This window comes from Molothrus ater, chromosome 4 (assembly GCF_012460135.2).
Source record: "Molothrus ater isolate BHLD 08-10-18 breed brown headed cowbird chromosome 4, BPBGC_Mater_1.1, whole genome shotgun sequence".
NCBI classification, from domain to species: Eukaryota; Metazoa; Chordata; class Aves; order Passeriformes; family Icteridae; genus Molothrus; species Molothrus ater.
The window spans coordinates 15,419,941-15,564,119 of NC_050481.2; the positions used below are offsets into that span (position 1 = coordinate 15,419,941).

General features: G+C 41.7%; 2 protein-coding genes and 1 long non-coding RNA gene across 4 annotated transcripts; 1 reads left to right on the forward strand and 2 right to left on the reverse strand.

Annotated features, from left to right (window-relative positions):
- The first annotated feature begins 4,737 nt into the window (after positions 1-4,737).
- On the forward strand, positions 4,738-103,480 carry ZNF827 (zinc finger protein 827). Of its 2 annotated transcripts, none has more exons than XM_036382263.2 (14): positions 4,738-4,926; positions 28,813-29,823; positions 33,707-33,879; positions 43,795-44,278; positions 55,812-56,045; positions 67,307-67,531; positions 68,227-68,284; positions 72,781-72,884; positions 91,986-92,123; positions 93,649-93,820; positions 95,303-95,469; positions 98,404-98,595; positions 98,690-98,867; positions 101,659-103,480. In XM_036382263.2, the coding sequence occupies exons 1-14, from the start codon at positions 4,884-4,886 to the stop codon at positions 102,464-102,466; spliced, it is 3,987 nt and encodes a 1,328-aa protein (XP_036238156.1). In that variant the 5' UTR covers positions 4,738-4,883; the 3' UTR covers positions 102,467-103,480. The 2 variants fall into 2 exon arrangements, with proteins under 2 accessions (XP_036238156.1, XP_054370644.1); XM_054514669.1 differs by having other exon boundaries at positions 98,690-98,880; positions 101,659-101,713.
- A 37-nt stretch (positions 103,481-103,517) lies between these two features.
- On the reverse strand, positions 103,518-107,102 carry LOC118686194 (uncharacterized). Its single transcript, XR_004980127.1, has 2 exons — positions 106,673-107,102; positions 103,518-106,196 (listed from the first exon to the last, which is right to left on the reverse strand). It is a non-coding gene; the product is annotated as an uncharacterized LOC118686194 (long non-coding RNA).
- Positions 107,103-125,506: 18,404 nt separating this feature from the next.
- Positions 125,507-131,165, reverse strand: MMAA (metabolism of cobalamin associated A). The gene is made up of 6 exons (XM_036382928.2): positions 130,635-131,165; positions 129,479-129,601; positions 128,232-128,402; positions 127,841-127,926; positions 127,340-127,489; positions 125,507-126,035 (listed from the first exon to the last, which is right to left on the reverse strand). The coding sequence occupies exons 1-6, from the start codon at positions 131,053-131,055 to the stop codon at positions 125,748-125,750; spliced, it is 1,239 nt and encodes a 412-aa protein (XP_036238821.1). The 5' UTR covers positions 131,056-131,165; the 3' UTR covers positions 125,507-125,747.
- Between the last annotated feature and the right edge of the window lie 13,014 nt (positions 131,166-144,179).

Here is a 144,179-nt window from a genome sequence, read left to right on the forward strand (position 1 = left end):
AAAATTGAAATTAGAAGCTATATCATCCTTCCCAGGCAGTGTGCTATTCTAACAGCTGAAAACTATGAACACCATGGTTTTTCTGAAGAAGTATTAATGTGTTAAATTTGCAGCTCAACTAGAAGCATCTTGTGCTAAAGTTTGTTATAAAGTGATGATGGCTAGTTAGTTTGCCAGGATTCACACAAGATTCAGAGAAAGCTGGTTGTGTTTTAGCAAAGAGGCATAGGTCATATTGCACTCTTCCTCCTTGATGCCTCTCCATTTGGAGGCTTTGAGACCAGTGGAATTCTCTAGTGGAATTCTTGGTCTTCAAGAACATTTGTGATTCAACATACCCTCTGCAAGAGTTCTTGCCTAGAAGTGGCTGTGGGCCTTTCATTTTAAGAAAGAAGAGGTTAAAAACTTTGTGGAAGGAGAATTTTGTAATCTTCTAAAAAAGCTGAAGCCTGTGTGTCATTTAGGATCTGCTGGTATGTGAGTGCATCTCCCACTTGGTAATTGTTTGTTATCTGCCCTAGGATGAGACTCATCAGACAGCAATGGCTTCTGATCATTGCTCATTGGCCTTTGTGGGGTTGGTTGGTGGTCTTGCCAGTCACTAACTTATCATTATTAATTACTCTTACAAACCTGTTACTTAGTGCTATTTGTTTGCAGAGCAACTGCAAGCATGGATGATGGTATCCATGAGCTGTTGTCCTATGGGCTTGTTCAGCCCTTTATGTTTGCCTTTCAAGTGCTTAAGAGCAAAGAGAAGTTTGTAATCAAATGGTCTTTGAAGGACTGATTCATAGTTACTGCTGAGCAAGGAAATATTGGCATAAATTAAAGCCAGAGGAGTTTATGCTGTTAAGGGTAATGGCCAACACATGTGAGAGAGATGGTAATTTCAATTAAAACTAGTGGGCCTCATTGTACATGGTGAAGATACAGAGGCTGTAGAAGGTATTTGCCTATGCTCAACAAAAAATTAATCCAAATATAGGAGTAACTTTAAAAAGAGCCTGAATAACTCTCTGCTGCATGCTCAGGGACACACAGAACTGACCTGGCCTTCCTTTTGGTAGGTGATACTTAAAGCAGAGGCGGCCATAGTTTGTTTTGAGAGGGCCCAGAAAAAGGGTTAAAATGGTTTCATTTTTCCCCTCAATGCACTTTTTTTAAAAAAATCTAACCCTGGGAGCAGAATTCTTTTAAGTGTCAAAGAATAAAACAAGGATGCCAGCTAATTTAAGTTTCTGTTTAGCAACATTTTCAAGTATTTGGTACATTGCATAAAGACAGTTTGGATGCTAGATATGCTGCAAAGGTTTTAGGAATGTTACATCATTTATTACTGTTTAAAACTTTATTTACTCAATTTGTTTCATTTTTCTCGTGTGTAAGTGAAGAAAATATTTACTTTGTTCAAAAGTGGTTTCTGGAGCTGAACTTAATTCATATGTGTAACTAGGTTTGGTGTTTGGAAGGTGCCATACAATCATTACTTATTAATAGCAGGACCTGCAGAAGCAATGCATTATTTATATTATGTTATCTGTGGACAACTTGCAACTGTTTTCTTGTGTTTGGACTAAAAATGTTCAAAAGTGTGGTCAGCTGACTTAATTATTTCTTTTTGTGCTATACCATCAAACACATTATTGGGGATTATTTTTAAAGTGGCATTTTGTCCTTAGTCACCTTCCTGAAATCAATGTGTAAAACAGTGGGAAAATAGGATGTGCCTATGGTTTCAGTGGGAAGGCTGGATACTATCTGTTGACCAGGACAAGACCTGGAGTAATGCGCTTAGCCAGGATAGAGATGAAAAACCAAGTTGTTCCCTAAGAGAGTATTTCCAGGTGCGGGGCTAGAAACTCTTCAAAGCTAGAGTATATAAAGTTTCTCCCTGATAATTCATTCAAGCATTGGGATTTCTTCCACTGCAGAACACTCTTAAGGCTTGGCCCACTAAACTCCTAGGAAACCTGTTAGGATGTCTATGGAAGCCAAGGTCACCCTCAGAGAGATTTAATGCTGCTCTGCTGTGTGCCAGTCCCCATGGCCCTTTCAGAGAGCTCTGTTCCCGTGGTGCCTTTTTGCTGCAGCCACCTCAACTCCCCTAAAGGGGGTTTCAAATGATGGAGGGGGAAAAAAAACCCACACGGCACATTGTAAATTAATGCTGACAATGTCAACATTAATTTATGCCAGAAAGGCATGAGGAATAGAGGGTGGAAAGAGTGGTAGTGAAGAACACAGTATTTCCTGTGTCCTGCTCTCCTGGAGCACCTGGGGAAGGGCTGCCACAGCTGTGGTGGATCACAGCACAGAGCCAGCACTCTCTCCCTCTCTGAAATGGCCACTTTGTGGCCTCCTGCACAGACAGGATTGCTGCTCACAAAGCTGGCTTAGTTCAGCACAGTTGCCATTAGAATGTATTGCAAAAATAAGTAAGGAGGTCTGGCATTGCAAGTTCTGCAGTGAAGAAAGTTCTGGTGCTAGTCCCAGGCATGTCAAAATTGAGGTTTGTGAGCAACAGTGGAGAATGCCTCTGATATTTTTGGTTATCACTACTAACATGGTGGAAATCGCCAAAACCAGTATAAACTGGAGAACTGAGGGAAAAGGCAGGACCTAAATCTTCTGAGGGAATCCTGTCTCTGGTACTCTTGGTCATGAGTAAGTGTAAGGCAGCTGTTTGGACTCATCCCTACCTCCAAAATCTCTAGTACTGACAGTTACCCGCTTTGGTTTTACCTCTGGATTAAAAATAAATTAATCTCTCCATGAAAATGAAGTATTTTAGCTGTGTTGTGAAATTATAAACCACCTGAAGCCAGGAGGAATTTGTTTTGTTTCAATAGATGTGTACCCTGTGCATGTGGTTTCGAAACTCAGAATTGCACAGGCATGGTAGTGAACCTGAGATTGTCATGTGTGTAATCTTTTAAATACTATTTAGATTTCTTTTTCCTTCTGAAAGGCTCAGTGTGGCTGTAAAATGAGTATAAGATTATGTGAAACCATTCTGAATTGAAGTGATTAGGAGTTTAAATTTACTGTTTAAAAATATTTAGGTTGCAGATTTTTGGTGTTTTGTGTTTTCCTAGGCAGCTGTTTATTTTTAAGAAATTGAAGTTAAGATGAAAAATAGTGTGATAAAATGATGAGTCAGGTTGTCAAAAGCCAAAAAAGTCTAACAGGTATACATGCTATAATAATGCGTATTTTTATTTTTGCAACATCTGACTCACAGTCTTGATTATGTATTCTGCTAAGTTCAAAGTTTTCTTACACAAAGAGAGAGCTATATGAAACAACTATGCTTCAAATAATTTTACTTCAATTGTTGTAACAGGTTTTGGAGTTTAAATCATTAACAACCTCTGTGTGAACTTTTATCCAAATGACTGCAAGTCACAAAGAGAGCACTTCTCTTTCACGGAGTACCTTTTGTGCTTTAGTGAGACCCAATCCCTCTTCTATTTTTTTTCTCCACCTTCATGTCTGTCTTTGAAGAAAGATGTGTGATTTGTGAAGTAATGAGAGTATGTATCAGTTAATGAAAGCTGCTATCCTGGCTTCATAATGCACACTGGAATTGCTTCAGGATCAAGCTTCATATACCTGCATTACAGCAGGGAAAAAAAAAGTAAATTTCAGAAGTCCAGATTGCTGTGTGCACTGTAGACGTATCATGTAGCAGTTAAATCAACCATTAGGGGTGACCTAATCTTGATTTCCTCCCCCCTCCACACACACACACACACACTCCCTCCCTCTCAAGGAGTTGTGATTTTCACGCTCCTTGTATTCTTTCCACTTTTTAAAACCTGCACCAGAAGTTGTCAGGATACCAACCTGCCCACCTTTCTTTCTGGCTTATTTTGGGTGCTTGTTTTGGCCTGGAGGGAGTTGTGTATAAAGCAGCCTCTCCCTCCCACACCGAAGTTTGGCTGCATAAACCCCTTCGGCCCCTGTGCTTTGTGAAGGGATAGCTGAGCCCATCCAAAAAATTCTGTGGGGTTAGCTGTGCACCACAATTTTGCTTTTCTAACACAGGAAGACAAAACGCCGTAATTAAAAAAAAAAAAAAAAAAAAAAAAGGTTGATGCTATTATTTTCGTTCTCACCACAAACGAGGGGATTACAGTGCCAATGGTCAAGACCCACAAATTCACACACACACCTTTTTTGTTTTTTAATTTTAATTTTTAAAATTTTTTAATTTTTTTTTTAAGAGCGGATTGGCAGCGGGTGCAGGACCGGGGTAGCGCATCCTCCGCCGCCGCGCAGCGCCGCGCCCGGAGCCCGCGGGGAGCGGGGGCACCGTCCCCTGTGCTCCAGCGGGGCGCGCGTGTGTCTGTGCGTGTGTCCGTGCGTGTGCCCGCCCGCCGGGGCTGTGCGGGGGTGTGTGCGGTGTCCCTGCCCGCCCGCGGGCGCGCCGGGAGCGCCGCCGCCGCCGCTGCCCTTTGATCCCGGCGTTAGTGTTAGTTAGGGGCCGGCAGGAGCGCGGGGCGCAGCCCTCGGCACCGCCGCGCCAGCCCTCGCCCCGGCACGGCGCCCGGCGCCCGCCCGCCCGCCGGGAACACATCCCCGGCCGCTGAGGGATACTGCGACCGGGGACAAGCCAGGTGCACGACCGGGTTGCGGGGGGGTGGGGGGGTGGGGGGTGGGGGGGAGAGGAAAAGAAAGAGAGAGGGGGAGAGGGAGCCCTTCGCGGTGGCTCCGAGAAAACCGGCTTCAAGCCCCCTTTCCCCCGGCGAAGAGGGAAAACCCGCCCCGGTTAGCGGCTCCCCCGGGGGCCCCGGCTTTGTGCCTGTCCGTGCCCCCCCCTCCCGGTCTTATTTGATCTCCCGTTAAACCAAGGAGGAGAATGTGAAAAAAGGGGGAAAATGCCCAGGAGGAAGCAGGAGCAGCCCAAGCGCCTCTCTTCACGTAAGTGCCCCCTCTTTTTGCCATTTTCTCCTTCCTCCTCTCCCCGTCTCCTTCCCCTCTGCAGCCGCCTCCGTCGTTTCGTGCATTAGTTTAGGGTTACAGAGGTGAAACTGACAAAGACACAGCCTGGGTTATTCCTCTTTTAGGTCTGAGCTAAGGCAGCCATGTTGGTGATGAACAGCCTTGTGCCCTTTTAATTTTTCCTCTCTCTCCTTTCCCCCCTTCTTTCTTCGCGTCTCTCGCCCTTTCCTCCCTCTCCCTCCCCTCGCCCGTGATTGTGCATTTGTGCTAAGGGGGGGGGGGGGGTGGAGGGGGGGGCGGTGTGGGTTTCTCTTTGGGGCCGGAGGGAGGGGGGTCTGTTTTATTGGGGTGGGGAGGGGGGCTAAGCACGGGAGGGGAGGGCGGTGAGAGGGGAAGCGGCTGCTGGCGTCTTGTGCGGAACCAGCCGAGAGGTCTGTCCCCGGCTAAAGGTTGCGGAGGGGCTGGGCGGCCCGGGAGCGGGGGGTAGGCGGGCAGCGGCAGCGGAGGGGGCCGGCGGGGCACCCCACGCCGACCCCGGGGCCACCCCGGAGGGGGCCGCGGCCGCCGCCGGCGGCGTGGGAGGGGGCGGCGGGGAGGCAGACCGTGGCAGGCGAGGTCCCTGCAGAGCAGGGAGAGGAGGCGGCGGCGGGCTCCGGGCTCCTCCTGGCCGCAGTGAAATGAAGGGTCAGGCGAGCCAGGCGAGACTCAGGCTTCGGCGGCGCTGCCCCAGACGAGAGCAGCAGAGCACAGGGCTAAAGTGCATCCGATCCTCCGCCCGCGGGCACCCACTGCGCTCGCACACACACACGCACACACACATCCCCTGATACTGCTCACCCTGCCCTGCTCCCGATCGCTCCCTCCCCCTCCCTGCCTGTTTCTCCCCTCTTTGCAAAACAGTTAACTTTTCTCCCGCTCCCTCTCCCCCCGTCTCCTTGTATTCAGCGCTCGGCAGCTATTGAGAGGGAGGCGGAGAGGAGGGGAAGGGACCTAAAAATACCCTGCCCCTGCACGGCCCCAGGGCTGCTTTAAGGAGAGCGTGGGGTGGATGGAGGGGTCATTTGTCTGTCCCCGACACATCTGCTCGGAGCGTGCCTGCAGCCCCTCCGCGCCGAGCTCAGGGCAGGGCGAGAGCTGAGCCGCCGGTGCCGGAGCCAGGCTCGGTCACCGGGAGTTCACCGGGGCGGCTCCTGCCCCTGCCCGCGGGGCGCCGCTGCGGGCGGAGCGCGGCCCGGCCCCCGCTCCGCTCTGCGGGCAGAGGGGCTGGGGCAGCGCTCCCCGCGCCCTTCCCGCACCGGCACACGGGCCGGCATGGGAGATGTGGGCGCGGGGGGCGGCAGGCTGGGGGCGAGGGGGAAGCGCTTTCAGCCCCGCAAGATTTGTCTCCCCTTTTCCTTTCCTGCCGCCTCGAGGCAAGGGCATGAGTTGTGGTGGGCTTTGCTTCGGGGGGGGGTTGATGTTCGAGGTTGGTTTTGGGGGTTCCCCCCCCCGCCCCCCTTCTCCCTTCCTCTTGCCGTTTGCGCCCGCACAGCCCTTTGGGGTCCGCTCGCCGGAGGAGCTGAGCCAGCAGCCCCGGTTCCTCCCGCAGAGCGTGGCCGGGCTCGGCTCGGCTCGTGGGGAGCGGCGGGAGCGCGGCGCCCGCCTCTGCAGCGCCCCGGCCCCGGCGCGGCGGGCGGGGGCAGGGGCCAAGCCCGGGCGCTCAGGGGCGTTCCGGGGGGCGGCCGCGGGGGGCCCGGCTCGGCAGGAGCGCCGCGGGGCTCCCGGGGCGGGCGGAGGCGGCGGGGCCGCGCCGGGCTGGCGGCTGACCTTGCCCTCGCCCCCGCCCCGGCGCTGCCCTCCGCCCGCCCCTGGGGCTGACATCAAACCTGGGCTCCATCTTAGCTCGGCCGGGCGCTGCCGAGCGCGGCGGCGGGGGCTCGGCTCGGCTCGGCTCCGCCGGGCCCGGCCCTGCGCTGCCCCCGCCTCCGGGTTGCGGCTGAGGCCGCCCGCGGCCCCGACCTCCTGACCGCCGCGCCGGGGGAAGTCACGGCTTTTTCTGGGCCGAGGAACAATTGCCTTCATTGTGCACAGAGAGTTCGGCGTGTGTTATTATTTTGATTTTTTTTTTTAAATACGGCCTAATTTGTACTTCTTTCGGATTAATTTTTTAGTTCAGTTCATGGGAGGAGGGATTTTTTTTTCCTGGTGTGTGAAAGGCGCACCCACCTTAGTCCCACTCGAATGCTGCCTTTTAGTGGGATTTATTTATTTTAATTTCTTTTGCAACTAGATTGCACTGGATCAAGAGCTATTATCTGACAATAGTAGTAATACTTTGGATAACTCAGAATAATAGTGTTCTAGATTAAGAAAATATCTTGGAATTCAGTGTGCAGATGGTGTAAATAGTGATTTGGTTTGGATGGTTTTTTGTTTGATATTTTAGTTGTTGTTTTGGGGGTTTTTTTAAGCAACATGTTGCTTTGATGGGTACTCAGTGTAAAATACGTTTTATTCTCTGGTTCTCGCTGGTTTCAGCAATACATTTCTTAGTGGGACGGAGGGTGTATTTCATGTTGAAGTATCAATGGTGGCAGAAGAATGTAAAGTGCCCCATGCGCATCCCAGAAGGAGCTGTCAGCTGCTGTGCTCACCCTTGACTCTGCCCCACTGCGGGCACCACGCTGTGATTCACTCCCAAGTCATGTTGCAGGCTGCTGCTGGTGCCCGAATGCTCTCCAGGACACCTAAGTGATGTAGCATCCTACCAAACCTCCCTGTTGCAGTTGTTTGGGAATAAATAGTCACATGTCGATACACAGAATCATTTGTGAGTGTTACAGTGTAACTGAGCAAATGTAACTTAGCCTGGCAAGTCCTTGTTGGCTCTAGTGCAGCTTGGGTAGCAAGAACCCTGTTCTCACGGTTGCTGGGCCTTCATTAATCCCTCATGCATTGTTACATACCCTGCAGAGCACCTGAGGATTGCTGTCACTGCTGACTAGCACCCTGATTTTGTACTTCTGCCCACTGACTCCACTGGACAGCCCTCACCTACATTTGCAGGTAGTTTCACTTGAGGAGACTGCCCTGCCAAAAAACATGTGATGGTGAAGAAGTCCTCTGGACAAGACTTTGCTGGAGATGTACCAGGCTGCTGCAAGACTTTAATTCAGTTCCAAGGGAGCTGCTAGATACTGACATCTCAGTGTTTGAGGGAAGAGAGGGGTTGATATTATTAGATACAATAATAATGTGTTTGGGTGGCATCTGCTTAAAATGGCAGAGTTAAGGTTGAGCTTTCAGTGACTGGAGTTGTTCGCAACATAATTTAGTTTGGAAAGGTCCTTTGGAGGTTGTCTGGCCTAGCCCCCTGCTCAAAGCAGGATGAACCTCAGGGTTCACTCAGAGGGATGGGCCCTTTAAGGCTCCAGTATTTACACGTATTGTGAAGTGGACTTTTTGTGTCCAAAGAAGTCAAGTTTGGGGAACTGTTGAGTTGCAGATGCCAGCAGAATGTCTTCAATCACACTCTGTGAAACAAAGAGAAAGCGCATCCTTCTTAATTTAAGATACAAATGAATGAGGAAAGGATTTTAGATGTTCGTTGACAGACCATGGCTTGTTCATACCCAACCAAAACACTGCAACTGTGTGGACTTGGTTTACAATGGCAGAATTAAGTCTATAACTTAAATTTTTGCCCAGTACATGTGTGTCTTACGATTACATTTGGATGTAGGCTACCTTGACAAGTCAATTTACTTCCACTGGAATGTTTTAAGGAATTTTGCTCATTTCTGTGTGTATGTGCATTAGGAGGGTTTTTTTCCAGCTACTTTAGCAGTTCGATATTTGTTTCTCACTTATTCAGCATAAGAATCTTTAAAAATGTATATATAAACACAACCCTGTCTTCTTCTTGTTGCCTCGCTTCCCATTCTACCTCAGGCTGTTGTTTTCTTTACTGAGGATTCCTGAAAGTCTGCTACCTCTGAACTTCTCATGTGACTCGGAAGAGCTCAGCCTGAGAAGTAAAAGTTTTGGGAAGTCTTCGGGCACTCGAGTAAATGTTTAAGATCTAGAGCACCACGTTGCCTTAAGTGCAGCAATCGATACTCCTTGGGGTTTGGTTCTGTCTGGAGGCTTGTCAGCAATGCAATTTGCGAATGAATGCCACAATTCCGTTTATTCAAAGCTTGCATTTATTACCGTCTCAGGCAGAATTAAATGCTACATTGAGAAGTTTGAACTGCTGCTAGTTTCTGAGGAATGTTTTCAATGCAGGACAAACTGCAGTGGCAGTTTCTTCTGGAGTTGTTTTGTTAAAGAGGAGATGCAGAATTGATACAGTACTAGTTTCCATATCAAAAGTTGGATATCTGACTATGAGCAGGTCTAACTCTTCTTCCTTTCATAGTCAGGTACAGTTTTGGATATTCCAGATACTGTGTTGAAGTGTTCAGCTGTTTCTATACAGTAAAAAACACTTGAGCTCTGTGAAGCTTTTTATTATATTGTGTCTTTATTGCTTGATTATATCATTACAGGAAAAAAAATGCTGTCAAACAAGTAAATTAACTGTGATTTAGAGCTTCCTTCATTTTTTATTTCTGCAGCTTGCTTCATCTGATACTTTCTGATAGCAAGACAGGATGCATTGGATGGGTTTTTCAAAAGACTTCCCAATGTCAGGAGTGCTTTTGCTGTTATTTGGTAGTTAAGAGTTGCCGCCAAGACAAAACACTTTTGCCAGGAGCAGCAATCTTTCTCTTTCAGATGATTTTTTTACTTTACTAGCACACATGGCATGTATAAGGGGAACCTTTTATTTATTTTTCTAACATGTTTTATTTATTCTTCTAACATGCTTACTATTTTTGACCTCTTACCACTGCAGGGATCTTGATATGGCACATAGTTCACAAGAGAATCCACATAGGGAAAATTATTATTTTTGATGAGGTTAATAATTTCAATGCTCTCATTATGGTTGTGCTCGTGGTGCTGTAATGCACCTCTCAAATAAACAGCAACCTTTTGGTGGATTGAGTAACAACCCCATTACTCCATCTGAAAACACTTCTCTCATTTTGTCCATCTTGTGCTAATGAAGTCCTCACAGATTTTTCAAAAATACCTTTTCCCTTATGGGGACCCTTTCTGACATGTAAAATCTGTCTCTTTAAATTTGTATGCTGATTATTTTGTTTGTTTGTTTGTTACTAAGTCACTTTTACATGATCATTCAGTGATAAACGTCTAAAGCACATCAATGGTAGGCTATGTCTTAGTGTTGTCTGATGGTACAAAATATGGATAAATCACACTGGAGTATAGGTTGGGCTACCAAAGAGTGTTGTGCTCATTAAGTTAATTAAGTCTTTAGGATCTTATGAGTGAGATTTTAGAGGGGGTAGGGGTGCCAAAGATTTAGAACAAAACCACAAACCTTAGAGTTGGCCAAACAGCAAACCAGCAGGGAGAGCAGTGGAATGGGAAATGTAAGAGCATGCAGAAAGAACGCATTTTTACTTTTAAAATGGATGAAGAATGAGTATGACTTAATCTTTCTAGCAGAGTGATTGTTGTCTTTCTCAAATGTAAGAAGGCAGGAGTAGAAGGAATTAAGTTTAGAAAAAAAAGAAGGAAGAAGAGGAGCCAGGAGGAGCTGGCTGTTCAAAGTGAAGTATTAGTAATTTCCTATAATTTAATCAGACCAGATCCCAGAGCAAGATAATGAGAGCATGACCTACAAAAGAGGACTTTTTGGAAGTTAAAAGGGTTTCTAACATGAAGCTTCACAAGGCATGTGATTTGTCATGAAGCACTGTATAGAGGACTTTTTTTTTTTCCCTTTCACATTGCAAAGAAATCATAATATAGCAAGAGTTCAGATGGTTAAGGAGAGCTGATATGTCTTGTGTCCAGAATCCTTTTACTATTGCAGCTTTTCAATCATGACTCTGGAGCATATACTCTTTAAGAGTATATCTTCTAAATAAAAATTTGGGTTTTTTCCCTAGTTTTTTGTTGCCTAGTTTGCTGTTCATGGTACATGATTTGTATCATTTGGGTTTACGCATACAAATCCCTACAGGATGTTTGGAAGCTAAAGTACCATATGCCTTTCAAAAAAAAAAATAATAAAAATACTATACAAAATACCTGGACTACAAAGTAGCCACCAGTATATAATAGATCCAGTTTTCATGGAGATGGGGGGAGTTTTCTTCCTCTCTCTTTTTGCCCCCCAAAGTAAAACTTTTTTTTTGTTCTACCTTAAATGTTTTCTCTGAACAGTACATATTATGTATTGATATGGGCATGAAGAATAATAAATTATATTTGGGTAAAGAAAAAACCCCAAACCTTCAAAAAGGTGAATGATATCCCTTTCTCCAGGGATTTTCCTTTTTAAATGTAGTTGAATAAAAAACCTCAGACCAATACTTCATTTGAAGGGATACATGCTCTAGGGTACAGACAACATCAATGCTGCACTTATACACTGCATTGTGGCTACTACAGTGGAGGATTCAGCAGCTTGTACCCATAAGCTCACTTGAAAGCTTGTCTTTTAGGTTTTCTTTTTTGCAGACTGACAGTCACCTTTATGGTACTGTTATTCTCCCAAAGACAGTTTCTCTTTTCCTTGCTTGGTATCCTTCTTGGTCTAGACACCAAATATTTTGAATGTCCAGTTTGAATGTCCTGTCTAAACCTGACAGTTTAGGAGTTAGCTCTATTCCTTGAAATTTCTTCTGCCTTTCAAGGGATTTCTTTGTTTGGGGCATAATTATACTGAGTATTGGAGTTCCAAGTTAAGCCTAACACTAAGATAAGGCTGTTCCATTTTGCAGTTAAGAATTCACACAGAGTCTGAGTTAGGGTAATTTGGAATAACACAAAGTCATGTTTGGGGTTTTCTTCTGAGAAACATTTAGTGAAGAGAGAAAAACCGGGCTGCATAAACAGTCCTTTTCCTCATTCTTTTCAGTACTTGGACAACAGGATTGGGAGCAGAGGGGAAAGAGTGACTAGTGCTGATAGCACAGCAGACCAGGAGAGGGAAGGTTGCATGCGAGACTGATGATTTAGTTGCTGTTTAGAATAAATCCCATTAAAAATTCAAGGGTTACCAAGTGGTAGCAGTCTTTTAATGAGTGGTATAATCAGCAGATTCAGCAAATGAAATTAGGTTCCAAACATCTGCACTGTTTTTTTTTCTTTTATTTGGGGTGCTCTCGCTAGGGTAGAAATAACATTTTTGAAGAAACTCAAAGCTGAGCTACTGTCCTTATCTCTTTGAATTCTGCATGGCCCTACTCTAAGAACTCCCTCCCTCAAGAAGGGTTTGTAGCTCTGCTGACCCTCATCTGGGGTTTGCAGCTTGGATGTGGTTTTCCTCTGTTGCAGGGCCTTCTATGCAGGTGCAAATAATTCTTTCCAGCATGGTCTCAAGTTTTATCTGAAAGTTTCTGAAAGGGAAAAGACTTGGCACAAGCTTGCTTTAAAGTTACAACTTCTCATTTTGGACATGTCCTGAATCTTGGTGCTTGTTACATTGTGTATCAGGGCAAGTAACTTTTAGAAAAATGCATTAAAAGAGCTGCTGGTTTTACTGTGTGTCTTTAGCTTAATGAATAATCCCTATGTGTGACTTTAATGAACACAAATTCTTTGCATGCTTCTAGACTTCACTTTGATTTGTGTAGTAGGACAAATAATTACTCATCTCAAAAATTAAAATACGAACAGATCTTCCTCAACTAGATGATCATTATCTGGAGTGCAGAGTAAGAAACAGAGAGGGTGGCAGACAAGTGTATTTAGACAGCAGCTGGTGGTGTAGCTGTGTTTGTGTGCTTTCTTGAAGCACAGCCAGAGTCTCTCCCTTTATAAACCACTGTGCCAAATCTAGACCTGGCAACTAATGACTGAGGACCCATTTCTTTATGTGTTTGGAGCAGAACTTCCTCTTACCTACCTCTGTTTCCGGCACTTTGAGCAGATGAGGAGCCCTTCTCAGGCACCAGAGTAAGCATAACAGCCTAGAGCTGCTCCAATTTCTGCTGCCCCCAGGCTCTCACCCTGCTCTGGAAAGGAAAGGCTGACATAATCCTTTTGTCAATTCTGCATTGCCAAAGGGAGTTCTTTGCACAGTGAATAACTCTGAAGGGAGCTCTTCTGCCCACCTTGAGGTACTTGAACATTGCCCGTAAGACCTAAATATGCTTCATCATAATTGTTTATATTGTCTTCCTGCACAGTGCTGTGCCACACTGAGATAACAAAGCAAGCTCTAAATAAGCTGCCTTGTGTACAGGAGGCTGTTATCACAGCAGTGTGCCCAGGTTAATTCAGCTCTACTACTTGTGGGTATATTCCAGTTGGCTCAGATATCACCACATAGCACTGTGTTATTTAGTATGGACACACTCTCAGGAGAATCAAAGTTGTTGTCTTTGAAGGCTTTTACTGGCCTTCATAAAAGTTCTTGGTAAAGCCCACAGAGTTCTCAGCCAAGAAATGCACTTTAGAAAAGTAAAATCAAATTCCACTACCACTGTCACACCTGTTTGCTCAGCAGAAAAAGCTGGGACTGGATTGGACATGAACATGAATCTTCCTCTTCACTTCTAGCTATTCCCCTTGATTGAAATTTTAGGTGGATTTTACACAGAATGTCAAAGCACGTTGCTCTCATTTCTGCTGTGCCTGTGTCCTAAGTAGCCATAGTAGTGGCTTCTTGTCCTTGGAGCTTGGCACAGAATCCTAACTTTCTTTAAAATAAGATAAGGTTTGAGGAATGTCCACTTCTAATTGAGTGCTTGATTATGTGGCCTCTGAGTTAAGGTTGAAGGCTGAGGTGTAGTGCATAAAACCGTGTGTCTGGGAGTGGGCAGTGCCTGTTCCACGTGGTCTGCTGCTGTGTGCTCTCCTACCACTATGAGTAGCTTTCTAATCCTCTCCTCTTTGGCTTTGCTTGTTAACCCCAAGCAATCCTCTCAGGGACAGAGAAAGCAGCTGTCTTTGGTAGCAAACACAGCACGACAAAACAAACACTTCCTGAAACTTCTCTTAGATACCTTACCATAATGTCATCTTGGGGGAGGAATTAGAAACTCAGGGAATATAATTTGCCATGTTTTAATCTGACTTTGGGAGAGAGGAAAAGATGAAATTATAGGCAACTAGATTCCTGTGACAGGCACAAGAGGGAATAATTTCAGTATATGAAATCTAAACTTTTTGTTTCTGAACCAGTTGGAAGGTTAATGAGAACATTACCTTGGGTGAGTAATGGGGCAGAGTAAAATGGTAAATGAGGAGCCCATTATTTACCAGAAATCGAGCAGGAGAAGTTGCTTATAGCAAAAATAAACAGAAACTAGTTAAAACAAAAAGGGATTTTTGTTAAAGCAGGTGCTGTGATTGTTGCCACCTGCTGTGGTTGAATATTGCCATCCACACAGTTTGTGAGCTCCTCCCTTTGCTTTGTGACCCCTTGATGGGGGTTGTGAGCGCGGTAGGGATAATTACAGGCACTGTAGCACCTTGATCTGAGGCTTCCCATGTTCTGTTTATTGCCACCTGCATATTAAGATGACTGGGATTTCTAGTTGGCTTTGTTGTTTCTTTTACTTTGTTGATCCCTGGAACAGCTTTAATAAATATGTTCTAAAGCAACAATTTCATGTATTTTAAAAGTCCTTTTCCAAGAGTTAATGTTTTGAGTGCTTAATGTGGCCTTTTCTGTTTCTGTATGTTAGTAAAAGTGAAAGAAAGTTCCCAGTGTTTGTTGTTGCTACCTTTCTGACTTCCATATTTAGAATAATTTGACTTCAGTGAATTCCCTTAACATTATTTTTTAAATTGTACTAAATGTCTATTATCAGGAACGGGCCATCTTTGCAGCCTTCTTCTGATCTTCCATGTAGTGCTAGGGTGATGCAAATGCTATGGAAGTTGCATTGGTCCCCAGATGGGGATTCTTATTGCATGGGGATGTTTCTAGGAGAGGAATAATCCTATTATTTCATACATCTTCATATCACTGCATCTTGGAATAGGCTGTGCATCAGAGATGGGAAGGGTTAGAAATGAAACCACAGCTGGAATGCATTCTGATCTACTTACTGCTTGTTAAGAGCCATTTCCAGCTGCTGCTGCTAAGCTGATCTCCAGGCTGAGGCTGGGTTAGAAAACAGAAGGGACAATCTGAGCTCCTGCTGCATTCCTCCTTTGCCACATACCCACGTATGTCACAGGAGAGAACCTGGCCCTGCCTGGAAATCAGGCAGAAGTGTTGGCATTATTGAATATGTAGTGGTAACTGTTCTTCTGAATTTAGTGGAATGAGCTGCTTTTGCCAGGATACCACAGGGATTGCTGGGAAATTGAGATGTCTTATTCATGCTCAGAGAAGGAAATAATGAGCTAGCCAAAAAAGTCAAATAGGCATAGTCAGGGTGTACAACAGCACATCATCTTATCAAGATAGGCAAACACAACCAGTTCTTTGACAGTTTTTCAAATTCCAGTATGTCCTTTCTGTGAAGAGCAGCCAGCCAGACACCTGCAGCAATACAGAGACAGAGAGAGTGTGTTCTTCTGCCTTCCCCAGAAGCTACCTGGGTTAACCTTGTGCCTGGGAGATGAAAACCTCCCTTCATAAGCAAGATTTTTTTCTCTTGCTATTTTTTCTGGTGCTGTAAGCTATAACTGTGTTCCTTAAACAGCTTTGGGTCCGAGAGTTCTAGATTGCAATGACAGAGCTGTTGGGGTATGTGATCATTGTGGGGATGTTTGGAGGCTCAGCAGGATAGTATACAGACATCAGATCTCTCTTTTTGTCTGCTTGCTTGGTTGGGGTTTTTTAACTTGTGGCTCAACGGGAAGTTTTCTTTAGAGAATCTTCACACCTATGGGCAGAGCTTCACACATGGCTTTTTTCAGCTTTAATCCTTGTATAGCAATAGTGCACTCATGAGATTTTTTTCTTTTTCTCTTTCTTCAAAAGCACTTGTGGTGTAATCACTGCTTTTATTGCTGATAATTCTTCTCTTTTTCACCCTTTGCCAGTCAGTATTTATGATAAGCTTTCTATGCCATCTGAAGTAGATTGGTCAGAAAAAGGTAGGAAAGTAGAGAAAGAAATAGCCATTTTTCATCTTGGCAATAGCAGTACTTTATCAGTGTCGCACCCTGAGTGCTATTGGTGGTTTCAGAAGTTAATAGAAAGAGAAGTTATTTGGAACTGGTTCAAGAGAAGATACAACATGCCTTTAAGCATTGGAGAGGAGAAGTAAAGGTTGCCATTTGTATCATCCCTGACATTTTTGGCCTGCCTTAGGAAATTAGCAACAGTAGTTGTGGAGAAGGCAGATCAGAAGTACCATGTTCTTCTGTAGGACTTCTGATTACTCTTTCAGACAAATGTCTCCTGAATTTCTATTTCCTGTGGTAGCAGTAAGACATCAGAAAGTGCTCTTGAAGATTACCTTGTGCATGAGAGACAAGGAAATTCTGTTTCTCCACCTTTGTTGGTTGTGTACAGTGCATAGGAGTACAAGCCAGGGAGTTAACCTGCTGTCCTCGGCACATATGGCCAAACAAAAATAATTTCAGCCTAAATGACAGCCTGTTTTCTAGTTAGGTCCTGTAGGAAAGATACACTTAGTAGTTTCTTGGGCAAGCTGAGCTAAGCCATTGAGGTTGTGCATCTGTAGAGTAGCTATCCCTCAGAAGAGCAGAGGTCAGTGGGGAAAAAGTTGGAAAACGTGCTTCTTTAAATGACTAGATGTCTTCTGGATGCTGCTGTGTGTTTTGCAGCACTGCTGAAAATTTCTAACAGAGTTTTCCTCGAGTATCACAGCTGTGCTAGGCTACATCAGTCTGTTGCTGTACAAACCCTGGTCACAGTTTGTCACCTCTCAATTTCCAAACTTGACTATGCCTTTGAAGAGATACAGCAAACCAGTTCTATTGCACAGTCTGTTGTGTTGAATAACTTCTGTGTGTAGAGGAAGAAGGATGATACATATAATTATTCTTTTGGTTTCAGCATCTGTGCATTAGCTATCTTCTGTTCTGGGAATCTCTTGCTATTGCCAGTGAGAGAGGAGGTATGAAAGGGAAATTTTACCTGAAATCATGTGCATCTACCTTGTTTAACATTCAATTTTTAGCCCAAATTAGCTCACTGGCAAGGACCGTGGCCTGTAGATTTTCAACACTCTTCTGCCACCTGGGAGAATGGGACTGTTCTTTAGATTCCCACTAGGGGCACTGAAGCAGCTCTGCCTTGATGATGAAATCAATAATTGCAGTGTTTCAGTAGTGTTTGTTTGCCTTTACCTTCCTCTGTACGTTCAAGATTTCTCCCTGTTTTATACACATGAGGGGAGTGCATGGCCTGGGGAGGAAGGTGATTTAGACCTTATAGGAGGAGTTGAGGGATTGGGAACCTCCTGCCCTCTGTTTGTGCTCAGCCAGGCAAGGAGTAGTGATGGAGAGACAGCAGCTGCTCTTGCTGTGGTGTTCAGGTGGGCTGAGGCAGCTCTGAGGGTCCTACACAGAGCCAGAGTTAATGTGGAAACAGCAGCCTCAAATAATGACAGCAAGGGAGCTTCATTTTCTGGAGCTCTCACTTTGGTATTTAGAAACCTTTTTTAAACAAGCCTGTTGTAATCTTGTTTATAGTAATTAAGGGTTTGCTAGTAATTTAAATAGTTGGTTTTGGCAATGTGCGGGTCATCTTCTTATAGGTATTGCTAATGTCAGGTTGAAAACATTTACACAAGAATAAAAGCCAAGGAAGCAGGTAATTGACTGATTTATCAACCTTAGCAGACAATTTTTTCTGATACATGGTGATGGCTATGGTAAATTTACTCTGGATTGCTTAAGGGCATGATCCTATATGGTGTGTACAACACATGAGGGCAACTCCTTGGAATGAAAGGGTGAAGGAGCAGGTAATCAGCCAGCCTGGTTTTGGTGCCTCAATTAGCCTTTTGGTCAATGGCTTGTCTCCTAGGAAAGTTGGGAATTGCTATGCACAGCTCAGAACATAGGTGATTTACAGGTTTTTTTTTTGTGGAGATTTTAGATCAATTTTAGTCTTTCAGGTAACTTGAGAACTTTTGTAAACCTATGGCCATTCCCAGGCCATGATGCCAAGTTGCAGTTGTGATCAGGGAATTATTTATTTTCATTGCAAATTGTCTGTATGCAACAAAGTGATATGTTTGAACACTTTTTTGACTTCTTTTGCCAGCTGCATTGATGCTTGCAACTTCTCCTCTGCTTCCTTTCTACCTGTAAGGGTGACAAAAATCATGTTGCTGTGGTGACCCTGTCAGTTTTAGATGACAGGCCACACTAAAATGGGTCACAGCTATTGATGGTTAATCAGCAGTGCAATAATCTGTAGCACAAATGGATCACTTTGTTCTTGGCTGCTGTAAATTGCCAGGGAATATTTGAGAATTCCCGTGCCTCCTTTTTTTACTGTTGGGGTTGTGAGTGCTGAAGTTTGCAGTGCATTTCAGGCAATGAAGATGCATTTTGTCACAGTAAAGAGTTGAGACAGCTGTCACTGCACCCAGGTCTGGGGAGGTGGCAGGTCAGGGGCAGGCCTTAATGAAGATGAATTGTTGGCTGATGAGTAAGAGCACTCAGTAAGAGCAGGCAGTTTACAGATGTAGCTCAAGATCAGAGAACACAGGTATGCAAAATACAGCAGACCCCCAATTTTCTTTGTTACCAGCTTAAATGAAGATTAGAAAGCAAAGCTTTCCTGTGTTTTTTTTGGGGGGGTTGGTTTGGTTTTGTTTTTTGGCACCTAGAGGATACAAAATGTGACCTAAGAAACTGTAGAATTCATAATTACTTCAGCTTTGATGTGGAGGCTCCTGTGACCCAGGACTGAACTACCAGAAAGCACGTAGCCATTTGGAAATGAGTAACTGAGCCTTTGCTTTGCAGCTAGACTATGTTTAAGATAAGGTAGTTTTGTGTTTCTGCTTAGAATTTCCTAATAGAGACACCAGTTCTGTGTTTCACAAGCAACTTAAAGAAGGTTTCATTAATGACCTGCCAAAGGATATAAAATCTTATTCATGGAGTTACATGCTGTTGAAGGATGACTTTAAAATATTATGGATTACTATATTGAATATTTGGCATTCATGTGATTCTCCCACAATAATTTGATCTAGAGTGGAAACTAAAATTCCTCCTTTAGGGACTTTTCTCGTTGTAGCCAGCTTTTGCAAATTGTTTGAGGTTTCATTTTCATTGAAGGCCCATGTTATGAAATTTTGGAATATTTCCCCTCCTTTATGAGGTAGGCTGACATGACAGGTCTTGTCTCTGCATGCTAAAGATAAGAGAAGTCTTGAGAATAATCTTTAGCTCTTCTTATTTTGGAGGTGCCAGCATCCCTATTATCATATGGTAGTTGATATTTTCTCACTGCAGCAGTCTATTGAGTTAGACATCTCTCTAGAGCAAAACAAATGAGCAATCAAAGTGAATTTTGGCAAAATAGAAACAATTTTAAGGAGATTTAAAGCTTCTTTATAACTAACAAAAGGTAGAATTTTTAATTGCTGTGCTGAACTTTATGTGTAGGTGGCAAGTGTTCACTGATGTCAAGAATACACTGCCATTCCAGGTGCAGGGAATCTCTCTGCATAGACTTGCACATGAACCATTTATACCACCACAGATTGTTAATACTGCTTCCCATTTCCAGCTGAGCTGTGGGAATAACAGTGGAACTCCTGTTCATACAGTTTTTTCTCTACTTTATAATATATCAGAGTGAAAAACTGATATCATAGCTGGTTTTAAAAGACACAGGGAAGCCTGAAATTCTGATAAGGAACTTTAATCTGGCTCAGAAGTTGCTGCCTAAAAATTGCTTGGTTTTATAGGAAATGGTTTATCATCTTCTCTGTTTACATCAGGAAGAGGAGGTGTATTCCTTGGGTATGTTAATGTACTGACTCCAGATTTTAGGTTGGCCATATTCCTGTAGTGTCTAAGTCAGTCTGACCAGTATCTTGTGCTCTATGAAATGTGTGCCCAGCCTCAACTACAGGTTATTACAGGATGCTTGTAAGGGCCTGTGGAAGAAACTTTCAGTAAGTCTGGTTGTGGTATTTTGCTCAGCTTCCATAAAACTGTTGCAAGCACATTGGTAACATAAAATAGGTTTTGCAAGGAACATGATTTTCTATTGTTTTACTGACACTTCATGTGTTTTATGAACCTGTCTTGAGGCTACTAGGCAGCCTTTGCAGCATAAGCTGACCTCAGAAATATTTGTTTCTTCTGAAAACCTCCATCATAAAAACCAACTGTCTTTGTATACCTTCTCTCCAGTTATTCTGTGTGTTGATCACAGAATCACAGAATGGGTCAAGTTGGAGGGGACCACGGTGGGTCATCTGTTCCAAGCTCCCTGCCCAAGCAGGGTCATCCCAGAGCACAGGATGGCACTGGATTGTGTCCAGATGGTTCTTGAGTATCTCCAGCAGGGGAGACTCCACAGCCTCTCTGGGCTATCAGTTCCAGTGTGTGGTCACTGCACAGTACAGAAGTTCTTCCTCATATTCAGGTGGAACTTCCTGGGCATCAGTTTCTGCTGTGCCTCTTGTCCTATTGCCCAGCACCACTGAGCAGAGCCTGGTGCATCCTCTTGACCTCCCCTCCTTTGGATACTTTTATACACTGATGGTCCCTTCTCAGTTGTCTTTACTCAAGGCTGAATGGGCCCGAGTTTCTTAGCCAATGCCTGTAAGAAGGATGCTCCAGTCCCTTAAATGTCTTTGTAGCTGGGCCAGAGCCCCATGTCTGTCTTGTACTAAGGAGTCCAGAACTGGACACAACCTTCCAGATTTGCCTCACCAGGGCTGAGTAGAGAAGTCAGGACCACCTCCCTGGTGATCAAGCTGGGCCAAGTCAGCTGATGGCAGCTTTTTGTGCAGGCTGTTTTTTTGTAGTGCACCTCTTGAGAGATGGTCTTCAAAAACATTCCCCTTCTCTAAGGCTGTGTCTATTTTGTTCTGTTTTGCATGCACACCTCAAGTTCTTCAGCTCACTGAGCCTGAAATACTGGCAAAATCCAGCTAGGATCAACTAATTCTAAATTATAGTAAGCAAATATCATACATCTATAATAAGCAAATATCAATCATCATGCATTATTATACATGTGTGCTATTTATATGTAGCATGTAATGTACATATTGTACAACATATAATATGTTGTTATTGATTACTTTATAAGACATACTGCTCTGCCCTCCTACTTTCATGGTTGCTGGTTACTGTGCCTGACTGTTAAGATATTACTTCTGGGTCTTTAGAACTCTTCTTCTCTCAGAAAGATGCTGCCTACCAGTTTTAGAGAAGAGGGTTTTTTAATTAGGATCAGAGTTTATGGGCCAAGCCAGATACAGATGTCCCAGATTAGGCTTCTGGAGAAGTCTACAAGATACTGACTGCTGTGGCCATCCTGACTGCACAGGTCAGCTCTTCCCTGAGAGGTGTGGTATGTTGTGGAGGTTTGGGATGGGACAGAGAATCCTCAGCTGGTTTTCCACTGACAAGTCATGATGCACTTTGTACCCCACAAGACTAGAGGAGATAGGTGCCTCAGATTGTTGATTCCACCTGTTTTCTCATTCCTGTCTCCTTTCATCAATTTTTTTTGTTGATTTCTTGACAGAATGAGTGGTTTTCTGCCAAATTGGTGAGTTGAAATTGGCTCATGAAGCAGTCAAAGAACAGAGCAAGTCTAAGGGAGGGCACAGGACCACCACTTCTGTTGGCCTTGAGCTTTTATCACCTCACTGCACTGTAAGGGGATGCCTGTTTCTCTGTAGCTTTAAACATCCATGTCCCAGTGGAAGTAACCCTCCTCAAACACTAATCCCACAGCTACTCACTATAGCCTCCTGCCTAGAACAGAAGAATAGCTAATCTTTCTTGGAGGCAAGATGTCAAACAGCCATCATTCTAGGAGTTCTCTTTTGAACTTGCTTTTGGGGGAGATCGGACTTGTCTTTGTAAGGTCCTATCTTGTGGTCTGTCAACCATCCCATAGAACTTTCAACACGTAGTGACAGCTCTTTTCAGGAGAAAATCCATGTGTTTCTCTTCTCTTCAATGGATGCTAGCTAGTAAAAGGTGGATCTTTTTGGCAGTTGGTGAACCACACTTGGCACAATTATTCTGGGGCTTGTGGCTGAAAAGAGAAGGCTGCTGCCTCTGTTTCCCATCTACCACAGCTTCTCTCTCCTCTGAGGGACAGGAAATAAAGGCAGTTTTATGTTGTCTGTGACAAGTTTTTTCAGTAATTTTTCCTGATTCCCTTTTTCCTTGGGAGAGTCCATCACACCTGGATTCTGCCTTTGAGAGAAAACTGAGATATTGTACATCCATTTTGATAATCTATGGCTGTCTAGCAGTTGGCAAACCCGAATGTGCTCAATATTACAATATTTCGGCACATTCAGTTGTTTGTGTGTATAGGCAAAGCATCTTGAAGAGTTCTAGTTCCTGCAAAATAACTAACATTCTCTAATCTTTTTTGGCTCCAAGTCCTTTTTCAGAAAAGCAGTACTAGAGAAATTGTTAGGTGAATATTCTGGGGTTTCCTTGTATGTTGATTTTTTTCAAAGTCACTTTAAGTCAGGGATAAAAGTAGGGAATGTATGCCCTGTCTTTAAAAGCTGTGCCTTCCTTTTCCCCTTTCCTCCTTCCCTCCAGTTAGGAAAATCATTATCTTGGAAGATGTGGAGATGAAATAGAGAGTCCTACCTAGGGCTTCTTTCCCTGTCTAATTGTGTGAGTATTTTCACATAACCTAAACACAGGGGAGAAGGACAGAACAGAAGAGCTGTGGCTTTTTGGCAGATCCTTCTTGCAGCTGTGCTGCTCTCTTTAGGTCAGCCTGCAGTAGAGAAATTTGGTTCAAGCACCGGCAACACTACTAAACCATTTTGTGACGAGGTCAAGAGTTGAATAATCATCCCGTTGATAAGGAGAGAGCCAGAAATTCCATTCAAAGAGGAGGTGACTTCCTGTGCTGCTTACCTATTATAGGTCACAGAAATCATGAAGGGGAAAATGGGGGACCTAGGCCACTCCAGCACATGACTATTTATGCAACTGTGACTTTTAAGTCTTATTTGCTGCTGTAGATATATTAAAAGGAGTTAAGGTAGGCCTTTGTGTTTTTATTAAAATCATGATTTTCTAGCAAGCATCCCTATGGGAAAATCAACATAGCTGCTGCTCTGGATATACAGCCTCATCAGATGTGGCTGTAATTGCTTTTTAGAGGTGGAAACTGTGGGGTATGGGTGCACAGTGTGCCCCACTTCTTGGAGGTAGTTTTACAGCACACACATCTGCATGGTTTGGTGAGTGTGGGAACCCATAAAAGTTGTTCAGCCCAAAGATATTACATTCACCCTTTTTAATTTTTTTTAATTTAATTTGAAATACTTAAAAATCAGCCTGAATGCCGAAAGAGTGGTTTGTAGGCAGGCAGCTAGACTGAGTAATTTATGTAGGATACCACAGAATAGACTTTCCAGATATGACTGTCATTTTTAGGTTTGTGCCTTCTGATTTCTGTAGTACCTGACTGTGAAATAAGCAAGGGCTTATGTGAAGCTGACACTCAGAGAAAATGGAAATTAGAAAGTGATGTAATGTTAGCAAGTGGTCTCTTGCAATTATTCTTTACCCTTGCTAAAGTGATGCACTTACACAGTTTACCTAGTTCGCTTAAAGGTATCCATTGTATTTGATCTTTAGCTCCTTCAATCTTTTCTCCTCCATATTATCTGTCTGCAGAGGTAAGATGGGGACAAGAAGAGCCTGTACTCATCTTGAATTAACAGCCACCACGTGATGGGCAAACATGTCTTGTTTGGATATGATGGTGATGACAAGTCATGATGGAACCTGGGTTACAGCAGGAGAGGGTATCCTGAACTGGACTGCCAGGACAGCAAATTCTGGCCTGTGGCCTGATTCCCTAGTCCTCCTTTGAGGGTTCTAAGAAAAAAAATAAGGAAGGACTAGAATGAGAGAGCCCATCCTGGAGGCCAGATATGAGCATTCCAGTTCACTACTTGTCCATGACTGGTTAAATCCTTTACAGTTATCTTTGCCTTCTTAGTTGTCAGCTGTCTCTCCTCTTCGCTCATTCCACTTTTCTTGCTGTCACTGGTAAAAGTCACCCAAGGCTAAATCCTGGCTTGCTCAGGTATTGTCTCTGCCTTATTTTTGATGCATCTGCCTATTTACTTGGTCTTAAACTGATTGCTCAACCGAGCCAGTCAGTGTTTCCGCAGCACTCCTCTTGGGTGGCTTCCTGCTTCATTTAAGTTTAATGCATTCTTTTAAATTCTTTAGGTATCTTTGCAGAGCTCCTCAGTTCCCTGGTGTAAAGCTATCACTTAATCCCAGCTCTTTCAGTAGGCCTACAGGGTTCAGTGTAAAATAATCTAAAGGATAGTTTATGGTAGGTGCTAGAGATGAAATGATAGAGTTGTTGGGGCAGCAAATTAGGAAGATGATCTGGGTGTCAAATGGACAGCAAATGTAATTGTAACTTTATTAGATTGATGCAAACTTGAATGATCATATCTGAAATCCTTATGCAAATCAGGGTAATTGATATCAAGACAATAAAGATGAGGTTTGGCTCTCCTATATCTTTAAATCTTGGTTCTGTAGGTTCCCAGTTCTTCCTTTAAATGAAAGTGCTGAAAAATGGGCAATTTTGATTAATTTATCTCATGAGCAATTTTCCTGTATGCATTTATTTGAAATTATTTTACTTCTACCTACTTTTGCATTTGCTTTTATTTTCATTCTGTAATCCCATCATTACAATTTCCGTATGTTTCCTATCACTGCAGCATATGGATTTCTATATTGAAGTTCTGTAATTTACTAATTTCAGTGAATGATTAAAGTAGAATTTTGTCCTGCTTAGCATGAAAAATCATTCTCTGGGGTGAGTTCCTTAGCTGTAGCCTCTTCTCAGATAATTTCTAGTGTTTCAAATGGTGTTTTTTCCATGGTGTTTTTTCCATCGCTGCCCATGTCTGTTGCTCAGTAACACAACTTTGAGACTCTTCCCTTTCCTGGAGATCCAACTGACTACATTGATATTTCTCCCCTCCAAGTCCTACAAAGCAAAGCTGTGGATCATCTCACACTTGCCACTTTCTGGAATGGCATGTGTACATTGCAGTGGGTACAGTTAAAGTTTCCAGCATTTGAACTGAGTGACTCAGTGTATAAATCAACAAACATGTTTGTCTTTTTCAGTTTTCAGATATAAGTAGTTTGAGCAAGTTAATATTTACATTTCTATTGGTACCAGGGTCAGATTCTAATCAGCACTCTAAATAAAAGGGCAGATGGTCACAAAGTGAAATAACACACTTTGGGATCAATAAGATTTGTCTGTCAAACTGATCTCTTGAAGAGGAAAATGAACTTCTCTGTATTTGAAAGCAAGCAGATGAGTTGGCGAGCAAGGGAAACTGGCACTTCTTCAAACAGTGCTTTCTGCACACATTTGTGGCTTTGCCAGAGATGGATACATGGGCTAAGCAGTGGCAGCAGTCACCCAGCAGTACTTTGGTGCCTTTTGTCATTGCTGACAAGAGTGGAAAATATTTTTTGAGGCTCCTGGGTGGTGTGCAATGTGATAGTCCTGAAACATGCAGTCTGTCTGTAATTCCCAACTGGCCTCTGCCAGTGGCAAAGGGCTTGGGAAGCAGTTTCAGAATTGCTCTGGAAATCAGGAAGAAGCAGTAATGACAGGTCTTGACTCTTGAATCATGATGAGAACAGCTCCATAACTGTGTTGTGAGAGCAAGGAAAAACACGTCATGCAGATTTCTGCCACGGATGTGAAATACAGCTGAAATTTCTTGACAGACATGTGGAGGTTGGGTCCTGCTTCAGAAAAACCTGATCTGGGTGACCCATGAACCCCCTGGGTTCTGAGGGAAGCTTTTATATAATTTGAAATCATAAAGAAGTCATTGGGTTGATTTCTCCTGGAGTGCTCAAGCTTGTTCAAACTCACAGGCTCACAAGTTAATGTGAATTAAAATTCTGCCCTGAAGGCCTTGAAAGGCAACTTTGCTTAGCAATGAAATTGCCAGGCTTCACTGTTCTGCTCCTAAACCAATTCACTGGTGTTTAAAGGGAGGCTTGACTGAGCTCATGATAAGACACTGATGCTGGCTTTTTCAGCATTAACCTTACAGCCTTCAAATACAGTGAGCTTGATGCTGCAGCAACTGGGAATTACTGAGAAGAGGAAAATTAGAACAGTGTCAGCAGTTAGAGGTCTGATTTCTGGCTACAGAAAGAAACTGCACTCGTGGAAAAAAAAAAGTGTCCTGCTGGCTTTTGGGATAGTGAGACTGGAGAGAAAATTTGCCCTTTATTATAGAAACTGCATGGAGCTTTGAGAGGCCTTGAGTGGTCACAGGTAGATTAGCAACAGGAGAGGGAGCTCTCAGTGTGTTACCTAAAGAGGAGGGAAATCCTGAGCTTGGGAGCAAGCCTTTAAATGAAGAATCCTGCTCTCCTGCTGCTCTCTGTCAATAACATGGTGGTGGCTGCCCTTTTGTGTAGGCAAGACCAATGGGGAATGTGCATGTCTGGAAAAAGAAATTGAGGTACACGGCAAGGAACAGAGAAGTTTGGGGGTTTAGTAAGCTGTAGATTTCTCTAAAACAAAAGCCCACTTCTTCTTAGATTCATTTACACTTAAATGTGCCTCAGACTGTAATGTTTGAGTGGCTTTCTGGGTGAAGGGAAATGCAATTCTCCTTTGCTATGAATGGATGGGATGTACAGAGCCAGAGAGAGTGGGGTGAGGAGGGGTGAGGAGAGATTGTTTCACCAGACAGATGAGTGGTAGGGAGCAGGCTGGCTCTGGCTCCAGAGCTGTGTAGTGGGGTGAGCTCCAGGCTGTGTCCCAGAGGATGTGCCCTGCACTTGGTGTATGAGTTCAGACAAAGTGCCAGTAAGATGCTTTTTTGGCTTCCAAACTTGTTTGCATCTGGGATGAGTGAATGGATCTCTCATGTGAGTGCACCCAGCTGTACAGACACGCTCAAGTTACTTTTTTAATGTTCATGGGGTGAAGAGGGAATACATTCAGTTCTCCTTCAACCTACATAAGTGCTGGTTCAACTGATTAGCATCTCTCTCCTTTATTTGAATGTGCATGGTACTTGGCCTTTATGCACGTTATTGCTGAGCCTGTGTTGTTAACTTTGACAATACCAAAGTAATTCTAGCTAAGAGCTTGGATGTTTGTTTGGCTTTTGCTTGTTTTGAAAAGGGAATATGCTAACCCTCTTCTGCTTGAAGTACAAACCTAAGGTAACTGAGTTTATTGCCAACTTCTCAAATATTGGTGACATTTTTCCAAAGGGTTTTGAATAAAACAAACTTTTTGTGAGAGACTGTGCCTCATATCCTATATAACATAAAAAAACTCCAAAGACTTTGCTTTCAGAGTGTGCATTTGTGTCTCTATACTCATGATACATTTGTCTGAGGTTTTCCTCCTTAAATTCTTTGGATCAAAGCAATAATAGAAATCTAAGTTTTATTCATTAACTTCTCTCCAAGTTTTGTAATTTGCTGGAATTAAATTGGGAATCTGGGAATAATACATGATCATAGACACAATGCATATCATGCAGGCTTATTTCCAGAATGTCAGTGGAGGGTTATATTAAAGACTTTTGTCTTGCTGTAGTGTGATTACAAAGATGCTTGTGCAGCTTGGGACATTTTGTCTAAAAGCAAGAAATGTGGGATATATCTGGCAAGAGGAGATAATATGAATTTAATTCTAGCATTGCTGTTGTTCTTTACTGTGTTCTGATTGGGCAGGAAGATCTGCCAAAAAAAAAAAAATCTCGGTCACATCTGTATGACTTTGAATACCTGTCAGGAAGAGGAGCAATCCAGGGTCACAGTGCTTTAAACACTGCCAGGTCTCAGGAGAGACTCAGGTGTTTTGCAGTTACCAGAAAGGAGAAAATGTAACTTAACTGCAGTGGAACCAACACTTTTCCTTTTTTTTTCCCTTTTCAGCTAAACTAAGTTCAGTTTAGGATGATCTTTAAAACTTTATTAAACAGTGACAAATAAATAAGAGTAGCTAGAGTCTGTAGATGACAACACTGTGTGTATGATACTTCTTTCCCAAGTAGTTGGAGAGATGAGAGGTTTAGTCTGCATTTGTGTATTAGTCATTGCAGCTATTCAGGAATGAATTGTGAATTATTAGTACTAATTTATTTTATTTTATTTTAGATAGGGGTCACTGCAGGATTGGTCTGAGATTCGAGTAGCTACACACCTGATCTGCCTTTGAAGGCACACCTGTGCTGACTGTACAAATACAGAAGTGTCCAGTAATTTCTGATCTATTGAATCGCTGCCTTATACCAGAGAGTTCATAATATTTGGCAGGATGTACAGACTATGCCAATAAAGAATTGTTTGCAATATACTAATATATATTATGTTTATATGTGTTGTTGCAGTTTTAGACACTTTAGTTACGCAGACTGAAAGATGACAGGTTTGTCATCATTATGTCTTCTAAGAAAGATTTATTCATTTTGAAAAGGTCTTTTTTCTGGTCGCTGAATCCAGGCTGATTCCAAGCCCGTGCATTTTAGGGGGCTGTGCTAGGGGACTATTCAGGAGGGTCATGCAGAGGTCAGGCATGCTTCATGCTAAGAAACTGCTTTACACAGATTTGGGAATAATGCTGTTGTTCATGGTTCCACACAGATGGTACCAGACAGGAAGAAGCGGAAGGTGAGCTCAGTGAAGAAGAACGCTGGTTTGGGAATTCTTCAGAAACTCCTTCGGAAGCATCATATGGAGAAGTCCAGGAGAACTTTAAGTTGTCTCTTGAGGACAGAATTCAAGAGCAGTCAACCTCCCCCGACACCTCTTTGGGAAGTGCAACGCCGAGCAGCAACGCAGCGGAGCTGGGGTCCATTGAAAATGAGGCACTAAGGGACACACTGCAGAGCAAGGAGCACCTTTCTCCAGATGTGTCCTCTCTGGGTGAAGAGGAACCTCCTGGTCCAAACAAGCCACTGAGCAGTAACCTGAGGCGGCTTCTGGAGGCTGGCTCCCTCAAGCTGGATGCTGCTGTTACAGTCAATGGCAGAGTTGAGTCCCCTGCAAATCTTGGCTCAAACATCTCCTTCTCTCCACCTGCTCACCATGCCCAGCAGCTAAGTGTGCTTGCCAGAAAGCTTGCTGAGAAACAGGAACAAAGTGACCAATACAATGCGGGCGGTCACTTTATATGGAATCAAGGTAAGTGGTTGCCAAACTCAACCACCACCTGTGGTTTGTCCCCTGATTCAGCTATCCTGAAGCTGAAAGCTGCAGCCAATGCCGTTCTGCAGGACAAATCTTTTTCCAGGACTGAGGACACGATACGATTCGAATCCTTTTCCTCACCCTTTAGCTCTCAGTCAGCCAGCTCCACGTTAGCAGCTTTATCTAAGAAAGTGAGCGAGAGAAGCATGACTCCTGGGCAGGAGCACCCGCCTCCAGCCAGCTCTTTCCTTTCCCTGGCTTCCATGACCTCTTCAGCTGCCCTTCTCAAGGAGGTTGCTGCAAGGGCTGCAGGCACCCTCCTGGCTGAGAAGAAGAAATCACTGGTTCCTGAGGATCCTCTGCAGCTTTCAGAGATGAAACAAGAGAAAGCAACTCCACCGCAGTCTTTGGAATTACTGTTACTACCAGTCCCGAAGGGAAGAGCATCCAAACCCACCAGTACAGGTATGGATACAATTTGAACCACTAAATAGAATGTATTTGTTTTGCTATAGGCTTATATAACATCTCTTCAGTGGGTCTAGATTTGGTTTGATTCCATGTCTTATGAAAATAAGAAATGGATACTTTAGGTGAACAATAGAAAAGCTTTTTGAAGTGCTACTTTGAGACCAAGCTGTCACAATTGCTTCCCTATTTTAAAGGTGTGAGTGTACAGTTTGGTACATTTTTTTCCCCTTTTATTCCATACAATAGTATTTTCCTCTCTTACCAAGTTTAGAATGTGTCCACAAAAATATTTAATGGAGAAGATCAAAGAATCCCTGTGAGGGAGCTCACAGTATCAGTGAGGATGTACAAAACTAGTGCTTTTGAAATATTGGACAAGGGAGAATTCTCCCTCCTGCTGTCTTTGTCACAAATGGACTTTTGTGTAATCGCTTACTATCCTGTCCTAATTTACCAGAGTATATTATTGTGTTGCCACTTTTCATTAAAATGTTTTTACAATCCTTTGTTGTTAACAAAAAAAAAATCCAACTAAACTGCGTTTCTCTAATTTGCTCAACAAGAAGCATTTTACACATCTGACTTTCCTCCATCAGTTCCAGTTGACAGTCAAGGAATCAGGGTTATAGGGAAGAAGAAACTGTCTGGGTAACAAAAGCTTTAAAGAGCTGGCAAGCCATGCAGGGGAATTTAAATGATCCATCTTCAAAATAAGGAAAAATAATTTCTTTCATCTCTTTCTATAAAAAGTTCACATCACCGATTCAAATTTCTGGTGGAACATACGGCTTCAGGTGTCGTCAGTGTTCTGCTGCAGAGGAAAAGGAAGCATGGCAGATACCTTCATGAGATGCACAAAGATGTTTAGCATATTCCAGCTTTATCAGGCTGAGTTTTATCAGGAGTACTAGCTGCACAGCTGTAGCGAGCCAGTGTACAGACATGAAGCCTGACATGCATGCTGTGTAATTGCCCTGCTGGTTTTCTGCCGTAACCTCTTTGTTTAGGGGTATCCTGAGGCCCAGTCAGTCCCTGTGCAGCTCCTGGTCAACACTCTTAGCTTAGAAGCTATTGGATGGACAGCAGTGCTCATCCCTCCCTTGGGAGAGGAGGAAGAGGGATGCAATGAGTAACAGCCAGTACCAGTTTTTGCTCTGTGTTATACATGTGTTCTATAAATGCTTAAGTGCTGTGTTTTGCCAAGGCAATTAAAGTGGCAAACTATTCTTGGCATGGGCCTGGCCTAAGTTTTTCATTAGTTTAGATTAAGTCCTTCTTGGAGTAACATAAGCTAAAAGCTGAATGCGTACATTTGCCATGAAAATAAATGTTACATATTCCTGATTCCTTTTGCTCAGAGAACTTTATGGCACTAAAATATTGGGGAAAAAAAGGTATATAATTATATAATGCTTTATCTTGTTGTGTCTGTCTGGTTGTTCCTTCAGACTTTTTTTGTCTTGTTCCCAGAGAGAAGTATCTTTTCCCAGTAGGTATAGCTTGAGAGGTCTTTTCCCCCACACTCGTACATTGAACTTTTACACTGATGAGTTTGCTTTGCTGTTACAAATCTGATTCACTTCCCCACCAGCAATGTGTAGCTTTGGTTATGAGACCAATACTCAGTGAGATTAATTAGATGTAAGTAAGGAGCAGCAAGGATGGAGGCTATTTAAAGAGGAGTAAGTTAATAACAAGAGCATGCCTGCTGCTCTTTTGTCCACCACGTCGAGCTATTTGCTCAGAATTATTTCAGGCAAGAAGCTGGAGCCATGGCTTGTCAGAGTGTAGTTGCCTCTGAAATGGCGTGTCAGGTTTGGCCAACCTAATCATGACCTGCATGTTTATTACAGTAAATTGGTACAGAGGAGATTAACTTTTCTATCAATCTGTTACTATTGCCAGTTTTATAAACTGCTTTCACATTTGGGATGAAGTTGGAAAGGAAGCCTGAAATATCTGTTAAGTTCTCATTGTTTTGAAAGAGTGTGGGTGACAGACCTTTCTTTTACTGTCTGAATACTTATTTGGTGTAACTTAATGCCTGTAGTGCTTGGAATTTTATTCCCAAAACTTCTTTGGGAAGCACTGGCTGATTCTCTCCTCACTGGAGCACTATTGTGATATAAGATAGATATCAGTATAAATGAAGGAAAGCTGAAACTCCTGATTTTCTTTTTAGTCTGAGCTTCATGTAGTACAGAGCTAACATGGTTCAGCTCTGGAGCATACTGGCACAATTCCTGAGTAACACTAATTGTCACTGTTATTGGTGAGGTCACATGCATTCATCCCACTTGTTTGCATATTTTTTTAATGTGCTAGATCACCCTTGATTCATCTTGATTGCAGATTTATTTTTAAGGGGGTCAAAACCAGGGAATATCTTGTTACACATTTCTCTTCTGGGTGATAACCAGAGGCTGAAGAAAAGATGTGATAGAAGGAAAAGAGATGATAGGTAAAAAAGCCACCCATGTATTTTTTCTGTGGTTTGTCTCTCTCCTGCCTTTTGTGAAGAAAAAAGTAAAGATATTTTAAAACAAACATAAGCAGTAATGACATTGGTTTTGGCCTACTCTTTAGAGAGGCAGAGAGGGGAACAATTTGATATTTTAAGTGTGATAGAATATTTTACAAGGAGAATTTCTGAACTTGCAATAGTACATGCTTTGACATTGTGTTCCTTTCTGTACTTACATAATGACTGCCTAATCAGTTGAATTACAGTGGGTTTGTTTCCTACTTACTTGCAAGAATTGTATTTTGGGACAAGACAGATCTTTCTGGAGGTTTTTATCACTTAGTTCCTCATCAAGGGAATTTGATGTTTGCTAGATTCTTATCAGTAATAGCAATGAGATTAAATAGTCTGAAAGAATTTTTGAATAGCAAGATGCACATTGCTGAGCTCTGGATATTTGAAAGCAGTCTTGTCTTTTACAGTGAGGAAAAGGACATCCAGCTCCACTCTAATAGTAGGCCTTCCTTTATAGTAATGAGAGGAAATTGTAGTGAGAGGATGGATGGATGGAGGGTTAGTTGTGCAAAGTCAGCAGCAAGGAATTTCTCCTCTCTCCTTCAACCTTGTGATGGTTCTGCACTTGGAAGTCTAACCATATTTTCCTGATCAAAGCCACCAAATCCTTTTTTTAGGTGAATTGGGCAGTAAAGCAAAGTGCAGACATTTAGGAAGGCAGTAGATTTAAAGCCCTGGCAATTAGAGGAGCAGAAGGAAACCTTCTGCTGAAGGTGACCTGAAGACCTTTGATGGCTGGTACTGCAGCAGTATCTGCTTGAGCCATAAGTGAACAATTTCAGCAGCAAGACTTCCAAAGTCTTTCAGTTCTGGTGTTAAATATATCAGCCATGCAATACCAGCATGCTTTTCAGTTAAGTTGTGGGTTCTTCCGTGCTTTATATCCTGCTTCCCTGCTGGCTAACCATCACATGTAGAAATGGATCATTTTTTTAACAGCTATGCATATTGCCCATACTCTGCTACAACCAGCCTTTGATAGGAAATGAAGCTGAAAAGTGATGATTATGAGAGGCATTCATCTTGGTGCAGTTCAATTATAAGGAACATTAGGACCCAGGTGAGAGAGAGGAGCATCCTCTACTGATTACTGAAAGGAAGTTTGGAGCATTAACCTTTATAAATTATGGTGACCTTTCTCAGAGGGATAATAACTAGATCCAGGGGAAAAGGTATATGCAGGGGGGAATGGAAGCTTCTAGTACCTGTTGTTGTTTAACCAATGTCTCTACAGATGAAACTTGAGAAATCATTGAGAAATACATCTTGAGTATGTTTACAAGGGGAAAGTATTTGACAAGTGGCTGTAAAGGATCCTCTCTTTTTCTTCCTGCTAAGCCTCAGAAGAAGAAGGGGGAAAACCTTTCCAGTGTCCCATCTGTGGTTTGGTTATCAAGAGGAAGAGTTACTGGAAACGGCACATGGTGATTCACACAGGTTTGAAGAGCCACCAGTGCCCACTCTGTCCTTTCCGCTGTGCACGCAAGGACAATCTCAAATCACACATGAAGGTAAGGAAAACCTTTACTGACAATCAAAATACCCAAATCATTAGTCAAAAACTGATAGTACAACAAAGCTATTTCATTTGCATTTGCAAGAACCAAATTTCCCTATTTGTACTACAAATGATGCCTGTACTTAAGTAAAGAGGCCATAAAAAGAAAGAAATAACCTTCATTCCATTGCTTGCCTTTCCATTTTAAGCAATGTGGAAACTGCCTTGGCTTATGTCAATTTGGTACAGCACAAGCTGTGTGTGACTGATTTAGTTCCAGAGCTGGAAGCACCAGAAGCAGGGATGCTGGTTGGGATGTGACACCACACAATCCTATCAGTGCTACTGCCAGGATGCCAGTGCATGATGATAACCCTGCATGCCCGCTGTAAGCGGGCAAACCAACTTGGCCAGCTCTAGCAGGGATCTCTCCATCACTTTCTACAGGCAGGCCTGCAGTTTTAACTTTTTTCTTGCTGTAGCTTTTAACTGTGGGCATTTCAGGAGTGAATCATCCAAACCAAAATGAATGACAGATCATACTGTAATATTTTGTTTTCAAGTTTAAAGTGTGTTTTTAACTCAGCCTGAGTTTTGGGCTTAAGCTGAAAATGACCTTCTGAAGGAAGCAACATCTGTGTTGATACAGAAAAATATGAAAAAAAGAAGAAACTGATTGTCTGCTTAGCTAAAGTACTACATGGGTGCAACACGAAGTGCTGAGTGTTGCAAGCTGTAGAATATTCTTGAGGAAGTTAAAATGGAACCTGTCCTCTTAGCCCTTTGATTGATAAGCTGAAGTGAAAACATTTCTCTTGTTAATGCAGTTGAGTTTTATAATAATAGTGCAATATTTTATTATAATTACAATTTTGTCTGTTTTAGATGAACGTGTGTAACAGGGGATCAGACTGGTGTGAGGGGGAACAGAAATGCCTGTTCAGGTTTCAAATATGCTATTGCAGAATCTGAGCTTACTGGACAAGAGTATGGCCTTGCTTACACTCAAGAAGCTGTTCCCTTCTGTGTAAATTATTCTGATTCCTCTTGTCACAACATCAGATCTCGCTATGGTTTAAGTTGTTGCTAGGTCTTAAATCACCCCCCTATAGTCTGAAGGCTCATTCCTTAACACTTCTACTGTAGATCATTGCACTATTCCCAGGCATCCTCAGTGTATCATGCTAATCCTTATCAAGTCAGCTCAGTGCTTATGGCTCTCTCTTTTAGGACTTGCTGTTCCATGTTGACTAAAGGGCACAGATGGCCAACCTAAGCAGAGGATGAATAGATAGGATGGGAACACAGCATGGAAAGAAAGTGTGGGGGTTTTTGTTTGTTTGTTGTCAGCTGCTGACAACCTGCACAGAAGTGTGCATCACCTAGAAGCTCACTACTCCCTGGCAAAGACCTGTTGTTGTCCCCTGCTTTGTAAAGGACATCCCTATTGTTCCCTGCAGAAAAAATTGTTCTCTGCGTTTTTCTGCCTTACTGGCAAAAAATATTGTTTGAAGGCTGAGGATCTATCCCTTCCTTTTTGGCATGGTGATTTCTGCAGGTGGTCACAGGTAGGATGTTGGACAAAATCAGAGACTTTTTCACTATCTCTGTGTGTTCTCAAAGTGATGGCTTCCTGAGGCCCTTGTGCTTTTTTCTGCTCCCCTCCCAACATTAATGCTTTCATTAACTGAGCCTGCATCTGCTTAAAACGTACTTCCTTGTACAATCAAGTAGCATGGAGTGTGAATTATTTGGTGATACTGTGACTATGACTGGGTAATGCTCAGTTAGAAACCCCTGAGGTCAGAGTCAGGCCTGTTTGACTCAATGCAAGACATTACAGCCACCTTCAGCCTCACTGTGGAGGCATGGTCTGAAGTCTCTCCATCTGGAGACTGCAGTCCAGTCATAAAGGTCACGATGGACTTGGGCATCTTTGCTGCCAGAGCTGCCCTTATTTGAGGTGATAGCAATTGTCTTATAAAACCAGGTTTTTGCATTTATTTTTTGGTCTTACAGACAGATGCAAAGAATCACAAGCACAACAATCTGAGAGATAATATTTTACCTTAGTTTCAAACAGTTTCATACACTTTCTCTTAACTGACTAAGCCATTAATAAAATTATTTTCTATCACATCAAAACCAAAGCAGGTGAATGAGGAAGGGGCATGTTAGTCTTGTGTCCAAAAGTGTCAGACATAATTGGAATTCCTTTTGGTGGAAGTATAAATTGATAACAAGATTAAAAATTTTTAAAAATGAGATTTCTTTTCTCATTATAAACAGTGCTGCCTTTAAATCTATATGTATATGATATTATAAAACCTGGAACATATATAAGCCAACAGCATTCAAAATGGACTGAATGCACACCAGAAATGGTACAGTACAGCTGGGAGCTACTTGGGGTGCAGTGTTCTGGTTATGCCAGCTGGGTGTGTTGGTTTCTTATTGTCTCAGGAGCTCCTTGGGAGCTACCTGGGCTTGTCTGCTTTCTGGCAGGCAGCCCATGAAGGTAGAGCTGCTTCTGCTTCTCCACCCATTTCTCCCCATGTGTCAGCTGTGCCTACAGGTGAAGATAGTTCTGAGTGGCCTTTTTGGGTTTGAAAAATCTAAGGTACTGGGCTGGTTTTTGTCATTCATGACAAGCCAACTTTTATTCCAGGATTGGCTGTAACAAACCAAGCTTTTTTCCAAGGGCAGGTAAATCACCTTAAAATCTTTGTTTATGCTGCTCTTTGGTTTTCATGGGGGTTTTTTTCTCTATTGATAAGAGGCAAAATGTGTTTTGTTCAGCTGCAGTCCTCAAAATCTGATTATTCTGCTTTTGAATCCTCCTAGACAACATAGCCATGAGCTTGAACCACCTTATTTATTTTTTTCCTAGGTTTTGTAGACATTCTCCACTGAAACTGGTTATTTGGAGATTTCATTTTCATGAGTGGTCTGTGTGTATCCATATGGGCCTTCCTTACTGTGTCTTTTGGCTAATGACCCATAACTATATATTTTATATTTTTTTATATATATACTATATACTGTATAATATATACACATATATTTTATACATATATACATATACGTATATATATACATATACGTGTGTGTGTATATATATATATATATACATATATATATGTAATTTTATTATAGTCGTAACATGTCTAAGTGACTGACCCAGAACACAAAATTGCCAACGTTTTTGGTGTCCTGTCCCCTGCTATGGAGAAAAACTTAATAGAGAGCTGGAATGATTCCAGCCCTGACCCATATTCAGATCTGCATGTGCTACCCACCACATGGATGAAACTTTCTTCCACTAAGGGCACTTTGCCAGGGCCAGCTCACAACTGGAGGCGAGGAAGTGAAAGGAGCAAGAAGGGAAACAGAAGGAAAGTTTCCACACAGACACACAACAAACAAGGGGGGCTGAGTAGCCTGCCTTTTAAGGCACAGAGCGTTAACTATAATTGTTATATTGTGTTTAGACTCCACAGTGACAGGCACCTTATAAAAATCTAAAAATAGATGTAGTGCAGAATTTTATTAGGGTTTTTTTTTGGAGGCGAATTGTAGTGCATGCATAACCACAAGTTTGGGCTTTTGTTCCCAGTAATCTGGGGGGAGCTGATTCTGGTATCACAGCATGGTTTCCAGGATGCTGAGAGCACTGAACTGAAAATGAAGCTGGACAAAATGAATGGGTAACTGAGAGAGGTCTTGTCCAAGGAGGCAGCAAGTATTATTCTTGAGTCCTTCTCTCTGTTTTTCAAAATATATGTTCAGTTGGAATATGTTTTCTTCCAGAGACAGTATCCTATGTACTTCTTCTGCAGAAAGCAATGGAAAGTTGTGGTGTAATTCAGCAAGATGTTGTCAGGCTTTTCTGCTTTTCCTGATGGGGATTACATTTTCCTCAGAGCAATACCACAAGCATCAGTCAGACTTTGGCCAATTGGTGCCTTTGGATCATGCACATATCTTCCTCAGCAATTGGTGGACAGATAGGCTGTGAGATCATATAGCTATGTTCCAAGAAAGCAACAGGATATTAGCTGAGCACTTGGAAGGGGGAGTGAGGAAGAGGAGCATATGGCCAAAAACAATATCTATAAATGTTCTTTGTGCTGCTATATAGGCACAAGGCAGGAATGGGTGAGCTATCTGTTGTAGCAGTGGAAAAGAAGTTTGGCATTGTGAACGTGTGGTGAAATATGAGGGTTTGATATAAAATGAGGGAAGGGAAGATGAGGCTTAGCAGGAAGGCTCAGTGCAGTGGTAGGCAGGTCATGTGATGCTCAGCCACAGGATTTCCCTGCTTGTGAAGAGCAACCATCTCAGTGAGATCCAGATTGATGTTCTTGTCTGATACGAAGAGGGTCATAGTCAGCCTTGCACTTAGGGAGCCTATTAATGATATCACAGCAGGAATCAGGAAAGGTCCTGAGGAATGGGGCCAGGTATTCAGTTCCCCTTGCTGATTTGCTTTTGCTTCTTTCTTCCTCAGCTAGTGCCAGATAACTGTATAAGCTTTCCTAATCCATTTTGGTGAAGTATAGGACTGGTTCTTTTCAAAGCATCTTCACCTCTTGGGAGAGGGAGGTTGAATGTGCCTTATAGGAGGGGGTTTTATTTATTTTTAAGTTAAACTTGAAGAGCCCTGGGAGGCACCTGTGATTCCATGACCTCTCCAGCAGCTGAGGGGAGCTAATGCAAACTTGCACAGCTTTTCAACACATAAAATCTGTGCCCAGAGTCTCAGACAGGCACCACAAATGACTTCAAGTATCTCCCTTTTAATCTTTCTTTTTGCATATGAGACAAGGATAAGACAGGACCTTAAATCTTTTCAAAAAATATTTTTTTAATACCTAATCCAGTCCAGCACTGCAGAGAGGCCTTCCCCCCCGCCCCCCTTGTTTTCAAGCAAAGCAAGGAAATACTTTAAAAAGGAAAATACTATATGAATAACATCTGTCTTGAGGGGAAGGATCAGATCAAAACTAGCAACATAGAACTAAGCTTTTGAAAATGCAATATTTTAAAAATGAGGGAATTGTTGGAAAAGAGCATGAAATGAAAAAGCAGAGGGCACATGCTAGATGTTAAAATGAAAAGCGTACCCAATTTTAAAATAATCCCACGAAAGAAATGTGAATGCCTGTGTCTCATAACCAGAAAGCAGAGTCTGTGCAAAGCATTACCTGGCTTTAGGGAAGGGGAAGGGAAAAGATCAACCTCAGCAGCATCACAAAATTGCAGGATGTGCCTGTGTCACCCTTTTCCTCACGCCTACTCCTGTTTTACCCTGTTGGGTGGATCAGATGTATTTGTAACTGTGGTACATCTCTATGGCAGGTAAATCAGCAGGGATGTTGCTTATAAGTATGAAAAGATGACTTAAGAAGTGGCTTATGATACCAGGAAAGTTACAATGTCCACAAAAAAACCAAAAAACCAAAACCAAACAAGAGTAACAGAAAAAGCAGCACATTGATACAAGTGATGTGATGCAATAGGAACATGTGGTTTCTGTAAAAGAAAATAATGTGTTCCTCTACTAAGATGGTTTGAGCATGTCAGGAAAATCATGGACTTTAAAATCAGTTGAAATTTATTTGGTCTATAAAAAAAGCCTTTGGCAAAGCTTCTCACAGAGAAGCTGCCAAATAAATTAAGCAATGTGATGTACTATGGCAAATTAGAAATTCACCAAGAGGCAGTAAAACAAAGGGTAGGAGGAATTAGCAATTTTAAGCACGACAAAAGGCTAACAGAGGGGTGTTCCATTACTAAAAGTGAAATTGTGCATATTTTAGCAAATATGATCTACACAGAGTGATGACTGTGGGTAAGAGAATTATAGATGGTGCAACCTTATGTGCATGAATTGAGATTAAAAAAGGCAAAGCTTGAAAGGAAACTAAAGGAGGCTGGCTGCCTGATAAACAAGGGGGCAAATGAAGTTATTGTTGACAAATAGAAGGTACTGTACCTTGGAAACCAGAGTCTAATAATGCACCTGCCTGTTGGATATAATGAACTGTAACTGCTCAGGAAAAATATCTGGATATTGTTATAGACAGTTCAATGAAAACCTTTTCTTGGCATGCACAGCAGTGGTTAAAAAGCACATTAGATATTTTAGTGTCTGGAGAATAAAACAGAAATAACACTGAAAATGTAACAATGTTACTATTAGCATATGGTATGCTGCCACTTCTGGTCACTGCATTAGAAAAGACATGAGAAATAGAAGGGATTTTAAAAGCTGGTAGTGAAAATTATTAATGGGATGGCAAGAAAGGACTGCCTTTGAAGAAAGGAGCTGAAAAGAATGGGACTGCCAGGAGGGTGAGAGAGGTGTGATCAGAACAATGCTTGATAGAGAAAATGAACTGAATGGCCTCTTTTTTTCTTTCTTGTAATCTGAGAATGAGGAGGCAGCAAAAGAAACTGAGAGAAACAAAAATTTAAAATTTTGACCAAGAGAACTTGTACCCAAGTCCTCAAACAAAGCCTAAAGTTTGTAAGGACACTAATTCTGTTGAAAATTACTGCAAGTGTCATAGCAAGCACACACTGAAAAACTGCAGAACCACAAAATATCATTTGAGACTGGGCAGGCTGCAGGTTAGCATCAAGAGGATACAAGTCCTTTGCCCAGTCAAGGAGAACATCCCTGGTTAAAGGAAATAAACTCTGAAGCCAGAAGCCCTTAAGTGGTTCTGGCATAAGTCAAACAGCAGTTTTATGGGATTTTGAAAGAAGCATTGTGTATGAGCAGGTTGTGCACTGTGGTTTGTTGCAGTGTAATTCAGAGAGATCCAAATCTGGCAGCAGCTGGGCTCAGGCTGGCACTTTGGGGAAAACCTGCCAGCTGCACTCTTGTCTCCTCCTGCCTGTGGTTCTTGCAGGGAGAGCCTGTTGGAGTCTAAAGAAGACATCTGATGGTTTGGGTAGCATTTGCACAGTATAAGAGCCATTCTCTGCCTCATGGAGGGAGCAGGCAGCTTTTTGGACTGTAATATTGCGTGGCCTAAATCTCCCCTGTGGCTTTCTGTGTAGCTCTACGGGGTTTCTTGTATTTCATTCTGCAGCAAGTAGTTGCTGCCTTGACTCTTTCCCCCAAATGGCAAAGAATGGCAATTCTTGGCTCTTTTAACTGCTGCTGAATGAGAAAATAAGGGATAGATTTTCCTTTAGAGGGATTTTAGCTTAGCTTTAGTGTTCAAATTTTTAAATTAATTCTATTTATTTTTTAAAATAAAATTTAAAATCTTCTGGTGGGAACAGGCTCTGGATATTGGCGGGCTAAATCTTTGGCTTAATGTTTTTTTTCATTTTTCCTTGGTCTAAAATTTTTCCTTTCAATACTCAAATATTTTGGGTTTGAACTCTGTCATTCCTTGGCTGTGAGTTAGAAATGCTCTTTATTTTATGAGAAATCCATTGATGATGAAGTCACTGGTTTTGGGCAGGAGAAAAAAAATCTAATGAGTCAGGGGCTCTTATTTTCTTCCATTCTCAAAAGATATTGCAGAGGTGGCATGCCCTAGTCCTGGGGAGAGGAGGTGGGCTCCCACCCAGGCTCTGTCACCTGCTGCTGCAGGGACAGCCTTCTGAAGGCATGGGATTGATGCTGTGATAAGGAACTCTGGAAGATGTGGTTAAACACATAGGCAGGGAAATGCTGATTGAAGGGGACCCTGGGGAGAAGCCCTGGCACACAGAATCTGTGGGTGTAAGAGATAAAGTTGCCATGGTGAGGGTGCTTGCTGCCCTGAGTACATCTCGGTGTTCTCTGTGGAGAGTGCTCACACACTGCTGTGCTCACAGACCATCCTGTCTCCACTAGTGCACACAGGCAATCTGGTTGGCATTTTCATTGTAACCTGCTAATATTTAGAATTTATTGTGCTGCTATTCTTCTGCAAGGTTGCTTTAAATATGTGTTAGGTTAGCACTAGCTTCTTTGGTTTTTTTCTTTTTGTCTTTGTCAGGTGCAATTATAGGATTGCAGAATTGCTTTGTCTGTAAATGTCATGCTTAGACAGTATTGAGAATGTCATTCTGGCCAAGAGAAATTCTCTCTTGCTATCTGTCTTGCACCTCCAGAGCCACCAAAGAACCACTGAATGAAAAGTTACACAGCACTGGTGAAATGTGTCTTCACTGAATGCAAAAAGTATGAAAAGCAGGACATTGCCCAGCTTCACATTTCAGCTGACCTGAGTTGAGGGCTTGTGTAGAACTGGAAATCCTGGACCTGAGCTTGTGACTGAGTTCCTCTTACAATATAGGAAATTAATCAGGCCAAGTCTAGCACTATGTGTAACTCCAGCCTGAATTCTGACAGAGCCTTGTTTGGGAAATGCTGCTGTTACCCTGGAGCACTGTGGTGTCTGCACCAGGACCCTCAGGATCTGGATCTCAGCTCTGCAGAGACTGGAAAGTGCTGAAAGCCTTAGCTAAAGCTAGGTTTTCCACGCTCCCTTGTGTAGATCTGCAGCCCTCAGGGCTTTTGGACTCCCAGGCTGTAGCAGCAAACCCTAGATCCCTGGCACAGCTGGTTTCCTCTGAGCCAAGCCCAGGGAGCAGGGGGAAGGAAGAGTGTCTACGCAGTAGGGTAAGGGAATCACACCTTGTTTGCCAAGAGTTCATCAAACCTCTCCATGTTTCAGGTGAAATATTTTGCATTCAACAAATTGCCATTTTCCAACAAAAATCTGTCTCACTGAAATGTTTCCAACCAACTTGAGTCACAAGCGAAAGCGAATGTGTGGAGCTCAGCTGGTGCCAGTGTGTCCTGATCACATGTTCATCCATTAGTAAGGAACAAATGTATGTGTTTGCCAGCCTTTTTGCAGGGAGTAGCCTGCAGGAGTGCTGCTGTCAGGATTTAAAATTTATTTGTGAAGCCACAGCGAAAAGATTTTTCAACAGCCTTGCTGCTATTATGCTGGGCTCAGTTGCTCCTTCTCTTTAATGAGTACTGTATGAAGCAAGAAATTGTATAATTATATGTCTGTAGCTTATATAGTTTAATGAGTGTGTCTGTTCATGTAATATGTGAGCCATTTTGCATGGATGGATGGAGTTCCCTCTAAAGGTAATCGGGATGGAGCCTGGGGATGGCAGGCATTGCATACACACTGGAGCACGCAGGCTCCATGACAAAGAGCCTGCAGTCCAAATATGAGGCCAGTAAGATTAACTGTGATCCTTAATTGACTGATAAACTAGAATAAATGGCAGACACCATCTCTCATGTTTCTATTGTATCATAAAAGAGCTGTTTATTTTCTGGTAGAATTAATTTGCAGCAAACTGTTTCAATAGCTCCTTGGTATTGTCAGGTGCTGTGTTTTTACTTTAATGATACATAAATCAATGATGGACATTGCTGTGTTGGTTGGGGTTTTTTTAGCTGCTCTGAACAATTTTTATTAGTTAGGTTGCACAGAGTGATGTTTGTTTTTTAATCAAGAAAGCTATTAGTTATAGCTTGGAAGTCTTTATGCACTGACAGGTCATCAGGATCTGATTGTAAGGACTGTTTGATCCAAAGCAGACATCATCATTTCCAAGCTGCAGAAACAGATGTTCCTGACTTTTTCTTTTTTTCTTTCTTTTTTTTTTGTTTTTTTTTTTGTTTTTTTGTTTTGTTTTGTTTTTTTGTTGTTGTTGTTGTTGTTGTTGTTTTCACTTGAGTCCGATGCTTAAGTTCTTTGACTTGTGTGAAAGAATCCTACTGTTCTTGGGGTCTGACCACTTTCCCAGTGCTCAGAATGAAGAGTTCACTCAGTTAATATTTTCCTTTTTTTTTTCTTTCAAACAGTGTGAGAAACAGAGTTGAGATTTCTGCAATTCTATTAATCTGCTTGGCTTAATACAAGCTTTTGTCTTTCCCCTCTTGAACCAGGTTCATCAGCACCAAGACAGAGGTGAGACCTTCCAATGCCAGCTGTGCCCTTTTACCTCCTCCCGCCACTTCAGCCTGAAACTCCACATGCGCTGCCACCAGCATTTCCTCAGGACAGAGTCTAAAGTGAAGGAGGAAATGCCAGAAAGTGAGGTGAAGGGGTCACCACAGCTAAACAGTGACTCCTGCCCAGGAGCACAGAGGGAAGGAGCGGGGCCTGAGCTCCCGGGATCAGCATCTGTCTCCAAAACACCCGATGTGGCTGGGCAGCCTGCTGGGGGCGTTCCACCTTTGCTGGTGAAAGAAGAGCCCAAAGACGACACTGGCGCCCCAGCTGCACCTTTTGCTCTTAGCACTGTTGACAGAGCCCCAAACAACACAAAGCTGAAAGACTCCTCTGACTTCGTGGCCAATACAGCATCAGCGCTATTCAGCCAAGACATCTCCGTCAAGATGGCATCAGATTTTCTTATGAAGCTGTCAGGTAATTGAGCAGCAGCACTGGCTGCTCTTTCATGGGCTAGGAGACACTTTGTCTTGGTTTTACTAAGTCGAGGAATTGCTAGGAGCAAAACATTGTAGCTTCTTAACTTATAATTTCTTGTTTCTGTTGGTAGCAGAGGTGTATAGTGAAGGGCAGAGGGAAACAGTGAGAGGAGAGAGGGGTTTTGCTGTTTAATTGCTGGGATTAGGAGTGAGAAATGTTTATCCAGGCTTTCATGTTCATTAGCATTTACCTTGGCAAATCTATTGTGATGCATTTTCCAGGCATGCTGAAGTTCCAGTTTGAAATCACTGAGGGTCACCCAAGTGCCCAGCATGTTCAAAAATTCAGTTTTTAAGTTTTCTGCCTTTACCCCTGTGTTAAAAAGGACCAGTAAAGTATTGGTCACCTTCCTTTCCAAGTAGTATTTGAGGCCTATGTAGTAAATGCATGGGAAGTGTGAATGTTGCTGCTTTTGGGCTTTGTTGCTAACACTTTTAAAGGAACAGTAGTCCTAGAGATTAATGCACAACTTTTAAAAATAATTATTATTATTATTATTATTATTGTAATTGAAATCCATATCTAATGTCAAACAGTGTTTAGAGCTTTTTCACTGTCAGAATATTGCTGTAAGAATGATATTCATGTGTTAGAGTGAAGTGTAGGATGTGTTTAGGGTGGATCTGTTATATTTTATGTGCTCTTTTATTGATTTGACTGACTACTTCAGAACAGTTGATATGCTGGGAAGGTGTTCTATGCCAAATGTTTTTGAAGTTGGCCTTGAATTTTTTGAAAAGAAAGAAGTCGGGAGAAATGTCACTCAAGGAGCTTCTGTTTCACAAGGAGATCTCAGTCCCCATGGGACATTTTAGGCTTTGGAGATAGAAGAAAACCTTTACAACAGAAAATAATTAGTCAGCTTTCTCCTTTAAATGGAAGGTAAGTTGTATCTGAACAAATTTTATTGACAGATAAACAAAGGAGTTAGTTCTGTCTTAATGCCCAGCCTTGGTGGAGCCATAGCCATTTGTTTAGGAAAATCTTTCTTTCCTCATCTTCCCAGATCTTTATACCTCTGGGATCACAGTTCTGTGAGGAATTGAGTAGAATGGGTTAATACAAGAAATCAAGACTGAGGCTTCATGGAGCCAGCCAGGAAAAGAGAAAACAGCTGAGGGGAATTGGGCTGGCACAAATGGCATGGTGTGTTGGTTGGAAGAAGCCACAGGACCTCCCCCTGAATAAAATATTAAATAATCTGTCAATATAAATGATTATTCTGACTGATAAAAAGTGGACAGGGTGAGTCTGTTTGGATTTGCTTGTACATTTCTTTAGTTGAGTTTCAAATTTGGGCTTGATATGCAATCCATCTGACCCTGTCCAACAGCTGTCCCCCACATGTTGTTGTGCCGATGTCGATCTTAAATCCGGGCTGCTGAGCACAAAGAGGCTCTGCACATCAGCAAGGCTGGCCTGGGGAGGGTGCTGCTCCTGATGGCTGCATGGAGCAGGAATGAGAGCAGAGTGCAGGAGAAGGGGAGAAAGCCTGAAAGCTGAGAGAAGATGCAACAATTTTGGTGTGTGGCTTTTCATGTAGCAGTTGATGGGAAGCTGTTCACAGTTTGGCAGACGGTCATGTTTTCAGTGTCTGCTCTATTGGCATCAGAGAAAGGATACAAATGTACATTATTCATGCAAAAGGCCTATGCAGTTATTTTATGGTGACTTACTAAAGGTCTTGAAACCTGACTTGTATGCACTGTTACCTAGCAACATGTTATAAAGTCGCTGGGGGAGCAAGATGTATCTGTAATTTTGTATGTGTGCATATTTGGATTAAAATGTACTGCCAGTCACCAAGTTTGCTGCGCAGGAAGAGCAATGTCAGAATGAAGGGAATTTCTTTTCTTCTGAGATTTATGTTGTGTTACATACATTTGGTTCATGCTTTCCTCTATACAGAGTGCATAAATTTAGAGTAGAAGTAATTCTCTTTTAGCAAGATGGCTGAGTATTAGCTGCAGTTCTGATGGTTCAGCTCTGCTGAATGAAGTTCCTTTGAGTGATTTCTTTATTACAACAGTCTTGTTAGGCCCATCAGAGCTTCAATTATTTGCCCTACCTTTCCAATGATCTAAATCTTTTGACATTTCAAATTGTATATGCCAAATTTAACAGCCAACACAGATTTTCCGAGACCAAATTATGTCAAAACAATCTAATTTTCTTCTCTGACAGGCCTTGTGGCTAGGAAAAAAGCAGTAGATAGATACATCAACTTTTAGAAATTGGCATTTATTCTTATTGAATATTGATCTTCTAAATGAACATTTCTTTTTGCTTGCCAATGTTTATTGTTCCTCTTCTTGCTTGGTGTCAATCTGTATACCTCCAGTTTCACGGGAAACCTGCTGAAGTCCATCCATCATATCCATGTCTCTCCAGTTTAGAGACAAGGGTGTCACATGTGACAGTGTCAAATGCTTCACACAAGTCTGCTCTGCCCCTGTCCACCAGTGCTGTGGCTCCACCACAAAAAGCCACCAAATTTGTCAGGCATGATTTGGCCCTGATGAATCCACGTTGGCTGTCTCCAACCACTTCTTTGTTTTCCATGTGCCTTAGCACAGTTTCCAGGAGAGTGGAGATTAGAGTAAATAATCATAAAATCATTGTCATTAGGACAAAAGGTAAAAGGATTGTTTCGCTGTAAGGTTTAAGTTCATATTAGGAAAATGTTTCCCAAGCTGAGGTAGTTATACTCTAGGATAGTTTGGCTGGAGAGATTGTGGCATCTCTGCCCCTGGGGAAATGTACAAACAGCTGCCTGTCTGGTGTGGCTGGTCACACAGGAAGCAGTAAGATGGACTAAATCTGTGTATCTCTATCAGTGGACCATAGGATGTCATAAGCAGTGGCAAGAAATGTTGTCTGAATAAAAACAAGCAGCAAGATGCAGAGATGCAAATTGGGGGGAAATTTACAGATGTTTGAAGTTTAGACCTGATTTGGAGTGGGCCAGAGATGAATCATGGTGACACTGCCCAAAACAGCCATTCAGGGTTTTTTTAGAAAGGCTCAGGGGAGCTTTAGATTTAAAGAGATTGAGAAATACTGGTGTGGGTGACCTTTTCAAGACCACTTCATGCCCAATTCTGTGCCATTGCTTGCCAGAAAGATCTTTAGTTATGTGTTTTATGAAATAAAGCATAACACAAATCTCCAAATGTAAATCTAAAACTCAGAACAAATCTTGATTTTTTTTTTCCTAGATTCAATTCTCTAAGTCCTAGTTTAAGGTGGAAGAGGATTTTAAATTGACAAGAAATTTAAAAGCGTTCTCTGAAACTTTATTCAGAGTTTTTTGTAAAGACAATTAGCAGATACTCAATGCATGAAATATTTAAGCACGGGCATGTTTTTACCTTCAAATCTTGCCCCTCTGATTTCAGTAGGTCTGCTTGTACACTTTCAATGTTTCCAGTATTTTGCTGCAGCAGTGCTTTGTCAGAATGTTTTCTTCCCCCAGTCCATTAATTCCACGTTGAAACTTTATAACAGCATTCATATCTTAATTTAAAGAGTATTTGATTTTCCTGTTTCAAAGGCTTCAGTGGCAGACATTATACAACACATCTCTTTAAAAAGTGGTGTCCTTCCACCCACTTTTCAGGCTTGAGCTTTTTTTTTTCCCCAATAAAAATTTCTTTCACAATGATCCAAACTACAATGGCCAGTGTACCCTAGTGATGTTATTACTGTGCCTACGTTATGTGCTGCAGTAACTTTTAACATTTGGAAATAAATGAATCCCAACAAAATGAATGGGATTCTTGCACTATTGCTCTCCATGGGGTTCTGTGTGGAAACAGTAATTGGTACACATCCTTCATTGCTGGCCTCTCTCCCCCACCTCTCTGGGTTTAAACAAGTGCATTGCTCCAGAAAGCAGGTCTCTTCATCTTGTGGAATGGTATCAAGTGTGCCCTGCCTCTGCTGTTCTTTTTATGTTCCCCAAGTTACTTGGCATGGAAAATCCTAAAAGAAGACAGGAGGAAGAAGCTAACATGCTGAGGGTTTGGCGTGGCCGTGTGAAACCAATTAGAAACTGCTTTCTGTCAGTTTGTCATATCTGCTGTCACTGTCATGTGAGGAGTCAAGTCTTTATTTTGGGAAATAAAGCCACCATGGGACTTTGGTGACTGTCCAAAATATTTGGGCTTTTCATTCGTGTTTTATTAGCTGATTCCATTAATGGAATAATGAGAGAGTAAATCATCAGACAGCTACATACAGCATATTAGTAGAAAAGCTAACTAATAATTTAGATTATTTGTTCTGTTTGGCTCTTGAAAATTACCATGTTCCTTAAAGGTAATACAAGTAATTTGAAATGTTTTATCATTTGCCACTGACTGTGCTGAACTGGCTGGCTTGAACTCTTCAAACAGTTATTTTTAATAAAATAAAATCCTATCCAATTTAATTGCCATAATTTATGTATTTGAGTAGCAAGTTCCAAAGAAAAGACCAGGCTGTCTATGTTTGGGAGTCTTAGTTTATGTCAGAATGTAAAATTTAAATTAGAATATGTAAGTGCACAGGACTGGCAATTATTGAGCCACGTCCTTAATTTAAAAATACTGTGAATTCCATAATGCTGCTGTCAGTGTAAATACCCCTGATGTCATCAAGTTCTCTCTTTGAAGTCTCTCCAGATTCCTATTTTCCTAGTTTCCATATAGACCTTTAATTTGAAGTAAAATTCTGATATGCAATAGCACATCTACTTAAAACTTGGGCAAATGAAATCTTGTTCTAATCTTTGCTACTGATACATCATCACCCTTATAAGCTCTTTTCAGCAATTTCTAGTCTTGCATCCACAATTTCCCAACATCCTTAAAATCACACTGTTGTGTTTTACATCTTGAAGGAACATGTAGAATTTAGCAAGATAGAGCAGTGTAGTCTCTGTTCTAATCCAGCAATTTAAAATGCAGAATAACAAACCTTTTCTTTGTGTGTACTCAGTCCAATACAACTTAAAAGAAGCCAGCAATATAATTCTGGACCAGATCTGTGCTTACAATTTCATTTTAATGCCTACACAAACTCTTACATTAGGAGTATAGGACTGGACTAGGCTAATGGCTCTTTTGTTTCCCTGAATACACCATTACTCTGGGCAGAAGTCCGAGCTCATGAGCCTTTCTCTCTCATCTATCCAAAATGGGATTTGAAAACACTGTTAGTTCAATCATCTCTGATTGTTTGTTTTGTTTTTTGTTTTGTTAAACAAATATAAAGGCCAGTCTGGTGATATTCCTCTCCCCTGTATTTGCTCCTTTGTAGAGAGAAGACATTCCGATATTGCAAGTAGTTCTTTCTTATCAGCAATAAATTCCTTCTTGCTCTTTTCACTGCTTCTTCTCTTTTTTCCAGTGTCCTTGCAATCTTACCTGTTCTGCTGCTGTTTTGGTTTTCACCTGGAAAGGAGGAAATGTTCATAGCAGATGCTACAGCCTAGTTTACCCTGTGGGACTTTGGTTGAGCAGCAGAATCTTGGGGTGTCAGGAGGGATATGTGGTTCTGCTCCTGCCTCAGCAATTTGCCTGATTCCTTCATTCCACTTGGACTAGAACTTGGGAGATTTTGAGGGAGCAGTAGCTGAACTGGTCATTCTCCTTTGCTATGTCTCATTGTGCTTTACTCCAGCTTTGTAAACACAGAGCAGCTTTAAAGAAGATCAGTTTACTTAGCTGGCCTTTCTTAACCTAGGCTTGCAGTTTTTAAGGTACTTAACCAATATGGTTTGGAAGACCTCATATTTTGAGTGACCTCCTGAAGCTCAGGGGTGTCAAGTCATGGCATCATCATATTTGTGGTTGTCTATTCTGCCATTGCACTGCTTTGATAAAAAGAAATATTGTCATGCTGAGCACTCTTGAGCCACAAGTAGCTTTTTCATTGGTAATGCCCATTCTGTCCCTTAAAGCTCCATGGGTTAGTTAGGGCAGAGTAGAGAGCTTTAAAATTCAGGTGTAATTGACTGAGAATTCCTAGGAGGGTTAGGTAGCATGAAGTGCTCTGGGACATATTAATACTCCAGGGCAAGAGGCGCTGAAAGGAAATGCTAGACCAGCTAGAATGTCCTGCCAGAAGAACAGTATTTCACCTTTTGGGCCACTTACTGTGCATGCAGCCTCTGTGTTTAATCAGGTGAACATAATTTATCAGCCCAATTGGATTTTAGTCTGGAGGTTCTCCAACAGGTTCCAAAACCATAGATTTTTCTTGCAAAGCAATTAGCTCACTGGAGGCTGCTTCTGCAGTGTTTGTGCCTCTTTCCAGTTCTTGAATGTTATCAAATATAAGCCATGGTCTCCATGCAGAACGGTAATTCCTACCTGGACATTTCAACTGCTTGAGAATAAAATAGTAGATGACTCAAGTCACACCCTTTATTGACCACAGCTGCCTTCAGGGTGATGTGATGCCCACTGTCATGGGACTGTGTCCTCCAAATACAGCAGAACTGATCTGTCATAGGCTCTTGGTTCATTTTAACCACCACAGCTTAGAGCTTACTGTCTGGGATGGAAATTTCATCATAGTTCCTTTCAACCCAGACTCTATGGATGCTGTTTCTCATGGCCTTTTTTAGTGGCAGAATTTTTGTTGTGGATTTGGTTTTTTCTTCATGTTTTCTCTCAGACTGATGGAGCAGTGACCAGCTTCTTGCTGATTGTGACTTGTAACACTGAGCTTGGCTTGGAAGTAATCAGCCCATTTTTCCTCTTTCAGTCACAAACATTTTGAGCATTTAGAAATCCTCTTAAGTGGACCGATGGAGTTAGCAGCTTCTACCAGAGTGTTTCAGATTAGTGGCAGATGCCCAAAGCTTTTCTTGTGGCATTTGGCAGTTTCAGGAAAGTGCTATAACTTTCATCATCTACTTTTGCCAAATGGCTCAAATGGTTCCAGTTGCCAGGAAGATAAAAATCAGCAGTCTGGAATATTCTTTGATCTGTGTTTTTTCTGGATATGGAATAGAACAAATGGAGCATTATCCACTGTGCTTGAGAGATTCCTGCCTGTTGGTTTCATTTGCTCTGTGGGTTTGTTTTGTTTCCTCGTTGCGTATTTCAAAATTAAATTGCTGGGGTTTTTTTATTCAGTGTGCAGACAACACATCCTTCATTCTGTTCTCACTGCTGTTCAGAATGAATGTAAATTAAATACAAATTAGGATATGTGTGTGTATCTATTTTTGTATGTAGATAGAAGATACTCTTCCTTCTGGAGAGTAATAATTTTGTCATTCAAATATACTTTAATAACATTCAACTTATTCTTTTTAATTCTTGTCTAGTTCTAATTTTTTTTAAGGATTCCTCAGTCATGGGATTTTTAAAAACTGGTCATAGTAAAATTTTATTTCCCTTACTTGCAATATTTTTTTCTTACATCTGTTTATTGTTTTCCCTAAAATGACTGGTGGATGCATAACGCCTGCTATTCCCCATGTGTTAGGAATTTTGTCCATAGTTGTGGATTCAAGATGGGACAGAGACAAGAGTGGTGGGGACTTTTATTGTTTAGGGGGTATTTTTTCTGTTGTGGATTTTTTCCCCCCCTCTAGCTTTTATGTATGGATCTGATGATAGAGACAACCTGCCCTTTTTCATTTGTCCTTCTGTTTTAGGCTTCATTTACATTAGAATCTGCTTTAGTATATTTCAAGAAAGAGTAAAAACCCTATTAATTATAGCAATTGACTTGAAACTGACCCAGTAGTTTTCTGATTTTGTTTTTATTTTCTGGGGGAAGAAAAATGAGGCAAATAACTCTTCTATTTTTGTGATTTATCTACAATTTAAATATTTGGTTTTTAGAACACATCATCAGTTCAAGGAATGTGCTGCCAGTTAATTAAAGAAATAGGACTCTATTTCTTTCCTTATTTATTAATTCCCTCTTCTGTCCAAAACAAAGCAGGTAGAGTAGGCAGAATCAGTGGCATGGGTAAAAACAACAGTCTGGGATTCTTTTCCTTCATGTAATACTGCCAAAGGCACACCTTCAGGGCTTCCTCCAGGTTGGGGCACCCTGACTATGTTTTATTTTTCTCATTGGTGAAGTATTGTAAACACACAGAGTATTAATATCTCATGAAGAGCTCATTTAGATTTTGTCTGATGCTGTGCTGGTAGATTTGTTATCAACACGGTTTTGTTTATCATTGTTACCCTGGATGATGGCTCAGAAGTGTGAGGAGGCAGTGGCTCCTAGCAGCACCTGCTGTCGCTGCAGGAGGGATCACATGTGGGGTAGGGACAGAAAGGGAAAGGTGTGCTGGGGAAAGGAGGGAGACTTGATTCATTCTGGATCTTTCACTTCATGGGATCAGTCAGGTTGGAAAAGACCTCTGAGATCATCGAGTCCAATGCATGACCAAACACCCCCTTGTCAGCCAGGCCACAGCACTGAGTGCCATGTCCAGTCTTCCCTTAAACACCTCCAGGGAAGTGACTCCACCACCTCCCTGGGCAGCCCATTCCAATGTCTCACCAACCTTTCTGGAAGAAATTCTTCCTGACGTCCAACTTAAACTTCCCTTGGTGCAGCTTGGAGCTATTTCTTCTTATCCTGTCACTGGCTCTCTGGGACAAGAGTCTTACCTCCACATGGCTACAGCCTCCTTTCAGGGAATTGTGATGTGATAGTAGCCCCCAAGCCTTCTTTTCTCCAGGGTAAACACCCCCAGTTTCCTCAGCCACTTCTCATAAAACTTGTGCTCCAGACCCTTCACCAGCTCTGTTGCCCTTCTCTAGACTCACTCCAGCACCTCAATGTTCTTCCTGAATTGAAGGGCCAAGAACTGGACTATCACTAAACTCTTTAAACTCTGGCATGATCTACCTTGAAATTTTGGTCCTCTGAGCTATTAGAACTTGTCTTCATCTTAGTAGGGTTTGAGGATACCCTGGGATGAAGAGCATTGAGGCACCACCTTACACCCACCCTTAGACTGGGTCACATTGGCTGCTGACTTTTGACTTGGTGATAAGAGGGTTTAAAAAATGCTAATTACTTCCAAAAGCATTCCTTTTGATCTTTTTTCTTGTGGTAAGGTAATGCAATAAGCATCTGTCACTGCATACTATAGCACTTAACTCTTGTAATCAGTACCTTGCTTAAGTCTGTGATACTATCTGAATTCTGTTCCATTCTGTTTGTTTATGGATGTTTTTGCCATGGCATATGGTTGCAAACTTACGCTGACCTATGCAAGTTTAATATCACCTCTATTTTAAGTGGTGGAAGAGTAGGCTCACCCAGCCTGTAGTGCTTGCTCTGCCTGGCTCATTTTCTGTCCTGGTTGATGGCAGAGACAAGGCTGGGTCCACAGGTTAATGGTTGTTCTCAGTGGGTCATCTTTACCTCTTCACTCAGACTCATGCTTCCTTTATTTTCTGGGACAAATTTGAATTAGGACCTTTTTGAAATTAATAAATTCAAAAGACCTTTTCTTTCCCCAGTGTTCTCTGAAAGTTGAGGCAGACTGCTCACTCTCAGTTGCACTCAGATCCTGGTGAGGTATTTTTCATATCAGCATAGCAGCTGGAGTGGCATGTTTTAAAAGCAAAGGACAGTAGTAGGTAATTCAGCAGAGAAGTTTTGGGTCTCTGTTTTTGTGACCATTCATCACCCCAGGTCAAACCCCAGAATAGACTGAGGCCAGGATAAAGAAGATAGATGGAATTTTTTTGTTAGTACTTTAGTAAAGTTAAGATTGGCTTGAGAGCTCTAACTTGTATTTTTATGGTTTAAAGCATGTTTTAATGTTTCATATTTTTGCTTTTACTCTTCTTTAAAAAATAAAAAATGCAAAAGCAATTCCTAATGCTGGTAAAAGCTCCTATAGGGTATGTTAAAAATTCCAGATATAAGGTAATGTAATTCCTGAAGTGACTAGAACTAATGTGTATGAGCACATTGCTTTTGTGTGCACTCTTTATACCAATTGCCTTAATCCAGTTCTTTGGTAATGGCTTGCCCAGCAACAAGGAGGAAAATCAAACAACTCTGAAATATAGATTGGAAAGATGTGGTGTGTTACAGGGTAATGCAGTAGCTTTAAAAATCATTAGCACACCCCCAAAGACAAACATAAAAGATTTGACCTGTGTGGAAATGAAAGGCTCAGAGTAGCAAATGTAAGTGTTTCATTCTGATAATGATGAAGTGCTCATCACATGGGGTACAATTGCCAAATTGTACCCCATATTTTAGAGTTCAGGTATCTGGGAGATGGTGAGCACTTCATGGTAGGATGCAGGAATTTGGGTTCTCTAGGAGTTTTGGGGGAGTTGCTGAGAAGGAGAGTGTCTGAGGAAATAAGACAAAAAAGTGAGGAAACTGAGAGTAGGTAAGAAGCTGAATTGGAGGAGAAAGTAGACCAAGGGTTTAAGTAGGTGAATGTTGCCAGATTTTGTCTTTTGTGTTTGTGGAGACAGAAGTTTAGAGCAGTGGGAAAAATGTAAACTTGCTAAAGTTAAAGGCACTCAACAAATCATCTGCTGTGTGTTACTAGGAATTTAAAGTGACATTTTGGCCAAGAAAAGGTCACGAAGAGACAGGGAGAGAACTATCTCTTCATAGTTAAATTTAAAAAAAATATTCGAAGATTTACTTGAAGAATAATGTAACTTCTTTTGCTTCTGCTTGTCATGCCTCTGCCCATGAATTTCTGTTGGCTGGGCATGGAAGTATTGTCTAAGAGCTGTTCTGGTTTTATCCTTTTGACCAAACACTGTGCAGAGGTTCTGCTGCTGTCAAGAGGTATCAGAAAGGCCCTCCAAGCATTGCTCAGTGTGTAGATCTTAAGGAGCTCCCCAAAGTCTCCTTACCCTCCTCTGAGGCTGTACAGCTGCTTAGGAGGAGTATTCAAAAGGAATATTTTAAACTTACTTTTTTTTATGGATTTAGAGCTTGGAACAGTGCAGACCTCTCTTCTGACAATCCCTTAGTTCTCTTCTTAATACAGCAACTTTTAGGACCTAAGAATTCGCTATCTTTTCCCTTTTACTCCCCTCTTATATGTTCTATCTTCCTACTCTTCATATCTTGCCTCTCCTCCATGCATTAGAACCTTAGTATGTCATACCCATGGGCTTTGCCAAATTTTCCCTTAGGTGAAATGTTTTAAACTTCCACCAAGCCTGTAGAAAACCTACAAACCAATGACAAGGGAGGAGCTTTTAGGAGGAGTAGGGGGAAACAAGTGAGAGAATGTTCTTCTGAGCTTTGGTACATGCAGTTGTTGTGTTTCAAAACTGCCCCTTTGTAGAAAAGGTGCAGAAGTGTGTTTGTCCCTTGAGGCATCTTTGAGCACAGTTGGATGTGTCTGCTGCCTGTACCTGCCTCTAGCATTTCTCAGGTTATGGTTTTTCCATGTTACTAGCTGTTCCAGGATTATGTATTGCACTAAGTCTCACTTCTTTCCTTCTCTTAACAGCTGCAAATCAAAAAGAGCCCTTGACTCCTAATTTTAAAGTGAAAGAGGAGCCTAAGGATGAAGAAGCTGGAAGTTCAGCTGTGTCTCAGCCCAGCTACGTGTTCAGCCAAGAGTCTGAAGCCTCAGCTCCAAATGTCCCTGAAGAGAAACTCAAGCCACAAGAAGCACAGGCAAATGTGATGAGGCAGGACATGTCAGTCAAGGCAGCATCTGAGCTCCTCATGAAGCTCTCAGGTAGATATTTCATTTAATAATACTGAATTTTTAATTTATTTTTTTTTTGTGTGTGTGTATGCTAGCAAGGTTACCTTGCAAGAAGCAAGGTAGCAGCTTATAGCAAGCCAAGGAACAATTGAAAAGGCCTGTCTACAAAGTGTCATATATGTGAAATATCTCAGTTTGGTCTGTAGCCACACTATCTAATTATCTCTGCTCTCATTTTCAAATTAATGACTCTGGAATAAGTAAAAAGAAATGATGCCTTAAAGCTTTTAGATGCTATAATTTTTTAAATGTACAAAACCATGTTAATACCAATTTATTCACAGGTGTCTCTTCATTAACATCATAAGAACATTTCTGTACTTTACTGTACCTGACATAGCTTTATAGAATATTACTTTTAAAGCTTTTCTTTTTTTCTGGCAATACATTGTACTCAAAATTATACAAGATACACTGTAAAAAAATTGTGTAAACTGAGCCAGCTTTTTGCATTTAGCAAGAACACTTGAACTGCCTCAGTGATAGGTTCTCCTGCCAGACAAGTAGGCAGTGTACACACATAGGCAGTGTTTAAGCTGGAGGGAGTCAAATAAAATGTATGTTCTGCTAATTATTATTTGTCTACCTTTCAGAATCAAGGTTTAAGAGAAGGTAAAAGGGTTGAATTCTTCCACCGGGATCAGGTTAATGATGAAAGGGCTTTGAACTTCTAACAGACCAATTTTTAGGACCAAGACATTAAAGTCAGTCTGGCAGGCTGGGTTTTGTGCTTCTGCGTCTGAACTGGATCTGATAGATTTTAAGTCTTCTCCAAAGCTGAATAAGACTTATTTTTTTAATTGTGCCAAAGTCATGCAACAAGGGCTGGTGGGAATGCTTACAAGTTTAGTAACTTCTGAGATCCCTGTCAAACCTACTTGAAATCGGTTGTCTTGATTGGACCCTGTCAGCTGTGAATTTGAGCTCAAACTTGTATCTGAAAGACTTGAGCTGACTAGGATCTCCCCCATAAAACATGTAATTAATTCACTTCTGTTCATACCTTCACATTCTAATTTGCAGAAGAATTTGAATCAAGCCTTCCATGTTAATGGTGCAAAAATGTTTCCCAAGTACAAAAGCCGACCAGAGCACCAATTTCCAGATTTTTTTTCCTCAGACTCCCAAATATAAAACACTTGGTTATTGGTGTAATTCACAGTTGCTGCTGGTAACTGGTTTGAGTGAGGTGTTTTGGTAACAAAATTTTGCAGCCTAATGAATGCTAAGCTGTGACTATTTTTCTTGGTGCATATAAATTCATGTAACTGTTTTTATAAAGAAAGAGCTCTGTAATTTAATGTTTTGTGAAGTACTTCAGAGACACGAGGGTTTTGGATTGTCAGTCTGGAGTTCAGCACTGGCAGACTGTGTTTAAATAGTTCTATTGCTGCCTGTTATGTTAGAATATTTGTCCCTTAAATACCTGTATTTGAGAGAAATCCAGTGTGTATTAAATATTGGTCAAGTCTTCAGCTTGTGTTGGGATCTCCAAGGCTTTAAAGGGAGATCCCAACACAAGAAAGAAAGAAATACAGCAGTCTAGCATTTCTCTTACAAGCTCTTAGGGACTGAGCAGTTTTTGCTGACAGTGGTCTTTTTGGCTAATGCATAGATTAGGATGTGAAGAGTGACTGGGATTTATGGAGTCGATGTTGCTGCTGTCGCTGTTCCTGCATCAGCCAGGGGGTGGTGGGGTTACACCCAGTTTGTCACAGACAGTTTTCAACCTGCACTTCCCTGAATTACCATCTAAGGCAGAAACTGGAGAGGAAAACACTGAGATACAGTTTAATGTGGGACAACAAGAGGAAAATCTTAAGATGATTAGCCTCTTTAGTGGTTTATTTTGGGTTTTTTTGAATCTTTACCTTATGTGGTAGAATACTCCCATATCACTGTTGACTTCACAGCCTACTGTAAGCAATTTTGCAGCCTGGTTTTGGTAACTTAGAAGTTACTTAATTAAGCCACTTCATAGAATCATAGAAGGTGATGCCTTAAGTTTTAGCTTTCATATTATCCAGATTCTGTACTGCCTTCGTATATGACTCTGAACTTCATATAAGGTGTTAGTAAGTTCTACTCACAGTTTAGTTTGACAAAACAATCCTTTCCCAGCCTGACAACCAAGGGTACATTGCAGCTTCAGTGCAGCCAAAGTGCTGCTGTCTTGCACCCAAAAAGTACAAACAGCAACAAATTGAGGAGAGCAATCTGGGAGGATGGGACTTCATAACCTGAAGCTGTGTTTGAACAGTTAACCCCAATACGTAAATGGACCAAAACTTACAAAAGCATGAAAAGATGTGACCTGTCGTCCATCTTGAGTGTAGCCTCAGCCAGGCTCTTGTGCTGCCCAAGGTGTATCCTTTGAAGGCCTTTCAATAAATACTTGCTTTATTCCTTTAACACTGTCTAGACTCTGCTCTCAAGGCATCAAGGGACCTTAAAGATGACAAAATCATTTAGGCTGGAAAAGACCACCCAGGTCATTCACTCCAACCGCTGACTGATCACCACCTTGTCCTGGGTCACACCACTGAGTGCCACATCCAGTCATTTCCTGAACACCTCCAGGGATGGCTTCACCATCTCCCTGGGCAGCTTGTTCCAATGCTTGGCAACCCCTTCTGTGAAACAATTATGCCTGATGTCCAGCCTGAACCTCCCCTGGTGCAACTTGAGGCCATTTCCTCTTGTCTTGTTGCCAGCTGCCTGGGAGAAGAGACTTCCCAAGCTACAGCCTCCTTTCAGGGAGCTGTAGAGAACAATCATCTGGTTCCAACCCTCCTGCCATGGGCAGGAACATCTTCCACTAGAAGGTATTGCTCATCCAATGTGGCCTTGAACATTTCTAAGGAGGAGGCATCCACGTTTCTTCCTGAGCCACGTCTTGAGATTAAAAGGAGAACAAGAACAAACTTCCTCCTTTTTCATGGTACTGGAAAGAAAAAAAACGGAACAAGTCTGTCTTGATGTTTTACTCTCTGTGGGAAATCCTCAGTCAAGTGCCCTTGTTAGATTTGATATATTTTATAATTGGGTTTAAGTCAAGTCCCTTCAGATTCTCTCTATGTTTCGTAAGGACTGAATGGATTGTATTCTTGCTTTGTTCTTTTCCCTTTCTTCTGTGTAATACTAATTACCACAACCTGCATCACATACAAATTCAGGAAGGAATTTCCAACATAACAGTGTTGTGCTTCCTGCATTCCTGAACATACATGCTGCTGTTATCCTCTGAGCAAGAGTACTGCTGATTGTTTCAGCCTCATGGGTGGGAGCCAACTGGGATTTGGGCATAGACCTTGCTATTTCCTTCCATGCAAGGGATAAACTGGTTTCTATTTTTCACTGGGAAATCTCTTTTCCCACACAGAGGTGCTGTGTTGGCAGCTCTTAGCTGTACAGGGTAGTGGAAGGCCCTGCCATCTCTGGAGCCTGGTTTGGTCTGGTGCATACTGTAGGGTAGGTTTACTCCAAATCACCAGGCCTTTGTCAGCCCCCATTTCTCAGCTACTCAGAAATTACTCTAGAGCTAGGAAAAGTTAGAAGAATCAACATCTTTTCCTGTACTAGTACATTAACAGAACATTTGTTAGCTGTCATTGTAGAAGCAGGTGGAAAGAAAGAAGAGAAAATCGCACACAGCTATTTTAGTTCTACAAGACAAGACTCTCTTTCAAGCTGAAGGGCTCTCTGGACACTTGCTTCTAGCAACATGACCAGAGTTTGGGATCAAGCCCTTGCCCCACACATTACTGTGGTGGAATTTGACCTTTTATACCAGTTCTTTCTCTTCCATGTTCCCCTGGGATTCAGGTCTCCTACCCCACAGTTCACAGACTTGATTCCTACTCACACCTCTTCCAAAGGATTATCCAGGCTCAGAGGGCTCATGTCTCTTGGGCACGTCTGGGCAGAACCCGCTTCCACCCAAACAGCCAGGACAAAGCTTCCTAATAATCAAGCTGCTATTTCAGAATAAATCAAACACCCATTTGAAAAAAATGGTGTTTGGAAGTTAACAGGCAAAGTTTGAGCAGATTTTCAACCTCCATTCTACAGAAGAAAATAAAATTACCATTGTGATATGTATGAGTGCACAAAGGTGAGCTGGGAATTCTCTCCATTGCTGAGTCTTAACTGAGACTAGGTCCAGTGGTAAGCAAACAGGTTTGAGGAGATAGTGGAGTGGGGTGCCATCCCTGCAAAGTTTTAAATTCCCATAAAATATTGTACAGAATCAGTTAGAAGAAATGGGAGTAAAGTGTTTCAAATACACCTGTTTTTTACATTTTTATCAGTTCTCTTTCATGGAAAAGCTAATTTAATTAAGTGGCACCCTCAATGATTCCTGGTCAGTTTTATACACTCAGTCTTGTAAATTGAAAAGTACATTTCAGAGGAGACTGAAATTAAAAATAAATATTTGCATTTACATGCCATTGTTAGAGCTGAAAAACTCATTTTCTGCTGAAATAGTCATGCTGCTGATATGTTTGGGGCATGTATTAGCTTTTAGAAGCATACAATGTTTTGTCTTCTTGTCCAGAAATGAGTGTATAGGTGGAAGAGTATAAAATCTATCCCAGGCTGTAGCACTTTTTAAGTAATGTTTTGCCCAGGGACATTAGTATGTCCTTGTCTTTCCCAGAAATGTTGTCTGAATCACATTTACCTTTATTTCAGTATCCTATTTTTGAACTGTGTTCATTTCGCATGTAACTCAGGTTGTTTTCCTCCCCTCTTTTTTCTGTGAGTCAGTTCCCCATGTATTGCACATCTCCTTGTTAGCCCAAGCAAGTGCATAACATTTGTACCCTTTGGTTTCTTTTGGATTTTCTGTTCTTCAACCCTCAGGTCACACAGTGTTTTCTTGTAATACACCAGTACCAGCAAAGTGTCTTAATTTTGGGTTATCAGCACATGCAATTAGTGCAGACTTACTTCATGACCTCAGCACCCAAAGTGAGGTGCTGCCTACAACTGAGTCCAAAAGCATTCCTGATCATCTCCATTTATTACAGCTAATTATATGATACTTCCTCTTTTGGAACAACTGGTTATTATAGGGGAGGGGTGTGATGGGGTTTTTGGGTGTTTTTTTTTATTAAGCCTATATCCACTAAAAAATGTGTATGGTAATTTTGTATTTCATGCCTTGTCATTAATTTTTTGACACTGTATCATACATTTAATTGCAATCACATAGATTAGAGCAACTCTTTAAAAAGAGTTAAACAAGGAGAAGATAACAATAGTACAATTCTAGCATAAGGTGAAGGCCAGATTAATCTTGCTGCATATTTCTTTTCCACAACATTGTGGATTGCTCTGGGAAGTGCCCATGTGGAGTTAGGCTGCTGTCTCTGGAGATCTCTGTTGCTGGTACCTTGTGAGAGTCCCTGCTCCTGGATTGGTTCAGGAGAGCTGTCAAGGCTTTCTTCCTTGCTTGGAAAGCCTCAATAACAGAGGGCAGAGAAGGGAAAATACAGCGAAGTCTTTTGTTCCTTGGGGCTTCTGTAGGAGCCCAGAACGTAAATGGAGAAGTGTATGGTTCAAAATAAGACTTTTTCTTTGTGGGAGGTAGGGGAGTGGCAAACCATAGCAAGTCACATTCCCAGATTAAACCCTGCTACTAGCCAAGTGGGTTTTGTTGGGACTTTTTCTCGTTTTGGTTTTTATTTTAACCAGATTGTTCAAGTAGGGTCTTGCAGGTACCACCATCATCCTACCATTTAAATGGAAGGAGCAGCAGATGTCTATCACAACTCTAATTAGTTTATGGCTTTAATTTGCTCCATTTTTTTTCCTTGGATCGCATTTCTGTGAAGCAGCTTGTAGTTGCAAAATTCTGTAACATGGGAGTTCAGAGGTTCCACTTTAATAAATATGAGCCATTTCATGATTTTTTTTTTTTAATGCAGGATCCTGTTACATTGATTCATTGACATTGTCTTATATAAAACAGCAGTTTGAAAAAAATACTAGCAAAATAAAGCATCAAGCACAGCGCCCTAGGGAACGTCAGATGTTCCTTGTTGTGTCTCTGTAGCAGAACCTTCAGGGCTTGCCAACTGTTCCCTACCTCTGAGGTTTTATTTAAGCTGTTTTAGGGCATGTTTATTTCTAGCAAATCAGAACAATTAGCATAACAAAATGCCTGATTCTCCGTGCTGAAAGCTTTTGAAGTTGGTACAAGTTGACCCACTATTTACCCCTGTCTGCTTCATTGTGGAGACTGGTACACGAGTCCAATTTATGAGACATATGGGGAAGGCTTTCTTCTCTAAGTTGATTCATAAAGTTGGTTTGTAAAGCTGATGGGCATTTCAGCAAATACGAACAACTTCGAATTTTAGTCACAGGGTGAAGTTTTAAGTAAATTGGTGGGAAGAAACAGGAGTGATTTAACAAGTATTCATTTGATTTTGGCAATGCAACTTTATTGGACAGCTGTTTTGTCAGCCAAAGCAATATTTACTGCATGACTTGTGTTCTTTATGAAATCTATCCCTTATTTTTGACTTCTCTCTCAAATAATGGGAAAAGAAGTGTGCTGCATTAGGAAGGGTTCAGTGTCCCATGCTGAGCATGTGAGTGCTGCATGGAATCACAGAATGGTCTGGGATGGAAGGGACCTTTAAAGGTCATCCAGTCCAACCCCTCAGCAACAAGCAGGGACATCTTCATCAAAATCAGGTTGCTCAGAGCCCGTCCTACCTGACCTTGAACGTTTCCAGGAATGGGCCATTTACCACCTCTCTGGGCAACCTGTTCCCATGTTTCAACACTCATATTGTAAAAAATCCTTCCTTTATATATAGTCTGAATCTACCTTCTTTTTGGTTAAAACCACTGTCTCTTATGTCACAATAGGCTAAACAGTCTGAACTCAGCCTGCTTTAAGTACTGAAGGGCTGCTGTAAGGTCTCCCTGAAGTTTTCCCTTCTCCCGGCTGACCAAGCCCAGCTCTCTCTGCCTGTCTCCACAGGGAAACTGTTCCAACCTTCTGATGAGGTCCATCAGGTCATGGCTTCCCTGTGCTGGGAGGTGTTGGGGGAGCTGAGCCTGTTCAGTCTGGCACAGGAGAACTAAAGACCAATCTAATTGCAGCCTGCACCTACTTGAAGGAAACTTGGAAAAGAGGTGGAATTAAACTTTTCTCCCTCCTGGCAGATGGTAAAAGAAGGGGTAACAGCTGCCAGCTGCAGTTTGGGAAGTTCAGAGTGGACATTAAGAAAAGTTTCTAGTGGTGCATTAGAACAATCTTCCTTTTGAAAGTTCTGCAGGATGAACCTGCAGCTGGCCTAGTGCTGAAGGTTCAGGAAATAATTTTGTTTGGAGGACACCTCCAGGGTCATCTATTTCAGACCTCTGCTCAGAGCAGGTCAAGCCAGGCAGGCTGCTGAGGGTCTTACCAAGTTTAGAATGTGTTCAGGGAGGGAGAACCCAACTTCTCTCAGCAATGTGTGTCAGCATTTCCCCATCCTGATGGGAATTCTTTTTCCTGTATCTATAAACAGAATTCCCCATGTTCTGTCTTGTCTGTTGACTCATACAATCGCTGTGCATTTATGAGAGAAGTCTGACTTGAGCTTCTCTGCACCTTCCCTTTATTCCTTAGAGAGCTGTTGACAGCAATAAAGTGTCCCCTTAGTGTTGTTTTCTTGAGGCTGAACAAACCCAGTTCTCACAGCTGATCTCCTCTTCTGTCTTGCAGCAGCCCTCTGACAACCTTGGTTGCCTTCCACTGAACATGCCCTGGGGATGTCAGTGTCTGTTTTGTACTGGGGGAGCCCCAAATAGGGCACCAAAACCCTAAATGCAGCCTCTAAGTGCAGAACAGAGGGTAAGAATCCCCTCCCTCTCCCTGATGGCTGCACATCTGATAATGGGGCCCGAAATAGGGCTGGCCTTGGGTGCTACAAGGGCACTTTGCTGACCTGTGCTCAATTGGAGCTGGATTGTGATAGCCCCAACTTTCAGAGAGATTGAGTAAGGTCTTTGTAGAACTTGCCAGACTCTGTTCTAGGCTGTAGAGTGGTGTTGTCTGAGACTAAATTCCAGAACTGCTCTTACTGCTGCACCTTATAGAGGTGACACTGTCAGCCTTTCAGGTATAAATGTTTTACCGTGAGCTTTTAGGGTTTTTGGGCCTTACTCAGCACAAGTATTGTTCTACGTTTCTGCTGTTCTAGGTTTGGAGAGGTTTTTAGCAAGTATCACTACTTTGTGTTTCCTTACATCTGTGGAACCTGAAAACTGTGGAAGAAATTGCTTCCTCCTGGAACAAGCCTGTCCAGTGCTCTATTTTTCATATCTGATGTGGAAAAATGGCTCACTCAATGTGAATAGGATGACGTTCATTAAAGCTTTCGTAGATAAGATGATTAAAAGTTGCACTGCTCTGTAAAGAAACAGCATCTCTGTGGCTTGATAAAGTACATCCATGTATAAAATAGTTTCCTCTCATTTTGTTAAGGTGTTTCTGTGTCACACAGTTAATAGCAGAAAAAGACATATTGGGTGATTTAGTTCATCTTTTGCCCTATGAAGTGTCTCAGCACTGCTGTGCTGTTATTCTGAGCTTCACCCAGGTTAGTTTTGAATGAATAGCAGACTGTGTTTTGGAGATCATGGTCTGGATACTTCTGAGTTGTTTGAGTCTCTTTAGCCCACAGATTTTGCTGTACTATTATAGAAATCTGACCTGAAGAATAAAACCTGACTCTTATATACTAACTTCATATTCTGATACATAGCAGGTTATTTAACCAGCTCACCTACTAGGTCTCCTATAAAAGTCAAAGATAAAATGATTTTGTTATTTAAAGCAAGAGACCTTTTTGTGTGCCTGTACTTGACTTGAAAAACTTTAGCTGTGCTATAACCATGTGAGATACCTATGTAAAGAAATAAGGGCTATCACCTTACTCCACAATGAACAGCACAGAAGGGAAAATAATCTTCAAGAAGCTGGAGTTGGACTGCCTATATGGTGAGACAGGTATGGGCATAACCTTAATTACAGTATTTTGCCAGCACAAGATCTAGCACAGCAGGGTTTTATGCCTATGATTGCTTCTTGTGGGACAGACTGACTGTGTTTCCCTTTCATTAGCTCTTGTAAAATTATCAGAAACCCTCCTTCAGTCTTCTCTTTGTGTGTTTGCTTTGGGGATTTAGAGTATGACAGAATTCACATTTGGCAGGGACATTCTGTCAGATCAAAAGGGTGCAGCTGGAAAGATAAAGGTCAAAGGAAATGATCAAATATGTAGATGTAGTTAAGGCAATTGCAGTGCTCGCTGATGGTGAGGGAGAGAAGGTCACTGGTATTGCTTGACTCTTGCCTTAGTTGGGGTCCTGTCAGTTTGTCTGATACAAAAGCGCTTGCAGGACAGGGAATTAAACTGTGTGGAGCAGGAACAGAAATAGAAAGAATATTTTAAAAGCAGAGAGGGCAGCAAAGGTCAGCTTGACTCTGCACCTAAATTTGGCAGCTGGGTGCAGAGCTCAGTCTGTCAGACATCTGAAGAACTCATTTGTTTGTGGAGTTACCTGAGCTCTTGATTGACACTGTTACCTGATGCGTTCTTTTGCTGCTCTGTGCTCACTTTCAATGCACAGCATGCTATTTTTACACTTTTTATCACAGATGCAGGGTCTGTGGTTTTATAATAAGAGAGTAATAGAAGCTTTAAACAAAATTTTAGAAAGAGAAAAATCTTCTTAACAGGGCAAAAAAAAAGGCATTATGATATTTCTAACTGGTCTTCAGCTGAGAATTCACTATAAAAATTTCTGAAGTCTGAGATGTATCTGTGGATAGTAGAGGGTAAAGATTTTTATCAATATTTAGATGTGTCTTTTAAAGGTCAAGAAATGTTACAAGAAGAGATTGAAAGCACTTCATGTAAATTGTTCCTGGAACATATCCAAGTGGCGTTTATCTCCTGGTTTCGATTTTTTTTTTTTTTTAAGAGCTGTAGGAAGTAAAGCCACTTTTTCTCTACTCCATGAATGTGGAGAGAGGCAAAACCTAGTAGTGTAAAAGGACTTGGTGACACATGTTCGTTTAATTTTAGGTAGAATGCTGATGCATTCATGATAAAGGGGTTCTGTCCATCTTTTGCTGGAGGTGACAACATGACACCAACCAGCTGAGGAAGCTGAAAACATTTTTGGCGATAACCAAACCATGTTTTGGTGCCTCTGAGATCCATTGGAATATTGGGTAATTGAAAATGAAAGGCCTGAATCTTTCACACTTGGAATAAAATCTGTGAAGCTGACACAGTCACGTGTGAGTTAGAGAGGACAGGAAAACCAGAACAACAATTTTGAATTTTGTTGGAATGATTCCTTATCGGGATGTTCCTTCTGGTATTTAACTCTGTTCATGCATTTATTTATGTTCTTGGTTCTCCAGACATATTGCCTTTTTTATGCTGTCTCTGGAGTTTCTAGAAATTGGCTTCTAGACTATGGTTTTGTTTGCTAGACCTGGGACACTGGAGAGGAAGGCAAGGAGGGGATGATATGGACTTGAGAAAACTGTTCACTAAAGTTAATGGACCTTGTAAGGCATGAGGGAATATCTGTCAGCCTTGAGAAAAGCATGAGCCTCAGAATATTCCTGTTGTCTAGAAAGCTTGTGCAGGTGTAATGAACAGGTTCTTCACATGGTTTTCTGGAATTTTCCATAGAAGAGAAAGAGAGAGGAGAGATGAGGTTCCCTCCTCTGCCCCTATCCCCATACTGGTACTTCTGACTGTTGCTGCTGGTACTTCTGTTGAAACAGAGTAATTTGGAGTTTGTAAGAGGCCTTCAGTGCCAACCTCAGGAGAGCTGGGGTGGAGCTGCAACTTCATTTAATAAATAGAAACAAAGCTTCACTAACTAGTGTGTCATCACGCACACAGTATTCATAGAAAGTCATGTAACTCTCGTATTTGCAAATACGCAACTCTTTTCTGCTTTCTAGTTTGAAAAATTATTTTCAAGAGCTTGCTTCTATTTATAACAGCCAGAAGAATACTGAGGCTGTCAGCTGCTTGCTTCCCTTCCCATTTGCAGGGATGCGGTGCACAAATTATAACTCGGTAATTGTGATTTCTGCTTTGAGCACTCTGAAAAATTACAGCCTAATTAAATAATTATGGCGGTTGTTTATTCTTTTTTCTTTCCTTTTTTTTTTTTTTTTGAATACATATTTGCAGCTGAGAGTTTCAAGGAAGCCCAGATGGTGAAGATAAAGGAAGAACCGATGGAAGTTGACATCCAGGACTCGCGGGCTTCGGTGTCACCCGGGCAGAGCGTTGGCTACAGCGCTTTGCTGGGGCGCGACCAGAAGGCACCCGAGGGCCGTGTGCTGCCAGAGAGAAACCTCTTCAGCCAGGACATATCAGTGAAGATGGCATCTGAGCTGCTCTTCCAGCTATCAGGTAAATCTAGTGCAAACTGCTCCATAGCTGGAGTTAAAGAGCAAAATCAGATTTTTTTTTGTGTGACCCCAAAGTTCTATGAAACTGTGAGATCACCGGGGCTGAAAGCTAATAGGAACCTTCCAACTCTCACACTTGAAACACAGAGGCCTTGCCAAATGCCCCCCATAGTCTGCATATGCTTTAAAGCACTGTGGCAGCCAGGTCAGGCTCACAGTATTTCAGCTGAGTTGAAAAGCCAGAGTTCAGCTCCTGTATTTTTGAAAGCTAATTAAATAATTTGTGATGACTGCTTTGATCCCTGTAGAGGGGAATCTGCAGATGGCAGTTCCTGGCCTAAGTGGCCATGGCTGCAGGATGCAGCACTCCTGGGGCTGCACTGCCCACTTCCCTTGGCAAAGAAGGTGAACCTCACCTGTCACACAAAGGCAGTGGGACCAGCACTGTGTTCAATGAACACTTGCATTGCACACTCTGCATGGAGTTCTAACACTGACATGTGGAGCTGAAAAAACTTGTTGGGTGTTAATTTAAATAAAGTCATGCCCATTCTCTAATAATGCTGGAACCATTTACCCTAAATTACCCTGGGTTTTGCTGTTACCTGAAAGCATTAAAATAGTTCTGCTGAATAAAATTTGATAGAGAACATATGGCATACCCTAATCACAAAACTCATGTGTGTTCCTCTGCAGAAAAGGTGAGCAAAGAGCACAACCACAATAAAGATAACACCATCAGAACTACAGCCAGGTGAGTACAGCCCATGGTTACAGCTGCACTGTAAACAGCATTGCCTCCTTTTGCCTTGTGAACTCAAACCTGTCTCCTGCAAATGTGACCTGATAGTACAAATGTAAGATATTTCCATGAGTAATGGAGCCCATATCTGAAAAGCTACAATTATAGATCTGATTGCTTAGGGTTCATAAGTCAAAAAGGCCCGGGGGCTTTTGTCTGTTCTCCTCTGACCAACACATCATTTTAAGAATTATTTATTCTATTTTTTTCAACAAAAACCGAAACTTACAAGAAACTGCATGGTATATGCAGTGCTTGGAGGGAAGACCAGGCTGGCAACTGGATTTTAAGACATGGACCAATGTAAGAAGAGGTGATTGTGATTGTTTTATGTCTAGCTAGATTTCTTTAGAAAAATTTCAATTTAGTATTTCTGTAATCTCAATACATCCTAGAGATGAATTTTTAAAAGTTAGACTGTAAGACAGTGCTAACAAGATGTGTTAAAGATTACAGTTACATTATTACAATAATTTAAATTAATCAGGAGTTAAGTACACGATCCTATTGTGGCCTGTGCTGTTAAAGAAATGTGCAGTTTACAGCACTGTGGCTGGGAACAAGCCCACAAGGTGTTTATGTGTCCATGAGCAGCAAGGTGACTGTCCCTATGGGAAGATTTAAAAACCTTGTGCAGTAAGTGGTATCTGCAATTGGTAAAGACTTAGGAGCCCTTGGTAGGGTAGAAGGAGTAGGCAGGAATTGACAAGGATATATTTCTTACCTGAAAGCTCCCTAATTGTTGTGGATGAGTTGGAGACTGAGCACACTGAAGTGATGAAGAGTTCATTCAAAGATAGAGTAAGAGCTTCTTGCCTCTGCAGCCCCTTTACAGAAGTTCTCAGTGCTAACTTATAACAACTTTGCCCAGACTGAATGGAAAAGCATTTCAGTTGCAAAGAAAAGGTCTCTGAAATACACTGTACTTAAATTTCTAGGCCTAAACAATTCATTCATGGTAGCTGCAATAAATAACTTGTTTTTAATAAACTGACCAGCTCAGTAAATGTACATTAGGGACTTTTTGATGTTACAAGTTGAAAGATAATTCAATTGAGCTTTTGGCTTCTGGTTACAGCAAATGCTTCCCATATTTGCTAGTGTGGGAATTTGTCAGATATGCAGCCTGCTCAGCCTTTCTGTGCTGCTTAAAAAGCAGAAGCCTGAGACACCAACAAAGAGAAATGCACATATTGTCCAACTACTCATTAACCATCCAGGGTGCACTGCAGGGACGGGCTGACAAATAGTTGAAAATAGATTTCAGTGTCTCATGATGTTACCAGCAGGACTGGTGTGAGAATCCAGAGCTACTTTTGGATCTATCAAAGATAATCCCAATTGGAAAGGTTGAGGACAGTTCAAAGATAACTTGCCCTTCTTTTGGCTGCCAACTTTTAAGAGGATAGCACAGTTGGCTGTTGTCAAACTTGTGTTGAGCTTTACTGAGACGTCCTTACAGTGGCTGCTACCCATCAGGGCATGAAATGCTGAGTGCCTGGTTCAGTTTCTTTGGGTGCTTTTCTTATCTTGCCTATTTATCAGCAGAAGAAGACATGAATGAGGAGAGCTTCTTAAAGAGGGGAAGTGAGTCAGTCGACTAAATCCTGTGAGTTCAAACAGATTGACTTGAAAGACCTTGCCAAAAAAAAAAAAAAAACCAACCCACCCCAAACCAAATAAACAGCTGGAAGCCTTTACTGGTGAGGGTATGACGCCTTCTCAAAAATAGAATGTGATGGAGCAGCCAGTGGAGGATAGAGGCACTTGGACTGCATTAAGAAAACATGTGGTGTTGCAGTTTGGCTCACCAACCCACATCTGGAGTAATGACAGAAAGGCATTTGGATCACAATTGCTGTGTGAAATGTGCTGACAGCTGCAGAGAGCCAAGGTGGGGTCAGTGTTGTCCACCTGTGAGTAGCTGGGAAGCACAAAGATTTAGCTGTGTCACTGCTGAGGCTTAAATCAGCAAACCCCAGCAAGATGGGTACACAAGCACTTTTTGCTGCCTTATTCCTTATTAGCATTTCTAACTGTCCCCTATCTGTTGCTGTTCCTCCTGTGAGTATTCCTGGACTTTGCCAGCATATACTTCCATATGACTTTGCTTAAGCAGCCAGAACTGGCAAGGATTCCTCACAGTTCAGTGGCTGAATGAGATGGTAGAGCCTGCCATCTGTGATGAGAAGACAGAAAGTGGAGAAGCAAGTGATCTGGAAGTGAGTATGCCAGCCTAAGATGCCAAGATAAGTTTCTTTCATCTAGAGAACTGTGTAGCCATGAAACTGGAAAAGTGCAGCCAGAGGAAAAATAAAAAATATCCTAAAGCTTATCCTTCATCAGAAAGGAATTGCACAGTGATTGAGGACAATGTGTCGTTTCTTGCTAAGAAGCAGGAGCCCCTCCCTTCACACTTTGCACTGGGAATCAGAGGACAGATCTGCTGAGATAGAAATAGTAATAGGGCCTCTTCTGAAGAGACTGCTGCCCTTCTAGAGGAAGGCAGAGAAGAGGTATCCAAGGATGGTTCTGTAATTCACCAGAGGTCAGTGGAGGAGAGGGAAATCCTTGGGATATGACATGATGTGGCCTTCAACAGCACCTGCTCATGATCTATGGCCTAACCTGAAATAGATAAACCCTGCACCATCTGTTTTGCTTAGAAGCAGCAGTGAGCAGTGTCCCAGTGACTGAATCTAAGACACAAGCAGGAAGGCCAACATGGAAACCTGAGTGGATTACAAGATTTTGAAGAGTTACAATAGTAATAAAACATTTTTTATTGCTGTTTTTCTTTCAGATCATTATTAAACCAGTGAGAGGAATGTTGCAATAAATCACGGTGTATTTTTATACAGTGTCAGTCTGTTTTGTATTATGTCACCCCTGAGTGGGAGTGTGAGTCTTGGAAGAAGTTAAGTTTTGCACATGTGTGTTGGAGCTGTTTTAGTTTATCCTGGTCACTTGTTTTCTGGAGTATCCTGCATTGTTCAGATATTGGCATTCACCAAACTGTTTGGGTTTGGGGCAACTTCACGCCTTCCCCTTCAGCACAGCCTAACGCTGACTGCTTATGGATGTTCAGACTTCTGTAAAAATACCAAAATATCCCATTAACTGTCAAATATGGAACAGCACAAAATGAATAGTGTCCAAAAAACTTAATAGGAAAGTAAAACAACGTGGTTGCCAAAAGTGTTTCACAATCAAGTCAACTAATTACCAACAAGTTTCCCTGAAGCAGAAGAGATCTGACTAAGAATACAAGTGACTTGGTGGAGACACCTTGTTCACTCTCTGCAGAAAAACTGCATGAAGGAAAGCACAGGCAAGTGATGACTTTTGGATAGAAACTTTGGGTATCTGGACTGGTGAGGTCAGCTTGGTGCAGCTTGCACGTACTCTGAGTCTGGACTACCTGCTGTGTACCACCTTGTAAGGCCTCATAGTAGGTCCTTTATCCTGAAAAGATTCTTGGATTTTATTCCTGAGTAAGAAAAGGCTGCAGCAATGGCCTGGCCTCCTGTTCTGCACCTTTAAAACACCCACTGTACAACAGCCTGTTAAGGATTCTCAGTCTGGGAGAGATCAGATTTAAAGTGATTCTCGCTTTGCTTGGAAGAAATTGATAGTTTGCATGCAGGTGGAATACATTCCCTTAGAAAGCATTTTTCCAAGAAAGACTGCAGTTTTCAGTTTTGACTGTTTTTATGTACCTCTTGCTGATGTCTATCTGTACTGCAGACAAGGAATTCTTATTTCTGTTATGACCTTTAATTGAGCAGAAATCAAATACTTTGACAGAGATCCCATTTCACTGTTGAAATTAACTTTTTAACTTTACCTGTTAATTAAAACTAAAGCAAAATATTCTTTTTGGAATCATGTAGCTGGTAATTTTTGTGCTTTGGGCTCTTGGGGATACACCTGTTCAATTTATGAATTGTTTCCTTCTTTAAAAATCAAATTCATGGAGGCAGTTTCATTCATGGAAGGCCATGTCAGAATAGAACTGTTCAGCATCTTAATCTAATATTTGAAAAGTTTTGTTTTAAAGATAACTATTGTACGCTTCAGATTATTAAATAATAATATTTTTACCTTTTCTGATTGCCATCTCCAGATATGACGATGGAATGCAAATTTTTAAGTTTTTTAGTTTTAATGATCCATGTTGTATTGTGATATAGCAAATGTGAGATGTTGAAATGTAGCTAAAAGCCTTTTGTGAGGTCTTCACTTTTCACTCTGAAATCCATTTTTACCAAAGCACACTGCCTCATGGTCTGCCTATTTTTCAGCACGAATTCTGTAAATGAAACTGTTTCTTTAACAAGATGGTATTTCTTACAATATTAAGATGTTGAGGTTAAAATTAATATTTACTTCTTCTGCTGTTAACTTCTGTTTTCTTTAAAAAAAGGCATATTGGTTTTTTCCTATAGCCCTTTCTTTTCTGAAGACACATTTAGACAATCACCATTCACTTCCAACTCAAAAGATCTCCTGCCCAACGAGACTGCTCTTCATGGAAGGACGTCTGCACCAGGTCAGATACCATTTCCTCTCATTACTTCCAGTTAACAGATACTTTTTACATTTTCTTACTGTAAACTCTGCCACCTGACCAATGCTCTTAAAATATGGTTTGCTTTGTCAAAAGGTAGCTATTTCTCCATTATAATAAGTGCTGATAATTTAGAAGAAAAAGAGAAAAGTTAAATATTGCTGGAGCATTTGTGTTAATAGTCTTTGGGCTGCTGTTTCTATGAATTGTGCAATAGTCTATAGCAGATTAAATTTAGCAATATCAGGAGAGTTGAGGGGGTTTTTGTGTGTATGTATCTGCTGCTGTACTGATGCTGAATTACTGTATGCTATTCTCCTGTTCCTGGCCATTTCCACTTCCATCTCTGGAGCACAGATGAAACATTTGCAGGACATGTACCAGGGTGGCTGAGCTTGGCTATACAATTTTCCTGCCTTTAGCAGTAATTTAGAACCTTTCTGGAAGGATGTGGAGTTCTTCAAATGTACTGAAAGGCCACAGTGTCTGTGGGTGCCTTCCCACTGATTTTCTGAACTAGTTGACAGGCATTTTATGTCCAGATATAGCTTGGGTTATATTCTGTATTAAAATGGAAAATACAGGCATGTAATAATACTATTCAAGGTCGCACTGAACACATGCAAAAACTTGATATGTGCCTTCACTGTTCTGCTGCAAAATAACTCGTTTGCTAGTTCACTGCTATCTGTTCTTAAATTAATAGCTCTGGGGTTCTAAAGGTCAGTAATTACACAGTCAGCTGTAGGGGGGGTTATTCACCTTTTCTTAGCAATCAATAAACTTTTGGGCACGTTACTGCTAATTTTCAGCTATAGACTGTCATTTAATTTACAACTTAACAGACCCTTCATTTTTTTTAATGCTTGAATAGTCATTTGACAGCTTGCAAAGTGGCAGATGAGGGTAAGAGCTAGATGCTGTCTAAGGGTAAATATGCATAGCAGGAAGAAAAAAAATTGTAGGATAAGGACAAGGGTCTCCAGGCTGTGCACAGACATGCTTCTGCTAGGAAGCAGTGGATTCTGTACCTCCAGATGAGGAGAACCAGATCAGGTGTGGTGCTTTTAAGTATTAAAATGTAAACCAGGTTAGCACTTTCAATCCTGGCTTTTGACCTTGGCATAACATGGAATATTCATATGCCCAGATGAAAGATGAGAATTCACAGACTCCTCAGGCAGGGCTCAATACCTCAGAGGACACAGCCTCCAGCAGCAAGAGTCTGACATCATACCGAGATAAATGCAGAAGAATTTCAATTCTGTCTAAGACTTCACTTTCAGTGAGGCCACAGAAGTATGAGTGGGTTTTGGTGACATGTTTGATCTTGTGCTTAAATGATGTAAAGTATCTTGTTGGTTAGGTCATCCTGGAGTGTTAGAAAGGCCCCTGAGGAACTGAGGGTTTTCATAAGTTTGTGCTGCTCCATAATCTGTTTTGTGGAACCTTGATTATAGTACATATTGCTCTGTGGTTATAAGAGTGATATATAATAGTAGCAAGTATACTGAAATTTTTAAAATGCCAGTTTCTGCTACATTTTTATATTTGGAACAACTCTTACAATTCCAAATATGTTGTTTTTTTCTCAGCTTCACAACAAATTCTTGGGCCTGAAGTGCAACTTCACAGTAGCACCAATAATGTGATTTAAATAATTTACATAATCAATTACAAATATTATATTCATTTAAAAGAGCAGCAGAATACCCACAGGTAAATTTCCTATTATTTTCAGCCTTGCAAGAAGAAATAGCCTATGTACTGCTATGGATAGCTCTGAAAACATTTTATCCCTTCAAAGAGCAGCATTAAGGAACAGAAACAAACCATTGTGCAAGGCCTACAGAAAGCATTACAGAAAATGCTGTGGAACTGTGTATGTGGTCTCCCATATAAAAATGCTTTTGCTTGGGATTTGTTTTGTGTTACTCCATCCCTGAAATAGGACAGTAAGAAGTAGAAAAGGGCAGCACAAGAAAGTGATAGGAAACTCCCAGGCCAGTGGCCCTGGTGGGACCCCATGTACACGGTTGCCACTGCTCAAGTGAGCACCAAAATGGGCGCGGTGTCCCCAGCCTCTGCCAACTTTCTGTCTGCAGACTTTTTGGCACTCTAGCTGCAAAGGAATTGGGAAAAGTGACAGGAACATAGGACACTAAGATATTTCATGTGTCAAATTCAATTCTTTTCTGTACTAGGTAACATTATGCAGTCTTATTCATTACCAAGCTCCATCTTAAACCCCATCATCCTTATTATTTTTATGAGGATGCTGTTTCAGAAGCTCACCCCTTTGAAGAACTGGGACCACTCTCTTTCCAGCCTGAATTTATTCACAGCAAGTTCTACTTCTGTTATCTCACCAGGGCTGTCCTTCAACTTTGATAATTCTTCTTCCTTGAGATGTTCACCATCTGATGTGCCATTCCTTATATTCCTCTAATCCTGCCTTCATTTTGGGAAAGTAAGCCAGCCAGTCTTTTGGGTTTTTGAAACGACAGGGTTTCCATTTCCTAACCCTTTTCTGCCTCTGTTTAGGGGCATTAATTTCTGCAAATATGAGTAGTCAGAGCTATATGTGCTCTTTCATAGGAGGTTTTATCCCTGACTTTTTCAGCAGCCTGCAATCTTCTGAGTGCATATTGGAAATGCCTCTCCTGATTAATCACAGCTTTGTAACTAGAACATGCTGGTGTCTCTCTTGCTGGTCAAATAGTAACATGTTTTTCTTTTCCTTTATAATTTCAGCTGATGATTTCAGCATGCAACAGAAATTCTCATTCCTACACTCTTAGGCATATGACCTTGTAATTTGAATTGTTTCACTTGTTATTCTAGCTCTCAAGATGATTTCTTTAGTACTCTGAAATTTCTGCATATTGATATTGCTTCCATTAATGCAGTTCTGGTTTGTTTGGGGGTTTTGTGTAAGTGTGTGTGTTGAAGCTATTAAAGAGGTTTTTTAAGTACAGTGGGTCCAAAGTTCAGTCCTTGAGACTTAAGCTTAGTGGCCCCCTCAGCACAAACCACTTCACTTTATTGCCAGTTTATAACAAAATTGCAAATTCGGGTCTTTAAGTGGCAGAGCACTCTTTGTAGGGCATTGAGTAGATAAGATCCCCCAAGGAGTAGGAAATAATTAGGAAAGAATATAAAAAGATGTGTGAATGCAATGCACTGATCAGGGCATTTAGTGGAGGGGAAAAAATCCTAAATAAATAATGATATTGTGATGGATTTGGCCTGAAAAAGGGTGGAGGATTCCTAATCAGCAGCAGTATCACAGGCAGGAGAGTTGATTTTAATTCAGGTATCCAAGGAACTAACAATGAAATCTCCACCAGCTGTCAGAAAGGGACTCATCAGATGCACAGAAGTCATGGTATCTCCCTGATAACCTGTGGTGAATTCCTAATGCTCTGAGAAGGGAAGACAGAGTTTTCTAGGGTATATAGTTCAAATTTACTGGTTAGATTTGGGGAATTGATTCTCTCACCTTTTAAGGTATTTTCTATGTTAATAACCTTATTATTACATTGCACTTTTCTGTATTAGTTTTACTGTCCAAATAACTTCATTTTTACTCCAAAATGGAAATAAAATAGTTTTGATATCTACATCAAGCAAACACACTTTGCTCAAAATTTACCATGTATCAAAGTAATATCTATTACAAAGTCATATCCAAACCAATTCAATGATTTCAGCTGCTCCCTATAAGAATGTGGCCTCTTTTAATCTAGCAAAAGGTAGGGATAGGAAATTAAAATTTTTATGTCAGTCACTTTAAAAAAGGACATTTTCATCTTCTGTTTTATAAGATTCTTCTTTTGACAGAATAGCTTTATGTCAGACTATGGAGTTCAGTTCAGATCACTGGATAAATTAAAAACTTGATCTTATGCTGCTTTTCCTGACCCTTAGTCAGTCTTTAATGTACTTTAATAGTTTTCCACCATCTCATTGACTCTTTCTGTAAGTCAAACCTGCCTTCATGGAAGCCAGATGAGTGATATTCATTATTCCTTTTCTGGATGGTTCATTAATATTGGTGAAAACCTCAACCATGGCTTTTGGGATTTTTTTTCTCCATGTATATCTATCTGTGTGTAGTATAATCATATTTCATTATTTTCTCTGTTTATCAAGGACCTGGTATTCTTCTTCAGTTCCATTGACAATGCCAAATATTGAAATAATCTCATCTGTAGTGGATTAATTTTTTTTAAATCCATTTTTTTGGTGAGAATTTAGTACCACTTGCAGCATTCTAATTTCAATGGTGGTGAATGAATTTCACATGGCTAAAATAAACTTTTGGAACTGGAAGATGTAGGTCTTATGAGTTGCAGTCCAGGAATAGTCCTTTTTTTTTTTTTAATTTTGTCACAACCTAATTTACTGGGTGTTGGTTTGTTTCAGTGAGAAAAAGCCAGTAAAGCTCCAGTCCCCTTTTGAAATGCATCAGAGCCTCCTCTGCCATGTGTGTCCACACTCTGCACTGACCTGTAGGATGACAGACAGGATGTGCTTTCTCTTCAGGATTGTCCAGAATCAGTAGCATGGTGCTTAGCTCAGTAGACATTTGGAAACATAGTGCAAAAATTTTGCATTTTGGCACTGTCAGTTGTTCTTTTATTGATAATGCAATTAATGGGATCAGCCCATTTTTATGTTTATGGCTCTAAGGCAATATGTGGAAGAAAGATTCCAGTATGTTTGGAACTGCAGGGCTATTCTGCAAATGTGCAGGTTTCTCCTGTTCCTGTTCATACTCACTCTGGCCTTTTCTCTGGAGCAGTAATTCCACTGTAACTTCAGTAACACTGAAAGGTGAAAACCTGCCTGCTCCCAGGGCCTCACCAGGGCACACTCTGCTCACAGCAGCACTAACTAACCCCTGTGTGGCCACAGCAGGGCAAGTAGTGAGCTGATCTCCTTTTCTCACTGGGACTTTGTGGGAATGGTGGGATGTGAGCAGGGTGAAGGGAACTGTATCCTTCAACCACGTGAAATTTCAGCATTTGGGTGAGACTGGCATGCCCGTGAGCACACTTCATCTTGTTTATTTTCTTCTGTTACTGTAGCTGGAAAATACCTCCTGAGGGTTTAGAATTTTAGCTTGAATATGATAAATAATCATGGTGGCGGTGTTGTGCAGATACCACATTCTTTAGTATGAGTTTGCATGTACCTTCCTGCCTAATTCCTTTTTGAAGATGCTTTAAGGCTGATATAGCTCTTGATGTTGTAATTTCCTGTGACTCCAAGCATCTAGACAGTAGATAGCAAGAGCTCTTTTGGTCCAACCAGCAGAGGTGCTCATATCCACTATTTTCTGGCAGTATTTATGCTCTGTTCTGATTTCCTGTGCTCTGCAGGAACCTAAACTTCTGCAACCTTCTACAGCTCTGAATTTTGGGTCGTCACCATGAGACCACTATAAGCACACTGAGAAATGAAGGGACACCTTGAGGGTTTCATTTCTGTGTGTGGGATCACTGCTGCTTCTGTCACCCTGGAAAATGGCCTTAGGGTACTATGAAACACATAAACCCTGTGAATTTCCACTGAAGTGACCAGCAGTGAAATGTTGGCATTTAAATTGCCCTTGTGTAGCTTCCCTGCTATGTACCCATGGAGTTAATTAGAATGATTCACACCTTCTTACTGTTGTTTGCTTACATCTGCCAAAAGGCCTCTAACTCCACATTGTGGGTAATCCTATTTACTGAAGGAAGGCTTTCTTAAAATGTTCAAATGTTAGAATTTGTAAATGAAAGCCAGGGCTTAAGAGCATGATTACAAGCAATTGATTTTGAATTTATTTAGGACAGCAGAACCCATGGATTATTATTTTTGAGAGAATCACAGAATGGCTGAGGTATGAAGTCTAGTTCCAGTCCCTTCCTCAGAGCAGAGTCATCTTGCTGTCAAGGCTGTGTCCAATCAGGTTCTGAATATCTCCAGGAATGGAGACTCTAGACAATCTCTGAGCCAGCTGTGCCAATGTTTGACCTTGCTCACCATAAGAAAAATTGTTTTCTTATGTTTAAATGGATTTTCCTGTGTTTCAATTTGTGCCTTTGCCTCCTCTCCACTGGTATCACTAAGAAGAGCCTGACTTCATCTTATTTCACCCCATCAGGTATTTATCCAGGTTGGAAAGATCCCACCAAGTCACCTTTTCTCCACACTGAGCAGCCCTAGTTCTCTCAGGCTCTCCTTGTATGACAGCTGCTCCATTCCCCTAATCATGTTTGCTGGACTTCAGACTTTTTTGAAAGCCTAAAAGAATATTTCAAGCCCCTGGCAGCTGTTTCTGTCCCCGTGACGGAACAGCAATTTTTATGGCCAGTGTAATTGCAGGGGGGGAGTGCACGTACATGTGAATTAACTTCCACAGTGCTTTTCCCCACCTTGCTTTATCCCATTATCAGTGCTTATGATCATTTTATCTGCTTTCAGTTCTGCTCTGAGTTATGAGCTCTGCCCATCCAAGACATTGGATACCTCCTTCAGTTTCCTGATGATGGGAGTCCCTTACCCCTGTTGGCTTCCTGTCAGGGTAGAAAAATGAGAGTGGCACTTAATTCACTACCAAGGCATGTTCCATCAGGCACTTGGTCCTGCTGTTCATTTCTGTCTTAGAATTTCTGTGAAATGTGCTTGGGGAAAGTGGTGGTGGAAGCAGGTGCCACACAGTCATTGCTGCCTGCAGGGCACAATTGTAGGTACTCCCTAAGCCATGCAAGTCTGCCTCTCAGTCCTCAAAAGCACCCTTTTAATTTTATTTTTCTTCTGGTACTTGTCTGGGAGTAAGATTCAACCAAATACTCTTCTTTGTGTGTGTGTGTGTGTGTACACAGGGCTGTGCATGTGTATGGCTGTGTAAAAATCCATGCAGGTGCATGCAAAAGGATCCAGCAGAGACGTCCCTCTGAGAAATCCAACCTGTGGGACAGCTTCATAGATGGTAGGAATGTTTTTTTTAGGGACAGAGTGGCAGATTGGTTTTAGTAACTGATTTGAGTTCCTTATCACCAACATGCTAATTCCTCCCACAAAAAGAGTGTCTTGTGGGTACAAGTGCCTGGTGGGAGCTCTCTGGAAGGCCAGGGACTGTCAGCCACTGGGGTGGCTCTCTGCACTCTGATAGCAGGAGACAGATAGCTGGCAACTTGTGGAAGTCATTCTAGGAAGGTGAGATAGTTGGACTGCTCTAGAAGTGGGCTGTACTTGGCATAGTTCTGCAAAGCAAGACAGATTTTGCAGAATTTGTTCTCCATCATTCAGTGCTAAAGTGCCTGATAGCGGCTCTGGCACGTTTTCCATCCATCACATCCTGCCTTAGATCCCCCTGCCTGCCTGCAGCCTTCTCCCTGTGCTCTCAGCTGCCTTGACAACCACTTTGCACCACAGCCATCAGCAGAGCCTTCCACATTTCTGGTTCCTTCCATGGGATCATAGCCAGGGTGGTTTCAACTGATTGCAGTTTTCTGGATCCGCTCCCAGGCAGGTTTGCATCTCCTGCACGTGTGGTGCAGATCTGTGGTGCAGCAACAGAGGCTGTCTCCTGAGCAGCCACATGGTTTTCATTAGTAGCAGAGTCCCTTTCAGAGCTGAAAATATCATTTGTTATGCAGAACAAACAATTTCAAATCAGCAAATTTGAAAAAAAAAACATGCTCAAGCGTGTGTTTGGTGTGTTTTCTAGCTAAAGCAGGACAAGTGAAATGTGCAGCATGTGCATCGTTGTACATCTTAGTTTTTCTTAACCATGAGTATTTACTGGGCAGGGAATGTGATCATATCCTTATGAGCATCCCATGAAGCTCCTGGTGAATTGGCCAGCCTCTCAGGCTAAACAGCAGGACTTTGCACAAATTGATGTGGCCACATAGACTCCACTTCTTTTCCCTGTGAAGTCACTGCACTGATTATTTTGCCAGTTGTTTACAGGACCTTCAAGATGAAAGGTGTTAATTAAAACAAGCAGAAGAGTTCATGTCTAATGGCTGTCTTGAAAGGCACTTGACATCTATCTGAAAACTTGTGTTTCTTGTTTTACTATAGGCTGCCTTTATACAGGGTAAATTTTCTTTTCCAATACCATGCAGTGTTCTCATACAGGCAAAAATCATTGACATCTCTTATTATTTTGGCAACTCTTATTATTTAACTTACCATAATAAGTTTGCTGAGTAATAGTTGCTCAATAGCAAGTGATTTTTGAAAAAGTAAAATCATTGTTGCCATAAATATTCTTAACCAGGTAACACAAGTGGAGGTCAAATCTGAGAAGGGTTTTTTGAGCAGCTACAATAATTGGAAGTATTTAGTGAGAAATGTGGGTCTTTGTCTACCATGTATTATTCTAGGAAGTGAATTTGAGACAGCACAGGGCTACCCAGCAAGTTCTTGGGAGCTGTCTTCTGATGCAGATGATAGAAGACAGCTTGGGGGAGAATGACACAAAGTTGTAGAATTGGTTTTGGGAAAGGAAGAAGGGAAAACAGCAGAATAAAGCCTGTTGGCTTCAGAAGGACAACTGGAACCAACTTGGAGATGCATATGGAAAAAAGCCTAACAATAGTTAATGACCTCTGGGCTTGAGTGAAGCTTCTGCTGTGCTCTCCCACAGTGTGCCCATGGTGAGCAGGGGAAGCCAGGGTAGGTGCAGCTCTGGTCAAGGCTGAGGTGTAGCTGTCACAGCCCAGGGAGCACGTGGGGTCTGCAGGAGGCTCTGCTTGCTCTGGCATTCATTCATTTCATGAATGCTGTGGATGACGGAGGACAAAGGATGTTTACTGAATGTCTGCAGCACACCTTGCAAGGAGATGCTATAAGCACTTCAGAGGACAGATCTAGAGTCCAGACTTGCCTTGAGGAACTGAAGAAACTGTGGAAAATAGCAGCCAGTGCAGTGAGATCAGAGTTCTGTGCCTGGGGCAATGGTGAGTGCCATGAAGGAAGGGGAGGGATGAATGCCAGGCAGTGCAGCTCAAGGCAGGGATCTGGAGTAGTGTTGGTCAGACTCTGTGTTAAGAGGTGGCATTGCAGAAAGGACAAACATCTGGCTGAGGTGTTGGGAATGTTGTCTGTAAGGCACATGTGGTGATTCTGCTCTGCAGCTGGAGCCCGGAGTTCAATTTTGGGCTCTAATCCAAGAACAATGTGGAGGAGACAGCAGCGGTCAGAGGTTTAGAACACATGAGCTGTGCACAAAGGTTGAAGAATTTTACCAATTTATTTAGTCTGGAGAAGAAAAGAGGGGAGATGATATGTGATAATGATAATGGCATTCAGATATGTAAAATGACAGCTTTGAGAGGAAAATTATAAACCTTGCCTATGTTCATGTGAGCAGAATAAGGAATAACCAGCTTAAATGACAGCAGAGGAGATTGCAACTAAACACCAAGTGAAACTTTCTAGCAGTGGGGTGTTTTTGCACTGGCACAACTGTCAGAGGAGCCTCTGGAGCCCCTGTCACAGGAGGGTTTTTTAAAAAATTAGTAATAAAAGCATCTGTTGGGACTGATGGGTAAGTTTGGTGAGTGACTGATGTGCCTCTGGGTGTGGGAGAGACATGCTGGCCTCTGGGAGTCCCTTCCTGCTCTAATTCTGGGATATAAATTCAGTAACAAAGCTGCAGCGGTGATCGAACAACCTCCTGAAAAAGATTTGATAGATGAGGCATTTGGCTTACTGATACTCAGCATGCTGTGGTTTAGAATTTGCATCTCATTCAAACCTATCTCTGGTTTCATATCCTCTTTTGTCTTTCCTAATATCAGGATCTTTTGTAAATGTGAGCACCAGCACTGAGTCAAATTGTTTCCCAAAGATGAAACTTTTCCAAATACAAGCTCAACTTGAAATAGAAAGACAGATTTTAAAATTACTTTTTAGCTCTGCAAAAGGAATTGGAACACATCATTCCTGACATTTCTTTTTAGAGTTACCTTGAGACTTTCAGTCCTCACCTATATTACCTTGTACAAGTTTGTCTTCTATAACATTTGTCTGCCTAAGAGTAAATTAAATGCAAAATTCATCAGCTGTTTGGACAGATGGATAGATAGACATTAAGAGTATTGTTTAAAAGTAATCTAAGCCAAGCTGAAGACAGGTTTGGGGTTTTTTTCTTCTACAGGATGATTTCAATCTGAGTACAAATTTACCCTATTTTTTTATTGTGTGTTTTAGTTGAGTTTGGGGCAGTTGTGGTGTTCACTGGTGCCCTGCAAAAGCAGAAGGCAGATGGGAGAATTATGCAGAAGGAGGGGATGGTTTACAGGTATGGGCTGGTGATAGGAGAGAGAGCAAGGAGAGATGTTAGTATCTTAAAAAGAGTGACTTAAAGGCCTCAAGGAAATGGCAGTGTGATGGCAAAATGATTCAGTGTTTATCACTTGGGGAATCTGCAATAAAAGCAGCAAAGACATTTTCTTTCACAGCAGCAATCACAAGCACCTTGGGAAAGGTGGCTCTGGCCAAATGTTTGTAGTTTCTTGTTCATCCAGTGTTGATTATTTTGTGTTAATTCACTCAGCTCAGGAATTCAATCTGCATTTGGCACTTTATTTTATTTTTATCCCCCACTGAGGTTTCTGCTTATCACCTTCTTCCAAATACAGAAGATTTTGCTTCACCCCAAAAGAGGCAGAAAGCTGAAAAGAAAAATACAATCTAAAGGCAAATTTGTCTTTATTTGTATCTGAATGCTGGATGGGGAACTACTAGTGTTAGGCTCTGCAAAGTGCCCTAGCTGTGTCTATTATCTTCTCTATAGAAAAGAAACACCCATATTTCCTGTTGACTTGCAAGCAGAAATTGTCACATTGACAAAAACAAAAGCAAAAAAGGAAAATTTGTATGTCCCTTAATGGTCCTAATGTGCACAAATGTTTGAGTGATTTTTAAAAGTGTTTCTTGGAAGCGGGTCTTAAGCAGAATTCTAAGGAAAAAATTTAAAAGATAGAAACCTGTTGGCATTATGGAAATGAATTAATTTTGGTTTAAAAATAGCAATAGGAGCAAATTATACTTTCATAAGTCCATAGGAACTCAGTGTTGGAGCATCCAAAAGAAGTGTTGCAAGCAGTGTAAATGCTTGAGACAGATGTGAGGGCCACCTGCTTGGGAGTGAGTTAGAGGAAACTGATGTAAGTTTATTATGTCCATCTAACTGTTGTCATGAATATATTTTCAGGAGGAAATGAAATTAAATATATTATGCAAAGATAAGAGAGCACATTACCAGGCTTTTCTCTGACAATAGATGCAGGATTTAACTTTAGCTGTTATTTCTAAACAAGAAATAGTAATGGTGATAGAGCCTTTTGCTACTTGAAGGCTCAATTTTTCTTGGCCAACAATGATCAGATGAAGCTTTGAAAAACACTTTTTGGGGAGCAGATTTGTTGGTGCTTCCTTTGCCTTTCTTGGAATGTCTCAGCACCCTCAGTGAAAAAAAAAAAAAGCCATTTTTCATTTTTCATCTGGGCCAAATTGCATTGCTTCATCTGCAGCCACATAACACAGCTGATGTTCCTTGTGATAGAACGATGGAGGAGCTCTTGGAGCCATGCAGTGAGATAAAGGGATTCTCCCAGGACTGCTGCTTCTCAGCCAGCAAATTCACAGCTTGGGGAGGGCCTGACTTTGCATCTGTTGTGAATTTTACATTGTTCTATTCTGTCTTGTTGTCTAATGGATGCAGTTACCACAAGCCAGTCCTGGTTGTGCTTTATGCTCTAGCAAGGCAGTGGTGATACAAGCTGGGGACAGAGAGATTGTTGCCCAGCATTATCCTCAAATTGAGGCCATGATGTACACCTTGTAAAAGTGGTTTTCAAGTAATGACTGCAACATTATTGTAGCTTTAGGGTTCCTTAAAAATCTGCAACTTCAGCCACCTTGCACAGAATTTACTGGATATTTTTCTCTCTTCTTGGTTGTTTCTTAAGTTTTGAGTTTAATGCAGAGAATAAAAGCAAATCCCAGAGCTTTGTAATGCAGATGAAGGTTATCACAAGGTATCTCATGGTTTGCTCAGAAGTAAAAGAGAAGTGAAAATAGGTGTGAGATTTGATGCAAAGTAGAATGTGGGAGTGGCTTTGTGTTTTAAAGTCAGATGTTGTCATCCCAATCTTTTCTTTGCCATGATTTTCTCCTCTGCTTCTGATTGTCCATTTTTGAGCGATGGGCTAAGTCTTAGCAGTAAAGGGGGCTTAACTTTTTTTCCATGTTTCTCTATGGAGTCAACTTTAAAGTTCATCTTTTACCTGTTTTTATTCTTTTCCCAAACCCTGGCATTTTTATTGTTTCTCAGCAACCTTTTCAAGTGCTGCTGTCTGTTGTGCACTTGGACTGCTTCTGTGCACAATATTAATGTTTCTTTTGGTGGGCTGTGCAAGCACTTCACTGAAGTATTTCCAACTTTGATGGTTGCTGTTTTCAGAAAGAGCAGCTTAAGCACTGTGCTACTGATAGATAAAATCACTTGGGTTCTACTTTCTTCTATATCAAGGATTTTAAATTATCATAACATTCCTGCTTTTTATCAGCTCCATAGTAACATTATACATTTGCAAAGCTTTTGAGGGGAAAAAAATAAGAGCGTTAATTGGTAAAGTTTTTGTATTGGGAAGTAGACTTTTTCTGCTTCCTCTGTGCATTTGTTCTGTCATTAAGATTGATTATGTGCAGATTTTTGGGGCTTATGAAACAAAAAGGACATGACTCCCTCACATGTGGAACTAGAGTTTTCTGTGTTCTTTGTATTTTTGTGAGGAATATAGGAGAATGTTATGCCTAGAAAGCAACTGCTTATCTCATTTAATAGTGGATGAGTCAGCTCACAGTAAAAGATAACCCTGAACCAGAGCAGACAGGATGCAACGATGCAGGGGGGGACAAATTAATACTGCAGGGCCAATCAGGATCTCTGATAGCTTAGATAAATTGAGAGATATCTTACTCAGGAACTACAGTACCTGGAAGGATTCCACTGTTTATTTTAACTGACTTACTAGAAATAAGGATTCTGGCCCTACAAATAAAACCTTTGTGGAAGCAAGTTGGAAAGGGAGTAAGATATATAATATTTGGAGCACTGCAATTCTGTATAGTCAATATATTTTTAAGCTTGGGAACCTTTCACAGGCTTTTGGCAAACAAGCTTGCAACAGAGCCATAATTACATATTTCATAAAAGGAGTTCTCAATTTTTAAATACAGTGTGCTTGCCAGAGGTGATGGATGAACATGTAAGGGGAAGACTCCAAAGCAATAAAATGCATCTTTGATGATGGGAACACTGCAGAAATAGGAAAACTCTATAATAGGATAGATAAATGCAGATAGAAGAAGGAAAGAAAATTTCTTTGAGCAAATAAATGTTTTTAAAGCAATGTTTGCACGATTATCTGACCTTAATACCTTGTTTCTGAATAAATAATTTCTTGAAGTTTTTGTCTTTTAGACATAACCAAACAGAAATAACCTTACTAATGGAGCAAGCTTTTCTGACATTCCTGTAGAGCTGCATGCAGTGGATTTACCTCTTGGGTAAATGTGGGGTACTTGACAGATCCCAAAGGAAAAAGCAGCAATTCACCTCAGGCTGGGAGCAGCCAAAAGTCACCCAATGATTGTTAAGTGTCCCAAATCCTTCTGAGCAAAGTGAGATGCCTTGCTGTTGGACATCTGCACAGGAGTGTTCATCCTCTTGCCATGAGCTCACAGAACCTGGTTACCTTGTCCACCTTTTCTTAGTCAGTTTATTAATTTTCTAGTTTGGTGGCCTGCAAGCAGCATTTACTGAAAACACTCTAGCAACCACTCTCTATTTTCACAGGATTTCTGTGCACCTAATTTTCAAAATTACTGGCCTAGCTTCTCCTTGAACATTTGTGTGGTGTCAAAGTGTCTGAATAACCCAAAATATAACCCTGACATAGACTTCCAGAACAATGGGGAGAAAAGGAATTTTGACCTTCCATGTTAAGGCTTATCAGCACCTCTCAATCCCATCTCTACATGGAATCCTTATTGCAGAGAACAATCTGTTTCATTTGTACCCATGGGATTCCATCTGACCATAAGGATCTCCCTTGTGGATTTGGTAGCTCCCAAGGTCTATGGAGGTGTGAGGATAAAACAGAGAAGCAGCTGTTTTAAGTGAGTTACAGGATGTGAGAGCAGACAGTAAACCAACAAAGGTTATAAACATGAATTTATCTTCTTTGAATGATACCTCAGTGTTATAAATGATCAAATCAGCAGCCAAATTTGTAATAAAAATGTAACAAAGATTTATTGGATCGATAACAAAAAATAGAATTTCGAAAAACCACCCCAGCCAAGACAGCGTCGGCCCCGGGTGCAGGCGCTGGGTGAACCGAGATCCAGCTGACAAAGTGCCAGCATTTCCCTGTGGTTCACCCCAGTGCTTCCAGCAGCCAGCTTATATACAGTTTGTTCTGCCTGAGGCAGGGATGACCGAACGTTCCTTTGTGTCTCTTCACATGTAGAGCTGGGGCCATGCATGTGCAGGAATAGACAAAGGTAGGTCCAGAGGGAGGTCTGAGCCCCTCGGCAGAGCCTGTATTCGCATGTAGCAGAGTGACCCCGGTTCTTGAGTAGGGTATATGCAATCTTCCCAGGTGCAGGTCCTGTGAGTGATTCAGACATTCCAAGGAAACTAGCACTCATGGCCCAGGAAGGTTTCTTTCATACCTTAACAGACTTGATATTATCTCAACGTTGTCCGGGAACTAATTGAATAAACATAAGTCTCTGCTCCCAGCTGGGGTGGTCACAGACATACCTTAGATTCTACAATATTTTATACACATATATAGCATGAATTATCTCTACCATATACTACACTCAGCACACTTTTTGTTCCTCTTCTTAGGCTTGTTTTTTTTCACTTAAATAGTAGTTTCATTCTTTCCATTGTTTGTATAAAGTGATGAAGTTGGGCAGGGCATTGGGCAGCATATTAAAACATAATGTAGCATAAACCACTGTGAAGAATTGACAAGTACATCAAAGTAAAAGAAAATAAATAATCAAAATATGAGAGTCCAAAGGCAGTCCCTGGGGAGCTCTTGAGCCTGACAGCCACCAGCAGTCACAAGGCTGATTGGGTGACTCCAGACAGTCACTTGTATTCAGGTCATGCCTTGTCCTCTTCTTCAGTTACAGCTTCCACCAGCTATGGTGTCCTCTCTCCAAGCATATCCTAACAAAAGTCAGGATAAAGACTTTTCAGAAGGGGTGATTAACACACTCTCTGTATTGATATCACCAGTTGGAGAGGAAGACGAAAAAGTTACTTACTGAATGTGCGAACTGAAAATACACATGTGTTCAGAAGTATGCCCAACACCTCAGGAAAGGGGTAAATGGTGACTCTTTTAAGCTGCAGTGCTTTGTTTGCCAGAAATTAAATCTATTTGGAAGGGGAAGAGGAGGCACAGAGCAATGTTTCTGCAGTTGATATCCTCCTCTCAGAGGAAATACAAATGGTGGCAGTTCCTAACCTTCTTGGATGATCAGCTCTACACAGCTACTCATCATGAAGCTGACTTGTGGCTAGAAGGGGAGCAATACCAGGTGATGCAGGAGGGCAGGAAAGGTGTCCATAAAGATGTATTTCACTATATTTATTAAGTCTTACCTTTATATAAGATTCTTAGCTCTTAAGTGTTCTATGCAAAGTTATTTCAAAATAATTTTATCATTAGTTTTATAATATCCTGAGTCTTAATCCTTCTGTTTCTTTTTAATCTTGTCCTGGAGATGTTGGAGGCCTTTCATTTTACTGAGCATATTTTGTTTTAAACTCCAAAACTCACACAGAAATGCAATCTATTGCTTAATAATTTCAATATAACTTTGTCTTGTATGACTTTCTAACATAGGAGTTTTGGAATTTGCTGTGGACATTTAAAGCAGAAATCTTGTAGCAAGTCCTTTTTTTTTCCTCCTCTCTTTTTGTTTTCCTTTTCATTTCAGTATAGGGGATGTCATGGTGAATGATGGATTTCTGTGAGACATCATTCACAGTGGTGATTTATTATTTAACATTAGCTGGTCTCAGTCCATCTTTCTCCTGGCCCCTGTGTAGGGTGTTCTTTAGGGCTAACAACACTGACTGCATGGGAGCAGGGCTTAGGCATGCACAGAGAACACTGTGCACAGCCCAGTGTTGTGGTCCTGGAGTCACTCGGCTGTGCACAGTGACTCACTTCCCAGAAAACACCATTCCTTGGCATTAATTAATGAATTAATTAATTAAAAGCAGAGCCCAAGGAATGAATGTAGAAGTTGATTCACCTGACCTCCCTGGAGAGCTCAGGGGCCAGGCATGTTCTGGGAAGATTTCTGGACCACTGCATGGACACAGAGCTGCAGTTTCCAGCACGCAGTCAAAGCTTGCCCAGAGGGTAGGATGGGTGGAAATAGGTGGTTTTCATTGGTGCTGAGAAATGTTTCACAAAGTGCTGAGGCTCCTGTTGCAAGACACCAGCTCTGGTTTGCCATGAACAACTAAGAGGCTGCTGAATAGAAAAAGGACTTTGCTGCAGAGAGAAGATTCAGTCAGAAGGAAGAAGCACTGTAGTTATGACTCCACAAATGCATCTTTCAAGTAAACAGAAGGACTTTCAAAACACCTCAGTGTCCTCTTTTGCATCAATGAAAAATATGCAGCTGCTTTGCAAGGGACTGGCTGTCACCAGTTTGACATAATCAGAAAGCTGCTATTTTTCCAGCTTCCCATGAGCTTACCAGGACAATCCCTCATAGGGAAGAAGATATATTTCTTTTTCTTAAGAGATAAAAGAGGGCTGATGACTAATACTGAAATGAATTGTTAAGAGACTTATTTACTTAATTGAACCTGCTTGTTTGGTACATGTCCCAATTAATTCATTTTTTGTTGGGACCATATTGAAGCAACCCTCACCCTTGTGACCTTCTCTTATAATTATTACTATTTTCCTCATTTGAAGCACTGTTTTGATTATGTACTCAAAAAGCTCTGCTGAAACATCTGTAGTGCTACCACAGAGTCAGATTTTTCCATTGTTTGGAACTCAAGGGTAGCAAGAAAAAGAGTCCTTCTTTATTGAAGTTCTTAGAGGTTATGGGTCACTTACAGCCCTTAGGGGAGGGGGGGTGTCTTCTTTTTTAATTTCACAAAACAAGTATTTTGAATAGGCAGAACTTGTTTTCTAACTAGACATTTTTTTAAGAAAAATGTTTTGTTGGATGGCAGCACTCAGAGGTGGCTCAGAATTCCTCTGGTGTGAATATTGTACATAATACAGGGTCACATGAGAATGAAACAGCAGTGGAGAAGAGGCTGGCAAGTATGGCCAGCCCTAAATTTGCTGTGATTGCTGTGTGGACTCTCTGCCCCAAATGAGGCATTGTTTTTATTATTGCTTAAATTAAATACAAGTATTTGACAGCTCTTTGCCTAAACCACAGTGGAGCTGTGTGAAAATCTCTCTCTGAAGGAGAGACTCTCTCAGCCATGGTAGTCACATCTGCAGTGGTAGCTGACTGTCAGGGAGGGGCTGCCAGTGCAGGGGGAGTGTTTATTCCTCAGTGCTTCATGGGATGAAGATTTTGCTGTTTGTGCCAAACTGCACCGTGTTGACTTATGCTCACTATAATGTTTTGAAGTCCTGTCCCCAGCTCCTCTCCCCCCATTTAGCTGGAAATGCCAGCCAAGTGGTTTTCCTCCATCAGGGCGTGTTCACACGTGCTGGTGGAGCTTGTTCTGGGCAGTGATCCCAGAGCTGCTGTTGGTTTGGGGAAAGGTGCTCTGCCAGTGCCTTCCTTCCTTCCAGTGGAACTAGAACAATTACACCAAGACCCTCACTACTTGCTGCTGTGTTTAAAAAGTACCCTTGGAGGTCTATGCATCTCTCACAACAGCAGTCCCTTCTCCTCAGGGAACAGGACCCTTGCACAGGGTATTTTTTCACTCAAGACTTGGTGATGCTCTTTCTCTTATTGTTTTAAGCAGTACACTGCTGTCCCCAGCCTCTACCTGCTTTTTGCTCTATTCTGTCCAAATCAAAACTGGCCATGCTTTCAACCTCTTGAAGCATTGTGTAACCTTTTTCCCTCTTCTTCATCCCCAGTCCCTTTCTCTCGACTTCCTTACAAAGTGCTTTCATATCTGTGCTCTATGCTCTGTGGGGTTTCTTTTTTTCTGTATTGCAGACTCTGTCTGCTCCTGAAACAATTAGAACCACTTATTAAAAGATAATAGATCGCTCTGGGTCACAGTTTTTCCGTGGCCCTCTAAGCTGCTGGGGATCTTGATGCCAGAGGACAGTGGTGCTGGGTAGAGATTACCCTGGATGTCAGCCATATACTGGGGTGCTGTGTCCTTTTGTTTTAATGTTTGTCTGAGCAGTCTTCTGGTCTTCAGAGTCACACTGCTCGTGTGTGTGTGATGTGGCGCTTTAGAACATGGCCTTAGTGATGAACCTAGCAGTGTTAGGTTAATGGGTGGACTTGATCTTAGAGGTCCTTTCCAACCTAAATAATTCTGTCATTCTGTGTAGCAAGAATTCCTGCCTCAGGAGAAAAGAAATTATCTGAAAATCTTTATTCAGCTTTGAATAATAATCCAGTGTTAGATAGACCATCTCAGACCAGGCTTCTTCATGCACCAGGGAAAGGTGGTGACTGAACAAGCCAAAGGAGTGGCTGTTCCACAAAACCATAATTAGAGGTTAATGCTTGCCCTGCTCACTTGACTTTCTCTCTGTACATAACCTGGTTCAACTCCTTGCCTGTGCCTATGTCCAGAACACTTTGGCTCAGCGTTCTGCTTTGGAGTGTGTATGAAAGATGCTGTATGAAAGATTCATTTCCTTTCCAGCAATGGGAGTTTCCTTTCTAAATGAACTCATGTGCCAGATCACACAGCACACCGCCAAAGTGCTGCATTTTATATGACGCCTACAGGGCTCTACTGAATGAAATCTGCAAGTCTTCAGAGTTCTGAAGATTGCTTTGTGTTTTTTGGCATAGAAACAGAAAAGCTGGGGCTGGAGGTGGGAAATGGATTGCCATCTTGGAAATTTAACGACCAGCTGTTTCCCTGTGACGTGTGTGGAAAAGTGTTTGGTCGCCAGCAGACTCTGTCCCGGCACCTCTCGTTGCACACAGGTAAGGCAGGCCTTGCCTGTGCTTGTCACAGCACTTGGGAATTCTGTGGGGTTTGTTTCAGGAGGAGAAAGATCGTAAGGAGAGGAGTGTGCGAGCCATCCTCGGCTCACCTGGGGCAGAGCCAAGCACAGGAGCAGCACACAATGGACACAATGTCAGAGCAGGCTGAGGGAGTGAACATTTTATTTCTTTGCAGCCTACGTGACATTTCTCCTGTTGATTCAAGTTTGTCCAGGTTCCAGCAGATCAGACTGTAGACACCAACTGATAACCAAGCTTGGTAATGGAGCTCTGAAGAGAAGGCACAGCCTTTTTTTGTTTTTTGGACGGATTTGGGGTTTTTTTGGACAGAAATATCATTCACCTGATGAACTTTTCAAGTGTCACTGAACAACAAAAGATTTAGCTTTGGTGTTTTAGATCTGTGAAAGAATTGAATAACTCATTCATCTTTGCTGTCATCATACAGTTCTGAGAGGAACAGGGGCTGTTCTAACCCATATCAACTTTCTTGAAGTGAATCTGCTTCAAATCAGCTGAGACAAACAGAGTTTTTATATGGGAGATGGACTCTGTCAGCCTGCTGAGGTGCATAACATAACACTTGGAAGCAAGAATTTCCAATGTAGTGCTGAGAAAACCTGTTGGTATAATGCCAGTGTACGTTGGGCCACCCAGCAGATCCATCCTGAAAAGGCTCAGATGCTCCATGGTCTAGTGGGGTTTCCTTAGTCCTAAGCTGCTTTATGGAATGTCTTTCCCCTCACATTTATAGCATTATATTTCAGTTTTAGAGGAGCAGACCTTCAAAGGAACAGGTTGTAAAAGCAGACATAATGTTTGGTTATTTTAATCAACCCTTTACAAAATGCAGCCTGGCACATGCACAAAAACTGTGCTGCCAGGATCTAGAAATTATTAATTTAAAATAAAAATGAGGAATATTTAAAATGGTGAAGCATCAGAAACTCATGATGAATTAGTTTATTTTTTTCCACTGTTCTTTGAGTGAGCTTTTTCATTTGTTCATTTTTAGAGCTGGACTGATGATATACAGTGTTCCCCTTCCTCCTACCATCGGATTTTAATAAAAAATCATCAACTATCAGCTTTCTGCAAGCAATTTCATGGGCAACCTCAACAATAAGTCCAAAAATCAAATAAAAGATGCTGGGTAAAGGAAGGAGTTGTAGACTATTGACCTGTTTCTCCACTGGCTTTGCTGCAGCTCCCAGAACAGCAGTTGCCCCAGTTTTCCAGTTTATAAAGTTTTTATTATCCAACTACAAATGGTAGAGCAAATTAAAAAAGCTTGCCCTAAACTACTTTCAAATTAGTTGGGTTTTTTTTCTGAGTAATTGCTGTGGACTCCTATAAACTTCTAAAATGTCGAGCTTCCAAAGTGCCTCATCCTGAAAGGCCCTTGGAGAAACCCAAAGGAATGCACGCTTGGTTACTGGCAGCTTTCAAAGCAGCTGGCTTCAGGCTGAGGTATACACTCACATCTCTCTGCTCCTTTTTTCAGAAGAGAGAAAATACAAATGCCACTTGTGCCCCTATGCTGCTAAGTGCCGCGCTAACCTGAACCAGCACCTGACCGTGCACTCGGTGAAGCTGGTGAGCACCGACACCGAGGACATCGTCAGCGCCGTCACGGCCGAGGGCAGCGATGGAAAGAAGCACCCTTACTACTACAGGTGAGCCCCCAGCCAGGGGCTGGGCACCAGGCACTGCCTCGTGTGCCTGCTGAGGGCGTGGGACAGGGCCACCCTTCTGGTGCTGCGGGCTTGGAGCCATGGACTGCAGCATTGGTCCTGCCCGGATCTGGCTCAGGATGAGCAGCGAAGCCCGGCTGGCTGCTTCGTGCTGTTTGACTTGGCTGCCCATTGGGAAGGACTCGAGGGATTGCTGTGGAATTGTTTTTTTGAGTGGCTTTGTGAGGCAGCTGGGCTCTTAGAAGCCCCTCTAACTTTTTAAGCAGTGTTCCTTTAAGTTTTGTGTTTGGAAACATCCTGTTGTGTACACGGATTCACAGCAAATCTAAAACCCAGTGTTTCCAGTTGCCTCTGATTGTTCCATTGTCTTCAGCCAAATCCATGAAATCAAGTAGTTTAAAAGTGTTATCAAGAATTGTTATAGCAATCTACAAATTTCCTCTGTTTGGTAGAGGTATATACATTCTGTGACCAACATGGTGAAAGAAAGAAAACCTTCAGGAGAATTTGCCTGAAAAATTGAAAGGAATTGCCCAGATAAAATGGATATTTAGACATTCTTCTTGTTGTATGCACTGTTGTGCACTCTGCAAACTGTGATGTGCACTCTAGTGGCCAAGCAGATTACCAAATCACTCTTACTTTTAGTCAAAGTGCCAAGAGCAGATTTAATTACAAAATCATAGAAGTAAGAAATAAATGAGACCTGCTGGATTAGATTATCTAGTGCTTCCCCTTGGGAAAGCAAAATAGTGCCCTGGAGTATATGCCTTTTCCAATCTTTCTGGCTTGTTTTAAATGTTAATGGCCTAATCAAAGCAAGAGGAGGACTCTACAAAGAAAGTTAAATTAAAGGGTCCTTTCCGCTGCCTCTCAGTATCACTCTGTTTATGTGCTGGCTGCAAAATCTGTATCTCTGCTAATTATTTGCATAGCTGAAGACTGCTGTTTTCCAGTCAAGCATAAGAAATGTTTGAACCCATTTTTACTTGCTTACACTGAAACTGCCAGGCAGTTTTGCACAAGATCCCAGTTTGGCATGGGAACCATTCCAGGGCTTGAAAATCACTCCTGGAGTGTGCAGCAAGCTCTCTGTTTGTCAGTGTATCAGCTGTACTAAACATCTTGGCAAAGCTGCAGTGCCTCTTATTGCCCAAAGGAATCGGTTAGGTGATGTACAGCATCTGGAATCTGTAGTTTTTAATTAACTTTATGATTATTTAGCATCATTATAGCATGTACAGGATTGTTGCATTGTGCATGCCCTTAATCACATTGGCATGGCCATCAGTTCAAAGGCAGTTCAGCAGACAAAAGAGTTTTGCAGTGAACACTGAGCAGCAAGGAAGAGCAGAAAACTGTGGTGTGAGTTTCCTCTTACAAATTTGGGGAAAGGCAATAGGCTGCTGTTTGTGATTTGGTTTTGAATGTTTCTTTAACTCTTGAATTCTCTTCTGCCTGCAGCTGCCATGTGTGTGGGTTTGAGACAGAGATGAATGTCCAGTTTGTCAGTCATATGTCCCTCCACGTGGATAAGGAGCAGTGGATGTTCTCCATTTGCTGCACGGCGTGCGATTTTGTCACTATGGAAGAGGCAGATATGAAGGCTCATGTCAACAACAAGCACACAGGTGATGATCCCTCTCTCCCAGCTGCAGTGATCTCTCTCTTCCTTGCTTTTTAGGTGCAACCTTCACACTTCCCATTAGCACTCTGCTTTCACTGAAATGCTTGCTAATTAAGGCCTGATCTCTCAAAGTTGAAGTGAATTGGACTCCAGCCAGGCAAATAATCTGGTAGTGCAGATCAATTTTCAAGCTTAGTGAAACAAATGAAGGAGTACTTAGCCCTTCTTCTTCCTATTCCCTTATCCTCCAAATCCCCTCTCCTGCTGGAGTCAGTCAAATATTTCATTTGTTTTTCTGGTTTACTATTTCATCAAAATCCTGCTTTGACTTGAGCAATGATAAGGTGACTTTGAGAGCTAATTGTGCATACCTGGCTCTAAGTCTGAAATAAACATTATGTTGAGCTTTGCTCCTCTCTGTGTTTGCCCCCCCAGTCTATCAGTTTGGAATTTGATGCTGATGTTTAGTTGACACTGTGATTCAGCAATACCATAAATGTACTTTATATTAAATAGCAGAACAAGTCGTGCTCGCTCCCTGGTCCTGCTCACTTAATAGCCAAGGATAAGAGCAATAGCAGTTTTCAAACAAGCTCCATATGCTTAGTCCAACTAATGAAGTCTGGCATAATTTAAGGAGAAGAAAATTGGAATCTTCTTAATTAATTTCTTTTATAAGACCAGGCAGAAGCATTTTTGCTGCCACAAACTACTCACAGTTGTATTTACAATACAGAACCTGATTGCATCCAGCACAAGTTTTCCATCACTAAATTGCTTTTCTTGTCCTACCAGGAATAAAATAGGGAAAACAGGAGGGATGAAGAAGAGGGGAGAGAAGAATACAATTGGTTGTGTTCACAGATACATTAGTTAAATGAAACCACAGAAATATGAACTACTGGAAAGCTCTCAAGGGATTTTATGCCAGCATAGCTCTCAGCACTACTTCACTTCATAAAGAGGAGTTCAAGGCAAATGAGAAACACCACCCATAGCTATGTGAAAAGCCTCAGAGCTCAAAAGTGAGCTGTGCTCTGCTGTATTTTCCTATTGTGGCTAAAAGATTGAAACTGCTACTTGTCTTTTGATGATAGGCAAAACCCCCTTGTTCTTCCTTCACCCTGCCCAAGTGAGCCCCTCAGCTGGGGATTCAGCCAAATGTTCACACATATGGCAAATACAGAGTGAAAAATAGAATGGATTTCTGGGTCACTTGCCTCCAGTTCCTTATCCTGTGATGTTGCCAGGTCATAAAGGGGCTGTTTGTGAGGATATGGCATATGCCTTCAAAGAAGTATCATTGTTTTAAATGAACTATTTCAAGGGACAGGCAGCTGTAGACTTCTTGCATTAAAGATTAGGGATCTTTTTAAAATTTCTAGTGTGTGTTGTAGTGATAATCAGAGTACACAAACATTGTTTGTGTCCAGAACTGCCCTCTATCTGAAACAGCAGTCCTCCTTTTCCTCCTTCCACCTTTCATCCCTCCTTCCACAGTATTTATTCCTTAAGTGCATTTCTGGAGAACAACACTCTGCCCTCTAAATGTACACTGAGCCTTTTCCTATATGGAACACAGTTTTCCTGCTGTACCAATCCCTCACTGCACGTGTTCTTGTTGGACCCCCTGCTCTGGACATATGCAATCACAGCTGTACATGCTGAAATGAAATAAGCAGTGGTGGCAGTACAAACCAGCAGCAGCTACTGGGAATAGGTGACACAATAGCATTCTGTGATCACATTTACCTTCCTTGAAGGCTCCCAACACTGATTGCTCATATTCATCCCTTGTTCTGCTCCAATTCTGCTTTTGTTTTCCTTGACTGTTTCCAACCTAAGCACTTCTCATTTGTAGCAAAAATTCTTGTTACTGGCCCTTCAGGTCATAACCTTGTTCTCTGTGCTATTAAATTTCATTCCATTTGTATTACTCTTGTCCCCAAGGTCAGTGAATCTTTCTGTATGATATCCAGTCATCCTCCCTACTGGCAGCTCAGGTCATCAGATTTCATTAGTGCATTCCTACATTTTTATCTTAAAGGTGCCACTCAGTTTAAAGTTAAGTACACAGGTGCTGGTGTTCACAGAGGCCTTGGTCAGGGGATTGTATCACATGGAGAATTTGAAGTTTTAGTGAAGTCTCAGCTTTTAACACAGCTCTCATTGAACCAGGACATGGGTGGGAGGGAATAATTTGCCCATCCTTGCTTCGTTTGCTCATGGCAGTTCTCATATGGGAACTCTCTCTTGTTCAGTTCTAGTGTGTGATAGGACTTGGGATTTGGACTTCATACATTTACTGCACACATAAGGAAGTTCTGATGCTTTCTTTCTTTCTTCCATAAAGAAGCTCTAAGTCCAGTTAAATAACATGCTTTTCAATTATCTTTGAAGGAGATCCTAATAAAGGCATATAAATTTTGAGACCACATTGTTACCTCTGCAATGATTACTGAGGACACCCTTCAGTACAATGAGGAAGATTATTCTCCTTTACTCTTCATCTCACATTTACTCACTGGATCCACATAAATGGAGAGGAGGGGGAAGTTTAGCTTGGACCAGTAGGTTCTTTTGGTTTCTGCCTCTCAAACGTACAGAAATTCAGTTCCATTTCTGAGTGACAAGGTTTTGAACTCAGAGTAATCAAAGTGTTTTCTTGGGATTCTTTTCGGTCCAGTAATGAGGTAGAATTGTATGATCCCTTCCCTCTACCATCACAGTAGCACTCAATTGCAGGATAAACTGAGAGATGTACTCTGGTTAAACACTAATAAAAAGGAAGGAGGCCCAACAATGTTTTTTAATCAGCCCAATTAATTTCAGACTTGTTTTGAATTAACTCTGACTATAAGCACTTCCTGAAGTTTAAAACAGAATCATGGAGACTCCATCTGATCTGCTGAACTAGTTATTTTTCTTTGTTTTTCAGCTGAAGAGAGGAAGACACCCAGTGAGTCTAACAGTCCATCTTCATCTTCGCTGTCAGCACTGAGTGACTCTGCCAACAGCAAAGAAGATGCAGATGTAGCCCCAAAATCCAAGGGGTCAAACAACCTACTGGTCATTTCTGTAGTGCCTGGTAGTCAGACCTCAGTGAACACTGAAGAGAAGTCAGAGAAAGGTAAAAAATTAGTTTAACAAATACAAACTCTCACTCTCTCTGCAGTAAGTCTGGCCACAGGGTAAGGACTAAGTTCTGCTGTTCTATTTTTCAGGCTTTGAATGTGTTTTCTGTAACTTTGTCTGCAAAACAAAAAATATGTTTGAGCGTCACCTGCAAATCCACCTGATCACACGAATGTTCGAGTGTGACGTGTGCCACAAGTTCATGAAGACACCTGAGCAATTACTGGAGCACAAGAAATGCCACACTGTCCCCACCGGTGGGCTCAAGTAAGGAAAGCAAGTACACAAACTTTTACTGTGTTAAGCACTTTAATACTGTGGGGATAGGACAAAAGAAGTCAGTCAGAAAGGGTTGGTTAACTAATAATCCGGATTTGGGGCTTCCTTGAGTTTAGATGACCCAAGGCCTGTCCTTCAGGCTTGCATCCTTACAGCAGATTGGTAACCTAGCAGCAGAGGAGCTCTAACAAACTGTGGTCCTTTCCCCACTCAAGTCGAAGAGGTGACAGTATGTGATGGGTCCTGCAGAGAATGAGGCAGTACTGCAAAGAGCTTTTGGCAAAATAAGGGTTTTTTCCAAGGCATCCGAGCAAAAGAAGCTCCCAGCACAGGCTCTATTCTGCACCTGGCTCAAAGAAACTAAATCCTGTGCAGCCTCTCGGTATGAAGTTACAACCTTAAAGGTTATAGCCTTTGTATACTCAAATCCAAAGTCATTTCTCTCCAAGAATGAATAACTTGGATGCTTCCTGCTTTGTTTGCATGCCCCACAACAATCACTGTTGTATAAATTAACATGTAATGAGTAATACAGTCTTTTAAGATAAAAGCCCTTTGGTTTTGGCTGTGGTGGTATCTTTAGGGTCTTTTGGTGCAGAGCAGTGTTTCTAGAGAATGAGTGTGCCCTTATGTCAAAGTCTGACCCCTGAGAGAAGGAGGGGCTGCTGGGGCCAAACGCTTGTCTCTGGGCAGGCAGTGTGATGTTATGAAAGAGGCACAACCCTGGCCTCTGTCTGGTCCAGCTGCTGCAGGAATAAAGGCTGGAAGCACTGGGAGCCCAGCTAGGGTGCAGGACAGGGCTCCCAGCTCCTGCTGCTCCTGCTGCTCAGGCTGATGTCGGTGTGCTGTGGCTGGGACACGAGGAGCACACTGCGCCCAACGTTACCGCGTGCGGCTTTGGAAAACTGGTCCTGTTTGCCAGGCAGCCTCTGGTCTGCAGCTCAGTAGTTCCACAGACTGGGATCTGTGGTCACTTGAGATGAGATGACTGAATGTGGAAAGAAGACCAGATTGAGAAACAAGCACTGTGTCAGAACGACGGGATGTCTGCCTTGGAATACAGACCAGTTGTCTAATGCACATTTGGTTTAAGCTGCGTAAAATCTGTTCTATTTACCAAGGAAAAACCATGACCATAATATGACTCAAGTCTTCCCGACAGAATGGGTTTCTCAGTCTATAGTCCTGCCCAGTTCAAGTAATAATTAGGTACCTTGAAAGCTGCATCTAAGAAAAAGCTCTGATTTATTTTTTTTTAAGGCATCCAGAAGAGCCTGAAGAGATCTAAGTAAATTGTATTTTTCTGTCTCCTGTTTGCTGTGGGGGAAGAGAAAAAAAACATGATTCTTCCAGCTCCAGGTCAAAATCTGAGATTCTGATCCAGAGAGCACCCAGCCCAGGAGAGGTATGTGTGCATTGACAGCCAAGTCCTCTGGTGAAAGAGATAATCACATTAGAAGCCTCAGTGACAGGTCCCTCTCTGGATCAGAGTACTTGATGTGCATCAGGAAATGTGTCCAGGTGTTTTTGTATCTCTTTGTCCTCCTGTTATTACTCACTTTCCTCAAAAATCTCTTGATTAACTTGTAGGTCATTATTATACCTGTAGGTGCAACCAGATGTAGCAAGGAAAACACACATAGGGAGAATCTCAGCTTAGAAATTATCCAAAATGCCAGAACACAATTAGCAGACCTGCTAAACAGTGAATACAGATGTGTGGCAGCTAGGGATGTTAGAAGACAGCAGCCAGCTGCCTTAGCTGTAAGTTTTTACCTAGCCTGGCTCTCTGAGCTCACCAGCTCCATGTGGAAGGTGCGTGCTTGGTTCAGTACAGCAGAGACCCTGGCAGGGAGCTGTCCCCACCAACTTCCTCTCAGCTGCACCAAGCAACTGGTTTGGGTTTGTTTGGGGTTTGGTGGGTGGCCAGGCTTGTTCAGCATGCAGCTCAGGCTTCTTTCCAAACTTCCATGATTCCCTCCTCTACCCTTCTTGGCCTCTCCTGGCTCAGGAACTGGGGTGAGGCCCTTTGCCATGTCCACCCCAGGCCGGACGCTTGCTGCTGTGAGTAAGAAGAAGCCACATCCTGTTCCTACACAGGAGCAATTTCCACCATGGCAGAGGCGGCTGTAGGCAAACACTGCCAAGCACACACCACTTTCAGCATGGCTAGTTCATCTCCCAGAAATGGGAGTCCCTACAAATCATCCCAACAGCCTGGCTTTCAGCTGCTCCTAGCAGGATACCCTGCAAGCTTATTGTTCATGGTCACATAAAAGGGAATTCCTAAGCTTTTGCTGTACGTGTGGTATTACAAGTTTATTCCATCTTTACTTAAACAGCTGTTTTCATACTCATCTGTAAACACTCACTTTAAACCACTTCTTAATGGAAAAAAATGGCCCAAGTGACTTCGTGCAAACACTAGGAATCGTTACACAAAGTACCCGTGCATCAGTCACCCACCCTGCACTCCCCGGCCTGCTTTGGGGGAAGACCCCATCAAGGTAAGCCAGAAGGTTAAAGGGATGCTCCTTCAGAGTGAATCAATGTTTTCCTAGGAATGCCATTAAATGGGCGAACCTCCTTTAAGTAGAGAAGTGTCAAGGTGAACCAGATATCGGAAAGAGGCTTCACAGGGAGAACTGAGTGCCTTTTTCTTCTCCTTAGTAGGTCAGAAAGGGGCTGAGTGCCAGGGTTGAAGCAGGAAGGAAGGCAGGTCTGCCAGCTGAGTGACTCCTCTTTTCTTTGTCCCCGCCCTTCCTTGCTGTGTTGCCAGGTGCCCGTTCTGCATCTACTCCACGAACCGCCCCGCAGCCATGGAGTGCCACCTGAAGACTCACTACAAGATGGAGTACAAGTGCCGGATCTGCCAGACAGTGAAAGCCAACCAGCTGGAGCTGGAGATGCACATCCGAGAGCACCGCCTTGGCAACCATTACAAGTGTGACCAGTGTGGCTACCTGTCCAAGACGGCCAACAAGCTGATCGAGCACGTGCGTGTCCACACCGGCGAGCGCCCTTTTCACTGTGACCAGTGCAGCTACAGCTGCAAACGCAAAGACAATCTCAACTTGCACAAGAAACTGAAGCACGCTCCACGCCAGACCTTCAGCTGTGACGAGTGCCTGTTCAAGACTACCCACCCTTTTGTCTTCAGCCGCCACGTGAAGAAGCACCAGAACGGGGACTGCTCTGAAGAGGAGAAGAAGGGCCAGTATTCAACCTCCAAGGAAGCCAGTCCGCTCCTGCCAGCGATCAGCTCCAGGAACCTTCTGTCACCCCTCTCAGTCATGTCTGCCTCCCAGGCTCTGCAAACAGTAGCTATGTCGGCTGCACACGGCAGCGGGGCAGAGCCAAACCTGGCAGTGAAAGCCTTGGCCATCAACGGCACTTCCCTGTGCTTCGATAAATACTGGAACTCAGAGTTTGCCCACCTTATTCCTTTAACAATGTTTTTCCCCAAAAACCACTACGATCTCACATTCCATCCACCCAGACCTCAGACTGCACCGGGAGGTGCCTCTTCACCTAAACACTCCTTCCTTGCCTACCTTGGACTAACAGAAAGGGCAGAAACTGTCTGAGGGCAGTTGCATTCTGTACCAAAAATCCCCCGAGGAACCCAGCAGGTTATACATTGCTGCAAAGGTAACAAACACTTGTACTATATCATTAGTAAGGTTTAGCAAATGGCTCTGTGTGTATACTTATTGCATTGACATGAAAGCTGCTTTATTAAATCTCCAAGAGGTGACCTACTGCATACTTCTACCTTCAGAGGCATGTTCCCAGCACTCTTTATCTAAGAAACTATTTTGTCTTGTTAAGCTGAAAAAAAAAAAAAAAGAGTGTCCTTATTGGCAATCAGCACTTGTTAGATGACATATTGATGCATTTTATTTTTGGGCTTTGTGTGCGTGCGGGTGCGTGGAAGAGAGGCTGCCTGTAGTGTGCCATGACATTGCTTTTGCACATCCCTTGGATTGGCTTCTTTAATCATCCTTCTTTTCCCCTTTCCACACACTCGCTCCCTGCCTTCCCCCGGCCTCCCCCTGAACCGTGGAGCTGTTCAGGAGCAATGTTTGGGGCGGGGCAGGGCGAGAACTGGTGTTTTATTTCAGTGCTGTTTGCGGCTTCCTTTACTTGTTTGATGCCTTGTATTCAGTCGTCAAGGTTTGAGGATTTGGGGTAGAACTGGTGAGGAAAAAAAAGTTGCTTTCAGCACTGCAGGATGAGAGCATGACAATGAGAAGAGTGTGTATATGTCCACACACATGCAGTGTGTGCAGCCTACACACCCACACAGCAGGCCCAACTCTCAGCTCTCACACAGGTGTGACAAACACCTGCCTCTGGGCCACAGCATACATCTTTTGTTTTAAAAGGGCATATAAATATTATATATATATACTGTATTATGCAGTGGTTACCTTTTACTTTGCAGGAACAACTTGTATAACTAGAATTCTATGGTGGAAAAAAAATCCAACAAGGGGATTTAAAAAAGGGTATGGATAAATTCTGGGTATAAATACTCAGACTAAAAAAAAAGGCAGTTTTGCACAGTGCTTTAGTCTTGCACTAGTTTGTTTCTCACTTGCAAAAAAAAAAAAAGAACAAAAACAAATTGTGGGCTGAAGTTAATAAGACTGTTTATTTGAAAAGGTACCAGTAACTTCTTTGAAATATAAAGCTATAAAAAGATGCTTTTGGAACCATAAAGTTCTCTTTTATACCCTCAGTATTTCAATTGTACTTGCAAAATTTGACAGTCCTCTCACTCCCCTCCATGTCATCAGTAATACTTTATTCCTTTCTGTTGATGGCAGATAGAGTGTGTCCTGCTAGGAAGCTAACTTTGTACTTATTTAATGCTCCTACTTGTGGTCATTAAAATGACATGTTATATGTAGCACTTTATTGCAGGAAGAAGCAAATGCAGATTGGTTGTATAACCTTTCTTAATCTCAAAATGCCAAGAGTGATCTTAATGCAAGAGAAGCTAACTGATCGTTAATTGATTTCTGTTCCTTAGACAACTTAATATGTGGGAAGAAAGACTGGGATTAAAAGCACTCTGTTTTACAATTGGAAGTATAAAATGTGAAGCCTTTCAAAATGATCATGTGATGTACAGGAATGCCTTCATACTGAATTACTGTTTCCCGTGGTGTCTCTTGGATTTGGGTCTGGCTGTCTTTTACCAGCTATTAGAAGTGTCTGACCTAGCTTTTGCCACAGTCGCCTCCCTGTCCCTTGGCCAAGCCACTGTAGGAGGTGCCCTGAGTCACATCTTTCATGCTATCTGCCCACCCTGTGCTGTCCTGAAGGAACTTCCTCTACAGGTTGTTGTGGGATGGGGGGGATCCAACCACCCCAGCAGGAAAGCAACGACCCGGTGCAGGAAGGCATTTCTTGTCCACAAGGGCTCTTAGCCATATGGACAAGTAGAAATGTAACTCAGTCTTCATTAGTTCTTAAATGAAGCTTGTGTAGAAAGACTTTCTGGATGCAAAACTTGCATCACTTTAACCTATTTGCAAGATTCCTACATTTGTTTTGTACTGAGATAGCCAAACATTCTCCACTGTCATGACCAAATTCTTCCTGTATATGGAGGACATCCCATCCTAATCTGCACACTCCTGTTACCATACTGGAAGCTAGTTACAAGGGGGAAATATCCAAAACCATAGCAGGTTATCCTTTGGCATTATTAATTACAGGACAGAGAAGTCTCACCATTTGTTTACATTCCAGCAGACAGTTTTGGTTCAGATGAGCACTTGGCAGGTCTGTCTATGCAGTGCAGAGAACCCAGCTGCTCCAAACTGCGTGTAAACCTCTGTAAACAACTTACCTAACTCAGGGCCCTGCTCACCATGCTTTACTCCATCAGAGCTCCTGCTCACACCTCCCTGGGAGCACAGACTAAATAGAAAATACTGTGTTGGGAAGTACTCAGAGCATAAAATAGTTGCTATCTTGACAGCATGAAATCTGCAATCTGTATCCAGCAGCTCTACCAGTTCTGTAAAACACGCTCCACACGCGCATCTCTGACCACACCACTGGAAACCAAACACTCCCAAATCAAGAAGCTTGTTTTTCACACCAACTCCAGGTAAGGTACAGCTGTCCAGGAGGAAGAAGAAGGAGGAATGTTATAATTGTAGGCCACTGTACCTAAACCTAAATGGCAGATAAATGGGGCTGGAGCTTCCAAGAATGAGCTGCCCGCATGCGACCTGCCACGTGTTTTGAGCATGTTCCACTGCACCAGTATCTGACCTGGCAATGTTTAGCATACCTGGGAAATTTGTTTAGCACTTTGGAAAGGATAAATTCATCCTTTCTGGCAAGTTACAGAAGTTTTCTCTGTAAGGAAAAGGGTGTTAGGAGGTTTTTATTTTTTTAAGAAAAAAAAAATACCCTATTTATCAGAGCTCTTGCATATTAAAATAATTTGTTTGCAGTTCAAGACTAAAGACAGGAATGTTCTCCAGAGGTTCCCCCTACTGATTAATGACCAACAGTTCTGATAAATTCCCCCTGCCATAAAGGTAATTTCATACTGGTTTTCACTATGCATTCTTTAATGAAAGCTGGCGTGTTTTTCCATTCAGTAATTCAGTTAAAGTTCTCAGCACTTTTTTCTTTCTTCTTCTTTTTTTTTTTTTTTTTTTTTACTTGTTGTATTATGTTCAAATATCATTCTGTCAAGGTTTGTGTACATTAATAAAAATTTGTATTGTATAAAGCTTTTTGCATTATAAGGCTGTACAGGGTCATTTTGACAGTAACTGGTATATTTCTTTGCATCTTATGTTGCATTGCCAATTTCTAGTGTATCCAGTTTGGAAGTACAATATACTCTAATTAAAAGGTTGGCTATATTCTGGTTTCTTTTGGTTTTCCTTTCTCTCTTTTTTTTTCACCTTAAATATATTTAGAGTTGATTTGGAGGGAGGAGTAAAGGATTATCCTACAAGACAAGAAGATAATGTCTTCACGTTTTTTCTTTTTATCAATGATATTAATCTTCAATTTTGAAATTGAAAAGGAAAGCTCTGTCTCTCACTCCTGATGAGAAAATACAGCACATAGTCTGAGGACAGCTCCAGGACTTTACTCTGTGGGCTCTGTGCTTGTAGCAACCTTCCAGGTCAGTTCTGCAAGGGGGATAATTCCTCTTCTGCACACTCTGCTCAGTCAAGCATTTCAAACAAATCAGATCCTTAAGCAGTAGTTTGGTGGACTTGCTCTTGCTTGGAAGTAAACCGAGTGAAGTCAAGGAAATTGCCTTGAGATGAACTAAGCAGGGAATGAAAGAACATGGTGCACTAAAACATTGTCACAACAATAATTCCTTTTTAATTATAAAAATATTGTGTACTCATTTCATCAGCATTTTAGAAAAACCTGGGTTTTTTTACCAGAGATTATTGGAACGATTAAAATGCACAGAGCATACTAAAGAAGGAAACCCTAAGAGCAGACAAATTTCCAAGAAGCAAAGGTACAATTGACTCCACTGAACAAGAAAAGATACCCAACATCCTAAAAGGAAGTTAGACTACTTAAACACTAACCGAGGAAAGAAAATAATCTGGTTGTTCATTAGATAAGAATTACCCTCACATATATTAATGTTAACATTAAATATATCTGGACTGCCTTTTTCCTGCAGTTAGGGCAGTGTTAATGTCTACTCAACTGAAAGAAACTTCTTAGAGTTATTTCTACTCTCCTGAGGTATGAATACTAATTTTCAGGGCCTTTATCAGTACCTTGTACGTGTTGCTGGGTGTTGGAATTCACTGCTCCTCTTCTGCTGCTGGCTCCTTAGCTGAAAGAAAAGCTTTGACACAAAGTTGGTAAGTCATGGTGTCTCTCAAGAAGATGTGGTGTCTCCCTCTCTTCCTGCCCACACTATAATAGAAAATATACAGTGAGACTCTCTGTGGAGTTTTTTGCACTAGACATAAATAGTTATCCTAGCAATTAAAAGGCAATCATGCAAATCATGCCCAGAGCAGCTGTGGATGCCCCATCCCTGTAAATGTTCCAGGCCAGCCTGGAGGGGACTCTGAGCAATCTGGTCCAGCAGAAGGTGTCCCTGTTCATGGCAGGTGGATTGGAACTGGATGGCTTTAAGGTCCCTTCCAGTGCAAACCATTCTGTGATTCTATGAAGAAGTGGCTTAATTGTTTAAATAAGTTCTAAACCACTAAAATCAGACTGAAGAATTACTTAAAATAAGCTGGGAGGGGCCTGAATTATCTCACTGAATTATCCTGGCTGCCAGTCTCAACCAAAACATAAACTGCCTGCAATCAGCCCCTGTAGCTTTAGTCTGACAGGAAAGCCCTGTGTTCACCCAAGCAGGGGTGTCAGTGTGACATGCTGAGACGTGATAAGGAGCCCCTGCCCTTTCCAGCAGGAGGCTAGAACAGCCCTGTCGACCTGCATGATTTTAATCAACTAGCTCAAATTTCCCTAGTCTGTATTTTCTGATAATATTCCAATATCCATGTGTGATTACAGAAAACAGCTCCAGTTGTGTACTGACTCTTTCAGGAAAACAAGAAGTGCCCTGTTTTCATTCTGAATCTATATTCACATTTTTAATCTATGTTTAAAAAAAATAAGCTTAAAATTGCCATCATTGCATAGCTATTTCTTACAATCCTACACATGCCATAGTCATCATGAGCCCAGCAGAACAAGGCTTTGAAGAGAGAATTTGTGGGAAGGGAAAAAAAAGCCAAACCAAACTAAAACAACAAACCTACAATTTTCTGTAACTCTTCACTGTCGAGAGGGCTTCTCTACAGTGGAGGGGATGGCATCATTTATGCAGAGCCAGGTTTTAAGATCCTTGTTGTGTTAAAAATACATCAGTTCTGCTCCTACCGGACAGACATCTGCATTATATCATCCACCATCTTATCTGCTGCTAATTGGCCTCCTTGTTGACAAGTCTTAGCAGCAAGGTTAAGTGCTGGCTGTAAAAGCAATGTAGCCTTTTGGCCGAGGGGTCAGAGCTCAGGCAGACTGTGCTGGAGCCTGCATGGCCTCTTTCCCTGCTATATATTTTCTGGGAGCTAATAAAACACCAGGGCAATCACTCCTGCCTGGAGTCTGCCAGCCACCACGGGGTCTGTGGAGCCGCAGCAAATGGAACATCATCTCCCCAGTGCAGAGCACTCAAGGAGTCTGCAAAGGAAAAAGGCATCTTCTCCTGCACCAAACTTTGAAAAACTCCCTGAGATGCAATTAAAAAATCCCTGAACTAACAGCTAACCTTGAACATGGGGCAGCCAATGCCTCAGTGCCCAGCACAGCCCTTGGAAAAGGGATGGGGGCACACCTTGACTGAACCCGCAGGTCCATTTGAACCAAATACTGGGATTTTTCCTGGCTGCTGGGCTCCTTGCAGGGTTCTTGGGAACATATCCTAGAAAGCCATGCAGATGGATGCCAGGCAGTACATCAGGAATGCAGCTGTTGGGCTTCCACAACACCTGCCTTTGACCAGCCTGGCAGGGGCTTGATTTACATATCTGACAGGGAAAGGGAAAGGGAAAGGGAAACTTAGGGCTGGTAAGCAGTAGCAGGAGTAGGGGAACACACTGACTGGAAATGTTTCATTAAGTCAAAAAAAAGAAAAAGAAAGCATCACCCCAAAAAATCCTAACAACTGTACAGGAGAAGAGAAGAGCATCAAGTGATAGCATGGCACTATTTTTGCAGCCTGTGGCAGCCTATTTCCCTATTTAAAATGGGAAGGGCTTTCCCTGCTTGGTTTTGCTTTGTTTTGGTTTTCTTTGTAATTGTTTCATCTCTTACCACCTTAATCATGATTAAAATCAACATATGGTACAACTCTAAAAAAAGTTAAACCCACCCCATTTTTTTCCAGTTTAGGCTATAATTTATTAAAAATAAACTTCAAGTTTCTGTAGTAGAAGTTCCTCTTCTGTTTGCATTTAGCTCTGCTCTACTTTACTTTTCAGACCTCTACTTTCTATCACATACCTTTCTCTTTCCAGCACTTCTCAGACAGCATTTCACTGGAAGTGTAAACTTTGGATTGTTACTTTTCTGAGAATTTGCCTGTTTAAATAAAGAAGAGAAAAATGTTCTCTCACTGAGCCCCTAGACCTTCATGCCAATGCTTGCAGCACAGCCTAAAGTGACCAAACCCAAAAATAGGCCTTGCTTCCCGGCTGATCAACAAAGCATCAAATACTTTCTTGATTCTTTCCCTGCTATTTAAGGCTGGAATGTTCATTCACACACCAGGCCGAAGAATTTGCTTTTTAAGAGATTTACCAGGAAGCCAGGTGGGAGGGTCAAAGCCCTAACTAAGGTGCTCACACATGGGTGAGCAGGACTTTGGAGCCATAGGTGCTGGACTGCATCCATGAACGGGAGTGGGTTTCTCCCAGTTTGCTCTCAATGCCTCAAGTTGCCACAAATTAGCACATGAGCCTGGTCTAGGCCCTGCCTGGGGCAAGAACCAGCAAAACAAATGAAGACAAACTAAAGTATCCCTCGACTGCAGGGATTAACACTTCCCTGGCATCCAGACTTCCAGTACACAGTGTGCAGCTGCATTCCAGCAGAGTTAGAAGCAGTGCTTGTTTTAACAATAAAAAAATCTCTGGACGTCTCTTTCCTGAAACAGAGAAAAACATTTAAAATGGGATGGGAATGTAAGTGAAGATAAATGGTTGCAGGAAAGCTCCTTCCATCAGCAGGGCTCTGAAGTACTATGAATACATTGGTGGCTGTCACTCATGGCAGTGACACTTTTTAAATGTACCAGAATAGCTCTATTCACAGGTGTTACCAGAGCAATGCCCACTTGCACTTGAATATTTAGTAAGCAAGCATTAAGACTTCATGTTTTTATACTTAGCTCCCTATTTTTAATGGGACTGCATACCCAGAACTTAATGAAAATATCTAAATATAATGTCAATGTGATTTAAAAATATGCACTGCATCTTTTAAGTTGACATTTCAATTAAAAATAAATAAGATCCATTTATATGGTGATACTGTGATAAGATTGCATCAGTCAAGTTTCATTCCTACTCAAAGTGACAGATTTCTCAAAATCAGAGCCAGGAAATTCAGTCCTCCAGCAACTCCAACCAGGAAAATATAACTGAGGGTGAATTTAAGTACTTCACAAAAATTAGGGTATCATGTTTCAAGGATAAATGCATTTCACAGAGTCCTATAATCATTAAGGTGGGAAAAGACCTCCAAGGCCCTCCTTTTGTTATTAATGAATTTATTAAGACACTGCTTTATTATCGTTCACAGGGAAGGCCAGATAGAGTTGCAGCTGAGCTTTCACCTTTCTAATTTTCTCTCTACATGACCTAATGACATCCTTGTACTTTTCCTGAGTTGTCTGCCTCTTCTTCTAAAGGTCAGAAATTATTTTCCTTCCCTGAGTTCACCAAAAGATCCCTATTCAGCCAGGCCAGTCTTCTTCCCCATCTTCACACTATTACTCTCCTCTGGCTACTCTATTAAAACTAATAACTGCACTCAACTTTTGTATTTGCCATTCAGCCCAAGTCACATGAGTGTTGTCAATAGTTTTTTCTGTCACCTAATCAACAGTTTGTCAAGATTCAGGCTCTTATTTGGTGGTAGAGACTTCAAGAATCCTCCACATTTAGAGAGCCACAAGAAAACGCATGGGGTACGGTTTTGCACTGTTCAGAAAATCTGTTTCCCATTGAACTTTTTCAGTTTCTTGGGCTAGTCTAAGAGAGGAACTGAGACAACTCAATAGTAGCAACCATTTATAAACAAAAAGATCACCCAAAACTGTCACTGGCAGCCAAGAGGCCAGGAAATGTCTAGTGGCAATATTTCCTAACCTGCCAGAAGCTTGCATGGTTCAAAGCTTGCTCTTGGCACTGCCAAATGACCAGGGACTTCCTCCTCCCATGTCACCTGCCAGTTCATGACAGACCAAAAACTCAGAAGAAATCCCTTAGCTCTGCAGCTCTTTCTAGAAACCTCAAAAAGCCAGGCTACTTACCTCTGACTCCTCTGAGATCTGCTGTCTGTGTGTATGTTGACACTGAATTCACTGTGCAAACACTGAAAGCCAGAGAATTTCACCCCAGCAGAAGTGCTCAGACCCGCTCTCCTCTTGCTCTGCTTTTGCAGAGGGCAGACTGCTTGTTGTAACCAGCTCAGTGTCAGAATAAACTCAAATCAATTATCTTGCTTCCAATGTAAGACTGCCATGTCCCTCACATCATCTCATCGCAAGCTTTCTGAGAGGGACTTTCTGAAGACTCTTTTCCTGTAAACAAAAAGGCAAAAAGCACTTACCCAAGAACACAATTAATATTGTCAGTCAAGCCAAGTGAAATCTGACATCTTACACCATCCCAAGGATGTGTTCAGCTTGAATTCTGACAGTATCCTTGTTTACCCTTTCCCTCCTGGCTATAAAGAGGACAGCCAGCATAGAAAGCCACCCTCAAGGAAAAGATACCTTCCCACCTCTTCCAAAGACCTTTGGAAGGTCTCCCAGCAAGGTGAGAGAGCACAGGGAACCTTCCAGCCACAGACAGAGACTGCTGCTGGCTGCAGGGAAAGGTCTCACCCTCTTTGACCCCAGCAGGCAACTGGGAGCCTGGGCAGAGGCAAGAGGAGACAGCAGCCTGTCCCACACCGTCCATCTGCTCAGCCCTATGGATCTTGGGGGGTTCTAGGCAATTAGCACAGGTTCTCTTGCTAATGGACAATCAGGCATATGCCAAAACCCATCCAGTTTCAGCTCATTACAGGGAGGACCTGAGACTGGCAATAAAACTCTCCAAGAATGGAGAGGCAGGAGTTCCAGACTCTAATTAAAAACCTGTTGGAGGGTCCTGAAACCAACCCTTTCTCCAGCCAGCTCAATATGGCTGTGCCCTGACAGGGCCTGCAGGTTGTTTTGGACATGAGAGGAGTCAGAAAACAGATTAATGCAGCTTAACTAGGAAATGGGTAATGCATCCTCCGTGTCATAGGCTGGCCATGAAGACAAGCAATTGGTTTTTTTCTTAATTTATAAGTCATGGGAGTTAACCTTGAGGTACTTCAGTTCAAAATGTGGTTCTTTTTTCCTGATAAAGATGAAAGAGAACACTGTAATTCAAACCTAGATCCCAAAAAGGTGAGCAGCAGCCAGCCATACCAAGTGCTCAGGGCACCTGCTGCCAATAATCTGCCCTCTCCCTTGAACAAACAATGTCAGAAGATGAAGAGGTTCTTTAAGTAATTCCCCTCCCTCATCTGCCTGCACATCTTGGTTTGTCTGTGCTCATATCACCACACACACCTTCAACTATTCAGGATCTCTTTAATTCATAACATGAGTTAACATAATTACACTAAATACCATCGTGCAGTAACTTCTTTAACACATCAAAAACAATAGTTTCATTTTTTGCAGGAAAAAACTGTAGACAACTCACGTCAGCAGCCAGATTAAAACAAACCAGCCATTCTGAACAGAAGGTGCTCTTTCTAGAGAGTTGGGGTCATTCATTATCTCCAGATTTAATGAACTGCAGATTCCTCAGCTTTTGGGCAATACAATTTGACAGTTTGTAGAGGAAGATTGATTTTATTTATACACATCTATAAATAAAGGCTCCATACTGCGGCATCAGCCAGTCAGATGCATGATAAAACTTCAGCATCTCTTGAAGAGAAACAGCCTGGATTTTGAGCAAGAGACTATAGTGTGGATCATTTTCTAACTCCAGATGAAAAATGCGTTTTCCCTCATCTAACAGTGGTGAAGAGGGCTGCACCTGTGAGGTAGCCCTGCCAGCATTGCCCTGTCAGGCTAGAAATGACAAACAACTCACAAGACAGAGATGCAAAGATCCAGAGTGGAAAGAAATGAAGAGAGAAGTGCTTTGCAAAAGTGGGACTTTGCCCTTAGTAATTAAAGGTAGCATGGATTTCACCCCAGCTCTAGCAGCTTTCCATCTACAGGGAGAAATAAGGAAAAGGAGAACAATACACAATACAATTTATTGTGTGAATTATACAATACACCTTCCTAAGAATCTAGAAGTATGAGCAGAAGGAAGCTTTGAGAAATGGATAGTTTTAGCAAGGCCATACCACATAAACAAAAGATATCCAGAAAAAAAAAAAAAGAAAGAAAAAAAAAAAAGGTGTTCGTGAGATGATCCAAGTGGATTTTATTCTGTTTGGGCTACAGAAAACAGGTTTCCTGACTAAGAGAATGCCTTGAACTACTTAACCACAAACAGGCCTCTTCTTTCAAAGAAGTTATGCCCTTAAAGCTATTTACACAACAGTTGTGACTCCTAACTTTCCCAGCCCTGCTTCTTCTCCAGCAACAAAACATTTTATATCTTCAGTAGCTCTTGCCCATTGCAAAGTAGTGAAAAAACCCTTGCCAAAAGAGTCAGAAATGCAGAACCCTGAAGAAAATGAGACCTGAGACAACTGATTTAGAACTCTGCTCACCATTTTTTTTCCCCCTTGTTCTGGGTATCCCAATAGGCTTCCAAAGGACCATGGAGCAGTTTGACACATTGAGGAGGGGGGAAAAGAAAAGATGGTAACAAGTGGTTGTTCTTTTTACCTCAGCTGTAAATCTGTGCACAACACCCAGGGCACAGCATCAATTCCAAACAAGTGCAGGCAGATATACAACGTGCTGCTTGCCCTGATCACGCCACAGAGCAGCATAAAAAAATAAGGCTCTCTAGCAAGACATAAAAATACTCAAATCCATTGTAAGCAGGAGTTCAGTTTTAAGGAGGTCTGAACTCTCCTAACTCCAGAAAAACCACACCACTACCTAGACAGAGTAAGCCCACCCACAGTCCCAAACAGAATTCCTATAGCAGATGCAAATTTCAGCTGGTAATGTGAGCATTTTTAAGGAGCAGTGTGGTGCAAGAAGGCTAAAGATTGGGAAAAAACATATTCAAATCAGCTGAAACAGAATCTTTAATAGAAGCAACATGATAGTTATAGCCTGGTGAGTTTTTAGGGAGAATTAAAGAGGCTCTGAGGAAGCACAGCTGTCCCCATGTGAACCATCCAGGAATTTGATGGTGGGCAATCTAATCACCAGCACCATGATTGCTTTGCTCCAAGTCCAGCCAACCCAGATGGGCCACAAAATCTATGGCTTGTTCCATGCCATGCTTGGTACTTTAATCCTGGATGTTGTGACAGGTTTTTACAGGAAAGTTGAGGACTGACAGCTACTCCTCGAGCTCCTGGAAAGGATTCATACTGTGAAGAACCACAAAACCATTTGATGCCAGAAAATACAAACCACACAGACCTTGAAACCTCCCTTTCTGCTACAAGAGCTCAAGCATGCTCCAGACCAGGAGCATGAACTGAGACACTCTAGAGAGATCATTTGTCTCTTTTTGTACAGGATGTTTTACTGGGTCTCTCTCGAGTTCCCTAGTAGGCAAGGCAGATGTAGTCAAGGCTGAAATTATGCATCCTTTAGCATTTGCCATGAATCATTTGGCTCAATCACAAGAAGAGGTTTTTGTCTCTCCCAGAAAGTGTACTGGTTTTCCTGTGTGGCACCGCTTGACTACATCTGGCTGACTTCATCATCTGCAAGAATGAAAGCAGGATGCCCAATCAAGTACCAAACAAAAACACTAACATTTACAACTCAGTTTCTGATCAACCAGTTTCAGTTGTGAAAACTCAACTGTAGTTCAAAAAAACCAAACCACACACAGGGGAAAGAAAAAAAAAAGTCAACCAAACTTCAAAAACTCTGAATCCACCAGAAAATAGTTTAAGAGATGAATTAGTAAAACAAACAAAACAAAACACACCATAATTCAGCACAAACAGCAAACTAGATGAGGGCAGGGAACACTGACATTGCTTTTTCAAAGCAGTGACTATTATGGCTGGTACCTCTGAGGATGAAACAGAGCAAGCTCTCCAGTGCTTGGACCTCCAGCAGGTCATGCTCACAAGTCAGTGACCTTGGAGCCAAGCTGGCATTCCCAATGCCCACAACAATGGATCCAATTACTTCAACCAACAAGCATTAAAAGGCACATGCAGCACATACAGCTGACATTGCTCTGGTAATTCCAATACATGGATCCACAGACACAAAGAGGAGAGAACAGCACCCTTGCCATCTCTGGATGCTGCTGTGCTCTGCTTAACTTTCCTTACACATTTTGGTTTCCACATTCCTTTCCCTAGTGTTTCCCTGTTTGGAGACTCTTCACCTAAACTCAAACCATAATGAGACTGAATAAATTGATTCAATACCTATTTGCTTTGTCATTCTTCCCACCATTATTCACTGCAATTCCTCAGACTTGGCTAAGGCAAAATACCATTTTGTTCTTCTTTCAATTGCAGATACACAGATCCAGGTGCTTGGTGAAAAAATAAACTTGTTTCCTACATAGTACTTCTGAATTTGCTGAATAACCTAGCAGGTCAAATAATTCATTTTGAGAAGAAATAAAATCCTTCAGTAAGTAAACTGCTGAAGTAAAAGAGTTCAAAGGGGATCAACAGCATTTTATAAAAGGCAAAATGAAATAGAAATCTACAAGATCCAACAATAGCTACCAAATACCCCATCCCCAAGGTCTTTTGAGGAACAGCTGGGACCAAATCTCAATGAAAGGCCTTTCACAAGTATCAGCACCCTCTACCCTGTCCCACTGGGTGGGGATGGGGTTTGCCTGCCTCCCTAAGGCATCACCCAACCTGGCAGCCCTGTGGGCTCCCATCCTTGCACCCCAGCTCCTGCACTGCCAGGTATGACTGCCACCAAAATCCTCTGTCACCTCTGCTCTCCTCATGCAGACAGAGCTGTGCTCGGTGGCTTCCAAGGGGCAGAGGAGCTGTGCTGACCTGAAAGGTGAGCTGGGTATTGCAGTTTAATGTGGCTGCTAATCAGGAGGCTTTTCATGCCTACTAAGTAAATGTCCCTATTTACTTTAAATAAAACTGTGTTAGAAGAGCCAAAACAAAAATACCTGTCCAGAGTAAAGCAGACAAAGCTAACTGTGAAAGTGATACTGCTGTAGAAAAATATGATGTAGCCCATTTTGCAATGTTGCTAAATTATGTATTACTAAGAGTGGCACACAGTCATCTATTAATACATCTAGAGCCCTTTGTTGCCCTATTATCAATAACAAACCTCCTGCACTATTTTGGGAAGTGACCTTTCTCCACAGCCCGGTGTAGCACGAGCCAGGAACCTCCTGAGCTGTAATTCCAGCTCTACCATTGACTTGCTGCATGGTGAGGGGAAGCTGCTTTAACCTCCCAGGTGCTGTTTCTTTTTCTCTAAAGCTGCAGTGACACTGGCCTCCCTCTTGGCTCAGTGGAGTGCCTTACTAAGTTCAAATATTTGAGCAGAGCTTTGGGGATGCAAAATGCCAGATCAGTGTGACACACTGCTGCAGCTGCTCAAGGATATTAACAGTGCAGAAATTCAGCTGCAGCTGGAAGAACATATTGTGCAGAGCTACAAAGTTCTCTTTTCGCAGGTGAGAATTTATAGCCACCAGCTTTAGGCTACAAATCACCACCCAGTAACCTGTCAGTGTTTTCAAGCCAGAGTTTCTTTCTCAACTCACAAGAAAGAAAATCTCAGTGCTTGGTCCCACCTACATGGCAGCAGGATTCAGGGTAATGTTAACAACCCACATGATGGTAAAGGATACAGCTAAAATAACAGCACACAGGGACCACAGGATGAGAATTACTGGGACGAGAGGAACACACAGCAGATACTCAGTTTATGCAGCCTGGGACATTTCAAATGTCAAAAAAAAAAAAAAGCTGGGTTATAGGAAGTTCCAGAGATTGAAAAAATAGAGCAGAGAGAGTGGAGACTGTAACAACACCAGCTCTTTCTCTCTCGCTCTAAATAAATAAAAGTCATGACTAAATGAAGTCATTCTGAAAACATGAATTATTTCATATTTCATTTGCTTTGGCAGAATATTCCCAGGCTTAACCCCCTCAAGCTGCAGGAACAGGTGGAAAGCACTACCAGAATACAGGAACGTGCATAAGCACGCAGAGAAACTATAGGAAGGCTACATTCCCAACTTAGGAAAAAAAACAGTCACATAACTCTTTCCAAGGGCCAGAGATCAATTCGTTTTCCACACCTCACTTCTCTCCTGTGTTGTTACAAAAGATACCATCAGTATTTTAGAGTTGTCTAATAACTCTCTTTAATAATTTAACCAACAGTTTCCAAATAAAATTTACTTTGTGGCTTGAAACCCATCCTGCTAGAGGAAATTCCATTTCAATTCCATTGTAATTGACATCACAACTCAAATTCCTAAATCTGCATCCCTAGTTCTTCAGAAATGAAGAGACTTTCACAGCCTGGAAGATTTAACCCGAAAGCCACACCACCACACCCATATTTACATTAGGAAGTTCCCAGGGTGAGCACCTACTCTTCCATCAGGATGATCCTCAAATGCCCTTTAAAAATTCCTTAACTATTATTTAAAAGCCCTTTGTTTTACGGACAGACAGCAATACATTTGGCATGGAAGTTTAAGCACGACATGATTCAAGTTTATAAGGATTAAATTACAGCAGCTATTGAAATCCATGTTTGAATTTAATATTTAATATGTCTCTACTGACAGATTTCATTTACTCATCCTAATTAACAGCGCCCAGAGACTGCTGTTTCACCTTCCTCAGACTGAACCGTGGCCAAATGTGAGCCCTGAGGTGGGGCACAGGCATCCCTAAGGCAGCCGCGGTGCCGGCGGGCCGAGCGCTGCCATACAGCACCATCTAAGGGCTCTCCATAAGTACTGCTGAGGGGATGTATGGAATGAGACCCATGGACTGGCTCCTGGATGCTCCCAGCCAGCTGCCAGGCTCCCAGCACACAGCAGGGGCACCACAGCTCAACTCTGAGCAACTGTTTCCCCTCTGAGTCGCTGCCTCTGATTCATCAGGAATCATCTGGAAAAGGAAGTTACCGAGAAGCTGCCCAAGAAATAATTTTCAGAATAACAAGATTTACCTCTGTCATCACCAGCAATTTGCTTCTCTCTGTGGCAATCTCTTGGCATGCAGACAAGGTGGTTTGCTACAAACACTCTAGATTAAGCACAGGATGAGAAAATATTATTGCTTCAAGATTTAGAAACTGAAAAACAAGAGTAGCTTTAATTCTATCCAGCTTGTGCAGTATTTAAATCCCTATTTCAGCTAATTTCTATTTCCAGGCAATCTTTTTTTCTTCATAATTTATATGAATCTTGCTCATAAAAATATCTTCTTCTGGAGTGGTTATGTGATGCAATCTACATAAGGAAATACCACACTAACCTGAAGATCCACTTGGTCCAGCCTTAATCTCAAGGAACACCCAAAAAAGGAAGAAAAACCCTATGAAAGCAGAAGTATTCAAACTGTCCCACAGAACTGCCCTTGCATGTTAGGTGTTCACCAGGGTTCAATGTTCAAAAATGTTAGATGAGAGCTATTCAGACTGGACTAGTTTACAAGATCTGTGCCTGTCTCCACAGCTATGTTTTCTGAGATGAAAGAATTGGCAACGGGCCAAACAAGATTATTTTAATTATCCCAGTTTCCCTCTGAAATTTCCTGTCTCATTGCATATGAAGTTTACCACCCCAAAAAAGGAAAACTGACCTGCCTAGCAGGACAGACCTCAGGCAGCCTTTATTCTAGGACCTTATTCCATCACGTGTAGGCACATGCTCCACTGCTGACCTCTCCTGACCTCAGGGTGTGGAGAAGCAGCAGCATTTCTAACATGGAAGGAATTGTGAGTGGTGAAAATGAGTGTCTGGAGCAGTGTCTCCAGCTAAACTGAAAGCCACATGCAATGTGCAAGACATAAAACTGGGACTTTCAACACATCATAATCCAAAATAACTCTTTAATGTCAGTACAGAAATAAAGCATTCAGTGGCTTTTATATAAATACAGCATTCAGTGCCTGTACAGTAGCCATGCTCTGCTCCATTGCTGCAGGTGTGGAAATGACAGTACTAAAGAGGCCCACATTAAAGACTCCTTCATTTTTAAGAATATCACATTCTAATGGATAGTGAAAAGGAAAAGTGAAGGACAACAATATTTGAAGGCTTGAAACATTAATTTTCAAATCTAATCAGTTTCTATTGCCACTGCATGCAGAAAGAACCAATCAGGTTATAAATGCTGCATCGTACCACTCAGAAACAACAAAAAAGAGTTTTTTTACTTTTTCTGAAACTGTTTCTAAAAGCTTATTGATCTTAACCAGAGTTCCCCACTTCTGTAAATCAGAAGTTAAGAACATTACTTCACCCTCTTGTTTTGAGTCCTGCAGATATCAGATATTAGCAGCTGTTGTTCAGTGAAGACAGACAAATCATACTCACAGCTCAAAATAAAGAAATCCAGTTTGGGTGAACACAATTTGCTCTGTTCATCAAGCAAGGGCATGAAAAGTCATTCCTCTCAGCCTCAGATAGCAGTCAGGATTTCCAGGTAGATAACTTTGTTAAGATTCATGCAATATAAATAAAATAAAAGGAACGCTATTTGCAATGTAATTCCCATTCCCATTTGCTGATTATTTTACTAGATTGAGCTCTGCCAGATACCATGCACTTGCCATGCTTTTGATATGGCATGTAGGGCAGAAACCAGTTTCTTATGTAGCTGCCTGTTCTGGAATGAACACCTGATCTATCTGATCTGTTTTGCAGTTACAGCAATATTTGTCCCCTCCATGAATTTTACCAGATCAGGATAGCTGAACAGCAGAGCTTCTCTTTAAACTTCAGAAGAGGAGGGACACCAGAGCATAAAAGGCTTGTGCAACACATGCTGACCTTTTAATACATTGACCTGTAGTGCTCTGAAAAGCCACCAATGAATAGAGGAGAGAAGCCAGTGCTGGAGGTGACAAGCTGGAAAGGAGAAAGCCACCACACTGACAAGGTACAGTGACCTAGTGTCCATGAGCATAAAAGTGGCTCAGGATAACAACATTTCTGGCAGAAAAAGTATACAAATACTCAGCTGTTTCTTACTCAGATCTGGGTGTAAAAGACAAGCATCTGAGCAACAGTAAAAGCTCCTGGTCTAAGCTTCTGATGTGGTAAGGCACATTAAATGTTGCAGCTTCTGGTGTCACTGAAGAGCCTTTGTCCAGTCAAACTAACAATTTACAGTTTAGACTTAAGGTGAAACAAGCAACCTACTCCTTACTCTTGTTTTACAGGCTTTGCCAGATGTGATCAGATAAAGGCACACATTTAGTGCAAACCCTCAATCATTTCCAACCACGTTCAATACCACTTCTGGTTCAGTTTGTGAAATCTTTTCTAAAAGATGTAAACCAAGAAATTCTTAGCACCCTAATTTCCCTTTCCTCTATGGATTATTTTGCCTACTTTGAAACACTAGGAAAGCTTCTCTAAATAAGAATAGACCTTACTGTGATGGCTGAAGCACTTCTCCTTCCATGAGAGGAGGGTCTGACATCACAGTCTGGGAACCAGCTTAGCTCCTTTTCCTGAAAAGAGGCAGGATACATCTTAGTATAGTTGACTTGTCCCTGTATTTCCCATCCTCCAAATCTTCCTAGGACGGTGCCTGCTTTCTTCTAAGATGTGATGAGAGAGAGAAAGAGGAGTAAAGGGCAAAGGCAACAAAGAGGTCAAGAAGAGATGCCTTCCCTCAGACACTACTAACAAGGCACAGCACAGGAGTTTCACACAGCTTCAGAAACCCTTGTTCCCCGCTGGTGAGCTCCGTCCAAGCCCGGGTTCACCGAGGTCACAGCAAAAGAAAAGGTTGTACAACGCTGCTAAGCAACAAGTCATAAAAACCAACATCACCCTTGTCTTCTGCTGGTTGCAATTAGAGAACTACAAACAGGATCACAGATTCAGGGCCGGGAGAAAACCTTTAGCAGTGTGAGTGTGCACTGCTCCCAGCCACACAGCCCGTGCAGCAACTTCTCATTAGACACTCACCAGCATCCCCAGCCATTGCAGCCTGCACAGGGCAGGTCAGCCCAGGCCTCTGAAGCTGTAATAGCCTTTGGCTTCTCACAGGTTGTAATCTTTAGGTTGTAGTGGTCCCTTTCAGTTGAAGAAACAAAGCAGAAGTGTTGTCAGCCCCTGATTAACTTCATGAATATTTGAGTCACGGTAAAAGGTGCATAACTAAAGCTTTTACAGGCTACTCTAACAGTGGAAGAGATGGAAGAGGAAATGAAGACATAGTGACACAGAGAAGGAACTCACTTTGCCGCAGTATTTTAAGGAAGAATACAGCAATCTTATAATGCATTCTGAAAGGTGAAGCTTTTAAGTTGTTACAAGTAAACAATCTTTTACTCAAACTACAAGAACTTCTAACTATTCCCCACTTCAAGCACAATTACAAACAAACCCACCTAGTGCCAAAGGACAAGCATCCCATGGTCCCATGCAACACACAAATCCAAAAGATAGGAACAGGCGTTGAATTTATAACTTTTGTAAGCCTCACACAGCAAACACTGTCAGTCACATCAGTTTCCGTGGCTTCACAGTGAATTATCCAAGATAATTCTTACGCTCCCACGGGAGGAAAAATAGAGAAAAATACACATTCCTCTTGCTGCTCCCTAATGTACCTTCTCCATACAATGTCATGAATGTCAGCCCTCTTCTCCTTCCTTGTTCATCAGCTGAACCATACCTTAGTATGACAGGAGGGAACAGAGTATGTCTGTCATACTTCCATTCTAAGGATGGACTCTAATTGCTTCTGAGTTTTTAATTTTGAAATTTTTATTCTCAATTTTCAAATGTTCCATTATGAGGGGGTTGGGCTACTTTTAAATAAACTGTAAGAATATGACTGTGGAGTAGATGAACTGGTTTTTGGAAGAGGAATCCTGTTGCTAGTCAGTCTGTGCACTGATGACTGTCCAACTTCTCAGGAGAACACGCTAATGTTTTCTTAAATACATTCTTTACCAACTTTTGTTCAATCTTTCATCAAATTATATTTTTTTTAGAACAGTCTAGCATAGTTACATAGTTTTTTTAGAACAGTCTAGAATAGTTACAGAAGCACTAAACTCTGTAAAAACGTTTTTCTGATTTTAAGTCACGGAGTATGTTACTTATTGACTGTGCATCCAAGGGGGAGCAACAGAGCACTCTGAAAAAGGAAAATAAAAGGGAAATAAGGATGTTTGTACCAGTACAGAGCAAGTCAGTAATTGAATCTTGCCACGTTACAAAAGAAAACTTCAGGAAGGGAACTGTGTACAGTTAAAAAAAAAAAAAAAAAAGTTTCTTTGTATTCTTTAGCTTTACTCAACTCCCATGCCCCAAAATCTCAAACAGCCAACACATTGCAGATTTCACAAATAAGCAATATATGTGAGGAGAACATAAAGGCTGAAGCAGCATACACAACAGGATGTAATGCATTTGCAGAAGGCGAGGGCAGATTAGATATCAAAGGAAAGTTTTTTATTACTTAAAGCAGGACATTACAACAGAACAGTAGTCAAGAAGGGGTCACTGGGTCCTGTCACTGAAAACAGAGAGATTAGATATGAAAGGAATAAGTCACACTAAGAGCATGAACTTGCTAAGAGCATTTTTTCAACCTTAAGTAACGTGGCTGTAAATATACGTGGGGCTCAGAGTAAAGACTATTGAACTGTAACCCTTACCCTCTCTGACCCATTTCAGAGTCCTGGGTAAATCACTTGATCTCACCACACTTGTTTTTGCCAGCTGTGAAACACCAGCAACATCTATTACACAGGGACCTGGGGAAAAGTTTCACACTTACAGACAACTGCAAGACTTTGTAGAAAATGACTTTGTGTATCTAAACAGTTTATTCCTTACCTCCCTAACTCATTTGTCTATTCATTTGTCTCTCAGTAGTGTCAGTTTGTCATGCCTCCAGCTACAAACTCCCTCTTGTTCATGTTGCTATTGGCTTCTCAAGAAGTTATATTATTTTCCCATACTATTCTGCAATAGCTGTGGGTTTAAGTGTTAACATGAGAGCAGTTTGACAACTCCAGAAACTAAGAATATGTCAACATCCTACTCAACAGATTTGTTTACTATCTTTTTTCAGAAGCCTGTTTACTTGAATAACAATATTTTAATGCATTTTAGACAAATTAATCCCACAGAGCTAAAAATTATGAGCTGGAAACATTCCTCCCTATCTTGGGACATAGTGGATTGTTTATGGAGTTGTAGCTGACCAGCTGAAGCTCTGCAGCCCTTCTGAAGACAATCCATTTGCCCAGCCCACAAGAACATGAACAGAACTGCACAATAAACTGAGCAGCAGCTGACTCCAAAACACATCACAGCAAAATTTTACAGGCTGTAAAACAAACTATTTCATTACCACATGGAAGGCTCAGTTCATAGTTTGCACAGGACAGCTTTTCAGTTTGGTAGGGAAATCACTGAAAAACAAAACAGGGACCCTCATTTACTCTTTCATTTCCAAAGACTCCTTTCAATATAAGGGTATTTCTCCACCTACTGGAGCATGAGGCATAATTGAACACATAAAGAAGGCAAATCAGATTTTCATTTAATGTTCTGCTTTAAAAGGAAAATGCAGTTTGAAGAACCTGCTTAAGCCATTCTACTTCTGCTAAGAGTTCATTTGTAAATTAACGATATTATAAAAGAAGCAACAAAATGAGAAAATAATGATAGCCCATGGCTTGAGTGGATCAGTAGACATGCATCCAGAAAATAAATACTGAAGAAGCTGTAAAACATATTCTGCTTGAGCAGGTGTCATTTAAACAAAGCTGCAGGTTCTGTTTTACTTGCTTGGCAGCTCATGTATGACAGACAAAGAAAACAGCAGTCCTGACAGAAGAAGCAATGACCATAATAAGGGTTTGATCTAACAGATAAACACAAATGAGGTCACCTCAAAAACTGTCACCTGAAACAAAGGAACTATCAAAAAATTGAGAACTCACTGGTTAAAACGCTGCTGCTCTCATTAATTCGTTCCCCATCTGACTGTCATTTCTTCTATAAGGTATTATAAAATACAGTCAGTATTTAAAGCTGAAAGGACTCAAAGGACCCAAGAAGTTGCTTTTGGTTCAGGGCACTCTGTCATATTCAATAGAGGCTGTTTAAATAAAAAAAGAAACTGTAAGTACTGCATTTCTCTCACAATTCAGCATGGTCATTACAAAGTCATTGTGCTTCTGCCACTCTATACATTCCTTCAGCTGCCTCTTTGTAACTCATTGCAACAATCCCAAAGCAGTGATTAAGAAACAGGAGTAAGTGGTCAGGAGTTCTGACAATTTAGGTGATGGAAACCACTACCACCAGCTAGCCCTGTGCAAACTTACCAAAGAAATGCCACAGCTGTATGGCCCCCAAAACACCACAATGCCCTTCCTTAGTGTTTCACTGCAAACAGGGCCTAGCAGGCAAAAGTTGGGATCACCGCGTAACAACTGGGACAAGGGGAATGAAGAGCAAAAAATATTTAGAGGGGGAAAAAACCCTGAACAAAACCAAACACCATGAAGGTAAAAAGAGGATTTAAGTAACCCAATTCACTGCTTTACTGGAATTGGGTTGCCAGAAGCCAAACAGGTGAAATTGAGCTGAAGTCACCATACCTTTTACATACATGTCTAGAAAATCACAACTGTGAAAATTATCACTTCCAATATATTTCTTTAAAAATTAATTTACCTAAGTACCAACAGGCTCACAAATTCTCCTGTTTTAATGGTTTTACTGTCAGATCTCCAAAAATCAGCACTTTTCCACTTTATCCTTCACATTTAGTGGGTACCAGATGAGCTCTGCCTTCTAGATCATAGATCAGGAAAATGTTTCCTCCAGATTTTTCTCAAGGGAAAATAGAAAATGAAAGTGCTTTTGGTTGGAAGCAGTCCTGTCTTCTGCATGAGATAAAGAAAAAAATACCAAACACGACTGGCCATTTTGTTTGAATCCAAAAAACGTAAGTCAGATCAGAAAGCCACAAAACATTATTTTTAGAGACAAACTATTCTAGTATAAAGGCATTTGCTATTAAAACGTTATGGGTAACATTTGTCTAATGTGACGTCTGCATATAAAAAAAAGTCTAACTACATTTTGCTTTTTAATAAAACATCTATTTTGAAACCAGATGGCTAAAATTCCCTTCTCCTACTGTACAGTGTGTAATAACTAACTACAGCTTCCAAAGAGGGACCAAACACCACTATGTTCTATTTATATGAACACAATTTATTTAAAACTAAAGCTGTGGTCTGGTGCTGTCAGGCAGTGCAATGTTCTTGCTGTCACTCAAGGTGAGGAAAGAAAATGCAATCCATTCTGGCAACAGCTGCTGCTATATTAGAATGGAAAGCTGCAGTGTCAACTGCTCTGAGATGACCCCACAACCAGAATCCAACCCTGCACCACCACAAACCTCGCTCTCCCGCACTCCCCAAACCCAATCATTTTACACGGGCATCCAGTTTTTATCAACAGATCTAAGGCATGTAGAAATAGAAGATTTGGAAGTTTATTTTTTTCCAATAGCATGTAGGAGTCTCTTAGTGAGTGTTTAGATTTGTCATGATCGCTGCATATACAGAATCCAACAGAATTCTTCTGCAGACTACTGGATAGGTTTTCCATTCATTTCTGCTGCAGCAAAACATCAGAATCCACACATAGGAAAAGTGCATTTAATGTTCATATTTACATAAAGCACTCATCAAGAACAGACTACAAACAACGCTTAGAGACCATCTTTGAACGCCTTCAGCAGCAGGTCAGCTGCCAGCCCAGGAGACAAGACCCCTGTAAGAACTTTTTCCTCCAGAAGCGGGATCTTATCCTTGACGGCCAGGTGAGTGCGGAAGTGCTGCAGCATGTTCTCCTGGATGAGGTTCCACATCCACACCTTCTGCTGCCGGCGCCGCTTGGCCAGCAGCTCGCCGCTGCTGAGCATGAGGTCGCGGAACTCGGCCATTTTATCCCACATCTCCGAGATGCCCTCGCCGGTTTTGGCGGAGATGCGCATGACCTGGGGGGGTCAGGGAATGGCCAAAGCCAGGTTACCTGCTGGCCTCGAGGCTGCCAGGACTGCAGCAGGCAGATTGCATGGAAATCAAGACGTGTGTGAGGGAAGCTTCCTTCAATACCTGCTTCATGAGGCTCTAAGCATTTCTGTCCTTTCCCTCCAACCCCCCAAAAATCTGGGATTCTACTGACTAGAAGTAGACCCTGAGATCCATACTATTTGGGATATTTGTCCAACTGCTTGTTATGAGAATCATTTTTAGTAAATCCTTCAGCTAAGAAGCACATTAGTTCTCCTTTACTTAAATGTAGAGTTAAGTGCATATTCTGGTAGCTATTCTTTCACTTAAAATATGCCAGAAACAAGGTATTTTAAATTTTTTTTTTTAATCTTTGCTTTCCAGACCAGGAATTAATGTTGCCAATAATATTCCAGAAATCCAGCACAATCTTTCAAATAGAACAGCCTGGTGGGTTTGTTTTTGTTTTTTTTAAAAAAGCTTCTCTCCTTTTCCACACTTAGAAAAGGAAGGCTAATCCTCAGGCAGCCCAGCTGATTTAAACTCAGCTTAATGGGTCAATTTCAACACCAGGGTAGAACAAACCTCCTTTACAGATAGTTTATTTATAAAGGAAGTGAGAGTGTGTGCTTATTCTATATACAGATAATAAAAACTAGTACTGAATCTTCTCCTTAAAAATCCACCAAAACCTTTTAATAGATAAAATACAGAAAAATAGCTTTAAAACTGAAGACCTACAGGATAAAAATTCCCATTTTCTAGCCATTTTTATTATGTGAGAAACTAAAAAAAAATTAAAGGCATAAAGGAAACACACTAACTAGTGAAAGAGCAAAGATAATCACAGGCTTCAGAGTTATAAGAGAGGGAGAAGCAGATTAAGGGACATTTTTAGATAGGCACAGTTTACAAAAAGCAAGTGAAGTTTGCACCACTTCTGATGTCAGTAATAGCTCTGCTAGTGCAGAGATTGCAGCTCGGGGCAGAAATCCTGGGGAGGAGAACTGGCTTTGCAGTGTTTCATGTGGCACACCCTGAGATCAGAGGTGAGGCATAGACAGCAGCAATCACCTCTCCAGCACACTGAGACTGAACAACCAACTGCAGTTTTTAAAAACAGCCCAAGGACACTAGGACAGCTAGGTGAGAAGATACCAATCTTAACTCATTCAGCATGTTTTCTGGGGGGAAAAATACAAAAAAAAACCCCAAACACATCTCCAATACCCAAACAAAAGCAAACCAGACCCAAAGAGCCCCACAAAACACAGGGAAGTCCACAAACCTTTGGCCTCCAAACCTTGGAACGCTTGCGGAGCAGCTTCATGGCACTGACGTACTCAGCCTGGATCCTCCGGGCAGGCACAACCAAATCACCATCAGCCTTGTTGATAGCAACCAGGTCTGCCATCTCAATGATGCCCCGTTTGATGCCCTAAATGCAGCAGGGACAGCAATCAGGAGTACCCAGAGGGGCTGTGGCATGCTGATTCAGCACAAAAAGCAGGTCAAAATGATTTGGTAGTTTCTAGTTTTCTCCCCAAAAATATATATAAGTAGTAAACATGTCAAAGTTAAGCTACAGAGTATCAAAAGTTTACATCCTAATACTTTTAAAATTAAAAAGGGAGCTTAGCTGTGCAGTAAGTGGATGGCACTGAAAATACTTAACAGTGTTATGGACAAAACACTATTGATATGAACTTTCTGCACAGCTACTACGTGCTGAATTTAAGTTTCTCTTTCTAGTCCCAGGCAGTAACCAATAAGAGAAACTGAAAAATACCTGTAATTCATCTCCACCCGCAGGTGGTAGCAGTAATATAAACATATCAACCATATCAGCCACAGCAAATTCTGACTGGCCCACACCTAAAAAATTAAATTCAGAATTTACCATTTACTACAAACTTTCAGTCCCATTAATAACAGTAATTGTGACAGATCCCAGCACTGCCCCACAAACAAATCCCACTATAACAAGACAAAGAGAACAGAAAACACAACAGTTTAGTAAAAGACATACAGAACTAGAAAACAAGACAGAATGAGCATTTGTGTTCAAGCAGTGACCATGTACAAAAACACGGGCAAAATCAAGGCAGGGATATGCAGTTATTAGCACAGCTTATTTCCATATCACAACACGACAATCAAAGCAATCCCTAAACACATACCTACTGTTTCCACAAGAACAACATCGTAGCCTCCTCCCTCGCAGAGCAGAATGGCTTCATTTGTGGTCCTTGTGACACCTCCCAGTGTCCCACTGGTTGGAGATGGTCTGATGTATGCATTCATGTCTCTTGACAACTCAGTCATCCGTGTTTTATCACCCAGCAGGGAACCTTAATGTTAAATTGTTTCAGAAGTGCAACACAGCCAAAGTCCCCCTTCTCCCCCCTCCCCACCAATAAATGAGTGAGAAAAGACAAGACAGATCTCTCGTAAAAAGTCAGTCAAATAAGAATATCCTAGTTATAGTTGCTCAAGACTTAACTGAGGACTAGGAAGCCACTGTCTGGTTCTTCTACTTCCCAGAAGCTGGAAAGGCCTGACAGGCAGACCTTACTGCTACCAAATATGAAGAATTTGTGCTAGGTCAGAATGAATTCTACAACTCCTGAATGGCTTTTTGAAGCCTACACACATCAGGCCACACAGCTGATTCGTGTCTGCTCCTGCCCAAAGGGACAAATCTCTGCATCATAATTCTGACACACCTTGATGCTGGATGTTTTGTTTTAGGAGAGCTGACACGTGTCCCTGCCTTCCTTCTACTCAAACAAACTGCAAATCAGATTCAGCGAGAACTACGCACTCAATGCACGCTCCAAAAGATGAGAGATGATCGATTCTTCCAACACAGTTTCTTCCACATTTTGCTACTCTACTCATGCATCCTGAAGGCATGCATCAAAGAACACAGTCCATCTTAGCTCCATCTCATTGCAATGCTCTAGTTATTTCTTTATAAATAGTTACACACCTCTAACAGCACAGAAGCTGGAAAAATTAATGATGCTGCTTGGCAGCTGCCCCTTATGGAAAGATCAAAATCAAGACTGCATTATTTGTATCAGAGATATCAAGAATCAGGCATGCTCAACTTGTAATTTCCCTACAATTTTTTATTGGAGAGTTAGAGATCACAACCTGTCATCAGTAATCCTGCACAACTTCAAAAAATTCAAATTTAGAAAAATAAATTGTAAAAGACTAGAAAAGAGGAAGTCTGAAAGAATTACAACACTGATACAAATTTTCCAATTTTGTATCACATAGGAAAAAAATATGAAAACTTAATTTCTTTTACATTTTACTGTTATAGGCACCAAATCTTCTTCCACTTGGCCCAAAGGGATACTTCAGTAGTTGACAAGGTATTAGAAGAAACTTGACTCAAACTTTAATTCACACTCACCACCACTTGTACTAGAGGAAGGGTCTACAGCCAACACAGACACTTTGTGGCTTCTTTCCGTAAGCATCTTCCCAAAACATTCTATGAAGGTCGACTTTCCAGCACCAGGAGGACCAGACAACCCTAAATAATCACATTAGGAAGATAAAAACATTTTGTTAGTCAAATAAATAATACATCTCATGAATACCATCAACATCTAGTTGATAACAATTCATACTCTAACACAGCATCGCAAAATAAAAGCAAATAAAAGCTATGCCAAAACAAAATAGGAGCTCGGCAACAAAGCAGCACTTCACCACCCCTCCTCCTATTGACACCAACATAACACTGGGTTTATCCACATCTATTTCTTCCCTTCCAAATAAAATTACTTGTACTGTATGACTTATCCTTCATAACTTTCAAAATGTTATCTATTACAACTGGATTTTTCAGATTTACTACAAAAGAAACATTCCAAAAGGAAAAGCAAGGCTGTACCTTGAAGAGCTGTTCTTTCCAAAAAATGAGGCCATTTATTTGCATGTCAAAGCTCACAAACTAAGATTAGCACCAAACTTTTCTCACTCCCATGCCCCAGTTCTTGTTCTTACTACCTTTGTACAGACAGGAGAGATGACAGCTGGGCATGACACATGTTAGCAGTCCTTCTCTTTGTTAAGGGAAAAACATTTTACAGCTTCCAGGAGAAGCAGGTTCAAGTCTCCTTCAGCTGAAAATCAGGCTGCTTAACAGAGGGGCCATAAAACAGGAAGGTGCATGTTTTTCCTTCTGTAGACTAAAAAAGGGATTCAGGAAATGTCCAAAAAACACCTTTAGGAAAAGACCAGGTGTGCTTGAACACATCTTTCCCTAAGTGTAGATAACATCTGCATCAATCTGCAAAGTAACTAATGTTTCACCTTATAATGGTTACACAACCGACCCTGAATAACACACTCCCAAGAAGCAATGATAATTTCTAAAGCATTTTCAAAAGCATTTTTCATCTCAAGCCATAATTCCACTGGACAACAGAAGTAATCTAGATTGGTTATAAACCACAAAAAATAACAATGCAAGACTACAGACCACAAACAACAGTGATAATAAAAGGTGAGGACAGTAATTATGTGTAAGCAACTACTAGACAAGACATAAAAGGACTAACCCACTCTAAAGGCAAGTGGCTTTCCTTGATTTAACTTTTCTTGTTCCCTGTGGTAGGATAATACCTTCTGAAGGAGCACCTGGGCTACTTTCTTCTTCCTACTCTGAGTTGATTCTATGAGTGTAATGGATTCGGCTAAGCAGGCTCTGTGGCCCTGGATTAGCCCCTGGTAAAGTCTGTCTACAAGTCTCTGCTCCCGGTCAGAAAGCTCCTCTGCTTGCTGCTCAGGGGCTGCTTGCTGGCACAGCTCTCTCCTCAAAGCGTTTGATGAGCAAATCCATTTGGTGTGACAGCCGTGCGCCGGCCCAGGAGACTCAAGGCCCAGGAAATCTGCTCGGGAAGTGAAGCGAAAGGTCACGAAGTAAGTTCTTCTGGAGAAATAACAACGAGGGAATCTCAGCAGCAAACAGGAGATCTTCATCTTGGCTGGGACCAAAAAGTACCAGAGTTGTCAGTTCACTTCTGTTTGCAGACACCCTAAAGAGAAGGAAAAACATTTTTACTTTCCTCAAAGTACTTGTGAAGACTCAAATTAAGTTTATGTACACCCCTGATCCTCAGCTTTGATTTTATCTGTATCCTCTGCCTTGAATAAAAAAATGACCACCCTCTTTTCCCGTCAAACAGACCCAATAAAAACACGCTACAGAATCAAAAGCACAGCATCTCTTTATTATCATGCTTCATAAATGAAAATATCAAAAAAGTACTTTTAAATACGCCTCTGGGAGCACACGCAGCACACTACAAATCCAGGAGCAATCAATCCTTACGCTTACGGAAATGGTGGCACATTCTAGTTTGACGGGCTATTTTTAGGGCTGTTTTTAACAATTATTCGGAACGAGGGCATGTTGGCACTTATTTCCACCAGAAAGAGGAATAAAGGGGAGTGGGAGAGAGTTCAGACACAAGAACATTTAGAAATAAACAGGAGGAGCTGAGGCCTCCCCGAGGCGCCCGGGCGGCCCCAGCCCCGCTCCCGGCTCCGCCGCCTCAGCCCGGGGCGGCCGCTGAGGGGAGGAGGGCAGGCAAAAGCCGCCATTCCCGGCCGATCCCTGACATTCCCGGCCGCTACCCGCCATTCCCGGCACCTACCGGAGCCGCCCCGCTCCGCCCCGGGAAGTGACGCCCTCAGGCTGAGCCGGAACCCGCTGCCCCGCAGGGAAAGGGCTGGGAAAGGGCCGAGCAGGGCCGGGAAGGGAGGGTGCCGAAGGGCAAGGAGCTACCCCGCCATTGCCCGGGCCTCCCAGAGCGAGGGGTCAAGGCCTCAGGCCTCGGGTCTGGCCATTCCATGTGTACACTAACTTCCATGGCCGTGGAGTCACAGTCTCCCTGCCCTGGCCTTACAGTGATGCATGTTTCAAACCATCTTTTCCCTCCTGATTTAGCGGTATCCACTCTCAATCCGTGCATGGCCATTTACTGGTCCTGCCCTTTCATTTCATACACCAGGAAGAGAGAAGAAATGCTTAAATCCCCACATATGCTTTTAAAATCACGTTTATTTTCAGCCTTATTAAACTTCTCTTCAAATTTAGTTTCTTGTCGTGGAATGTTGGTTTATCGTGAGGCGGGGTTTGTTTTGCTTATTTTTTTAACTATTATTATTTCTCCAGTCATCTCACAACCCTTTTTCTGCCCATCTTCTTGTTAAGGTACACAGATCTATTTCCAGTGAATGTGAACACACAGAATCCAGTGGCTGAGCTGTTCCCAGTGCCTTGCACTGTCCCGCAAAGACTTTTTCACAGTTCCATCACATGGGCAGTGAGAGACTATTAAATAGCAGGAGTTTTGTTCTGAACTGCTAAATGCACAATTTAATCTCGCTGCTGTTATTCCGGTCCAGAAGCTGATGATACACAGAGAACTGAACACTTCAGGGCTAAGAAAATATGCAATTTTGTGTGCCTATCAGCATGGGATGAAACCACAGCAGAAAGAGACAAGAGGTTCCATTTTGAAACAGCCTCATGAGGTCTTTCTGTTTAAGCAGGTCTTTATTCACCAGAGTTAGCCTGGATCACTATAATCTCTTCATTAACAAGCTTTCTAAGGCTCTCTGTTTCAAGTGCTGTACTTACACCTAGGTAGCACATCCCCACTACTATTTTAATAGCAGTAGAAACAACAAAAAAACCATTCTACTACTGCTTAGTTTATCCTTCAGTTTATGCCCCTTTGTGTTCTCTGAAATTGAGTACTTTTGTCAGTGACCTTGGTGAACAGGCATGGAAAAGTGCACATTTCATCAATGCTGAAGAGGAGAGGGGATTGTTCAGTTCTCTATGATAACCTTGTGGACCGGAATAATAGGAGTGAGATTAAAGTGTGCACTCAGCAGTTCAGAACAAAACTGCTGCTCTTTTATACAGCCCACCAGCTGTACTGCCAATCTGATATGGCCACAAACAGGCATGAATGTGCTGTAGAGTCATCTCCCTGCGAGAACTGTTTTCAAGACTTTGCACACTGATGAGGTCTGGAACTCCAACTTGCTCAAGTCATCCTCTTTTTTTGTTCCCCTTTCCCCCCAGCTCTGTTATTCAACAAGTTTGCTTTTCACCAGTCAGAGGCTACAGTCTCCAAATGCCAGATATGAGGAAGACTTCCTATTGCCTTGTCAATGATATACACCCTTTCTTTCCATAGTCTCTCATATATCAGGGATTATATAGGTCTGCTAGAACTATATGCACTTCTACCACCTCTGATTTCTTTTTACTATAACCTCATCCAAAATATGCAAAATACTCTCTTAGAGGCTGGATCATATCTAGAATCTTCTTAATCTACATCCTGCATGCTACACAGTATTCTTGTGTTTCTCCTATGGTCTTGTAATGTATGCAACCAAAGAGGGGGGAGGGTTTGGTTGTTGTTAAATAGAGCCCAATACATTTTGGGCAGACTCACTGCATTTGTGCTTTATAATCACCAACACAGAGATTTCTCTTGGCTTCTGTATTCTTTATCTGTTCATCATTAATTTACATAATATCATTGCGGAGCTATTCAGGAGAGTAATTCAGTAGCTTTCTGCATCAGGCTCTGTTTCTCCTTTTTCTTAAAAATTATCTGTCAAATTTGGGGAGGGGGGGGAGTGTGTTTGTGGATTTGGGCTTTTTTTCCTTTTTTTAATTTCAAAATTAACTCATATTCTGTGTTCTCTTTGCTTTTTTTCCCCAAGGGTGTAAGAAGAATAAAAATGCACCCTGCATAGTTATTCCATCACAGTCTGCAAACTTCTCCAAGATTTAAGAAAATTATTTGGTTTAACCTCCTTGCTGCAAATTTATCCCAGTGTTAAAGAAAAGGGTACTGCTGGTAACTCATGAAATAGCAGTCTTCCTTCTGAGCCAATACTAAATCAAACATCCTGTAAAGTGTTATAAATATTGTGCCATGAGCTAAAGGTGCAGGGAGGCACAGACATTCAGGCAAAATGTGCAACCAAATCCAGATCGTTACAAAAGAATAGAAAAAGACCCTTCTGTAACTTCTCACAGCAGGAATAGTATTAACACTAGAATCTGCCAAATTCAACCATGCAAATTTACATTCCGTCTAACTGGTTTCCCCTTGCAGTTTTAGTTGGATTAGTTCATTCTTTCTTTCTCTGGCAATGCAGATTTCCTTGCTCTGTTCACCTCCTCTTTAAGAAAACCTAAAGTAATCTTTGTGCACATAATTAATACAATGATACTTAATATCATCACAGACATTTCTCTACAGCAATGTGCTGTAAAGGCCAATACAAAACCACAGTCCTTGCCATGGTACAAACTGAAAATACAGTGGGACCAAATGAGACCATTTGCCCTTTATTTCAGAAGGCAGCCTTCAATTCATTTCAGTTTTCACAGAAGCAGAGAAGTTTGATCTAACCACCTCTTTACAGCAAAACAGGAAGCAAGGTAACTACTGATTACAGCCTTCCTTTCAAGAAAAAAGGCTAAGCTTTTCAAGGACAGTCTTAACACTCTAGACAAAATATACCTTCTACCTTATCTTAGAAGATAATTGGACACCTGAAATGAAATCACTAGAAAGCATATTCACAGCTGAAAGTTTGCCTGTTGAAATGCAACTTGAGCCCAGGCCTCAGATCTGCAGTTACAAGATTTCCTCGGGCAAGGAAACACCAGAGAAAAAGGCCAAAAGCTCTGCAACTGTTACACCAATAGGTGTTTGCTGACTGTGAGCATCCCAAGGTGTTTTTACAAAGACCAGGACAGAGCAGCAGGACAGCTGCCTGGCTAGGTGTGAAGAAAACAGCCTTTCCACAGCTTCCCAGGGCCAGCCACCTACACAGGAGAACAACTCCATGGCTGAGCAGATTCTCTGTACCTGTGCTGGTGGGGAACCATAAGGCTGTCAGGGCTGCTGGAGCCTGAAAGCCTGGAGAAGGAAATTTGCTCTTTGAGCTTTGGCTGAGACCTACAAGAGAGCATCTGAAGAAAGCAGAAGGAAAAATGATCTTAAATAATTATGGTTTGTATTTGTGTAACAATTTTATAAACAAGGGAGCTGAAGCTTCTTGACAAAACCTTAAAGCAGTGACTTCAGTGTTTCTTGTTGGTATGAACTGAGCAGTGATTGCACATTAGTGAGAAATTACATCAGCCATTACAGGAAAGTTTTCTACTGCTTATGCACAAGTTTTTTAATTGTTAATGATGCACTGCCTGATGTGAAATGATTTTTAAAGGGGACAGATAAAACCATCTTTTCTTACAAAAGCCACTGTCTTTTCTGTAAAAAAAGGAAAGACATTTACTATATAGGCAAAACCCCCAAACATTATTCCTATACTACTACTGATTGTAAAATTGTAAAAGCTGTTTAAATAATGTTCTCCAAGATCAGTTCATTGTTAAAATTATAAACCTGCAAGAGCAAGTCACTTGCCAGTAAAATAATATTTCTTTTTCTTTCAATTAAAAAAGTATTTAAAAGCTTGGCTTAAAGAGTATGTTTTTCTCCATGGCCACCAATGACTCATGATATCAAAATATTTCTCATGTAGTTCAGTATTACATAGCTGAAAAGGAAATAATGAATTGCCTCTTCCTGTTTTTTTTTTTTTTTTAATACAGCAATGAAACCATACTAAGCATATTTGTAAACATAAAAAATATAATACAATCTGACACCTGACTTTGCTGAGACACCCTCATTCCCAGCTACTTTTTGCTTAAGGAAAGGCCTAATTGGTTGCAGTTTTTAAGTTCTGTAGTTGCCAAAAACTCATGCTGGAAGTCTCTGTTGGGTGGACATTTGCTTGCTTACTCTCCAACATGCCCACAAAAGCAAGACTTTGGTCTTACAATCCAAAATTGTGTGCAAGCTAAATGTCCCATTTTTCCAGGCAGCTGTAGCAGATGGGTGTGAAAAGGACAAAAAGGGTAGATTCTGCTGAGATTTAATGCTGTATGATCAACCCATCCAGAAACAGAGCACAACAGCATTCTGAAAGGCTGTCTGACTCAGAAAGGGCTTGCTAAAAAGCCTGTTGGATCATACTGTGTGTCACTGCTTTACCACAAAGTAAACAAACACCTTCATGCAAGTACACCCTACATTTACAAAGCTTAGCCTAATGATACAAAATATTGTACCACAGAACTAAGATTAAAGAAGAATCCTTAAATAAGACAAAAAGGGAAGCAAAAAACTCCAATATCCAAACAACAAACACCACTGCAGTCATAACTGATGCAGCTGCATGGGGAAAATTAGCATAGAGCATATGGAAAAAAGTCAAATATTTGTTTTGAGGACCAGCTAATAGAGGTCCAGTAGGGAAATTTGGAATCTTTTTGTTCAGAAGTTGGTATTGTCATCTAATTGCTTTCCCAACTAGGTCCAGGTTTAGAAAAGAATTCTACATTCAAGCAGCAACTCCATCTCAATATATCATTATATTATGCTGCACGAATCAAAGATGTTCCACCTGCACTTCCCCCCACTGGAAATTAGCCATTATTTGTTGTCTGAAAATTTGAGTGCAGAGGAATAAAATTGAGAAACAATTCCCGAGACTCTCGCCATGAGGCTTCCTTTACCTCTTCTGGCCAGAAGGGGAAGCTAGCGCTATGCGGCTGACTCACACAGCCCGGGTGGACTGAACACACGGGAATTCAGTTCACCACCAGCATGGAAAATCTGCCCTGTTTGGCCATGGCAGAGTGTAACCACCTGAGGAACTTAAACATACTGAACATTTATTGAGAGTGCATCCAGGAGCCTTCAGAGTGTAAAATACAAAAGCCTCTCTGCAAGCATGGGTTCCATCTCAGTTTGGAAAATTGCTCACAGAACACCAGCAGCAAGTGGCTGTAACCCTGTTCAGGAGTCCCTTACAGCGAGTTTCTGACTTCCCAGCAGGATTTTGCTGCTGCCCTATCTCTAGTCACTGCAGCAAGTCAGGGATCTCTGGGTAACATAAGGCTTACATAGAAATGTTGTCTTATTTCCCCACCTAAACCAGAAACAAAATACAAGGCATACATTTTAAGCAAAATTCTGCTACTTTGTTAAGACACCTGCTCAGAGTATCAGTGTGGGAAACAAACAGAAAACTTTATCGGACACATATGAATAGTTGCCTTGTTGCATTAATATTAAAGGTTTTTTATTGCTTAGAATGAAGACAAGAAATCTACAGTACTCACAGCTCAGATGGTTTGTGATTATCAGCATCCTTCATCCTTTTCAGAGCAGATTCAACTGAATTTTAGTATGGAAGGGGATAGACTGAGGGTTTATTTTTTTTCTGATCAGCTATTCCATTTCAGTTTCTCAGCATTGAAAACTCAGCTGTTTATTTGACTTAAGCCAATCTATCAGACATGTTAGATGGCTCTTTCCACAGGGCTGTGGAAAGAAAGAGCAGCAGTCAGATGCCAAAAACTGTAACTAGGTCTGTCCAAAATTTCTAGTTTTTTATCTATCTGCATGTCTCTAGTCTGGCCTAGACTCAGGCTTTCTGCCATTTCTGGAAAGAAACTTCCAGGAATACTTCACTTCTAGGAACTTCCAGGAATGCTCTCTCTTGCTCAGCCAGAGGCAGACTATTCAAATCGTCAGTGGATGAAACATTTAAAAAATGGACATAGGACGTCTTGAATACGAGTCTGGGTTACACAGACACACAAACACCATCCCTTGCCCCTGTTTGCCATTTATTCCAGGAGAACATATCCCTGCTGCTACCTTCTTCTCATGAAGCAAGACAAATACTAAAACAGATGCTGAGTGTGTCAACGAGTGTGCAGTCACCAATAGTGGAGGTCTGACAGAAGGCCTAACAAACCTATTAGTTTTTGAAAATAATCTAAAAGGATGGATTAAGCAAAAAACTGATAGTGTTGCATTAGAAGTATTCTAGGAGGCCTCCTGTGCTGCAGTCTCTCCTCATCACCATCCCTTTCTGCTGCTAACTTCTTGTATGGACTTATTCTAAAAAAGACAGAATGAGTGGAAACTGAAAGGATTAAAACAGCAGTTACTTGCAAAATGAGATGTTTCTTGAAGGAAGAGAGATGGATTTTGTCTTCTTATATTTTATACTGAACACTGAGCTATAAAAAATTTTCTGCTAGCATCAAAAAATGCAAGAAAATTACAGCTCAGTCAGAACTCTCAGCTCTTACTCCATGTTTCAGAATCACATGTCAATGACATTTCACCTTCCCAGTGCTCCTGTTCCAATGAAGGAAAAGTATGCAGTCATTCAAATCCATACTTCCTTTAGCTGGTGCTCTGGAAAATCATTTCTTATTTTAAAGTGTCATGATCTACCCATCTAGTTGTGGGAAGCATAAAAATTCTGATATCATCTCCTTAGAGTGCATCCATTCTTGTAACTAAGTCTATGAAAAGAATAAAGGTGGCATCAACAATCTGTTTAATGACAGTGTTTGTATCATTTCCAATTACACAAGTAACACTTCTCCAAAGTCATTAGTGCCCTGCCATTATAGCTGTCACTGCTTCTTCAGTCTTGCTGCTCTGAGAGCAAAGACTCTGTGGGTTCCTGTTAGGAATATTCATAAGCTTCAGGACAAGCTCTTTCCCAGATGGTCTTGTATGAGGCATTCATACTCCAGCATTCCCCATGATGGCTAAATGCTCATACAGAACACACTCCTGAGCAGAAGTGAGGTTTGTTACTAGGATAGCTGTGCAAATCAATGCATTTTTTAGCTGCAACTCATCCTTAACTACACAGGCATATGGAACAAGGACAAGAGGGGGAAAATAGTTTTGCCAGCTTTACATTAAATCACTATGTCTCACTAGGTATGAAAATATATTCAGGCATCCGAAGGCATCCTCAACATCTCTGGCAGAATTTAGCTCTTCAAAGTTCAGGCCAAGCCCTAAACACAGCACACAGCAGGAAGGCATCAAGAAGGCCTTTCCTATTCCTAATATGCATTTTTCTAACCTGCCATTGACAATCTCCAATGACCAACTCTCCAAAACCTATCCAGATAACTTCTTAGTGTTTAATATCTTAACTGACACAAATCTCTTCTCCCTGCCCCTAGTATTAGACTCAATTTTATTCTGTGCAGTTTAAGACTGCAAAGCAGAGAAAAGGAATTGAACTCTTCTTCCCCAGAGTGGCTACCTACACGTGCTTCAGAACTCCAGGTTTGACCCTTTCAGTTAATTTTAAAGCACATTTATTATTTACCATGATGTTTTAGAAAAAAACTTAGTGAGCAGGAAGCTTCCTTGCTTGATTCTGCCACCATGCACACAAACACTCCTGCATTAGTTACTGATGACTGCAGTGTCTCAGAGGCTCAGACAGCAGGGCAGCAAGTAATTCAGCAAAGGTTACTTCTGAAAACCCTTTGGTCAGCTTTTCTGGAAGAAGACTACAAATACCTAATTCTAGTTATCTAACCACATACTTTCTTAATGAATGCATTCTAAATAACAAAGACCACATTTTAAAGTCTGACCTGTAAAAGAAAACTCTTTTTGTTCCTTGTGATCTAAGAAAAAGACGACAGCACATCCATTTTTTTCCATTGAAATAAGACAAAATTAAAAAAAAAAACCCACCCAACTTTTGCCTCCTCACTTTTAGTCAATTTTTTTAAACAGTAACTCTCAGATGCTTCTTGGATAAATATTTTAACTCTTATTTAAAAAAGAACTGTGAATACTTAGCAAACAACAGTTTTAAGAGTTTTAGTGTTAAAAGGTATCAGAGTAACAGTCAAAAAAAGAAGGGGCAAGAACAAAAATAATAGCTTAATCTAAGGGGGTAATCTTTGTCAATTAGTTTAACTAATCTTTTCTGAGCACTAATCTGGACATTCTACATGATCAATTTCCAGAAGATATAAAACTTAGTTTTAAAATTATTAAAACTTATAATTTTAATAAAAATTAAAAACATAATTTTTAGCTCAATTATGTAAGAGTCCTGAGATTAGGCCAACTTTTTCATAGAATCATTGCTCATTCTCACAAGAGCCTTATGAAAGCATCATGAAATGAAGAATGCCTCAGGATTCACAGGAAAACATGATGGAAACCCACTGTATTTCTGGTGGAGTGACAATTCACTAAAGGCAAGTGCAAAAGACAATAAAAAACACACAGACATAACTATAAAGCAAACCCATATTGTAGAAAGGCAAACTTTAACCAAATAGTAGAAGAAACATTCTAACTACAAAAGTGATTAATAAGTGGAAGAAGGTATGTAGAGAAGCTGCAAAATGCCTTCTAAATTTTACTTTAATCCTACAGAAAGCCCTTCTGACTATCCCGTACACCACTGAATGGATGCACTATGCAGCCAGCCCCTCACCTGGCCAGCATTTACTGCACTTCTGCATGTGCAGAACATGTACAAGGCTCAAATACGCTTCTAATGCAGCATTCCTCAAAGAATTTCTCACATATCTTTATGCACCCAAAGTGATGTTTTAGTTTTTCAAAGTTATTTTCCCTCCCCTCACAGCCCTCTGGCTTTTAGATTGATCCTTTCAGAGGCAGAAATTCATAATTCATCTGAAGAACACAGCATCTGTTCCATTGTGAGATCTCTCCCTGTGGCTGGGTCAGCTTTAGCCAGAGGGAAACCACATGGAGCAAGTCCCTCCAGATTTTTCCTTTTCCTCCCATAAAACTACAGAAGAATAATTCATTTCAGGGAGGTGGAAGGGAAGAAAGTGAAGCAGATCCCTGTACTCCCCCACTGCAGGTATGAGAACTTAAATTTCTCACCTGTTTTCATCCAGCTTTCCAGAAAAACAAAACACAAAAACCCAACCAAAACTATTCCTTAAAAGTAGGAATATTATCTTACAGAATGTGTCTTCTATAAAAAAGGGATATTTAAATTATTTACAATTCTATAATTTGTACCTTAGTAACAAACCTGCAATACTAGGTTAACCATCTCAGACTTGTAGTCTAGAAGCTACATTTCTAAAAAACCTACAAAAAATAAACAGGATACTTCAAAAATGCCCAACAACAGAAATTAAAATATCGCCCACACAACTGCTTGTTTTTCAAGGTATACACTAAGTATTTTCTCATGGTATCACATGAACTCATGCTCTACTTTTTTCAGTAACCAGCCCTTTTACTGTGCTCTCCAAACTTCTGTCAGTGTGGAGGAAAAAAGGCTGTGGAAGGAGGGAGCAGGCCACAAGTACTGAGAGGTAGGAACTTCACAAGGAGCTTCTGCATTTGGAAAACTAAAACCAGACACAGGATATAATCCATAGCCCATAATTTGAAAAGATGGAAATTAAGAGGGCCTAATTATTACATATGCCCTAGGAGGATATCATCAGTCTATTGTTACATTCCATGGTGTTCTTTTGGAGGAAATGAGGCCAGCTTTCACAGACATACTAGCCAGCACTTAGAAGTACACTGCATTCCACCCCCTGACAACTGCATACTTAATTTGCTACCTTGCTGGTTTTTACTGCTTACTGTCATCAGAAACTTCTGATGACCAGAGAAACCTTGACCCTGCTTCCAGTGGTGCAGGTCCAGCCTTGTTCCTGTGCAAACACCAAAACCTTCACATGTGCAGGCTTTCACCCACAAGTGCTGCAGATAGAACATTTGTGTGTCAGATGGAATTTAGAGAAAAAGAGTTGAATGTGTAAGGCAACATCTGGTACCAGCCATTCATCCCACATGTGGAAGCCAGTCACAACCACGTTTTCCAAACTTGTGTGGCACTGAAAGGTTCCCAGATGGAGATGTTACTTGGCTTAGGCTTTCAGCTACACTCAGTCCCCCTTACTAGGGCTGTTTCCTGTCTATGTGATGGGCAATGTCACATTTTTCAGGCATTTCAGATACAGTTGTAGAGAATGAATTTTGACTGGGCTTCTTGTATACCCCACCTGTGTCAGGCCACGGTAATTCTCAACACAAGGAGACACAGTAATGTTTTACAAAACACAAGGGGTGACAAGAACATGGACAAAAAAGAGGAAAGCCTACATATTCTGCATATCCTTATTATCAAAGGAACAACAGTGCAAGAGCACCCAGACAACTCTGAAACAACAGTGAAATAAACACCAAATACAACAAGAACACTCGTAGTGTGGTCAGCATCTTTTCCCCCATTTTATCCAACAAAACGCTCACATTTAAGATCAACCTCCATGTTCACTCAGCTGCCAAGTTCCAGGTCTGACCATGCTTGGGATTGTTCCCTGTAATGGCACTGCCACACCCTTGTCACCCACCCACTGCTGCTGGCACAGAATTGGGCATTTCCTGTACTTTCTCAGGTGATGGTAAGAAAATCTGCTGTGAATCTTCCCTTACCGCTGTACACAATGGATCTTTTTCCAGTGCTTCTGTTGATTACTCACAGTATGGATTCATCTGGGGCTCTATGGTGCCAACAGATCCTGGGAGGGAATGGATGGCCCCTCACTCAAAGTACACACTGCCAAATCAGGCTCCCCAAACTTGAGGCTCCCACCTTGAGGTGACAGCTCAGACTGCTGTATGTGCCTTTGCCAACATTAAGACATCTCAGTGCTTTCCTAAGAGTCTTTTTGAAGATGGTCAATTTCTAGAGAGTTCAGTGGTTTAATATTTTGATTGTAAGCTGCTTTCTATCAGTGTAAGATCAAATTGAACCAAAGATCTACCACTTTATCTGTTCAAACTTGCTCCTGTGACCTGGGGAAATCACAGGGACACCTGAGGCAATGATGTGATTCCTGAAAGACCAAGAGCAACACAGTGGGTCAGAAAATGAATTGGCCACAGTGCCCAGAGTGTATTCTGAATTAGAGCCATATCAATCATTAGCAATACAGTTACAAAGAAACCCCACACTACAATTAAAAGCTACCCCATGAAAGAGTATTTACAGAACTGCTCTCTTAGCACAAGATAAAAACCCAATTCTTGAACTTTTGAGTCTCCAGTGCATGCAGATCAAGGTAGCTTCTTTCTGTGCTGCTTGAGAAAACAGCATGGCCCAATTCCAGCATACAGAGGGATCAAGCTGTGTTTGAGAGGTTTGAAAAGCGTTTGTAGTCAAACCATTGGCTGAATCATGTTCAAAATGAAGCCATGCTTGGATCCAGTTTCTAAACAGTGCTGTTGCCAACACTATGGCCTATGGTGATTTTGACTTGAGGAGACTGGTCCACAAACTTGGAGAAATATCTGATGGGACAGCAGCCACCTTTCAGTCTCCACATGTATATCTGAAAACACTCAGGATTACCAATCCCTAAAGTATCAACAGAAGGCAGAAGTGAAGGGCTCAGAGATGAGACAGACCCTGCTTTCCTGCCAAGAACCAAGTGCTCCAAAAAAATAGTTAAGTGTTACTGCAGCACTGCACACATCCAGTCTCATTCTCCTGCTTTTTCTAAGCTCTGCTCAGTAATCTAAAGGAACAGCAGATTGAGAAGTTCAAAGTTATATTAGGAGAAAGGGGAAGGCAAAGTTATGCATACCATTTTTCTTTATAGAAAAGAATGTTTTTCACATGTTACAGGGACATTGGGGAAAGCTGCAACAGGAAAATCAGAATATGCTTTACAAAAGCAAACTGTGCTCTCCCAGCACATCTAAGCAAGTGACCACTCCACATAAAGCAAACTCTGAGCAAAGAAAGCCTGTAATATAACTATAGGTCATTTTCTTTTTACTGTAGTACACAACTGTAAGTGGCAGGGTTTTAGCACTGCTATGAGATATCTTAACTCCTCTCTTCAATCTGGAGCAAGTGACAGTGTTTACTTCTTCGAAATTAAACTACAGCAGCCTCCTCTGAGCTTTAAAGATTTAGAGTCTCAGATGAGCTGGCAGGATCATGAAGAGAACATACAGAACATTCAATTTATGCCTTAGTGGCAGGATAAAAAGGGGAAATCACAAGCCAATTCTTAAGAAAAATGATCAATCTGCACACAGTAGAATAAAAAAATCTTAACATTCCTGAAAGATGATTGAATCAAATTCCAGACTTTTGGACTGTTTGTAAAATTTGGGGGTTTGTTTGAC

Bases quoted from the DNA above. Each gene is read 5' to 3' on its own strand.
- ZNF827 (XM_036382263.2), top strand. From the start codon at position 4,884: ATGCCCAGGAGGAAGCAGGAGCAGCCCAAGCGCCTCTCTTCAC. The intron at 33,880-43,794 runs GTAAGGAAAACC...CTCTTGAACCAG, and splicing joins ATCTCAAATCACACATGAAG to GTTCATCAGCACCAAGACAG. The intron at 93,821-95,302 runs GTGAGCCCCCAG...TTCTGCCTGCAG, and splicing joins AAGCACCCTTACTACTACAG to CTGCCATGTGTGTGGGTTTG.
- MMAA (XM_036382928.2), bottom strand. From the start codon at position 131,055: ATGAAGATCTCCTGTTTGCTGCTGAGATTCCCTCGTTGTTATTTCTCC. The intron at 127,927-128,231 runs GTATGTGTTTAG...TTAATTTTTTAG, and splicing joins TGTTCTTGTGGAAACAGTAG to GTGTGGGCCAGTCAGAATTT. The intron at 127,490-127,840 runs GTATTTTTCAGT...TGCTGCATTTAG, and splicing joins CGGGTGGAGATGAATTACAG to GGCATCAAACGGGGCATCAT.